Source organism: Lethenteron reissneri, chromosome 30 (genome assembly GCF_015708825.2).
Source record: "Lethenteron reissneri isolate LAM-NWPU_2019-01 chromosome 30, ASM1570882v1, whole genome shotgun sequence".
NCBI lineage: Eukaryota > Metazoa > Chordata > Hyperoartia > Petromyzontiformes > Petromyzontidae > Lethenteron > Lethenteron reissneri.
This window is the reverse complement of record NC_083808.1, coordinates 2,115,080-2,229,840: the sequence shown is the minus strand read 5'-3', so window position 1 is coordinate 2,229,840 and position 114,761 is coordinate 2,115,080. Positions and strand designations below refer to the sequence as shown.

General features: G+C 51.9%; 2 protein-coding genes across 2 annotated transcripts; one reads left to right on the top strand and one right to left on the bottom strand.

Moving 5' to 3' along the window:
• Positions 1-3,587: 3,587 nt before the first annotated feature.
• Positions 3,588-49,761, bottom strand: KLHDC8B (kelch domain containing 8B). The gene is made up of 5 exons (XM_061562773.1): positions 49,248-49,761; positions 28,550-28,714; positions 11,240-11,464; positions 6,003-6,104; positions 3,588-4,469 (listed from the first exon to the last, which is right to left on the bottom strand). Exons 1-5 carry the CDS (start codon positions 49,627-49,629, stop codon positions 4,273-4,275), a joined length of 1,071 nt encoding a protein of 356 aa, XP_061418757.1. The 5' UTR covers positions 49,630-49,761; the 3' UTR covers positions 3,588-4,272.
• A 28,888-nt stretch (positions 49,762-78,649) lies between these two features.
• NUAK1 (NUAK family kinase 1) lies at positions 78,650-103,488 on the top strand. The gene is made up of 7 exons (XM_061562772.1): positions 78,650-79,311; positions 90,620-90,740; positions 91,028-91,179; positions 94,464-94,529; positions 98,584-98,703; positions 100,275-100,407; positions 100,709-103,488. The coding sequence occupies exons 1-7, from the start codon at positions 79,033-79,035 to the stop codon at positions 101,947-101,949; spliced, it is 2,112 nt and encodes a 703-aa protein (XP_061418756.1). The 5' UTR covers positions 78,650-79,032; the 3' UTR covers positions 101,950-103,488.
• The last annotated feature ends 11,273 nt before the right edge of the window (positions 103,489-114,761 follow it).

Genomic DNA, 114,761 nt, shown 5'->3' with positions numbered 1-114,761 from the left:
GCCCGCGTGAGTTGAAAGCGATTAATAACTACAACACCGCTGTTGCGTTGCGTTCCGACAATTAAAATACCATTTTATTCTAAAGCCCTTAAAAGGTGTTGGAATATTCGTTGTGCTGACAACACATGGTGTGCTCTGAATTGCTTATCAGCGGCCAACAACTGACGCATGGATTCACATTTTTATATTTAAATAGATGCAGTATTTTTGGAATGTTCCCAAGCACGGGCACAGGCACACTGTGGGTGTTGTGAGCGTCTGGACAACCTCAGCGTGTTTCGATGCCGCTCAGAGACACCCATTAAACTTGAACGACAGAAACAAATAATGTTATTTTGTTGTTGTTGTTGTTGTTATTGTTGTTGTGGAGTCTGGGTTTTTGTTGTTGTTGTGGAGTCTGGGTTTTTGTTGTTGTTGTGGAGTCTGGGTTTTTGTTGTTGTTGTTGTTGTGGAGAGTCTGGGTTTTTGTTGTTGGGGAGTCTGGGTTTTTGTTGTTGTTGGGGAGTTTGTCTCCCTTTAAACTCGGTGACGTAAGTGCGAATTGGGAAGCTCTACAAATGCACAGCAGCGCACGAACAGCCGACGCAGAACTGAGTCAGCAGCAGACAGTAGTTGAGTGAATTTAATATCAGGGTGGTTCAGATGTCACGTGACCCCTATTTCATTCTCTAACTTAAGATTTTTTGGCGTACGGTTTATGTAAAACAAAAATGCGAAAAAACATGTTAATTAATTTGTCGTCACAAGACATCTGGACCACCCTGCAGTTATCGATTTTAAAAGACCCGCGTATAACTTGAAAATGTCCAACACTCTGCTGCCGAACGCTGTCATCTGCTCGCCGAGTCGCCCTTCAAAGCGAGCTTCGTAGCTCAACAACAGGCCTTGCTCGACGGGGAAACGAAGAACTTCCCACTCTGATTCGAAGCAGAACTCCTCTTAGGCACGGCAACGAACGGGAGACCCACACCCCCCTCCTCCCTCGTGGTGTGCGTGTGGCACGGATCGCGATCAGTCGAGACAGGGACGGTGCCGACACCCCCAGCGCGCGTGGCTGCGCGCCTCCTGTCCAACAAGAACACCGACAGGAAGAAGCAGCGGCATTGCAACGAGATGTCCCTCGCGCATCAGACGGTCAGGGTCGAGAAGACACAAGACGACGAGGCGAAGGAGACACGCACGGACACCCCTGAGAAAACGCCCGGAGACATAACGCGTAGCCGGCGAGACAGGGCAGCCCGTCGCTGCCCATCGCGCACGAAACTCCGGCAGAGGCCTTCCAGCCGCCCCGCCCGCCCCCCGCCTCCTGCCCGCGTGAATTCCGCGCCCGGGCCGCGCGCGCCGTCGTGCGTTCGCGAGGTGACGGCGGACATCGGCGGTCGCCTTACAACGCGGAGACAGTCAAGATCCTTCCTCGATTACGGGATCTCTCACGCACGCGCGCGCACACGAACACGCGCACGAACACGCGCGCGCACACGAACACGCGCGCGAACACGCGCGCGCACGGACGGACGCGCGCGCGCGCACACCGAAAAGCTTGTCTGAGTTCGCGTAAATTAACACAAAATAAAAATATATTCGTGTAGAAAATAAACGCGCGGGATTTTAATCCACGAGATTATTTTCCGTTGCGCTCGCCGGCGGGAGGCTGCTGCTGCTGCTGGTGGTGGGGGTTGGATGGTTTGGGGGGAAGGTAGCTAGGGAACGTGTTCGTTCCGGGCATCGTTCCGCGGGGCCGTGTGATTTATTTTCCACTCGACCGCCACCTGCTCCTCCTGCTCCTCCTGCTCCTCCTGGCATTTACTCGGCACATCTTCCAGTGGCGCGGCGTCCTCACTGTGCACACCGACCCCGCGAGACGCCGAGATTTCGTCCAGGAATTTGACCGAATAACGAGGGCGGCGGCGGCTCGCCGTTTATCAACAAAAATAAATGTGCATTTATATCTTGGGATATTTGTTTGTTGTAATATACATTTACGAGCCCTCTTGCTTGTGTCTTGATTGTTGTCAAATTAATATCGTGTCTCAATACGGGGATTTCTCCGGAATAAAAATCGCTTGCGTTTCTCTCTTTTGTGCTCGTGTCCGTCTCGTTCTAACTCTCAGTCTCTCTCCCTCGTTCTCTCTCTCACGCTCTCTCTCTCACGCTCTCTCTCACTCTCACGCTCTCTCTCTCACGCTCTCTCTCTCACGCTCTCTCTCACTCTCGCACTCTCTGTCCCTGGCTGTATCTCCCTCCCCGCTCTTCATGCCTCCTTCCCCGCCGCCACCACCCCGCTTCGCTTGCTTTGTCAACCCCCGCGGGCTCCCGCGCTATGATGGATGGCGTCCCAGAGACAAACCTGACCCAGTTTTTTCTGAAGGTCAGCGCTTGGTGAAGGCACCGGGAAATGTTTTTCTTTGGCTGGACCACCACGGGACGGGCCCCTGCCATCCACGTGCTCCGCGGGGTGGTCACACAATCGAAATCCCGAACCAGAATTCGTTTTACATTTTTTTATTTGAATTGTTTTGCTTTGTTTTACTAAATCACTGCTCTGGCCCGCGAACCCGCTTTCTCTTTCCGCGCGAAGTTGCTTAATTGGGTCTCCTTGTTAACGAGACGATTGCCCACGGACGTAAGATTACCTACGGATGGTACGCGCGCAGACGATGCTGCTGCTGCATTGGTCTTGGAGGAGACGGTCGTACCGCCAGCGATCTGCCCCCACCGCAACCAGCAGCCTCCGTCACCACCTCCACCATCATAACCCTCCGGCCTACACCATACACTATACACCCTATACCATACACGTTACACTCTACACCATACACTATACACCCTACACCATACACTATACACCCTACACCTTCATACACCCTAATCCTACACCTTCACCGTACACCCTACATCCTACACCACCACCTCCATTCTACACCACACACCACCACCACCAGACACCCTACACAACCACCTCCACCCTGCACCACCACCACCACCACCCTACACAACCACCTCCACCCTACACCACACACCCTAACCCTCCACGATGCGACATACACCCATCACATCCATATGAAAAATACGCCGTGACATTACGCCTGCTGCCCGTGTGCGTGCGTATACACAGTATAGAGTAAATATACACACATTGTGCATTCTGTACACATTACATGTTTACTTTGTACAGCATTGTCCCTGTATATATCAATTCGCCAGTCCCCTCTACACACACACACACACATATATTTTACAATGTTTTTCAATCCAAATCAAAGGACCACCGCGGTTTTTCGCTGTTTAGCATTTCGCAAAACGCGTGCCGTCAAAACGCCGTTCACTCCCCCCTACCTCCTCCCCTTTAGCCATCGCTCGCCCTCGATTCCCCCGCATCAAACGACTTGTCCCCCTTCCTCTGTTCCTCTCTGCGGCGGAGCTACGCGGCGACGTCAGGCACCCACCGCACCGCGGTAACCGGCGCGCGTGACGGCCGCGATTCACCACCCGCCCTCCCGCCCGCCTCCTCCTCGGCAGCGGCCGCCGCTTTGTAACGAGGCTCCCGCACCGCCACGCCGCCTTTCATCGGTGGCGCAAAGCCGCCTCCGATGAGCACCACAGAACGACGCAAACGCCTCCGCGTTGGCTCACAGTCGCAACCCACCACCGCCCCCCCCCCCCCCACCGACGGCGCTGAGCGAGCGAGCGAGGCCGAGCTGCGTGAGTGTGAATGTCGCCACGTGAGTGCTCCACGTCTCCACCAGTGGCCCATTGTGGGGGTTGGGGGGGTGGGGGGGGGTCACTGCTCCCCCCCCCTCCACTGCCCCGCTAACCCCTCGCCCCCTTTCAATGACAAACTCCGAGTGAGATGACCCAGACGAGATGTGGATGGCGGATAGAGATGTAGCGACGTGAGAGAAATGTGGACCAAGAAAACAAACGATAGGTCGATGTGTAATGCGATGAGATAAGAGAGGGGATATAGACGAGACAGAGGGATGACAGGTGAATTGTCAATTAACATTCATTCTCTCGCTACGTTGAATAGCATCTGAACTCGAGCTGATATTTGGGTGCATCTCCGCTTATTCAGCCATGGCCCCTTGCGCCGCTTGGGGCCCTACACTTTTGCTTCGTTCGCTTGGGGCCTCCCGCCACCAGCGCGTCCCAACGCAAACATCCTCCCTCCTTCCTCCCACGTCGTTCGTTTTTCCGCCTTGGATGGCCGCGGCGTGCGGCCCGGGCTCCTCCTCCCCGCGTCAGCCGACGGCAACGTCCATCGGGCCGGCGTCAGACGTCGTCCAGGACGCCCAGGGCCTCGACGGCGTCGCTGGGGCCCTGGCTGACGCCGCCCACGAGCAGCAGGCGCCCGTCCAGGGCGACGCACGAGCAGGAGCAGCGCGGCGTGGGCATGGAGGCGAGCGACTCCCAGCGGCCCCGCTCCGGGTCCAGGCCCTCCACGGACGCCAGCGGGGACGTCTGGTTGCCTGGCGCCGTGCCGTGCCGAGCCGTGCCGAGCCGTGCCGAGCCGAGCAGTGCCGTGCCAGGCCGTGCCAGGCCAAGCCGGGCCAAGCCGGGCAGGGTACGCGGTGGGGAGAGACGTCGTGGTTAGTTGGGTCACAGAGCGACGACATCAAACCGGGTGGCTCGGCCTTTGAGCCGGCTGGCAATCGGAAGGTTCACATCTGTGCGTTGTAGCGTCGTTACCCGCCCACTGCTGGACGTCTGTGAACAAAAGAGCTTTAGAGGCTCGTCGGATTACTCCAGGAGGAATACTCTGATTCTGAAATTCTGGTTGGGGGTTCACTCGGCCTCCACCATCACTCCGGGGTCGATAAAAATGTACCACGTTGGGGGGACGTCAACAGTTGTTGTCCCGTGGGTAGAATCAGCCCCTCTAAATAGGAATAGGACATTTCTATCACTCACGGGGGGCTGTGAACGGGGGCTGGGCACCGCTGCAATGCTCATTTGAAGAGGGAATCACGCCGACTCTGAGAGAGATAAACATTCTAATCAATATGCAATTAACCCTCTTCGCCGGGTGTATTAAAAAGCGTCTGTGCGGATAAAGAGGCCTCTTGAAAGGCCTTCAGAACTACTTCTATGACATCAACTTCCCGGGGTCGTCCGCTAGCACAGGGCGGGTGCGACTGCTTCCGGGGAGAGAGTTTTTTTTTTTTTGGGAACTCGGATTATTCCGTCCCGTGACACGATGCCACTCGACGACGTAGAGCTGCTGACGATGACTATGATGATGATGCGAACCCTAAAGACCGCGACCGATCAGGCCGAGGTCCCTCGCTGACCTGGGTGGCACCTCGCGCCCGCCCTCACCCATCCTGGACCACCCGACTCACCGCTGACACCTCCTGCTGCTGCTGCTGCTGTCAGCGAGACTCGGGACGAGTTCGCACGCAGAGGACATCGCGAGCCAACGCCGCGGGCCTCGACTGTCCAAGCGAATTGACGTCGATTGGTCGAAGAGATAGAGGCGCAGCACCTGCAAGTGCTCGTTCACGCCACTGCTGGCTGGAAGGGCCCCCACTCAACGAGGAGCTCTGGAGGGGGAGCTCTGGAGAGACCCCTCTAGAGACAGCAGTCTTAACCCCCCCCCCCCCTGGGTTCAAGAGAGAATAGCTACTCCCGGGCATCGGAACGACCGAGGTGTGTGATGCACGTGCGTCGCAAGACGCGCATCGCGTGCGAAGCGCTCCGAGGTGGCCGCGGCGTGTATGGTGGCGGCTCGATCAGAAACAAATCACGGGCAGTGCTGTTCATCATCCCGGAGCGCGATGGGCATGTGATGCGATTCTCGACGTGTGAACAGGTGGTGGTGGTGAAGGAGGAGGAGGGGCAGGAGGAGGATGCGGCCTCGACACTTCACGTGGCCTCAAAGTGCACCTGGCCTGGCACAGGCGCCGTGGTGACGTCACCGCCACTTAGTGGCGAATGGCGGCTGTGTGTTGGTATTGGACGAGGAGGGGGAGGGGGTGGAGGAGGGGGGGGGAGAAACTCACCGAGTCCGCCGATGGCCAAGACGCGGCCGCCCAGGAACCCGGCGACAAAGTCGGCCCGGCGCTCACGCATGCTCCGGGCTCGCGACGACCTCACCCAGCCACCTGGGCACACAAACACACAACACACACACACACAACACACAGACACACAGACATACAGACACACACAGACACACAACACACAGACACACAAACACACACAGACACACAGACACACACACACACAACACACAGACACACACAGACACACACAGACACACAGACACACACACGAACACACATACACAGACACACAGACACACAACACACACAGACACACAGACACACGAACACCAACACACACAGCCACACAGACACACAAACACACACAGACACACAGACACACAAACACACAGACACACAAACACACACAACACACACAGACACACAGACACACACAAACACACAGACACAAACACACACAGACACACAAACACGGGCACGTGGAGCAGGGCGGACAGCATCGCCTGCTGACGGGAGCCGTCGGCTTGACATGGAACTCGGGTCGCTGGGTTCGCAGCGCGGCGGGACAGCCGTTGCAATGCGGTTAGTGAGCGCCTATTAAGGCCAACATCACGCCCCCGTCACCCTTTGTCTCCCCAGTGCTGATGGGGTTTTTTTTTTTACACACCGCGCCGGCTGCTTATTTGAGGCTGTGTCGATCACCTTGATACCGGCAAAAAAGGATGCCATATGCAGGTTGAGAGTTTGCTCATCACTGATGTCCATCATGACAGGAACTCAGGTTGTAGTGCTATGCACTAAGCACTATACCACCGCTGCTCACAGTACGCGAACACACACGCACACGTGTACACAAAGGTGGATGTGCACGCACGGGTGCACGTGCGCAAACGCAGTGACGCAAACGCTTTAGAAATAGTTGACGGCCTCCCTCCCTGAACCTAAATTTACCCAAATTCGCCGATGCTTCAAGGTCAAATCCACCCCAAAGATTTAAAACCGCTCGCGCGTGCCCGTGCACCAATCGCCCATTCATCACCGGCTGCATGCAGACACTAATGCACTCCCACACTCACATTGCCGCACACTCTCGCTCGTAGACACACACACACACGCACACACGCTCATAGGCACACGCGCACTTGTTTGCTCATAGCCACACACACACACACACTCGCACGTAGACACTACGCACACACACACTCGTTCGTAAACACACACACACTCACTCGTAGACACACGCAACTTGCTTGTAGACACACGTACACACACTCACTCGTAGACACACGCAACTTGCTTGTAGACACACGCACACACACTTTCTTGCAGACACACGCACACACACTCACTCGTAGACACACGCAACTTGCTTGTAGACACACGCACACACACTCACTCGTAGACAAACGTACACTTGCTTGTAGACACACGTACACACACTCACTCGTAGACACACGCAACTTGCTTGTAGACACACGCACACACACTTTCTTGCAGACACACGCACACACACTCACTCGTAGACACACTCACGCACACACTCACCCGTAAACACACACACTCACTCGTTCGTAGACACACGCACACACTCACTCGTAGACACACGCACGCAAAAAGTCAAAGGACCCTGCACCTTTCACACAGCGAGCGCCTTACAACAACGAATTCTTGAATCCACCTGTGCGGGGGCTTTTAGTGTCGCCCGCTGGCACGGTGCGCGGTGGGTATTGACGGGGCTTCTCCGATATCTCTCAACCCACGCGGAGCGATTTGCTCGTTAACGGAGTCGGCCGAACGTGCCGATGCAGCCGATGAGCACACGCGGCGACTGAGCCACTCTCGTCCCCGCACCGCGGCGGCGTCGCGCGGACTGCCCCGAGGACGTGAACGCGATGAGGTTTCTGGGTCATTAGCGAGAGTCACTGGGCGACTCCCGTGCCTGCGAGGGGATCATTAATCACTCATTCAATGGCATTGACCAAAGCGTCGCAATGTCGCAGCACGACTGGTGGAGAGAGAGAGAGTCATCAGAGACTTCCCCGGAGAAACCAATCACGAGTCAAAGTCAAAACGATTTCCTAGGCGAGGCTGACCTCCCGTTCACAGCCACGAGTCAGCGGTGGCAATTTCACATCCCCATGACGGGTGTGGGTTTAAATACCATTGGGCAACGACTGTTGACTCGTCCACGAAGCGGTACGTATTTTATCGACCCTATACAAAGTGATGGGCCGAGTCCAGCCCCAACTGGGATAATAATGATTATGATGAACTCAACACATCCATCGCTCAGCATCGGCACCGACTGCTAACGAGGCGCGTGACGAGGATTAAACGAGGCCCCTGGGGATTGGGCCGCAGCGTGCACGCCAACGAACACCCCCCCCCCTCTGTCACTCTCGCTTCACGAAGCCCGAACGACCTCGCACGCTGACGTGCAGCTCCACGCACGACGGAGCGGGCGCGCGGCCCGGGACCCGTCTCGTCTGCCTCTCAACCATCAGCAATGGCACGCACGCGAAAGCCCCTTCCCCTTCCTCCCCGTGCCCCCGTGTAGCCTGTAGCAGAGTGTTTTGGCAGGTGCTGTTAGCGAGCACAGGTACTGTGGTGCGATGCGTGGCTGAGCCGACCTAGGGGAGGCCCAGGGCCCATTTAGATAATTGACGTGAGCGAGAATCAAACTCGGGTCGCAAGGGTTTGTATTGCAGCGCGCTAACCGCTACACCACCGCTCCCCACTCACACACGCACACACACACGCAAACACACAAATATTCACTCAGGCACTACGCAAACACTAGAGCACCCACACATTTTCGCACACACGCACGTGCGCGCGCGCACAAAAACTCGCCCAGGCACTTACACACACTCATGCCCGTGCACAGACGCGCTCACACGCACAAAGACACTCGCTGATGCACACACACCACACCACACGCTCACGATCGCACAGAAACACTCATGTGCAGGCGCATCCTCGCATACAAGAGGCTGTCAGAAAGTTTGGAGAACCGGATAAATACATTTCACATGCGCTGTGCATTTTTTTATTACCATAGCGGCCTTTTACGCGAGCGGTGTTAGTCTATTAAATGATAAGCAGATGCCAGAAGCCACAAAATACGCCAAATATTTTCCCGCTTGATGTGATTTTTTTTACGCGGACCGTTTCATTTTTAAAACTTCCTAACCCAACCCTTACGTGTGTAAAAAAAAAGAGTATCTTTTTACGATAATAATAATGCTTTCCGTGAAGAAAAAATAAGATATCTTACACTTCACCGCGAGCCAGAAATTACTGCCGCAAACCCGTTCCATCTTTGGGGGTGAATGTGGCAGCCGTGTCAGCCGTGGCAGCGTGCAAGACGCGGGGCCCTAACGTGCACGCTGGCCTTACGGGGAAGCGACACCGCCGCGCTTAATGTAATTGACTTTTAATTATAAGTTCTCCCCCCCCCCCTTCCCGTAAGCCCCCCTTAACTGGATTTATGATGAGATTAAGCGGCCGCCGCCTACTGCGTCTCCTTAAGCGCCGGTGTTGTCGCTCGCACGCAGTCCCGCTAACGGCGCGCCGTCTCGCTTCACTTAAATTAATCGGAACGCGGGCTCAGGGTCGTTTGTGGCATACATTTGAGTCTCGCAGCGGCACGGCGGGTAAAGGTTGGAGGCGGGGCGTGTGTGGAGACGGTGGCACTCAGGATTCCGCGCGTCACTCTCCTTTATCTCTCGGTAGATTTTAATTCTCTCGGCCCCTGTCGATCCGACGAGGTGTTTTAAGCGAGAGCCACGCGTCCGACGACGCACCAAAGGCTCTCTGCGGGCGACACGACTGTGCTATCACGGAACTTTGTCGCGGTCCTGTGGATGAACAGCGCAGCCAGAGTGGCGTGCCGAGAGCAGTGGACTGGGTGGGGTGTGCTGGGTGCGGTGTGCTGGGTGCAGGATGCTGGGTGCAGGGGGCTGGGTGCAGGGTATTGGATGCGGCGTCCTGGGTGCTGGGTAAGCGTGCTGGGTGCGGTGTGCGGCGTGTTTAGGATACTTTTGCCCCTGCCATAGGAATGTGGAATTTCCACCACTGGCTCAGGTCTGTGAATAGATGAGCCTCGCTTAGGAAAATTGTTTTGACTTTGACTTGTGATTTATTTATCCAGGAAAACTTCACCGAGTCTCAAGACTGCCTTTCAGGAGGGCCCTGCTACTTTGGGAGTTTCGGTAATTCCATTAGCCATGAGCCAAAGCAGAAATCGGTACCACCTAAGGCAACAAAATTGTAGCAGTGCCGATTTATAAATGTGCCTAATGAGTGAACTGCTTGATTCATCTCACTCACTTCACGCGGTTATCGCATGAATCACTATTTACTGGCCTCGTAGAGACATTGTAACCACACCTGTTCGGCCACCTCACGTGGTACCGACAAGTGTGACATCTGGCCTGGGCTCACGGCCTACATTTATTGAGCGAGTGATTCACGATCCCCTTACACTCGAGAGGAGCTCCACGTCACTCGTGGCGCACAGACACCGCCGCAACGCCCTTCTCCCGACGTCCTCCAACGAGCTGTCAATGCTCATTTAAGCAAGAAATCACTTTGACCATTCTAATTATTGTTGTTGTTGTTGATTTAACCAATTTCATTGTCCCCGGGTTTTTGTTTACACCTCTGGAGGTGGCGACGCCACGCCCAGAACTCCTCCCAAAGTCAGGTGCCAAAACACCCGCGACGATCTTCAATCGGCCAGCGTCGCGCGCTGGGTGCATGGGGGGAGGCTGGATGGGGGGGGAGGGGAGGGGCACGGGGGCATGGGGGGGGTGGATGGGGGGGGGGGGGCACGGGGGCATGGGGGGAGGCTGGATGGGGGGGGGGGGAGGGGCACGGGGGCATGGGGGGGGTGGATGGGGGGGGGGGGGCACGGGGGCATGGGGGGAGGCTGGATGGGGGGGGGGGGAGGGGCACGGGGGCATGGGGGGGGTGGATGGGGGGGGGGCACGGGGGCATGGGGGGAGGCTGGATGGGGGGGGGGGAGGGGCACGGGGGCATGGGGGGGGTGGATGGGGGGGGGGAGGGGCACGGGGGCATGGGGGGAGGCTGGATGGGGGGGGGGGGGGCACGGGGGCATGGGGGGGGGGTGGATGGGGGGGGGGGGAGGGGCACGGGTGCATGGGGGGAGGCTGGATGGGGGGGGGGGGAGGGGCACGGGGGCATGGGGGGGGTGGATGGGGGGCACTCACCCTGCGTGAAGTCAAAGGTCTCGACGGTGCTCACGAAGGTGGGCCGCGAGTAGTAGTTGTGCAGGCCGGGCTGTTCCAGGCCGCCCAGGCTGTAGAGGGCCCGATCGGCCAGCGCGTGGCCCGCGAAGGCGCGCTTGGTCGGCAGGTCCGGGAAGCGCGCCCACGTGCCCGCCTCGACGTCGTACACCTCGAAGGCCGTCACGGGGTTCTTGCCCTGCCGCCCGCCTGGCACCACGTAGGGGGTGGGTGGGGGAGTTGTGGGAAAGGGAGGGGTGGGGTTGTAGGGGCATTGACGGGAAGACGGGAGGCGAAGGGAAAGCAGAATTCGCGTTGGGTGAGTCGGGTCGGGTGGTGCGGAGGTCAAGGGCGCTGAGTTGGCACCCGTGAGAGCCCGAGTTCGGATCCAGGATTCGACCGCCTGGGCTGGAACCCAGCTCAAAAAGTCTGGGGAGTTGGTGGTGTCAGGCCCGCGCACGAATATGGATAAATAATTCCAGGTCTTGGGATTAAGAATATTAACACCCTTTAGGTGTCAGATGATACAACACATATATATTATTTCAGTTGGAGAGCAGCCTTCTGTGTGGACCAGAGGTCACTTGAAGTTATTTCTGAGGTAGCTCAGTAGTGTGTGCTTCCTTGGGTCGTTATCTAATGTTTTACTTGGCGGGTAGTTTTACTATGAGGAATTGCCCGATTGAAGTTTTTTTTTAATCCAGCAGTTCCGCTATAGGGCAAATATACGTTGGTTTTATACCGCTTCTTGATTTAGTAAATACATTTTTATTTTCTGAGCGCTTCATTTACTTTATCGTCGTTATAAGTAGGCTGTCGCCACGTGTGCGATCTAGCATCTACCATGATTGTACAGCGTCATTGTGAGATGCGATACGCACGGATGACGCAGCACAAAACGTAAACGATCATTATTTTTACAACCAATGCCTCCACGAGAAAACTGTTGCCTCACTTCATAAAACCGTGTCGCCAGTCTCTCCGGCAGTCCGAGTGGGGGGCGGGCGAGGGTATTGTGGGGGGGGCGAGGGTATTGGGGGGGGTGTTAGGGAGGAGTCGATCAGATTTCTGGCAGACGGATGGCGACGCGGCCGCTAATTATACCGATCCAGCCCCCCCCCCCCGCAACACGTAATTACAGCAGGCCCCCCACAGTACGGGCAGAGAGAGAGAGCGGTCTGTGATGTGCTCACGTGCAACTGACAGGCGCGTAGTCACGTGGGGGGGGGAAGGTCTGGACACGCCCCAACAACTTTAAAAAAATGGCTCAGAGACACCCCCAAGAATTTGGACAACATAAAATTCCGGGCATTTTCCGAGTCCGCGTTATTCTCCCTTCTTCTACGGGGTGACAGAGATGCTGGTTGTGCTGATGACCGAACCTTTACATTACGCAGTAGCGCGCGATCTGTACACTCGGTACTGAGTCCCTCGCAACCAGTGCATTATTTAGATTCAATGTCATCATCGTACAGAAGGACTACTCCTCGTCGTTGCAAAGTGGTTGGCGAACCTCATGGAGCCCGCCTGCAATCTGGCCAAAAAAAAACAACGGAAGCCACTCAGTGGCTTCCTTCCCTGCGTCGAGATCGGATCACTGGAGCGACCTCCTTTTGCTCGCACAGAGATGTCAGCGTTGGCACCGTGCACCTGATCTGAGCAACAACCAGCGGCAACCGTGCGTCTAAGTAGGTCACCCGAACGTGCACAGTGCAGGCACGCGCCATCGATACCGACTCGGCAGGACAGCGATCGCCACGGATGTGAGCACGCGTCCCATGGCGCTAGCCACGTCGCGCGGTCGGATCGTGCAGTAAAATTTAAACCATTTCGTTTATTTACTTTTACCAGGTAAAGCCCACTGAGCTATATCGGTCTTTTTTTCGGAAGCGATCTGGCCGCAAATGGTAGCCCAACCATGTGGATTGTCGTGTGGAAATGTACAGCAGACATTCTCTAAACGCACATTGATTCTAAATGTGGAGGGGAAAAACCGGAGGACCCGGAGAAAAATCCATGCGGCCACAGGGAGAGAGAGAGAGACATGCAAACTCCAAATATACAGCAGTAGGCGTCAGGTTCGGGATTGAACCCACGACCTCCTATATACCAGGAGAGGTAGTTAACATCTCCTAGCCACCACGGAAATGAACCACGCAGCGACCGGTCCTGCGTGCCGAGATTGCCTTTGACCGCATGGTGAAACGCGAGCGGTCGGCCAATGAAATTAGTTCGAGAGAATATTGAAAAGTGACCGAGACAAAGGAAAATTAATTTGCACAATTTTTATATTTTATATTACGATTGCACCATAAATAATGCTTGCAATGTAATGACCACATTCACACAAAAAATCCTTCAACCCGAGATTTTAATTTATAAAACCTCTGTAAGTGGTCAAATGCAAAAAAAATATTAAGTGGGGGGGGGGGGGGGGGGGGACACACCCCCCAACAACTACGCACAAGTTTTTTTTGCAATGAATTCCATTTGGCAAATCGAAAATTGAATCTCGGCTTGATAATAATAGTGACTTTTTTTTGGTTCATACAAAAGGAACCCATTACCAGCCGTCGACTCGTTTGCTTTATTTTAAACGAACCCACACGCTTGCACCGCCCAAACCGCCACGCATTTCGCTCTGAGCTCAGGGCCTGCACAGTGGCTGGCGCGAGGCGCGGTGCCTCGCAATCAGCCTGTGGGACACACGCCGCTGGCTCCCCACCAGCGTATCGACTCTGGGGATGATGATTATGATGACGACGACGAAGATGGTAGTGGTGGTGCTGGCGATGGTGATAGGCGGCTTAAATGCAGAAAGTTGGCACAGTAGGGGGTCACAGCTGGTGGTGCATCTGCCATTCATCTCAGTAAGTCAATCCATGGCACCTGCTGGCTCTGTCCCGTGACCTCCTGCCAGCAGCGAGCCTTCAACAATTCACGTCGCCTCGGGGTGCACCTAGCCTGGCACAAGCGCCGTGGTGACATCAACACCACTTCGTGGTGAATGGCGGCTGTTGTTGTTGATGCTAATGCCGACAACAAAAATAATACAGATCACCATGTGACTGTGACAGTAATTAGATGATAACAATACATTGATGATGATGATGATAGTGAAGATGACGATGTTGTGACGATTATATGATGACAATGATGAATGTATGATGATGGTGGTGGTGGATCTAATAATGATGATAACATTTATTATGACAATGATAACAAGAGTTAGATGAACATCACGAACTTATGATGATAATGATCCTGACGATTATTATATTCGCCGGCTGAACGGAACACGCTTGCAAGTCACACTCTCCGCCACAGCTCCACGGGGCCGGACACCAAGCGTGATTATTGAAACTTTATCCGTCACATATTTTTTTCCCCGTTTTCTTTTCGCGCGCTGCGAGTAACGCGACGAGGCTGGCGCGCCGCCACCGGGGGGGTGAGTCGCCTTGCCGCCAGGAATCGACCGCCAGCCGTCGCGACAGATTTAGCCGCGCGCTGCCACGGCCGATTTGAAACGGCCTCGCGTGTAATGGTTGCTGACAGTGCTCACAGCAAAAACGGGCCACCACCACCACCGCCACCGCCGCCGCCACCACAACAACAAAAAAAGCCGCAGAATAAAAACAAACCAGGTTCCAGGAGCGTCGGAGTGCGGCGCTATGGCAAGAGGAACATCTCGCAATGCCACAGGGAGGTCCGGAGATTCGTTGCGTGCACGTTCGCCGTCTTGAGTGGGGTGTTAGCAAAGCGGCGGACGAGCACGGGGGAAGACCGACACGTGACTCAGGACAACTGCTTCGACAAGAGGACGATGCTGGCAGTGCCAGGACAGGTGGTGACCTTTGGCGTGCCCCAGGTCCCTGTCCCCAATCGCCTATTGCGAAACGGTGGAATATTCATCATCAACAGCAGCAGCAGCAGCCATGATCTATCCGCTGCTGCTCTAAGAAGGCCTCCCCAATCCATAGCCATCGTTCAGGGTTCTGTGAACAGCGGTCTCGCAACGCGGCGAAGACAACGACCCCCCGGTATAGCCTCGACGGACTGTCGGAGCAGCGTAACGGTCCACGTGGCACTTACGATGGAGCCGATGTTTCCATGCACAGCGAGAGGGGCTCGTCCTCTGGGACTCGCTCCGTCCCTTGGCTAACAACCCCGACGTTCTAGATTTGAAGCTTTCGTGACTGCAAGGATTCATATTCTTAGGTTTTTTCGGAAAAGTCACGTAGGTAAGAAATTAATAAAAGTAAAATAAAAAAAAATAAAGTAAAAATAAAATAAAAATCACAACGTTTCGGAGGCAACACAAGCTTCCGTCTTCAAGTGAAGACTGAAGCTTCCGAAACGTCGTGATTTTTATTTTATTTTTATTTTACTTTTTTTAATTTTACTTTTATTAATTTCTTACCTACGTGACTTTACCGAAAAAAAACCTAAGAATATGAACCCCGACGTTATTCAGAGCATTTGTCTGCTGCTAGGCATTTACACGTGATGATGATGATGAGCCACTTCGTTGAGCTATCAGGTCGCGTCTGAAAAAGAGCTTTACAGCTCAGTGCGCCTTACCTGGTTACATTAAAAGATTTGTCTAATTAGTTTAATAGGAATTCTTGACCATCGACCGTCATCCCCTCTCGCGACGTTGTCACAGCCAAACCCCCACGTGCATTTCCTCGACAATCAATGCGATGGCTTCAAGCTCCGTACTCTCTCCTTGATCCACGCGTCACTCGCAATGTGATTCCCAGCACGAATCTCTCCGCTTCGTTGTGGTACTTTCCAGTTGCTGTTCCTGTATGCCTCGTTACCGTACCTGTTTTCTGACTGCCGTTAATTAGACAAAAAAGCGCTTCCAAAAACATATGTACGTTGGAAAGCGTTACCGAATCCATGCATATGCATGATTTTTCTTCCCTGTTATGCATTTACTTTGTTATTATTATACTTAAAATGTGCCGGTGGGATTTTCGGAAGCCACAGAGCACTAATGCCGTGGTGGGATGAGGTGGTTACCATACGTATCCTTCTCTCGTTCACACCTTGCAATCTCTCTCTTGTAAACCAGTTGCGTTTGTCTCGCGGGAATCTCGCTCGCGTGGATTAACTAAAAACGTTGGCTTGAATCACTGATTGATGCGACAGTCGGGGGATTGAGAATGCGGTTGAGGCTCACTGCAGAGGTGTAAACGGGATTATTCGAGACTCGCCGACCACGCGCTAGGAATTAACGCGCTTCGCAGGATAATACATGGCCTGCGATGTAGAACATTAGAATTTCATTCGTAGGAATGTCATGATGTCCACCCCCCTCCCCGCAACTCCGATTAGCACGGTTGGCTACGTACTGTGCGAAAAAAGTTCAACATATATACATGAAACTAATGCACATTCATCAGATGGCAGAAGCCCTTCATCATAACAATGCAAAACCAGCCCAGATTTGGCATCCTTTAATTTAGATCGAGTTCGACCCTTGGATGGATGGTTCACGTGGGCAACATTTTTAAAAAGAGCTTCATAGCTCATCGGATTCTTCCATCATAAATACATAGTCTGATTCTAGTTGGGTACAGTGCGGACGAGGTTAGACATCCATAGGACAGGTTGTAACGATTTAACTCGCCACCGATATAAACGAAATAGGCCAAACATCACGATAACTCAAGATAACTCTTGAAAGCGAGTCTTGTGACCCAAAGTGAGTCTTTCTTGGGAGAATAAATCCATCATTGTTATTTAATCACATCGTCATGACGGAACGCTCGCTGTGTTTCGCTTTCAAGCAGGGCCGCCCAGACTAGGGGGCGCAAGGACAAAGCATAGCCCTGGGTCTCGCACAAGAGAGGGTCGCAAATCGGGCATGAAGGGGGGCGGGGGGGAGGCACCTGGAATTTGGCCTCCGAGAACCTCTCTCGGCGGCCCTGCTCCCGAGGAGAGACCGGGGCGTGCGTGCTTATGCCACGATCCGGTGCTTATGCCGTTTGAAAGAGGCTGTCTTGCTGTTGTTGTTGTTGTTCTTTTCTTGCCGTTTAGTTTCTTTTTTACTTCGAACACATTTTGTATATTTTTTTGCACTAAATTCAAACGGAGGAGGAGGAGCATTATCACATTTGTGGATGAGGCACAGCCACCCGGGGGAAGGGAGTGGGGGGGGGCGGCGTTGGCGTCGGGAGCCATCTGCTCGCGTGCCGAGACTACTGCCGCCGCTGCCGTCCCAGCAGATCGGGCTGTGGGCGGTAATCGTCGCACTGCCCAACGCTGGCACGGCCGCCCGATTGCCTACCGATGGTTGAGTTCGTTCGTTTATTTTGTGGGTCGCGGAGCCCCCAATAAGGGCAACGGTTGGTGTCGCCGTGCCCCCTTCCCGCATGCGCGCGGCACGGCCGGGCACGGCGTGAAGCCGATCGATCACGCGATGATTTCCGCCAACCACGCAGCGGGCACTGCGAAGGTAAAGCCACTGGATTTTTTGGGAGGCTTAACCGGGACACGTGGTTGTGAGCTGAGAAAGTCTCCCCCCCCCCCCCCCACCGTGTCTCTCTCTCTCAGCTCCGCCTACTTTAACATGGTCACGCCCATTCAATCACTAGCGCCGCACACGGTGAGTGGATTCGCTCTTTCGGATGTTGACCTCGCTCACTGCTCAGTCGCCGCTGACTCGGCTGCCAACCCCGCCCACCGCTCAGGGAGGCCCGCCCACTACTCAAGGCCCTTTGCCCCATATCGCTAATCCAGTCAATTGTGTGCTTTCTCTCCAACTTTTATTCCAAGTTAAATGCACACCATAGTGGTTTTTTTTGGGAGGGAATTCCAAGGGATTTTTTTTTACTACGGTATATTTTTTCTGGGCATTACTGTTGTACGGAAAACGCGCACTCACACGCTCGGCATAACTGCAAAAAACGCACTCGGCAACGAGAGCCTAATCCTAATTAGTCCACTCACCTTAACCGTGACCGGCAGTGGCGTGGCGTGCTTGGCGAGGGGCCTTGGCATGAGGGGTTAAATTGCGACCCCAGCCGAATTCACCCCCTCCTCGTGTGCCCGGCGCCTCTCCGCCTCACGAGGCACTCGCCCATTTGCACCGTCTACAATCCGCCCGATGGCCACGCCACTGCTAAGCACACACGCCAATCAGCGCTTAGACATCACCCTAATTTGCATTTCTTTGCGGCGCCACGGTGGCGAGATGTTAACTACCTCGCCTGGTATACAGGAGATCGTGTGTACGATCCCGACCCTGACAATGCCTGCTGTATATTTGGAGTTTGCGTGTCTCTCTCTCACATCATCACGGTGGCTAGGAGATGTTAACTACCTCGCCTAGTATACAGGAGATCGTGTGTACGATCCCGACCCTGACAATGCCTGCTGCTTTATATTTGGAGTTTGCGGTGTGTGTCTCTCTCTTCTACGGCTCCTCCGGTTTTTCCCTCCACATTTATAATAAACATGCGTTCAGAGTATTTGGCTGCTAGACATTATCCACGTGATGATGAGCCACTTCGTTGAGCTATGATTTGTGATAGCCAGGTCGCTTCTGAAAAAGAGCTGCATATCTGTAGTGGGGTTGACCTGTTTAAATAAATAAATATATAGTTTCTATCACCAATGATATCCCACGGTATCCAATCAGCGCCTGGCCCGAGCAATATTCCTATCACTAACATCTACTCCACCTCTTGGCTTTTCACCCAAGACGCCATCTACTTACCCCCCCCCCCCCTTTCCATTTTGCCTTTTCATAATTTGTAGTTTTCTGCCACTTATGATGCAGGGTCCTTGCGTTACGGCGTTGTGGTCACGTGGATTTTTCTCTCCAGGCCTTCTGGTTTTCTCTCCACATTTCCAAACGCGCGTTTTGAGTATTTGGCTGCTACACATTTCCACGTGATGAGCCACTTCGCTGAGCTGTCATTTGTGGGCAGGTAGCTTCTGAAAAAGAGCTGTAGAGCTCAATGGACCTTACCTGGTAAAATAAATAATATATATACATCTTCTTGGTTCTTTCGGTAAAGTCACGTAGAAGGGAAATAATGAAATAAAAAATTTCAAATAAAAATAATAATTCTCACGACGTTTCGGCCACAACGCAAGCAGCCGTCCTGAGGTGAAGAACAGGTCTGTCGGAAAGACAGCGTCTGAATGAAACACCACCAGGCTTGGAGCGTATATTTAAGCTGGGTTGCGTTGTGGCCGAAACGTCGTGAGAATTATTTTATAATGTTTTATTTTTATTATTTTATTATTTCCCTTCTACGTGACTTTACCGAAAGAACCAAGAAGATGAATCCCTGCAGTCACGAAATCTTTAAATCGAAATATATACACGTGAAGCCTTTTTCACGAAAAAATGAACACCAAAGACGCATTACTATGGTCAAACATAGATGGATCTATCGATAATGCTTAGCAGGTACGAGCTCATCGAGAGAATGCTTATCTCATGTCCTTGCTTTAGATTGTGTGCTTTGCGGCCATCAATACAGATTGAATTGCCCTTGCTGTTCTAGAATACACTTTAAGGCGATGCACAGTATATTCGGCAGTGCGGCAATATCCAATGTTGTACTGTACTACGCTCGAGCAGCTATGCTCCCCGCGTTCACCAACTGCTCCCCACCTTCCCTGACCAACGTGGTGAAGTATGTTTAACACGTGGCAGGCTTTCGCGACCAATATTATTCATAATCAACGTTTTTGGGTTTAGATCGCGTTATTTATAAATGTGTCGTAACCCTCCACCACCCGACACGGCCAATCAGTAAAAAAGTGTCACGTTGACAAAAGACAATTAGTTCACTGCTTTAGCCCACCGGTGTGTTGAAGCGTTAAACCACAACAATTTACAATTTGAGTACGACGTTTCTGGCGAATTGCCCGATGATGCTGGATGCAATTACCAGCGAAACGTCGTACTCAAATTGTAAATGTTGTGGTTTCACGCTTCAACACACCGGTGGGCTAAAGCAGTGAACTAATTGTCTTTTGTCAACGTGACACTTTTTTACTGATTGGCCGTGTCGGGTGGTGGAGGGTTACGACACATTTATAAATAACGCGATCTAAACCCAAAAACGTTGATTATGAGTGGTGAAGTATGGTGAAACACGCCCGCGACCCGCACGGCGTCGGGAGAGGCCCTCATTCAGCGTCGGATTGACACATTCGGCTGTGCTTGAAATTGTCGGGGGAAATATCCCCACAATGCCCTGGCGAGATTCACACTGCAAGGTTAGCAAGTGCCAACCTCCTTCTCTCAAAAAGCACCCCACCCACCAAAACTGTCCGTCCACACGCAAACAAGACGAGACGCAGATCGCGCATATAGCCTTCACAGGCTTTTGGGACAAGTACAGTGAGCGAGCACCAATGAAAGGCCGGCATGGCATACGAGGGAGTTGGTGGCCAGCACCACGCCCGGCCGCCTTTGTCTCCCTAGTGGCGATGAGTTACACAGAGCACCAGATACAGTACTCGTTTGAGGTTGAGTCGACCTCGAGGAGGCCCAGGACCGGTTTAAATAATCGTCACTGGCGTTGGTCGTAAGCGGAAATCGAACTCTAGTCGCCGGGTTCGTAGCGCAGGGCACGAAACCGCTACACTAATGCTCCACACACACACACACACGTGCAAACACACACACACACGTGCAAACACACACACACGTGCAAACACACGCACACACACGTGCAAACACACACACACACGTGCAAACACACACACACACGTGCAAAAACACACACACGTGCAAACACACACATACACACGAGCACACGTTTCCTATGCTCGGAAGCGATATTTAATTTATTCCCAAATTAAATCTCTGCAACAGTCCAAGTCCATAATTTTATCACCACCGTTGTGGCGCGCGCGCCGCTGTCTGAAGGAGGCTTTTAATGAAATCTCGGGCGCTCTCCTCCAGCCGCTGCAGCCCTGGGATTGGGCTCGTTCACGTTAATGACCATTGCCTCCTCAAGGCTTCCACTTGACCCGCGTGGTGGTCAGCAGGGCGGGGGAGTGAACACACGCTCGCCACGGCCTCGCAGATTAGCTGGACACGCGCCTGGGCCGTACCCAAAGCGGGCACAGTTATCCACTCCTCGAAATCACTCTGCAAACGCGAGCAATCGCAGTTCGTAATGCGTGCGCGTGCGTTGAAATTCTTTCGCACCGCACGTAGCCAGCCCGTGCTAATCGGAAGTAATGGGGGGAAAAATATATGATAATAATAAAATCACTTGCAGGCATTTGCCAGTCGCGGGGATTTGTTTGCCCATACTTCACTACGCCGCTGGGTCAAAGACATACGTGAAGAAGAGCTTGATAGCTCATGGGATTCCTCAAGGATAAGTAAATAGTCTGACTCTGAGATCGGGGAAGGCGGGGGTAGGGGCCCACCACCGGTTTCGACATCGCAAGCCACTGCTGTTAGCCGTGCCGTGGAATCGACCTCGGTTCGATATGATCTGTTTTCGTAGCTCCGTGAACTCACCACCGCACCGCCGCTCCATCCCCCAACGCCTCATTAGTCATGAAATGGGCCATCTGGAAGCTCACGGACGACGCACGTAAACTCATCATTCTGCGCGCTGCTCGGGGCCGTGAGCGCTGGCGTCGGAATTATTTATCCTGAAACGAAACGAGACGGTGGCGGCGCGACTGTGAAGTCGATTTCTTTGTTGTTTTCCTCGTCCTTCGACACGTGCAGCATTCAAAGTTATCGTTGTTTTGTCCAGCCCCCCCCTCCCCCCACGATCACATGTCTTCCGAGTGGAACAGTCGCGTGATTGTCAACATCGTCTCGCACAGAAAGCTCCTCTGGCGCCTGGCTTAATAGTTCTTATCTCGTCTGCCGCGATGTCGTTGACCCGCGCACACAGAAGCCACGAAGACAAAGATCCCCTGCATAGCCTCGACAGACGTGGCAAGTGCAGGCCAGACCACGCCCGACTGCCTTTGTCTCCCCAGTGGCGATGTTTACACACCGGGTGCTCATTTGAGATTGAGTCGATCCAGGGAAGGACCAGGACCGGTTCAGATAATCGTCACTGACGTTGACAAAGATCCCACGCGTAGCCTTAACAGAATGTTTGGGCAAGTGCTGTGAACGAGCAGCGCCTATGCCATTTACCATATTTGTCTCAAACATGTAAATAGAATGACAACTAAATATATCGGTGTCCAAGGTAAAAACGAATTGCCAAGACAATTGATTGTCATTTTATTTACCCAAAAGAGAACTCAAGGATAAGAGGGTGAATCTAATTTACCAGAGATTTACCTGGGTCCCCGAAGTGACAAAAGCCAAAATAACCCACGTAGAATGCAAACTAAAAACATACTCTGACAGTATATGCATTGTCCTTGAGACTGATTGGTCCACACCAGAGACAGCTTTCTTTTGAGCCTCGTCTTAAACGGTGTCCTCTGGCCGAACACGTTTGAGACGAGGCTCAAAAGAAAGCTGTCTTTGGTGTGGACCAATCAGTTTCGAGGACAATGCATACATTGTCAAAGTATGTTTTTTGTTAGCATTCTGACCACAAGCAGTGTGGTTAATTCAGACATGATTCCTTGTAAAAAGGTTTCAGTTTGGTGTTTTAACATCTGTTTTGTTGCCAGAAAAAAGGGGAAACCCTATTATCATACCACATAGAGTCCAGAAATGGTGCCAATGGAAATCAGAGCAAAAATGCGCGTGTCACATGAGAAATGGAAAATATTGCACGTGCCTAAATCGATGTTAAATTTTACATAATCTGCAGTGTAAATCGACTAACACTGATTACTTTTACAGTGATCATAGCACATCCGCTACTGGGATGACGGTCTACGCCAAACGGTTACCATTTCTCACGGTTACATCGCGCACACAATACACAGACGTAAGGGTGGCTTTTGTACTAATGTGTAAGCAGACGATGTCAAGCACAACCGCGAGTAAAGAATGTATCAACGAACATTGAAAGCTGAACCACCGAGACACAATCCGCACAATGTCTCACGTGGCACCGCTAGCCACTGCGATGGCACCACGGCCATGTATGCGTGCATGCAGAACTTCTTTCACCCCGTACGTAGGCCCACCGTAGCGCACGCGTCGAACCTAAGTGCCATCTCTGCCTCGATTCGCTCGACATTTTTGAGAGACCTCGATCGGACGCCATCGCATTGCTCTTTTCTGGGGGCAGATCAAACTAGACGACGAATGCTCTGCAGGTTGCCACGGCGCGCTCGTTGCTGTGTAGCGCTGTTAAGCGGCGTCCCATGAAAGATGTCTTACAACAAAATAAATAAATACAAATTCGTTCTTGCCTCTGGATATCTCGTGAAGCGAGAGGTGAAATTGGCCCCGAAGCGAAATGAAACCACGGGCCGCGCAAATACGCCCGCCACCGCGAGCACTCGTTCATAATTCAGACGGTGGCGTAAATAAATAAATATATAAACAAAAAATCCGGGTACAGGTGCAGCCCTTGCAATTTCTGGGCCCATGACACCGCTGGCGGAAAGGCCTCCGCTACTCGAGGGGGCTCCAGCGGATAATTTCGCCCGACTGCTTCCGCGCCTGGTGAGACGTCTTTAAAGCGGTGGGAGTAACCTGCGGTTTTATTTGTTTTGCATTCGTCGATTTGGCGAGAAGCACGGAACTCTTGTGAAAACGAGACTCGCCCTGGCCTGTTGAGTTCTCGCCGGATTGAAACGAACAACAACAACAACAAAACTGTGGACTTAAAACTCGAACCCGCATTCTACCCCTCCACAGGGGACCTGCCAACCCATCACTTGTGGGTGGGCAGACGTGGTGGGGAGTGGGGGGATTTAAGAAACTGGTCCCAATGGGTCAACTTCCTTGCCAAGGGATCGATTCGAACCAGCGACCTCTGGATTTCACGTCCAGCGGATTACATCGCGTCAGCATCACCGCGAACGTTTTACAGCTCGCGGTTGGGAAATATCCCATTGTTTTAAAAATAGCTCTAAATGTTCAATTTGCCCTCCGATCGATGTAATTTTTTCGCCAGAATATTATTTAAATCCGAAAGAATACTAAAAAAAAACCTCACAAAAACGTATCGTCTTGGAATTTTAATCCGTGAAAAAGGGCAGATTCATTTGAGTACAGGAGAAGATCTTGAGCAGAGTATGAAAATGACAGCTGACTCTTAGTTTCCGTTAAAGAACAACGCGTACTCTACCTCGTTAAAAAACTAAAAATTCTGGACTTTGGCTCGATGGACGCGTGCGCATGCCGGTCTCGGAGTTCCCCTTTGAAACGTGCCACGCGCGGACGCAGTCGCTGTGACTCGGGGCCCGTGGGCCCGAGTCTCATTAGTGGTTCTCGGACGCCCACTGGGACGCTTTTGGTGCCGATCGTTAGCTTACGCGAAAGATGAATGGACGGCAATGACCGCGGCGCCTCTGTGTAGTGTGGCAGTCTTCGTGCTCCTCGACTCCTCGTGCGTGTGCATTCGTGCCGAGTACGTACGGGAACTCCCGTGTGCTCGTTGGTATTCGTCTACCGTGTGCGCTTCGGTGTCTCGGGTTTGTCAAGGATCGAGGAGTCAGACTAAGAGATTTGTTAAGGAATTAAGAAGTCGGGAAAGGAGCAGAGGTCACCGATGCTGCTGCTGTTGCAGCAGCATTAAAACGAGTGGAATTGGGCCAGGACACGTCACGAGAAACAGCTGATGAAGAGACGAGGGACGAAACGAAACTCCGTGCGAGTGGAGGCCGAGGGAGCAAGGGAAGAGTGAAACAGCAGGGGGAGACAGCGGAAGGTGACATGGCAGTAGAAGCAGCAGCAGCAGAAGCAGCAGAAGCAGCAGCAGCGAGACGACATCGCAGAGTCGGCAGGCCACTACTTGACTGCGAGTGGTGGGAGGACGTTCGGCCCGCAGTGGGAAGGTGCAGGTTGTCGACAACAACAACTACAACCCAGGAATCCTTTGAAAAGGAGGCCCATGGCCTCAATAGTTGCTCACGTGGTTGAAGTAAAGGGGACATACGTGTGGTACCACGTTCACTCATTTTGTCCACAATTCATATATGCAATGTGCGTGAGAGTGAGTGAGTGTGTGTGTGGTTATGGGGAGCGGTAGTGTAGTGGTTAGCACGCTGCGCTATGAACTCGGCGATTCCTGCTCACGGCCAACACCAGTGACGATTATCTGAACCGCTCGTGGGCTTCCCCTAGGTCGATTCAGCCTCAAATGAGCACCTGGTGTAGCGTGTAAACATCGCCACTGGGGAGTCAAAGACCCACCCCCTCGTGTGCCGTGCCGGCTTTAATAGGTGCTTGCTAACAGCACTTGCCCCCGTATAGTCTGTTAAAGGCTATACTGGGGGGGGGATCTTTGTCTTTGTGCATGCACGCGCGTTAATGTCGCATTATGCATGCGGGTACACGTGCACGTGTCACAGTGGATACCCCACCGTGCTACAGTTTCTGTGGCTGCTTTCCCTACCCCCCCCCCCCCCTCAATTAAAATAAAAAGCCTCTGCAACGATTAATTGGCCACCGTTGTAAGTGACGGCCTGCCAACTATTGGTATGGCCACAATAAAACACGAAGACTCCCGCACAGCCTCGACAGTCTGTTGGTTGCAAGTGCTGTTAGCGAGCACCTGTGAAGGCCGGCAACGGTCACACGAGGGGTTGGGTGGTCAGCACCACGCCGGGCCGCCTTTGTATCCCTAGTGGCGATGCTTAAACACTGCAGCAGGTACCCATTTGAATCGACCTCGGGGAGGCCGATAAAACACTTGCATACACAGACAAATCGCGCACACCAAAACGCGGCATTCTAGCAAATTGTTGGATTGCAAATTAAACCGCGATCTGCACGAAACCAGTCAGTCACACAGGGTAGCAAAGCGGGCCATCCCAGCGTCTCGGCACGACCACGGCACCTGGGGCAGCCGCTTCCGTTGTGGCAAACACACAAAGGGAGAGGTCACCTTGTGGTTGTGCATGATACGTGAGCCACGTGACATTGTGCGCGCGTGCGGGTGCAGCCGGGAGGGGCGGCGCCGTAGTTGTTCATGCGGTGCCTGAACCACGCAGCCACCTGGTCAACATCCCCAGCCATGGCGAACATCAGTGGTGATATCTGCACTTATTCTGGGTCCTCCCCTAGGTTGACTCGGCCTGCAATAAGCAGCTGATGCCTCCATTGAACATCTGCCCTGGGGTGTTGTTCGCCCCTCCACCTCACTGTACGCTGTTCTGGCTTTGATACGTTCTGGCTAACGCACTTGGCTCCAACACTCTGTTTAGCTACACGGGGTATCTTTGTCTTTGTGAAGTGGGGACTTGTTTCCTTAGTGGAAAGAAATTGGTAGTGTCAGAATTCTGCGCCAAACTAAATGCAAATAAGGCAAAGGTTCCCCGTTGTCGCCCTATGACGGTTGGGGCAAGTGCTGGTTCAAAATGTAGGCATTCGGTCACACCACCCACTCGTGTGCCGTGCCTTCCTTAATCGGGGCTTGCTTGCAACATTTGCTCTCACAAACTAAACACACACGGCGGTTATTCATACAACAGTTATTCCTGGGTAGTGCCAGATCCGAGGAATTCACGGCCAAACCGGTCACTCTAATAGGACAACTGACACGGCACACGCGGGAATCTAAAATACGGGATGAATGGAAATGCACGAATAATATGGAAATGCACGAATAATATCAACACGGATTTCAAACAATTGTACTTTGCTCCGGTCACAGAGCCCTTGATGTAGACAGACTTGTTCAACGTGAACAGATCTGTGAAGATCAGAGGCGCTTGTGTGAACGCTGCCAAAGGAAACCCACGGAGATGTAAATCTGGACCTTTGATCTGAACACATCTGCTCAAGTCTGAACAGATCTGTGGAGATCAAAGCCACGAATGCCACTGAGGCCGGATGATCCTCACCCAGCTGGAAATCGAGAGCCCTTTTATCGGAACAGACTTCCTTCTGTTCAGATTTCCTTCTGTTCTGATGAGACATGTTCAGACACGGGCTCACATTTCACCCACCACGAGTACATAAATGAGGGCTTCTGATCTGAACACATCTGTGCAAAATGGAACGGTTCTGTTGAGATCAGCGAACTTTTGTGCGAGACCCATGTGGTCTCAGCATCTCTGTCTTTGCTCCCGTGATCTGAACCCCCCTCCCCCAGCCGTCCGTGCTGCTGACGCTCTGCTCCTGTTGTTGGAGTCCACGCTCAGGGCCTCCCTCTGGTCTTCTGCTTAGGACTGTCACCTGTCAGTGACGTTTCTTAAATATATATTTTAAACGTATCTCTCTTTTTGGTGGCTCGTCGTGATGTTCCACTCTTTGTTTATAGCGTCTTCAGATGCATCTTCATTTTAATTTAAGTGCTGATGGTGAACGGTGTGTCGGGGGGGGGGGGGGTAATAGACCCCGGATGGGTGGAGCAGAATCAATCCAGATCAGAGTTGGTAAACGATAACCGGTAACCAATCCCAGTGGATTCCAGGAATGATCGCACTCACTGCAACTTGCATCACTGTCTCGGCTGCAGCGCGGGGAGATGGGAGTCGAACCGGCGAACTCTGAACGCCAAGTCCCGTGTGCACACCATTGAACCACTGTGGCAGCTCCCTTAGATATAATCAGTTAAAAAAAGCTAAACACGTCATCTCTATTGCTCTAGACATTTCTAAATGTTCGGGAATCTGGTAAAAAAAATGCAGTTTTTTGTTCTTGTGGTTAACGGTAATCTATTTCAGATCTCTCTTGGCACTGATAGAGTTTTGTGACACGGCCCAGCGGTGGCGCATTCGTCCGCGTCTTGAAGAGGCGCACGGTTCGAACGCGGCGGCCGCCCTGATCAATACTGCGGTGTGCGCATTAACCACACAGACACTCCGCGCCATCTGATTTACAGTGGACGTTCAAGAACCCATGACGTCACTCACACGGGTAGGCCACTGTAGTAATAATAATTGTGCCGATCATGCTATTTCTGCTTCTACTGGTGCTGCTGATGATGCTACCGATGCTGCTGCTGATGATGATGATGACGCTACTGCTGCTACTACTGCTGCTGCTGATGATGTTGACTCTACCGATGCTGGTGCTGATGATGATGACGCTACTGCTGCTACTACTGCTGCTGCTGATGACGATGGCGACGCTGCTGGTGATGGTGGTAATTATGACGACGCTACTGCGCCGCTGATGATGTTGACTCTACTGGTGCTGCTGCTGCTGATGACGACGATGACAACGAGGACGACGACGCGGCAGAATTGTGGACTCACCCAGCACGTAGATCTTGCCCCCGCGCACGAAGGCCGTGGCGGCATAGCGCGGCGTGGGCATGGGCGCCAGGGCGCGCCACGCGTCCCGCACGGCCTCGTACTCCCACAGCGTGGCCAGCGGGGTCGTGTCCGCGCCCATGCCGCCCGCCACGAACACGCGGCAGTCTGCACGCGACACGCACACAAAGACAAAGATCCCCCGTGTAGCCTTCACAGACTGTCGGGGCAAGTGCTGTTAGCGAGCACCTATGAAGGCCGGCACGGCACACGATGGGATGGGTGGCCAACGTCACGCCCGGCCGCATTTGTCTCCCTAGTGGCGATGTTACTAATTTTAGGCTGAGTCGACCTATGGGAGGCCCAAGACCGGTTCAGATATACGCCACCGTTGTTGGCCGTGAGCGGCAATTGAACTCGGGTCGATGGGTTTCAGGGGCGCAGCGTACTGACCGCTCCAGAAGTGCGCCCACACGCACGCACACAGACACACTGAAGCACGCACACAGACACACGGAAGCACGCACACAGACACACTGAAGCACGCACACAGACACACTGAAGCACGCACACAGACACACAGAAGCACGCATACAGACACACAGACACACGCGCACAGATGCACGCACACAGACACACGCGCACAGATGCACGCACACAGACACACGGAAGCACGCACACAGACGCACAGACGCACGCGCACAGACACACAGACACACGGAAGCACGCACACAGACGCACAGACGCACGCGCACAGACACACAGACGCACGCGTGCTCAGACACCCACGCAGGGAAGCGCGCCCACACGGCTCGCGTGCACGCGGCTGATCACTCGACGGGCTCCCACCGACGCCGCGCTCGACACCCCCCCCCCCCCCCCAGGGCGAGCGCCGCCACATCTTGACGACGCTGGCCAATGGAGACATCGGCGCGGGGTCGCCGAGAATGTGAACGTGGCCAGACGAGTTTGAACATCGCTCGTCAAGAGGAGGCCTGCTGCATGGGTGGCCTGGGAGATTAAGAGCGCCGAGTCGGTACCGCTGAGAACCTGGGTTCGAATCCAGGCTTCGGCCGCCCGCAATTGACACCGGGATCTCGCGTGGTTCCCCTGCCACTTCCAGCTCGGACCTTTTCACTTTCCAGGTGCTTCCATTTGTGGGTCTCGATTCACGCCTCGGTGAATCGGGTGAAGGACCTCATCTTGACGAGCTGCCCTATTGATCGGTCTTGGACACTAACCCCAAAAAAGAATGTGAATCAGACCCTTCATGTTTGACAGCTCTGTATATGCTGTTGCCTTGCTCATAGTTGTGAATTTAATTCTAGACTTGAAGCTTTCGTGACTGCAAGGAATCATATTCTTAGGTGTTTTCGGTAAAGTCACGTAGGTAAAACTTCAAAATTAATAAAATAATAAAATAAAAATAAAGATCACGACGTTTCGGAGGCAACACAAGTCTCCGTCATCAGGTGGGACAGTCACAGCCAGATCAGCTGCATCAAGTGAGGCAATGATTCAAGATGTAATCCCTTAAAAGCGAGTTGAGGGGGGAGGAGAGGGGGAGGGGCTCATCAGAATGTGGTAGCCAATGAATGGAAAGTATCGGGAGAGAGGGGCCAACAAAAAAGTTGTGCATTTGCCCACTTGTCGCGGCGTTTGTGGCTAAAGGCCGATTGGCTAACGACTCCAGACGCTGCCAGACGACCACCACCACCACCACGACCACCACCACCACCAGCAGCCTCTCCGCGCACACGTTGCGTGCAGACAGCGCGGCTGCTGAGACTCACGTCTCTCGCGGGACGCACAGAGTCCAGCGGTCCCTCGTCTCGCACACCCGCGACATCGCACGGACGTCAGACAGCAGTCTGCCTCCACATCACCTCCGCCCCCACCCTCCCCTGCACCCCCGCAGGTAATTCTACACCTGCGTTGGATATTAACCAAGTGCGATGAGCGGTGTTCACAACGCCAGCCACGGCTAACATCAGTTGGTGAGTGATGTCTGAACCGTTCCTAGACTCAGTGCTGGCCTAAGCGGCCTAAAGCGCTAACAATATATGATAATAACAACCATGATGACGATGATAACACCGAAGTAGAATGCATAATTACCAAGCTTCAGGTGCAATCTATTATTTATGGGCTGATATGGGGTTTGACTGCGGAGCAGTGGTTTCACGCAAACTGGGGTATGATCCCGACGACCCCGAGATCCAAACCCGTCCTGCGTTTCCCAGTTCAGCAACCCGCACTGACCAGCGTGGTGAAGTATGGTCGAACAAAAATCCAGCCCCCCCCCCCTCATTTCAGCAGTGTGATCAAAGCACGGTCAGGCAATCCGCGTGACCCACACGGCAAGGAGAGAGGAATGCATCCAGCAAGTGAGTTGACAAATGTGGTGGGGAAGGGGGAGGCTATGTTATGATTTGTATTATTATTTAACGATAGCCACCGGTAAATACAACCATTAACATTTTTATTTTTATTTTACCAGGTGAGGCCCCACTGAGCTGTTTAGCTCTTTTTTAACAGGACCAGGCCAGAAATGATAGCTGAACGAAGTGGCTTGTCACGTGGAAATGTATAGCAGCCAAATACTCTGAACAATACTCTAAACGCGTGGTGATGTTGATGCTAAATGTGGAGGGAACAAACCCGGAGGACCCGGGGAAGAATCCACGCGGCCGCGGGGTGGGGGGGGGGGGAGAACATACAAACACAAAATATACAGCAGCAGGCGTCAGGGTCTGCATCGAACCCACGACCTCCTGTGTCCCAGGCGAGGCAGTTAACATCTCGCCACCGCGGAGCCCCCAAATCTGCGCGCCGTTCACGTTGCCTGGGATCGCAATGCGCCTGCACGGGTGGGATCGCAATGCGCCTGCACGGGGGGGGGGGGGGGGGTGGGGGGGTTGTGCACACGGCACGAAGCGCCAGGAGACGCCGGTACTCGCCACGTGGAGTCGGGGAAAAGCTAAAAAAATCCCGCCGTTGCCACGGAAACTCGATCAACATGGGGGCATTTAAATGGATGCATGTATGCATGATGGACTTCTTTCGCACCGTACGTAGCCCATCGCGCTACTCGAAGTTTCCGCCACAACGCCGTCACATTGCGTGAGTTTAATTGCCTTCTCGAGAGGGCAATGTGGCAATGTATTTCTTCTTCTTCAAATAATAATGAGAATTTGTATTGTTTGAATTCGGGGTCATTTAGACATTTCTGGTATACGGGAGGGGATGTACTGGCTAAAAAAGTGAATAATAAAAAAAATACCCGCGCTGAAGAAAACCACCCCTATGCCATGCATCCTGCATCACCAATCACTAACATTATAAACATGCCGGTAGCGGTTTCAATTTAAATACTAAATATATGTTACCACTGCGGCGCACTTTGCGCCCGTATTGTTTGATTATTAAACGCGAGCAAATGTCAACGTGGCCCAGGAATGCAAAGTGGCCGCCTTCTCTCTGCGGCGGCGACAGCGGCGTGCGTCAAAGAGGCTCGTTGATTCCGCTGGAAGCCTCTCTCCGTGTTTGCCAAGTAAACTCCTGCGACAAGCGCACACGCCATACACCGATTATTATTGTTAATATTATGATTATTATTGTTAATATTATGATTATTATTGTTAATATTGTGATTATTATTGTTAATATTATGATTATTATTGTTAATATTGTGATTATTATTGTTAATATTATGATAATTATTGTTAATATTATGATTATTATTGTTAAGGTTATGATTATTATTGTTAATATTGTGATTATTATTGTTAATATTATGATTATTATTGCCATAACTTACAACTCTTTGTCAAACCGCTGCAGGTCCCACGCCGCACTGGTCATCGCGAGTCGTTTGATCATACTTCGCCACGCTGGTCAGCGCGGCTTCTTGAAAGGGTCGGGTGTGGCATTGCCAGCAACTGTTCATATATCACTCGCCACTTTGTTAGCCGTGGCCAGGGATTGAACTCAAGTTGCTGAGGTTCATAGAGCAGCACTCGTTGTTTCATGCTCCCCATCCCCTCCTCCCCGCAACCCCGGTCCAAATTCAAAATGTATCCCGGTCGTGTTTGGATATCTGCCAAACCAGCGCGTCCCTTCGTGTCCCGTCGAGTGGCACCTCCGATTAGCACGGTGGGCTACGTACGGCGCAAAAGAAGCTCAACACACGTACATACCATAGGTTTGCACCGATAGAACTCGCCACCCACTGACGCCAGCCGTGGCGAGGAATCTAACTGGGGTCGTCCCAATGATTGCGCGGGATTTACGCATTAATGGGAAGCGCCCTTGCCGTTGTAATGCGTGCGGGGGAGGTCGCGTTGACGCGGCTTTGATCGCGTGAGCTCCACGCGCTTGATGACATCATTGTTGGGCATGTGGACCCTTCCATTTTCATTGGTGGCTTTGTTGTTGTTGTTGGGTTTTTTGTTGTTGCTGTAATGTTATTTTATTCTCAGCCGCGACGATGCCTTCGTATCGTGGCGGAGCTGCGGTTTATTTTAAGCGTGGGCAATCTTTGCTTGCAGAACTCCTTCAAAGGCACGCTGGGCTAATGCAGCCTTCATACATTCACGCAGGCTACGCGTTTAGATCATGCATCTTTTAACGTATAAATATCAAGAACCGTGGTGGCAATTCTCAATTTGCATGAACCACCGAAAAGCTGTGCACCCAGGAGGTGGGTCTGTTTGCAGCGTTACATTGTGTATATATAAACTTCTTTTGAAAACCTATCAGAAAACCAATTCTTTGTGGTGGTTGCAAACGTCAAAATGTATTTTTAACAAATTCATTTCCTGTTGTGTGCCTCGCGTTCTTGATATGAATGCACCGAGACAAAGGGAGCTATCTCACTCTCTCTCTCTCTGTGCAAAATTAATTCTCTTGTCATATTTGTTGGCCGTACTGATTATGCATTTTATTCCGTGTGGATGAGCCGCACGCTGAACGTGACCTATTTTAAAAATGATATTTCTGTTTCCTCGCCATTGAAACTCAACGATTCCGATTCCACACAAACTTGTTCGCGTAAGGCGAGAGTGGCTTGGCGGACGAGCAATTAAGCGCCACATTGCTCACGATAATAATGTGAACATCAACAGCAGGCGTGATACATCCACTGCTGGATGCAGACCGCCGCCCACCACGCCCCCCCCACCCACCCCCTCCCACACTTAATGGCCATCTCTCACGCTCTAGCATTGCCATCATTAATCTTGCTCCGGCACAGGAGCTCATATCATTCGACATGATACGGCACCCTGAGACACTGTGTACGGCGCCTTTGTGAGTGCAAATTATCACGAGCATAGTCTCGTCTCTAAGCACTGTCCATTCTCAGGAGGGGGAGCGGTGGTGCAGCGGTTTGTCCGTGATGCGCTTTGGACCGGGCGAAACAAGTCCATCTCCCTGGAGCCACGGCCAACATCAGTGGCGAGTGATGTTTGCATTAGTCCTGCGCATGCCTCCCTCACCAACCCGCACTGACCAGTGTGGTGAAGTATGGTCAAACAATCCTCAGGACCGATGCCTTCGTTGAGCACTTGATTTACAGAGCGCTGTCAATTATTTTCGATATTTTCACTGCCGTGAAGAAGGTCCGTTGCCTGAAACGTCACCTATTACATACTTTTCCGTTTAAAGGCCACACCGTGTTATTGATGAATGTGTTGATTTTATACATTTATACAGTACTGCGTTATAGTATTTACAGGGGCGGTCATATAACGATGTTATGTCGTTATATTATGACGATGCCATATCAATATGACGATAGAACGTTATATGACGATGCTATTGCCAGCAAAATGGACAGTCAACTTCAAACAAAAAGCTCCAATATTGGCCGAAATAATAATGAACCGTAAAGAATATCTTTATATTTTGTATAAATACCATTCTTACATCATATTTCTTGCGCGCGCGCGCGCTCGCCCACCCTGCTGGCACGATGAAACGACGCGTGACTTAAAAGAATAAATTATCTGTGCGCTCCAAAAGCCACGCCGTCGGCCGAGGCTGCAATGCTGCATCGATGTCGCGGTGACTTCTGTGTCGCTTGCACCGCGCGCGTTGCTGCGCCCTTGCCTGCGTTAGAATAATCGCCATACCGCACTTTGATGCGCGTTGCAATCCGCTATGAAGTAAATAATGAAACGAGCGTGGTTTTGTTGTTGTTGTTGTATCTCAGAGATAGGGGCATGCTTCGCCGCTGCTGTTGCTGCTGCCGCCGCTGCTGTATATATATAAAGATAAAGATCCCCCGTATAGCCTTAACAGACTGTAGGGGCAAGTGCTGTTAGCGAACACCTATGAAGGCCGCAACGGTACACGAGGGGGTGGGTGGCCAGCACCACGCCCGACCGCCTTTGTCTCCCCAGTGGCAATGTTTACACACCGCACCAGGTACTCATTTGAGGCTGAGTCGACCTAGGGGAGGCCCGGGACCGGTTCAGATAATCGTCACTGGTGTTGGCCGTGAGCGGGAATCGAACCCGTGTCGCCGGGTTCATAGCGCAGCGCGCTAACCGCTACACTACCGCTCCCCACATGTATATATATATGCACATTACCTCCCCCCCCCTGTATCCCTCGTGTGTGTGACATCCGCTGGGGTGGCCTGCGAGGATTTATTGGCATCGAGGCCGAATCGAGGCATGCATCGGGACTTGCACCGCGCGCAAGAGTCGCCCCCCTCTCTCCGCACGACGTCGGCGAACTCGGCTCGCCACTCCAGCGGTGGACGACTACGGCGCTCTGGCGGAGCCGCGACAATGTCCCCCTGTAATGGACACGATCTGACAATTTGTGAATACATTTAGATGAGCATTTGCGTGAATAAAAAAAAACATTTGGGGGGGCGGAGGGCGGAGGGCGAAGATTAACGTGAATACAAAAATCACGTGACGTAAAAATGTTAAAAGTAAACCTATTTTGTTTTGCTTGTAATAATTGACGGATGAGAAGGGTTAAACAAATATATATATGTGAGCGCGTGTTGCAAAGCTCTGTGCCCATTTTAGGGTGGGGGTGGGGGGGGGTTGTTGCAAAATCAGTGGCGGCGCGAGGCATCAGCAAGCCAAGCCAAAGCGGACGCCTCCAAACAGCTCAAGGGCCTCTGGATTGATAGGAAAACTCTGGGTTGCATCAGAAATATCAGCTCAAATTCACATCCTATTTCAGCAATTGTTTTTTTTTTTATATTAACATCGAACAGAGAATTAATCTCTCTCGTCTCTGTTTTGTCTGCATCTCTCTCATCCCCTCGTCGAATTCCATTTCCGTCTCATCTGCACTTTCCACACGTCACTACATCTCATCTGTTATCCCCCTTCTCTCATCTCACTCTGGGCTCGAACCTCGTCTACATTTCCTCTCATCTCACTTCATCTCTATCTCTTCACGAGACCTCCTTTGCCAGTTTTAAATTCGCCCTTTCTGGCAATCAAACAGGTGTTAAGATGTTAAAACACCAAACTGAAATCTTTGCAGAGAATCACGTCTGCATTAACCACATAAACCATATTATCATCATGTAATACTAGCAAAGGAGATCTCATCATGTAGCTGCTCACCCCGAGCTCTCAATGTCCTAATGCAGGCGGCGTTGTCTTTGTGCTGTTCGCCTTTTGGCGTCCTCTGGTCTAACACCGTTTGAGACTGAGGCTCTAAAGAAAGCTGTCTCTGGTGTGGACCAATCAGTTTCAAAGACAATGCACATACTGTCAGAGCATGTTTTTTGTTTGTTTGCATTTTCACCACAAGTATGTGTGGTTAAAGCAGACATGATTCCTTGCAAAGGTTTACGCTTGGTGTTTTAACATCTTAACACAACTGTTTCATTGCCAGAAAGGGGAAAACCCCCTATTATCATCTCTATCTCTTGGCTGTATCTTTTCTTTCATCTCACTCGGAGTTTATAAATTGAAAGGGGGTGGGAGGGAGGGGTGATGGTTGGGAGGCCCGAAAGTAATTTTTGCTAAGGGCCCCCCAATGGGCCAGTGTCAGCACCACCACGGTGTCAAAAATGTGAAACTCGCGGTGCACGTGATGCGCTCTGCCGCCGGTGCTCGCGCGAGACGACCGCTCGCTCCGTCGAGTTGGCTAACCGCGCCGCGCTCAGCGTCGACGGCGCGCACGTGAAATATGTCCATTTGTATCGAATTAACGCAGACCACCGCGGCTTAATTGGCGCTAATTGGGTTTGATACAAATTAGTCCCGGTTGCCATGGGAACTCGCGGTTGAAATCGTTTCCGCCACGCTGGTGGTGATGGGTGGCGGAATGCGGTCCTATTATTATGTTACTATTATATATTATTATTTTGTTACTATTATATATTATTATTATGTTACTATTATATATTATTATTTTGTTACTATTATATATTATAATTATGTTACTATTATATATTATTATTATGTTACTATTATATATTATTATCATTTTATTACGCCATGCACTGTGACTGTGTGTCAACGTGTGCGTGTGTGGCCTCAATGTGCACCTAGCCTGGCACAAGCGCCGTGGTGATGTCACCGCCTTTTAGCGGCGAATGGTGGTTGTTGTTGTTGTTATTTTGTGGTCGATGGGGGAGGAGGGGGGGAGCGGTGGCGCAGCGGTTAGCGCACTGCGCTGCAAAACCCGGCGACCCGAGTTCCATTCCCGCTCACGACCAATAACAGCGGGCGAATCTGCGAACCGGTCCCGAATCTTCCTCGAGGTCGACTCAGCCGTGTGCGTCAACATCAGTACCGTGGGAAGACAAATGCGGCCGCGCGTAGCGTTGGCCACACCACCTCCCCGTGCACCCTTCCCCCGCACCTCCCATTGGCCCCGTACGGTGCCAAAGAAGTTCAACGTGCGTGCATTCATGCATCGGTGTTCGTTCATCAGCACTTGCACCTCCGATCAGCACGGTTGGCTACGTACGGTTGCGAAATAAGTTCAACATCCAGACATACTTGCTCCAACAGTCTATTAAAGCTACACCGGGGGAATCTTTGTCTCTGTGGTCGATATTGAAGCAACCCATGCGCTGAGTAATCGCAGTCAACATCGCGGGCTGCGAGATTCACCTCTTCAAGCGGCATTTGTATTTGCCATGCAAGTTTAAAATTGTGCTTTTTTTATCTCTCTCTCTCATCTCTCTCTCCTCTGTCTCTCTCTCATTCCCTCTGTCTCGCTCGCGCCTCTCAATTTAAATTTGATTTCGCTACGGTATTTATATATTGCGAGAAAAAATCCTTTCCATCACGGTTAACATATTCTGGCGCATCATTTATTTACGTAACTATTTATTTGTACGTTTCCATCGCCATTCACGCCCCTGCGTCTTGCCCCCCCTCACCCCGTCCCTGCTCCCCGCACGGCGCGAGCGTGAACCCCGAGCCCGCCGTGCCCGAGTTCGCTCAGATCAGCTGCACGCGCGAGAACAAACATTCATTCCCACACCCAATTTTGGCCCAAATCCAGGCACAAATCTCTGTCCTCATCGAGGGACCCCCCCGCCCGCCCCCGCCACCCCCACGTCACCCCTCCAACCCACTGAAGCTCCCTCCACCCCCACGTCCCCGCCACCCCCACGTCACCCCCCCAACCCCCTGAAGCTCCCTCCACCCCCACGTCCCCGCCACCCCCCCGGGGACCGAACCCGGCTCCGTGCCACCCACCGTGCGCGTGCCGGGAGGGAGAGCAATCGTGGCTACCATGGCAACCCCGCAGCAAATTGATTGTGGCTTCTGCCGGTGATTACGCTTCGTCTGGGGGGGTGGGTGGGGTGGGGTGGGGGGCCAGTGCTATATTTTTTTTGTCGGGGGGGGCGGGTAGAGAGGAAAGAGTTAACCGGGTTTGCTCTCACAGACGCCAATTACCGCGCCGAATGTCCCCTGACCGCACGGCCGCCGCGCATCGCCGTCCGGCACCGGCGGCGGCGCGCGATGCGACTGCAATTAAGGGGCAACCGGTCGCGCGGGTTTTTTTTATTCGAAGGCGGAAGCCCCCTGGGAATGACGGCGGTGACAATGATGCTCGATTAGCGAGCGGCGATAAGATATGTTCACGTGAAGGGAGGGAGGGAGGGGAAGAGCGGCGCGTGAAGACGGTTTCGGCGGTGAGACGATCGGCCTTGCGCCCGGGAGTGAGGTGGATCGTGGTGGAGGTGGAGGTGGTGGTGGATCGTGGCGGTGGTGGAGGTGGTGGAGGTGGAAGTGGTGGTGGAGATGTCACGGGTGGTGCTGGCCACTCACTCACCCCCCCCCCCCCCCCCGTGTGCCGTGCCGGCCTTCATAGGTGCTCGCTAACAGCGCTTGCCCCAAATGACTGTTCAGGCTACACGGGGGATCTGTGTCTTTAATGGTGGAGGTGGCCGTGGGGGGTGGTAGTGTCGTGGTTAGCGCGCTTGCGCTACGAACCCGGCGACTCGAGTTCGATTCCCGTTCACGGCCAACACCGGTGACGATTATCTGAACCGGTCCTGGGCATCACCTAGGTCAACTCAGCCTCAAATGAGGAGACAAAGGCGGCCAGGCGTAGTGCTGGCCACCCACCCCCTCGTGTGCCGTGCTAGCCTTCATAGGTGCTCGCTAACAGCACTTGCCCCTACAGTCTGTTACAGGCTATTCGGGGGATCTTTGTCTTGTGCGGTGGGAGTAGGAGGCCTTAAACCCGACAGAACATAGACAATGAATGAAGACGCTGGCGATTATGATAGTTGTGACGATGTCATTGAGGATTGTGACGTTTGTAGGAGCGCCGGCGGTGTTAGAAACGATGATGATGATGATGATTGTAGGAGTGCTGGTTGTCGTCCTGTTAGTGACACAAACGATGGTGATGATGATGATGGTGCTGATTATACTGATGAATATTTTGGCAGTGGTCGTGCTGGTGATGGTGACGCTTATATCACTGACGACGATTGTAATCATGATGATGCTTGCAGCCGTAGAGCGTAGGTGTTGTGGTGCAGGTGGTTATGATGGCGACGGTGGTAGTGGTGGTGGCGGTGATGATAAAACAGAGCGCTCACCGCCCGACGAACATTTAAAATCCATTATTAATTCTAAACACCCACAGAGGGCCTCCATCGTGTGACGCAGAGCAATGATGAGCGGGGCGGTCGCGAGACAGAGAGAGAGAGAGGCACGTGGCCAGGCCTACGGCACAACAGAGCGAGCCGCTGCTCAGGCGTCACCACTCTGGGCTCTGCTGGGCTAGGCAGCGTATCAGTAGGCGTGGCACTGGTGACAACAATATTATTTGGTTCTTTCGATAAAGTCACGTAGATAGAAAAAAGAATACTACTAAAAGTGACAATTATTTGAGACAAATAGAACAACTCACTACTCTTATTGGATTTGACGTGGGAGGGGAGGGGGGCGGTGGGAGGGGGGTCCAGGACGCTATTCCCCAAATTGACCTCACAATCCTCTGTGAGAATCACCGCATTCGTCGATGCCAGAGTCGCCAAACTTCGCGTGTGTGGACCGCCAGGATGTGATCCGCACAGATATCGTTTCCCTATTTATTTTAATATTTTATTGTTTTCCCTTTTAAGGCCACATAGTGTTGTTGTTGTTGTTGACGAATGCGGTGGAGAGCGCACCGCTGTCAAAGCAGCAGCAGCAGCGTTGTAAAATAATGAGTTGCAGGTCTTCGGAGTTACTTGTTTGTTCACAAAACGCCGAAATCGTTTCCCTCCAGGGTAGTGGAAAAACGCGAATTACTTTTTGAGCGCTGACAGCGGTCCTCGGTATCCGGAGAGTTTCGGAACCACTCTTCCTACACTATGCTGAAAACAGGTGCTATAGGCTTCTGCGTGCCTACATTGTCAATGGAGGGCAGTGAAACGTCGATTGTCGTCCTCCACTCTACGTTCCAACGTCTGCGATCCCCGTTGTTCACCATCCCGCGGTGGCCCGCGTGGTGAAGTATGGTCAAATGTTCACCCGGGGGACCTGCATGCCGTGAAGAGGCCCTCGTGAGATTGGGGCTCGGTCGGACCAGGGCCGGCTCCGGTATCGCTCGCCACTGATGTTAGCCGTGGCCGGGAAGCAAACGCGGGTCGCCAGATCCAAAGGGTTCCACACTAACCGTTGCGCCACGGCCGCAGGCGATAGATACATCGACAAATCGTTAGATACATCGCTAGATAGATACATCGACAAATCGTTAGATACATCGCTAGATAGATACATCGATAGATGAATCATCGACGGCCTCGCTTGTTTATTTGGCAGGGTCAGCAGGTTTGAAATGAGATATTGGCAGTGTGTGTGGTCTTGCACTTAGCCGTCTATTTTTAGCTATTCCGCGTGTGTCGTAGCTGTCACCGGATATAATCACCTCATTGTCCTCCAATAAGTGCCTCAATTGCCGAAGCTTTTCGTGGCATTATTCAATGAGCAACAGGCTGGGTAAAGAATATATATATACAAACAGGCGTTTTTTTCTTCCTCGTGTTTAGAGGGACATTAAACAAAATATATTAATTAATATATAGTCTGTGTAGTTTTTAGTTAGAGGTCTAATACGAATAACAACGACTTACTTACCCATGAAAGCCACAGCGAGTTCAAAGATTTGTTTTTTCGGTGAGCCCTGCATTGGGCTGATTGGACACCGCCAATCACATTTGACAACACCGCTTCCACTGACTGTGTTCAGCCATGGCAGGGAACCGAAGAACCCAGAGGAAAGGCACGCAGAACAGGGAGAGAGAACACACAAACTCCACAGAGAGAGAGAGAGAGATACGTCAGAGGCAGGAATTTAACCTAGGTCCTTCTTGCTGTAAAGCACGAGTATTACCATTTGAGTCCACCCTGCCACCTTATTCAAAGACAATTAATACAATGCATCGTTAACTGCATCTCAAGACGCTGTACTAAAACAGTGGGCAAATGTAATGTCATAGAGAGAGGCAGTCGCCGACAGAGGAAGAGGGAAGGTCTTGAGCCTGCTCGAGAATAGGGGGCAGGGTGCCGACAGCACGGGCGGCTGGGGGGGAGAGAGCTCCAGATTGTCGGGGCAGTAGAGGAGAATGCGCCGACGTGCCACTGAGCAGGAGGTGGACTGGAGGCTTGGACAGAGATGAGAGGGGGAGAGGTGGGCAGAGGCGATTCCACGGGGGAAATCTTGAAGAGGGGGAGTGAGCTTAGGAGGCCTCTGGCTCATTCTCCCGGTGCGGTAGGCTGAAAAGACAGATTTGAAGCTTTCGTGACTGCAAGGATTCATACTCTTAGTTCTTTCAGTAAAGTCACGTAGGTAAAAAATGAAATTAAAATTAATAAAAAATAAAAAATTAAAAAAAATCACGACGTTTCGGAGGCAAGCTTCCGTCTTTTTAATTGAATTTTTTACATACGTGACTTTACCGAAAGAACTAAGAGTAGGTGAAAGGACGTTAGTCGACCTCTGTCCACACAGCGGTATAAATGGGCTCACCGGAAATAGTGAAGAGGGCAGGCTGCGTGTGGTGGGGTAAAGTGCGGGTACTCCTACGAGAGCTCCCGCTAGCGGAGGACCTTCTGCCAGCAGTGGCGTTAGCGAGCACTTTCAGGGCCTTGAACTTTTATTCTCGGTTTGATTTTACAAGGTTAAGTCATGGTTGATGAACCTCAAAGTAGCGTTGTTATCACTGTGTGAAAGGTAAATTTGCCTGTAAAATGGCACAAAACCTGTACTGCTGGAATACGACCGCACTCCCATTACTGGTTCGTGGGATAATTGCCTAGTGCAAATGATACACGTGCATTTTACACATTACATTCTCTGGAAGCACTTTACATTAATTGATTTTAATTTAAAACATTTATTAGGTACAAATACTGGCAATTACCTTTTAATTGGGCAAATCTCACTCGAAATAATTCAATAACCACCTCCCGTTAAATTGTCATTCTCTTGAAAGCATCCTTCAAGTATCCCTCTTTGGCTTCGACTCTCGCGACCCGGGAACTCACTGCTGAGCCTGCACGCAACAACGCACTACTGGGGGGTGGGGGGGAGTGGGGGGGGGGCGTCTTTGCTTTATCTATTCGTTCTCCCCCCCTCCACCCCCAAACTCCCACCCCCACTCCCCTCCCCCGTTGAATGACTGTCTCTGTCGCTCAGGAAACGCCCCCCCACACCGCCCGAGTAGGGACGCTTTAGCCCAATACTTATCCCCACTTGCTCCACGGAGTCCGCCGCACGTGTGAAGCGCCCCGCACGCTACCCCCACCGTCCGCACGAGACCTCCCGGTTGGCTGGCTGCCGTGCGCCCGCTGAAGTACGCACGCGTGTATGTTGCACTTCTTGCGCACCGTACGTAGCCAACCGTGCTAGTCGCAGGTTTGTCGGAGACTGCCGGATGGATAGAGGAATGGGCGGTGGGGGGATGGGGGTGGAAAGGGGGGGGGGGTGGATTTAATAAACTTGCACTACTGTATCAGCTGCCGTCCCGGGAGATCGATCCGACGACCTCTAGATTGCAAGTCCGGGCGCGTTAACCCGTGACACCACGGGGGAGGAGGCATCTCAACGGCGAACCCCTGAGCGCCGTAAGCAGTGGACCACCCTGTGCTGGAGAAGAGGCCCCTGAAGTAAAATTTCGATTTGAAGCTTTCGTGACTGCAGGGATTCATCTTCTTGGTTCTTTCGGTAAAGTCACGTAGAAGGGAAATAATAAAATAATGAAAATAAAACAATAAAATAATTCTCACGACGTTTCGGCCACAACGCAAGCAGCCGTCCTCAGGTGAAGAACAGGTCTGTCGGACGCAAGCAGCCGTCCTCAGGTGAAGAATAGGTCTGTCGGACCTGTTCTTCACCTGAGGACGGCTGCTTACGTTGTGGCCGAAACGTCGTGAGAATTATTTTATTATGTTTTATTTTTATTATTTTATTATTTCCCTTCTACGTGATTTTACCGAAAGAACCAATAAGATGAGGCCCCTGAAGGCGAGACATCAAAGCAGCGCTCTCTGAAGTCACTTCAGTCGGGGATCTTTGTGCCCACTCGGGTCACGCCTTTTATGTACCTAGCAGAGAGTGTCCGCCGCATGTCAATAAAACCGATATTCTTTAATTCTCCTCGCTGTAATCCTTCAAATGAAGAGGCAAAACCCCTCGTGTAATGCAATTATATATATATTTAATCTACTCTACAGTAATTGGTAATGAGGTTAAACACCATCGAGCCAGTGCACACGCCAGCGTTGGGTTAACGACGACATGCGGTTGAAACCGTCGGACCAATGTTGGTTAACCTTGGCTCAACGTTGACCAACGTTGGCTCAACGTTTGCTCAACGTTGATGCTAGAGAACCTGTGGCCATCTTCTTGGTTGTTTCGGTAAAGTCACGTAGAATTGAAATAATAAAATAATAAAAATAAAACATAATAAAATAATTCTCACGACGTTTCGGTCACAACGCAAGTAGCCGTCCTCAGGTGGAGAACAGGTCTGTCGAGGAGACATAGTTTTTTTTATTTTATTTATTATTTCAGTTCTACGTGACTTTTACCGAAAGAACCAAGAAGATGAATCCCTGCAGTCACGAAAGCTTTAAATCGAAATTTAACCTGTGGCCAGTTGCGTGAAACAGCTGCAGTGAAACAACTGAAGTGAGCGTGTCCCTTAAATCGTCACTGAGCCAATCGCAGACAGCCGAGACCTGGATTCGAACCCAGGATTTCGGCAGTGTTGGCTCAGAGGGCTATCATTTGTGGCCAGGTCGCTTCTGAAAAAAACAAGCCAATGGCTCAGTGGTTTCGTTTTAATTGCATATGTTTTAAAAGGGAATTTCTTTACTTTTCCTATAATCTGCCCTCCTATCGTGTTTGTGTTTGTTTTTGTGACGTTCGGACCCGCCTCTACTGGAACATCTGTGAAAAGAGCTTCATAGCTCATCGGATTCCTCCTCCAGTATGAATACATAACCTGATAAGATCGAACACTCAGTGGCGTGGAAGCCTGAGCCAGTCACTGACGGCAGGAGCGGTGATGATGCGTGGCCAACTCAAGCTATTCTGTGTTTTATTTAAACATTCGTGTTTATTTATACAACAAAGACTCGCTCACTCTCAAGACTCCCCGCATTGGAATTTCTGGACAATTACTTAAAGGGAAAGAGATTTCACTTGCGAGGAAAGTGACGAATCTGGAGACAAGGTATGCACAGCAGGGTACGAGACTCACAAATCCGCACACACAGGTCATTCTTCCACAGTGTATGTCCATCACAGCGACTTCGAGAATGTAAATTACTAAAATAGAATATGTGCATAATCTTAAACAAACAAAAATAACGCCTCCCAGTAAAAACACGTAGTGAATTAACAATGAGGTAGAAGTTGATAAATACATCTCGGATTGGCATTTCTTTTGATTAATCGGCCGTGGTGTATCCGATAAGTCAGCCGTCACACATCTGACACATCGGCCACGAGGAGTTCTGATAAATCTGTCATGAGTCATCTCGTAAAATAAAACTGGAGAGCTTCTACTCCGTTATAAATCAAGCATGAGATATTATTTGATAAATTGACAATGAGCCGTCAACAGTATTACTTATTTCTCATGAAGTTTAATGATTAAAATCAAGAAACTCAGCCTCACAAATCTCAGCCTTACGAAAATAAACGTGAGTTATCTGCCCGCCGTGTATATATGCAATGCAGCTCTATATTATATTTAATGACAGCCTCTTGGCTATTCCACTGATGCATGCTTCCACGCACGCTTTGTCGACTAAAAGGGCTTTGTGCGACCATGCTTCACCGTTCGGGCAGATGATATTGATCTCCACTCACTGCTGGTTCACCTATGTACTCGCTGTTCGCTTGTCTGACGCCCTAATAATACTATCGTACAATCCGCTGCTGGATGAGAGCCTCCTTAAGCAAGTCGTGGGCGGCTATGTGACCACTCTTCACCACGCTGATCAAAGCGAGTTAAGGAGGGAAGCATAGACATTGAAACGTAGTACGGTACAACAATGGGTTGTCCTCTGCTGACAACGTAACCGTGCAACAGCCTACATCGCCTGGTGCGCACGACGATCACACATCTAGGTACGATCCAGGCTGGACTCTGCCAATATGTGTGGCGTGCACGTTGAAACTATTTCGCATGCGCGCGGGAAGGACAACAAACTTAGCGCACACGAACGGGACTCACGAGTTCGCGCTCATATCCGCGGTGATTGACAACCAACGTTTAAAATGACGTCATCGTTCAGCGATGTGCTTCCCGGAACGACGGCCGCGCGGCTGCTGCACGCGAGGAGTCATTGAACCGACGGGAACGACACCGCGCCCCGACGCTGACGGATCGCGAGAGCAGCGCGCGCGGACTCGCGCGTCCGGCGCGGAGAGGCGCCGTGGTCTTGTCGACTCCCAATTACGCACGCGCATGCACGCACGCGCATGCACGCGCCACGCACGCGAATGCACGCACGCGCATGCACGCGCCACGCACGCGCATGCACGCACGCGCACGCGCATGCACGCACGCGCATGCACGCACACGCGCAGCGGCAAACAATCGCCGTGGGAAATCTTCGCATTTGATCGAACACCGCCCGCCAGTGTCCGTAACGCCAAAGTCGGCGGCGGCGGCTTTGGCGATCGTGGCAGCAGCCCTCGTGACGGTCACGTGGCATTCGCACGGCGCAGGTGCCGTTGCTGGCCTTTGGAGCTTCGCGCAGAGCGGCATTGTGGCGTGTTGTTGTTGTTGTAGCTTTTGTTCTGGGGTTTTACGACTCCGATGACTCGGTTCGTGAGCAACTGAGCAGCGTATTGAATCGTGTGGACGGCGAGGGTCGCATGTTCCTCATCGGTGGCGGACCTAACGCAAGGGCATTGTGATGCTGATGATGATGACGGCGACTAACATGAGACTCATGCACGTATATCGCTCGTTTGTTTATCCACTGCTGGATGAAGGGTCATGCGCGTTTCCTTGGCCATACCTCACCACATTGGTCGGTTTCGGTTGGTGAAGGCGGGGAACGTAGATGTTGGAGCATGGTACTATACAACATTGGATTTTACTGAAATGTCCTCTGCTGGAAATCACGTGGCTCCACAAGCCCTATAACAAACCCAATGTAAACACTCACTCATCATATAACAAACCCAATGTAAACACTCACTCATCATATAGCAAACCCAATGTAAACACTCACTCATTAGCCGAAATGGCCTTCATATATACAGGATGCTTCAAAAATGTTTTAACACTTATATGGGACTATCTATTTTAATGAAAAAGAACGTATAATACACTGTAACAGGATAACAAATTTCATGTTAATAGCTTCAAAAAGTCAACGAGTCTCCACTTGTTCACCGCCATTGTCAACGCGTGCCTGGAATCTTCTCCAGGTGGTCTCCAGAGCCCGGAGGCAGCACATTTCTTGGGGTATTGTCGCAAACTCCCACAAGTGTAAATATTTTTGAAGCACCTTGTATATAGAGGACGATACAGCGTGGAGCCGCGTGACAAGTTGAAATCATTATTATTTTTATTGAGTATTATTAAAACCTGGTTGTGCATGGTGGTCACCCAACAAAGCAATATCCTGGCTCGGTTTAGCTTCGGAGATCTGACGAGGTCACATTCCCGGGGTTGATGTGGGATCATGGCTCTGAGACTAATAATGTCCCATGTTTACACAGGGACGCCTCACTCAGTCTCAAAGCCCCTGCCGGAGGGTTATGCACTGGGATATTCGTCAAATTCTTCAATCAGCATATTGCATGTGGAGGCCGGCGGCATGGGATATACTGCATACGAAGAACATATTGTCCGTGATTTAGGAACATCACCGTGGTTATACAAACATCACCTGCACTGTGGGTAGTGATGGTGACGCCGACGACGGCGACGACGATGATGATGACGTGATGACAGTGATTATGGAGGTCATTGCCCCGTGCAGATTCCTTGCTGGCGTGCGTTGTGCCTGGCGCTGAGTAATCATTTTGGGCACGGAGGTCACGGAGGTCACGAAAATTGCGAAATGGAATAAAGTCCGCGAGAGGCCGGGAAGAAAAATTGGCCGTCGGGACCGCGCTCGATTTCGGCGCTTCAAGAACGCCGCGTGTCGTGCCTCGTGCTCGCGTGGATTTTATTTTTGTCCGGGTCATCCGGTTTTTTCCTCCACTGAGATTATTTAGAGTAATTTTTTGCTATAATTGTCCAAACGAGAAGTCACTCTGTCGAGCTATTATGTGTGGCCAGGTCGCTTCTGCAAAATAAACCAATAGCTGAGTGGGATTTGCCTGATAGTATGGGGATTCATATTCTTGGTTCTTTCGGTAAAGTCACGTAGAAGGGAAATAATAAAATAATATAAATATAAAACAATACATATTCTCACGACGTTTCGACTGTAACACAAGCAATCATCATCATCAGGTGTGAATTTTTATTGTTTATATTTATATTATTTTATTATTTCCCTTCTACGTTACTTTACCGAAAGAACCAAGAATATGAATCCCTGCAGTCACGAAAGCTTTACATCAAAAGTATGGGGATGGTTTGCTCTCCTTCTCCCCACCCGCGCACCTGGCACCGCGTCAGGCTACTTACAGCCCCGCCTACTCCCCCCCCCCCCTGCCCAGTCTCACGTCCCAGTCCCTAGCGCACACGCAACGCTCCCCCTCTCCTCATTCCCCCCCCCCCCACAGCCCTCTCTGACTTATATAAACCCCTTAACTCCGGCATCTCTCCCACTTCAGTAAAACATTTTATTGCTGTGGTTGTCACACCTGATGAAGATTTATTGTGTTGCAATCGAAACGTCGTGATTTATTTCTCATTTTAATTTTTTATTTTATTTTTTCACATACGTGACTTTACGGAAAGAACCAAAGAGTATAGTATGGGGATGGTTTGGTTTTATTTGTGTGTGTTTGGGTGATTTGTTTACCTTTCTTGTACTTTGCACTACTATCATGTTTTTGTTTTGTTTGCTGTTGTAACCTTCTTACCCGCCGCTACTGGACATCTGTGAAAAAGAGCTTTATAGCTCATCAGATTCCACCAGTATAGATATAGATTCTGATTCTGATATTTGCCAAAAAAAAATTCCGTGACAAAATCGTAGCCTTAAGTCATCACGTTTCCTACTGAACGTTGACTTTGACCACGCGGATATCGGACTCAACACCTGGGCTATCGGGGAAGTGAATTTGACGATGAAGAGCAATGTCACCAGTGTGCTTAACCACCGCATAGCGCACGGATCGGACACATGGACACTGACGAATGATACGAGACAAAAGTTCAACATTGCACAAATGAGGATGGGAAATTACACCGGGAGCACGAAACAAGAAGCATGTGGATCATAGAATAACGGAAATTAAAGCCTTCGTGGCGACTTCGGAAGGCCATATTCCTAGATATGATGATGACAAATGGATGATACCGGTGACAGAGTGGAAGACAAAGGTTGATCTCGTCGCTCCGTTGCCACCATGGAAATGGAGCAACGCGATCAGCACCTGCGCAGGAGCAACATTAATCCTGACACGAAGGAACAATGAGACACGGTAACATGAGGGGTGGGGGTGGGAGCCTTGATCCAGCAGTCGATCGCGCATGGCTGCCGCAGCTGATCATGACGATGCCAGTGAAGACGAAGACCCTGCGGCATCCCCACAAGACAATTCACTTCACCTTTCACGATGACCGCCATGCCCATGATCGGCTCGGGCAGCGGCGCCTTCCTCTCCCAGCGCCGCTCCTCCGTGCAGAACGCCTCGACGGCCGCCACGGGCCTCTGCTGCCCGTCCACGCCGCCCAGCGCCAGCAGCCGCTTGCCCAGCGCCGCCACCCCGACGCCTGCGCGCGCCGTGGGCATGGGCGCCAGCCGCGTCCACTGGCTCGCGTCGGGGGCCAGCGCCTCCAGGCAGTCGAGGGGCGCGCCAGACGCGTCGCAGCCGCCCGCGACGTACAGCTGCCCGGCGCACGCCGCGGGGGTGCAGTACACGCGCTTCGTGGGCATGGGCGGCAGCTGCTCCCACACGAACGCCTTGGCCCGGCGCGCGGTCGTGGCCATCGGCGCGGTTTGGCACGGTTCGCGCCCCGAGGCCGCCCGTCAACGCCGGGCGGCGAGAGAGCGGCACTCGGGTCTCCGCGCAGGGCGCTGCGGGCCGCCGTCGCGAGCCATCTCTCGGCCGGGGGAGGGGGGTGGTGGGGGGTGGGGGGGGAGGGACGGGGGGTGGGGCGCTGTCCCTGGTGCTGACGCCCGCTCAGAGCGGACACGCTCAAATTGGACGTATCGATCGTGGAGCCCGCGACTTATTATGACCGTAAATCCTCGTAATGGGCGCGGAGCAGGTCAGGAGGTGTCACCTTTCACGTGTCTTGTTTCGAGAAAAGACTTGCGGGGATAAGCCACGCGGCATCCGAGGTGCTGCTGCTGCTGCCGCCGCTGCGATAACTCCTCACTCCTTAGCGGCGGTGGTCTATTGGTCGTTACGAGGGCAATGGCTCACATGGTGGGCTTGAGCATCAGATTAGAGAACCCGTTCTGCCGGCACGCCTGCCATCCGTCGCGCGTAGCGACCTCGCGGCAGCGGCATTTTGTATTCTTTACCAAGCGTAGCGTAAATCTCGCCCGATATCTCACGGACCATTGCTCGGCTTAAGGTGTTTTATTTCCTCGGCAAAAGGCCCGCGCTTAATGGCGCGCGGTGTGGTGCGAGGGCCGATCGATGGCAAATATCGACTGCTTGCACGCGCGCGATGCTGTTTTCGCCGGTGTGGCTGGAGCAGCGGCAGCGCTGAAACCCCCAAACTCCCTAATGGGCGAGCAGGAAAAGCCTTGACACTTGGCAGAGGCGGCAGCGGCGCTTGTTTAGAAAAGTTGACGGAGCTGGCAAGGACTGCGGAGACACGGAGGAGGTCGAGCGGCCCGGCCCGCCGGCGAGGTCGCGCCTGCTCCCGGCTCTCCCTCTCTCTCTCGCGGTGTCTCACCTCTGTCGGGGACGAGATTCTTGGCGGGGCCGTGACGCGGGGTGACGGTGCCGGCTCGCTCGCTCGGGATGAGGGCCCCACGCGAACGTCGAGTCCGCGGAGGATTTTCGACATCGATTTTTGTTGTTGTTGTTGTTGTTGTTTAGAAGTTCCCAGTAAAAGCGATGACGAAGCGGGGCGGATGTGAACTCTCCTCCTGATGCTGCTGCTGAAGATACACACACGGAGAACGCGGTTACTCCACGCGTCGAGGCGACGCGTTTCATTTTGCCAGCGCGTCGTGGATAATCTGCGGTTGGTGTTTTTTTAGGAGTTGTTATTGGCACCGTTTGACAGTCTATTTATATAGATATATATACACACACACGTATTTTTATAGATATATATAAAAAATGCCTCATGGCCAAATCACTGGAAATGCGTCAGCTCTCGTCAGATCTCGGACGCTAAGCAGGGGTTGAGTCCGGTTAGTCATCGAATGGGCGACCGCCACGCACAGCAGGCGATGCAGGCTGCAGGGCTACGCTGTGAGCAGCAGAGAACCATCCAGCAATACCCACCGTTGTACTGTACTAGTAGGCGCCCACATATTTGCTGCCTGCCTTCGTCCAACCTGCTCTGACCAGTTTGGTGAAGTATGGTCAAATAACCAAATACAAAGATCCCCCGTATAACGTCTAACAGACTGTAGGAGCAAGTCCTGTGAGCGAGCACCTATGTCGGCTGGCACGACACACGAGGTGGTGGGCGGCCAGCATCATACCCGGCCGCCTTTGTCTCCCCAGTGGCGATGTTTACACACCGCACCAGGTACTCATTTTAGGCTGAGTCGACGTAGGGGAAGCCCAGAACCGGTTCAGTTTGGTGAAGTATGGTCAAAAACCCTACAAACAGGCATGGGGAAATCCATCATGCAGCAATGGATTGCTGCCCTGCCTTCTGCTGCCCGACACGTAGCACCTGCATCCATAACGACCCGTGGCGCGTACTGTCGCCTCCCGTCCAAGCAGTATCCAGGCATCAAACCTGCTGAGCTTCCGATGCGTGACGGGATCTGGCGCCTCACGCGGTATTAACGCGTTGGTGTTTGTGTGTTTCACCCAAACACGTGGTAGCCTCGAGCTCAGGGTTCAAAGATTCATCCTCACCCCGAGGATGGTCCATCGCGCGCGCACACGTGCGGCGTTATAATGCCGGAGTAGCATCGCGTCTCATTTATATTCAGCTTCGCCCCCACTTTAGTTCCGTATCAAAAAGAATGAACCCTGCCCCGTGGCATTTCATCCAAAGCCCCATTTTCCTGCTCGCATACGATCTGAAGGCCTCTCTACGCATCTCGTCGCATTCCTTGTGGAAGCTAAGCAGCAGGTGCTCTACCTGTTTGCGTGGGCGACCGCCGTGCGAGCCGCTCTGGATTGTGCCCCGAATGTGATCTGCAGGGCGTCAAAATGTGCACGGTTGTGCTGTACTTCTGCACTCCCGCCCCCCACCTACCTGAACGGACTAACGTGGTCAAGTATGGTTCACGATCAACACGGCAGTGGGAGACTGTCGTCTAAAGAGCTGTGCGTATACAGCACAAATATTCCTGGCTGGGTTTGAACGATTTTGGTATTTGCGTCGCTGTAAATGCCTCATCTGCGGGCTGGGCGAGCTACAGCTAAGGCACACTGACAAGTGTGGCTCAGCAACAGCAGCAGCTCACGCGAGCCAGCGGCAGCGTTCCCGCGTTGCCGAACGACCGTCGCATCCACGTAGCGCAGCGGTGCCACCGATAGCTCGGCGGAGAGAGATCAAACAACCCCTGCGGTGGTCGTGGGGGTGGCGGTAGGGGTTTGGCGGTTGACTTGCGGTGCTGGCGAGTTTTGCCGTCGACTGACGGAGAGCATTGACGGCGGCTGCGGCGTGCCACGGTTCCATCAGACGGCAGCCTTCTCGTCTTCCTGCCGCTCCCATAGATTGCAGCGCCACCCTCCCGCACGTCCCGTGAACTCATTCGCGACATTCCCCTCCGCGATCCTTCTCCTGCAGCCACCGCGAGGGCTTCATTCGGTCTCAATCTCCATATCAATTTCGCGGGGTCTCTATTCATGGATCACCCCCCTCTCTCTATACTACAGGGGCAATTCACATCGATAATATTAATAAAATAAATCATTGACCGCAGTACACCGGAGTTAAACCACGTGACAGTCTCTGCAAGCAACACTGGAGTAGGAACGGCGTTTCCTTTTAATCCCAGCTCAATGTGACCCAGCGCTCAATGCCCAGTAATTGTAACATCGGAGCGTGGCAAATGCCACGGTATTGCATTACTTTTCAAGAAATCCCTTTCAACCCCCCCCCCCTTCCATCTATCTACCTCGTGTCATCCTCGTAACAGAGGGTCAATGTCCAACGAGCGTCCGTCAACGACCGATGTACGATTCATGTTGAACTTCTTTCACGCCGCACGCAGCCAACCCTGCTCATCGGAGGTGGGACGATGGCTGTTGCGTGGTGGCCTCCTTCTCGCCCCACGTCACGGAAACCAGAGGCGGGCACAGCCGAGGGGCGCTTCCCCGTGGCCTTCCTCCGCGGTGCTGTTAAAGACTCGCACCATCGTCCCTCTCAGACACCTCGTCCACGACAAGCCGCGAGCTCTCTGTGCCATCGGAGCTCATCCGCCGTCACCGCCGTTGAGGGTCTGTCTCTTATCCGGATGGGGCTTTGCCGTTGGGTCTTAGTCCGTAAAAGCCTCGATTAAGGGTCATGACCTGGGCACACAACGGCAGGCATGGGGGGGGGGTCTCCGTGCCGTGTGTGAATCCTTCTGCAGTGATCAATCAAAAAAGACCCCGCCGCTCGTTTCGCAGTGGAGGTTCAAATATTCCGCGACGTTATTCGAAAATGAGTAGCCCACGCGTGCCACCATCAGGGTCCATAAATGTGCCAAGTCAAAATCTAACACTCAGATATAATCGTCAGTTGGGTACATAGCAGCAGCAGCACATGACCCTCCTGAAGCAGTCTTGAAACTCACTGAGGCTGTCCTCCATAAACAAACGCTTTCAATACATAAAACCGCCTTGTCTGTAGCCTTAGCAAAAACAGCTCCCCTTTACCAGTGTCCATGTTGCGGCACGAGCGGTGATGTTAAGTGTTCTTTATATCATCCAATAAGTGCAATACGTTCTTCAAGAAATACCATCCAATAAGAGAGCATGTCCGTAAATGCAAGACGCTGCAGCATGGAGTATACTTTTTGCCGTCGATCGAACGGTAAAACAAAGATAAAATCAACCCCATCATCATTATCATCATCATTATTATCATCGTCATTTTCATCATCAGAATTATCATCAAACTTATCATCATTATCATAATAATTATTATTATCATAATTATCATCATCCAAATCGCGAAGTGGACTGGGGCCGTTGCATCCAACAAGACGAGCGGAATTAAACGAAACTTTTATTTTACCAGTTAAGGCCCACTCAGCTATAGAGCTCTTCTTTCAGAAGCGACCTGGTCACAAATTCTAGATAGCTTAACGGGGAATGGCTTATAATGTGGACATTTTATAGCAGCCAACAAACGCCCGTTCATAAAACGTAGAGGGAAGAAACGGAGGGGACCCGGAAAAAAATCCACGCGACCACGGAGAGAGAGACGGACGGAGATGGCGCTCAGATTTCTCGTCGCATTCTTTACATCGCACGTCATGGCTTTGGAAGAAAAGTCCCGCTTGTTGTAAAATAGAAGTGCGTTGTGTAACGCAACCGTCAGCAGAGATCCCAAACTATCCACGTTTCTTATACATGTTAGATCATTAACGCGTCAATAAGTTGTTGACAATGGGGTACGTTTGTATTTATTTTCTGAGATGGGATGAACATTTCATATGCAGAGCAGGTGGGAACATGCTGCCCCACTACGTGGACCAGAATTCGCTTGAAGGGACCTAAGACATCGCTCTGTGATAATCCGCTTCCATGGGCTGTTTTCGTCCAGCTCTGCAACATATATCAGAATCGATACTTCGTGTCGTCCAGCAACATCGATAGCACGATTAAAATACAATTGTCGGGAAAATTGCAACAAATTGGGCTAAGGCCACTGTTATTAATATTCCCCGTAACTGTTGAAGAGTCAAAAACTTTAGGCCCAGGGCCTTTTGTGATCGTCTCACCGCCACATCTGGCTTCGTGTCGTCCCCGTTCTCCGCCGACGTCTGGCTTTGTGGATTACCCCAGGTTAAATTAAGTGTGCTCAGTCAGATGTGTCAAACGCCATAGAGCTAATTTTAAGAGTACATATGCTGCTGCTGTTTGCTGATGTCATAGCTCAAATCGTAAATTCAAATATTACCTGCAGCTGCCAAGAAACGTATCTCTCCGTATGCATTCTGCAGTTTCTGTAGATCTCTGTTGTGAAATTGGTGGTGAACTTCAATGCAACCTCGCCTGGCTAAACAAACGAAGTTGAATTTGAACGAGAGGGGGGGGGGGGTGTGTTGGGGGAGGGGAGGGGGAGCGGGGGGCTGTCACCAACACGCACGCTCGTGCATCGGTTAAAGTCAACAGGTTTTTTTTTTACTTTGAATCGCGGATGTCATTTCGTCTAAATCTTCTCGCGCAGCCGCCCGATTTCCATTCAGCCTAATTGCAAAACGTTTCATCCAAATGAATTGTTACAGGTGTAATTAGTTTCCGCCCAATAAATGTCGCGTGCGTTTTAGGATCCGTTTTTTCTCCTCTCTCCTCCGCCCTCCTCCTCCCCCGCCCGCTCCCCACCCACTCCGCGCCCTGTTTCACTCTCTATGGGGCTGCCGCGAAGACGAAAACCGCGGCGTGCAAAGGCGATTGCGCGTTTTCCCCCGCCGTGACGATGAATCCACCCCAGGCTGGGGTGTGCGGGCGCTGCAACAGGATATAACGACTCGTTTATGTTAATGCGCAGGGAAGCCAATCAGCGTCAATGGGCGGGCTAATATGGCCTCCTTCCATCTACAAATTGTCATCTGTGTTTCAGTATTGATCAAGCTATGACATTCTGAATATTGTCTTGCGTCTATGTGTTCGAGCATAGACCGAGCTGCGATCGAGCGTCGGATCGTGAAAAATCGGCCGATTCCCGTTCCAGTATTTCTTATATTTGGGCCAGAGTATTTAACATAATGTATCATTCATTCTGTCGCGGATTCATCGCCGCCTGTTACAGCGCTACATCTTCTTCTCAGCCAGAAGTCCCCCCGTGGCTTCGTCGGGGGGCCGTCTGCTCGCATTTCTTTCTCGCTCCCTCCATTAACTTCTATTCTGCACCTCTCTTCTACCCACATCCACTGTCCTTGCAGACAGAGTGTTCCACAGACTCACTCATACTCAGTTGATCCGTAGTTTCATATACAGTATAGGATTTGCATTAAAAAAACATAGACTGACATAGACACCCATACATTTACATCAATTTACATAAGACCCATATAGACATAAGGAGACCCACAGACATACATGGAGAACACAGACGCACAGAGAGAAGGTGCAATTAAATATACTGCCAAAGAGACCTATATACTCTGAGACTAAAGAATTTTATATAAAGATCCATAGGGACTCATAGACTTACATTCTGACGGAAGTGAACAAATAGGTGATGGGATGAACGGCGTCTGTTTAGTCCCCCCCCCACCCCTCCTGGGTCCTCTTTAAGAGTAGAGTTTGACTGTTGTACATTTTGTCGACACCAAGAGGTTCCATAGTGACTCAATTCCCTGCCATATTTCAGAAATTATTTTTACGTTAAATTATTCTGAAGATTTGAACGTTGTTAACGGCTTCCCGCAAGGGCTGGGTGGGGGAGCCAAAGAATCGCAAGGGAGAAGCCACACAGGCTTGCCATGCAGGTTCCTGCCCCCTGGGTCCCACTGTTCCATGGAGTTGGCTGCTTGGATCTTATTCCTGCGTCTCTTCTCGAGCCACATCCGCTGCCCAACAAATCTAGAATATATCCACCGCATAGGTTATTACCACTGGCTTATAACAGAAAAAAAAACTCGCTATGTAAATCGGGTTAATAATTTGTAGACACCCCACTAAAATAGGGTAAAATAATCGAGATAAAGACATTTTTTATTGCAAAGCCCTCTACGTGTCTCCCACCAATCTCAAGTTTGTTGATATCTCAGTGAGGCATCTATACCTCGACCACTCTGCAGTGTTAACAGGCCGATGTTTCAGACCATGGTCCTTCTATATAGAGTATCACGATTGCGTTGGATATTCACAATGACCCATAGAAAGATGAACACTTGAACTCGAGAACATCCACAGGGTAATGACATTATTCAATAATAAACAAGCGTAGAGCGGGGGGCTTGTGCAGGACACGTCGCGAGGAGGGATGAACTAAAACTTTATTTTTTCTTTTACAAGGTAAGGCCCCACTGAGCTATGTAGCTCTTTTTCAGATGCGACCTGGACACAAATGTCAGCTCAAGGGTAAAATAATCGAGATAAAGACATTTTTAATTGCAGTCAAATACTCTAAACGCGTGATTCTAAATGTGAAGGAGAAAAAACAGGAGGACCCGGAGAAAAATCCACGCGACCACGGGGAGAGAAAAACACGCAAACTCCAAATATACAGCAGGACATTAGGGTCAGGGTCAGGGTCAGGATCGAACCCACGACCTCCTGCATACCATGCGAGGTGGTTGTGCACAGGTGCCAGGTGGACCGATACGTCGCAGGATCGTGATGGGTGTCGGCAATTTGGTGGGGGGGTGGGAGGGGGTGTGGGTGGGCCTTCATCCAGCAGTGGATCAAAGTGTGGCTGATGACGACGACGACGCTGCTGCATAGGGGCAGGTGAGATAGCAATTGCCCCACGTCACAATTACATTCATGTCTGGACGGTACAATTCATTAAGCTGTAATGAGATAGGAGATCACGGTCGCAGGCTCTCCGGCTCTCCGGAGATATCCACACGTGCCACGGGTTCCAGTCCGTTCATTACGGCAATGAAAATTGCACGGTGGCCCTGACTTATTGCCCGTAATACCCGCCACCGTCCCTGAACTGCATTCAAATCAAATCACCCGGAGCGCTTCTCCAAGAGGCGTTATATATATATATATGTTTAAAATTTAATTTGATGCATTGCATACAGTAAATATGCAGGTAATGTTTAATTGCGGTAAGAACGATGTTTAATTGCGTGCGGTTGATTGCAATTTTGTTGTGCTGTGTATTGCTGATAATTAAACCGGGGATGCTTCCGTGGTGTAACGGTTCGGGCACTGAACTTGCAATCCTGGGGTAGGCGGCTAGATTCGGTCTGCCGCCACGGCGTTTGAAACAAGGTCTGTACGTACGGACGTGGCACTTCTTTTGCACCGTACGTAGCCAACCGCGGAAATCGGTTTCTTTGAATCGAGGACCCTTTCGCCAGTATCGAGACACTGCATCGAATGATTATAAAAAGCTCTGCACAACCTGAGATATTGATGCTTTGGTGTTTGCGTTGTCCTTGTACTGCTCGCCTTCTGGCAGCCTTTGGGCTTTAGCACTGGTGAGATAAAGCCATCATAGAAGCTGTCTCTGGGGCAGGCCAATCACATTCAAGGACAACGCATACATTATAAAACATAAGTATGTATGGTTACTGCAGATTTGACTAACCTGGTATCGGTGTCTATTTGGTGTTAGGGCATCTGAACTCCTTTTGTTTGGGTACAATAGAGTCTCATGGCAGCGCACGTGTGGTGGGGTACAGTGTGGGTACGCTCACCTTTTACAAGATAGCTGGAAGCGTAGGCCAAGCACCCTCTGGAGTGGCTCTCTCGAGGCCCTCTTGCCAGCAGCGGCATGAGCAAAGACTGCACCGTTGCTGATAATTCGACGGAGGTCTTAGCCATGGGGCAGCTACCTAGAAAGCCCACGCGATCGCTCTATACTATGCTCGCAAATGCTTTCAAATACCTGGGCCCATCGCTGCCAGTCAAGGACTCACAGTGCCAGAATCCAAACACTGTCTACGTCCTGCGGAGCAGCGCATGGCTGGTGAGATTGCCTTGCAAGGCCCCTTACGCGCTGACATTAATAGCATGCAGACGCTTACACAAACATCTGCTTTTATGAGCATATATGCGACATTAGCATATTCATAGCTTTCACGAATACAAAGATTTCCCCGTATAACCTTAACACACTGTTGGGGCAAGTGCTGTTAGCGAGCATCTCTGAAGGCCGGCACGGCACACGAGGGGGTGGGTGGCCAGCATCACGCCCGGCCGCCTTTGTATCCCTAGTGGCGATGTTTACACACCACACCAATTACTCATTTGAGGCTGAGTCGACATAGGGGAGGCCCAGGACCGGTTCAGATAATCGTGACTGGTGTTAGCCATGAGCGGGAATCGAACTCGGGTGGCCGGGTTCTTTGCACATTGCGCTAACCGCTGCATCACCGCTCCCACCTTGCACACGCGCATACATATACACACTCACACACGCACACTCACGCACACTCACACACACTCACACACACTCACACACTCACACACGCACACTCACACACACTCACGCACACTCACACACACTCACACACACTCACACACTCACACACGCACACTCACACACGCACACTCACACACACTCACACACGCACACTCACGCACACTCACACACACTCACACACTCACACACACTCACGCACTCTCACGCACACTCACACACACTCACGTCACACACACTCGCACACTCACACACGCACACTCACGTCACGGACAGCGACACACACACGCAATCACGAACAAAACACAAAGCGACATCACGCACTGGTGGTGTCGACATGGAATGCTCGCTGTATCGTCAGCTATCATCCGTAGCTGCTCTTGGCATACCTCGCGCAGTGTGATATAATTTCACCTGTAGAGCGTATTTATGTCTTTATAAACTGCCTTTAGAGTCACATCCCACCGAAATAGAATTACTGGCTTCACTAGTAATGGGGATAGTGTGTTTGTGAGTGTTCACGAAACATTAAAGTAACGTTGAACTTGAGGCAGCCCGTGCCCAATGGGTGAAATCAATCAACTTTCAGGATGTATACATCTATATTTATAGGGCCCAAATTTTAAAATTGTGTTGTTTTAAATCATTATATCTGAAGGGCCACGAATGAAGATGGACTCCGTGGGATGAAGATGATCAAAGAATGAGCGAACAAGAGGAGCTGCAGTGCCGTAGGTCACGTGCTAGCCCGTGTGAACACGTGAGGAGAGTTTTAGATCGCTGCTTGTTGCCAGCCATGATATACAGTATGGATCGTTAACACGGACAAAGACAATTGGACAACATTAATTGTAGGGGCAGGAGGGATGGGGATGACATGGGGGTCACCTTCATCCAGCGGTGGATAGAGAATGGACGATGATAACAATGGTGACGCAAAGACTGCCCGACTTCCGTGCCACATTTCATCTTAGTGGCCCTTCTAGAGAATCTAGAAAAGGCCCGCGTCACTCCGTCATGATCGTCAATATTTGACGTCAAGTCAAAGTGCTCAATCGAGTGGTGGAGAAATTCATCTCCGTTTGTGACCTTGATCCAGTGATGGAAATTCCACGTTACCATGGCAAAGGCCAGTTCATCCATTGAACAACTGCTGGTGATAATTGAGCGGCGGTCAAAATGTATTGAGGTCGATTTTCCACGGAATACCTGTGACCGAATGAGCGGGAGCGCACCCAGTCTCATCAGATCTGCGATGCTAAGCAGAATTGAGCCTGGCGAGTGCTTAGATCAGCGCTCATTAAACACAAAGTACTTGCCACAAATGCACCGCGATAGTTTGCTGATCTCGTCACGGAACGTGAGCCATCACGCGAACTCCGATCACCCTCGCAGCAGCAGCTTTTGGCTCAGCAGCCATCGAACAGAGACGGTCACTGCATCGCGCACTTTCAGATGCGCTTCTGAGGCCGTCTGGAACGCTCTTCCGTCCGACATTAGGAAGCCATTGGAGCTATGCACTTTTAAATCATCATCGAGATTTACAAAGTCATCTCTTAAGAACGGCTTGTTGTGTTTAGTTGTTTGTCCTTGCCACGCACCTCCGATTTGCACGATTGGCTGCACACAGTGCAAATGAAGTCCAACATACATTCATATGTTAATAACAGGTGTTATAGGCTGCGGAGGCTAAGTAGTGGGCAGCGGTGGCGGTGAAGTACAATGGACGAATCCCCCTGAGCAGTGAGCTGGCAAAGGGCATCGTGCTGCACAACACGTGGTCCTGGAAGCTCGTTATCAGGATTAAAAGGCCTATTGCTACTGCTCGTGAAAAAAAAAAGTGCTTCCGTCCTATGCTGTGAGCGGCGATGTGCTGTACGCAGAATAGGTACGGAAGAGCTCTGGAAAAAAAAAACGAGTGACGCCTTTTTGTTTCTCGGGGAGACAACATTACGGTAGAATTGTAGCAGTTGGTGGCGAAGATGGAACAGATCAGACGGGGTGGGTGCGATTCGCCGCACCAAGTACTTCAATCACAAACACCAACGAGGTTTTCGGGCGTGGGTGGTATTTTACAAGCCCCCCCCCCCCTCTCTCTTTATATATTTATATATCAAACAAAGATCAACACATTCGTCAATAACACCGTGGCCTTCACAGGGAAGACATACCAATGTGCGACGTTCCAGTCAATGGCCCTTCATCGTGCGAAACGTCGCATATCACATAATTTGTTTTCCTTTCGAGGCTCGAGCGGTGTTTATTGACGATCGTGTTTACTTTTTGTTTCGTTTTGTTATTCGTGCCCCACTGCCAACCTCGTCACCAGATACATGCCAATCTCGAAATAGTAATTCACAAAGGTCAGCGTCATTTTTAGGAGAGCGTGGGGGATGATGTTACGTAACTCGTCTTCTTATCCCTTCGCCGGCGCCGCTGTGCCATTTCAAAGTAGGCCGCCTCGCTTTTTTAGCGCAAGGAAAAGCCGTGTTCACCTGAGCAGTCTGAGCCATCTTGAAACAATGCTTATCGACAGGGCGAATGTGAGCAGCCTCGAACACTGCGCACGGTGCCTCGTGTGTGCATCGAATATCGCGACGGAGCCACTGGTTGACGCAAATTATAATGATGTGCTACGAGAGATAGGAAGCTGAAATTTGGGACAATTAAAATCGGATATGCGCTTAGAACCACATAAGCGTATGTTTAAATTTGGGTCACCAAAATGTACAACTGGGTATTACAGCTCGCGCATGCAGGCGTTCCCGATTGAGCAACTGATGTCATTTGTAGTGGTCTTCCAGAAGGCACAGTGAGCTGAAATATGGAACAGTTATGGTCGACACAGAGACGTCTTTCTGTGTGCCCATGTGTGTGTGTCTCTCTCTCTCTGTCTCTGTGTGAGTCTTTCTCTGCGTGTGTGTCTGTGTGTGTCTATGTTTTGTCTCTCTCTTAAATTTAGCAATCTCTGGAGGAACGTAATCAACCAGGTGGGTGTTGACTGTTGTGTTGGCCGACTCTCTGTGTTGTATTGCATTATATTTCCACGTTTACTATGTTTGTTTTCTCATGCATTTGTACCTGATGATGGTTGCTTGTGTTGCAATCGAAACGTCGTATTCTATTATTATTTAATTTCTTTCTACGAGACTTTACCGAAAGAACCAAAGAATAGTTATGGTCAGGTTTGTGCTTTTAATCAGAAACATCCGAAACCCAAAATAGTTTAATTCGGATGCCACAATATTACCGCGAGGTATGGCATCGAATGCCTAGAGACCACCATGTGACTGGGCGACTGACGTCAATTCTCATGACGCTAGAGAATCGACAGGAAGATGAATTCTGTGGCTTCGTCTGGGTCGGAGCGGTGGCGCAGTGGTTGACGCATCGCGTTATGGACCTGGCGATTCGAATTCAATTCCCGGCCACGGCTAACATCAATGACGAGTGAGATATCTGAACAGGTCCTGAGCCTTGTCTACACAAATTCGTTCTGAAACATAATTTACAAAACGTCCGTTGACGGAACGTGTTCCCCATGCTGATGGCACGAAATCCTCTGCGTTTCTTAACTTTGTTCCCATTATTACTTTTGTCGAGTTGACTGTTGGGAATAGTGTCGTGCAATTAATGAAAAAAAACACCGTGTAAGAAGTTAAGGAGAGCCTAACGACCTAGACATTCGGTTACAGCCTGTATTGTAACAGCACGGTGCACAGAGGAGTGGTGGCGCAGTGGTTAGCGCACCACAATATGAACCCAGAAAAGAGGATTGTTCGATTCCCGGCCACGGCTAACATCAGTGGCGAGTGTTATCTCAACCCCTCACTGACAAGCGTGGTGAAGTATGGTCAACCAACCCCAATTATGAACCCAGCGTGTGGAGGTCTTCATTCAGCAGTGGATGAACAAAGGTTGGTAAAATATTAATTAATTCCATAATCAAGTTATGTGCCTATAGAGTAGGCTGAAGTAGTAAATTATTTGGCGCGTTTTGTTCACGTGACAAACCTTACTGGCTGTATCGAGTGGTGGAGGGTTACGACACATTTATACTTACGCGATCTAACCCAAAAACCTTTATTATGAATACGTGCTTATAATTAATCATACAAATACAATGTTTGCATTGTGGCTCCCGGCATTACAGCTTGGAGACAGATTGGTTTCACTCGTGGTGCAGCGTCGGTCTAAGGTTCTGCATTGCTCCAAGTCTCGTGCTGAAGACTCACGCATACACGAGTCCCACCATCAGTGAACCAAGTTGTTTACCTGCCGTGGAGTGTGACGCGTACGCCGATAGAAGGCTGGAAACCCCCCCTCTGGGCGACAAGCACTCGTAGCATAGGACTGCTATCGCATGTTAACTAGGCGATAGCCTCTATTCCAGTTCAATATATGATGGGGTGGTGATATCACAATGTGATGCAGTGGCGGCGCAGTGCTTAGCGCACTGCAGTATGAATAGCTCCGAAGGTTGGGTCATTGCCCAAAAACATCATCCGATATCATACGTTCATTTGCTATGAAGAAAGCGCCATTGCACGAAACGTCGCACGTTATATATATATTGTTTTTACTTTAAGTGCTTGTGCACCACTGCCAACGCAGCGACATCAGCAGCATGATCAGCAGCATGAACAGACAGTGTCGTTCTATTCTACATCGCTGTGGCGTTACAGACAATGCTCCTGAGTGTGGCTGTGGTTGTTTGTCTCGAACTCCGCTGCTGTCAACGCCGGCGCTTTAATATTTAATCCGCCTTGTGACAAGACGGGGAAAATGCATTTGCGTAACAGGTGATTTATCGCGGACACACACACACTACAACAGACGGGTAATCATCATCTTATCTCAAAGTTAAACCCACGGCAAGACAAAGATACCCCGTGTAGCCTTTCACAGACTGTAGGGGCAAGTGCTGTTAGCGAGCACCCTATGAAGGCCGCAACGCTACACGAGGGGATGGGTGGCTAGTACCTCACCCGACCGCCTTTGTCTCCCGAGTGGCGATGTTTAGTACACACCGCGCCAGGTACTCATTCTGAGGCTGAGTCGACCTAAGAGAGGCCCAGGACCGGTTCAGATAATCGTCACTCGTGTTGGCCGTGAGCGGGAATCGAACTCGGGTCGCCGGGTTCGTAGCGCAGCGCTAACCACTTCCCACAGCAAGACACTCAAACAGACACTCGAAGACAAAGACACACAGCCGTTGTCTTGCCACGATATCATCATCATCAGTCATCAGCAGCGGTGGTGAAGTATGGTGAAACAGTCCTCGTGGCTATTGCGCAACGCACGGGGACATCTCGATAGAGCAGTGGGATTGACAAGGCGGCTGTAAAATGACTTGAAGTGATTATTGTTGACACGTGAACGAGTGTTGCGTTCGAAGACTTCAACCATTTAACTCAATAACTGATTCATTATCGCATCGTCATCATCATCGGCTATGGTCAATCCACAGCCCGCCGCCATATCTCACGATCCACCCAAACACCTGCACCGGAGCGGATTCCATCGCTCCATCTCCGCGGTCCACGCTCCATCCAGACACGCGTGCTCACCCGAGTCCTGCCCCAGCCTACTTTGCTTCACAATTCGAATTATCCGTCGTGGGGTAATCGTGGCTACATTCAGACCTCAGCACCGTGCCTCCGGGTTGGCACGGTTGGCTACGTACGGTACGAAAGAAGTTCAACACACACATAAACGAAACACGTTTTAGTCCAAGCGCCGATATTCGCTTTCCCGAGCGGTGTCTGTCCAGCGACACGTGCCTCGTCTAAAGGGGGCTCCGGAACGATGTTGAGTCTTCCTGGATCTCATCAGCGGAGTCAGTCTTGTGGAACAAATGCTGCCAGATGTTATTGACAAGGGCACTCCGTCTACATTACAGGGCCCTGATTAAGGAGCATAAACCATCACGCAAACTCCGATCATCCTCACGGCAGCTTTGGCTGGCCATCGAACAAAGACGGTCACTGCATCGCGCGCGTGCAGATGCGCTTCTGCGGCCGTCTGGAACGCTCTTCCGTCCGATTTTAGGAAGCCACCGGTGCTGTGCACTTTAAAATCAAAATTGAAAACTCATTTATTGAGCACTGATTTTTTGTGTTTAGGTTGTTGTCACTACCCCGCGCACCTCCGATTAGCACGGTTGGCTACGCCCGGTGCGAAAGAGGTTCAACATGCGTACGCACACAATGAGACAGCAAGACACGACGCTGTGCACGCAACCCACGATGCACGTCGCGTCTCGCCTCCACCGTGGTGGACGCGGCGTGGGCGCCTCTGCGCATGATTGCGGGCACGTGGGCACGAGCCTCGCTTCCTTCTGGAAAAATGTTGTTGTGTTTGTGAACGCGACTCCTCTCTCTGTCAGCCTCGAGCAACAGTGCAATGACGCTAGCCCATTGGAGGGCCCTCATCAAAAATTAATTGCCTGCTCCTCCTCCTCATTCTATCTCATCCACCATTTCAAAGGCTAGCGAGATGACGATATATATAGACACAATAGCTAGAGATGTAGTGTGTGAGATAAGATGAATGTAAGAATAAGGATGACGTCAAACTTGTAACGCGCCGCCGGCACAGAGGAGTCGTTCGCTTTCGAAGAGGGGGGGGGGGGGGGGGAGAAAACAAAACGACTCCGAAACCACGAACCGCGGATCTGGCGCTACAAACAATTGACCCAAGCGCTGCGGTCCTCTCTCTCTACATGTGAAGGCGATATCGGCCAATTGATAAGTGCTCATACGTGAGATGAAACCGGAGCATCCGGAGAGGGGGCAACACTCGATCCCGTGCAGGCGGAGCACGTGGAGTCCACGTGTTCTGTGCCGCCCTCTCCCGGCACACCAACCCTCGCCTCTGCCGTGCAGGATTAGTCGACTGAGCTGAGCGGTGTCGTGAGATGAGAAAAGAAGTGAGATGCGGACAGGGTGGAGACGAGAGTGTTTAAACGATATTTAACGTCAATTAGCTCGGCATGTCTATATTGAAATTTGAATAGGAGCTGAGATATGGTGCGCCCTCTATTTGTGTAAAATGAATTCGGCTTCCCCTTGAGTTACTTGGGACCCGCACTGTTCGCTCGTGGCTTCTCGCCGACACTGCTCAAGCAGTTAACTGGGAGAGACGAAATTTGGATTCTAAACCAGCGGGTCTGATTAAAGCGTTCCGCATGGCTTATCCCCTGCATCTTATCTTCAGAGGTACTGGGGGGGGTTGCGTGGGGATTGAATGCGCATGTTATTTATTGTTGCTGCTACTGCTGCTGCTAATTACTACACAAATCGTTGTGTTTTTAATTTACTGCGTCCATTTATAGCACCGCTGCTGCTGCGAATCGCTGCACGGTTGGATAATTTTCATGTCTCTGCTGCGAAGAAGGGTCATGGCCCGAAACATCACCTGTTATATGTATTTGTCCACACTTTGACCGTGCGATGGAAGGAATGTGTGGAGGTTGTGTTGGCTGTGCTTGTGCACCCACTGCCGACGCAGTGGCATCACGAAAGCAATATATATATGCGTCGGTTTACTGCACTCAAGATGCCATCATCGCTGCTAATTGCTGCACGTTAGTGATCATTTTATGAGATTAATTTGCCAAATTTCGTCAAATCTAGACGGACAAAAATAGCTTCCCACAAATAGCAAACGGCGTGCAACTTCAAAGGGTCCACGTTTTAGCGGATGCTGCTCCTGTTGCTGATACGTGCAGTGCTATTTTGCCAGCAACATTCGGTGATCTATCGGCATTGTTTTAACAAGCCTGCTGATGAGAGCCACAAGGTCTAAATCGGCACAACGTGCACTTGCTTAAACACTTCCCGCCTGCTCACGTTGGCCTGGCAAAAATAAACAAGCTGATGCACTGTGCTCGTTACGCGTGTGTTCCCGAGTGGGATTGGCACAATGGATATCATCATCAGCGGCAGCAACATTGGGTTCGGGGCACACAGTAGGGAATGTAGCACACATTATACACACACACACACATACACACACGACACACACACGACACACACAGGAATTGCTCGGTGCCTCATCGCAGAAGATATTCGCTAGAAAAGCGCTCTTGCGCAATCAGCAACACCGTGCAGTGGCAGGCTGCGGCCGTCGTGTTGGATCATTCGCTCTGATGTTGCGCTCGGGTTGCTCCCCCGTGTTGCTCACGGCGCGATGGGCTTCTCCGAGGAACTGAAGAGGCCCCCAGGGCTCCCGGCGAAACATCGAATAATGCGCGGCGGTACAACCCAAAAAACCACGCACACACCCGATATCTATCATCAACATCATTATCCCCACACTTCACAACCGCTACTGCAATGTATCAAGTGTGGCCATTGCAATCAGTACGTGCGAGCACAATACATATTGCGCGTGTAACTTATAATAGTATTATCATCATCATCATCATCTTTAAACCGAACTCATGCACACTGCCATCGGCACGTACCTGGACCGTCGACAACGATTGCAGCAATTGGATCCGAGGGTCCATGAAGCACCCGCCCAGCAGGTGTCTATTCGTTTTTAGTGTTTTATTTTATCTCAGTTGTTGCTGCTGCTGTTGTTGTTGTTGCTGCTGGTGGTGGTTTCGTTGTCCTGAATTCATGATCCAATGAGCGGCGCGCTCAGCGGTGCGCGCGGAGTGCGACCGAGGGTCTTGGCGACTGTTGAGAGAGCGCGCGCGCGTGGTGGTGATGGAGGTGGTGGTGGGGGTGGTGGTGGTGCTCTCTCCGCGAGTCTGTGATGAGTGGGCGCTCCCTTCTATCTGCGTGCGGTTGCGCACGCGTCACGATGGCGAGGAGAGACGCGGGCAACACCCGCAGGTCTGTCTGCCGACGTCACTGAGGATCATCAAAGCTGCCCCCCCCCCCGTCCCTCTCCTTGTGCGGGCAGAGGCATCAGTACAAGCGGAATTGTCGCTAGTGCTGTTTTTGTTATACCGGCATCGCCACCAGCAAGCATTCATCACCACCACCACCAGTTGCACATCATCATCATCATCAGTGCAAGCGCCACCAGCATCACCGTCGTCATCATCAGGAGTGCAATTATTGTTGCAGCACCACCAACAAACTACAATCACGATCATCATCGCCAGCACCGGCATCACAATAAGCATCAACACTCGTCATATTCTCGTGACCCGCAATCAGCAGCACGTCACAGTGACCGGCGTCATTATAATCACCAGGGTCTACTACCATCGTCATCACCACCACTACCATCGTCATCACTACCATCGTCATCACCACCACTACCATCGTCATCACTACCATCGTCATCACCACCACTACCATCGTCATCAGCACCACCATCACCACCACTACCACTACCATCGTCATCACTACCATCGTCATCACCACCACTACCATCGTCATCAGCACCACCATCACCACCGCTACCACTACCATCGTCATCACTACCATCGTCATCACCACCACTACCATCGTCATCAGCACCGCCATCACCACCACTACCACTACCATCGTCATCACTACCATCGTCATCACCACCACTACCATCGTCATCACCACCACCATCACCACCACTACCATCGTCATCACTACCATCGTCATCACCACCACTACCATCGTCATCACCACCACCACTACCATCGTCATTACCACCACCATCACTACCATCGTCATCACCACCACTACCACCATCGTCATCACCACCACCACCACCATCGTCATCACCACCACTACCATCATCATCATCATCACCACCACTAGCATCATCACCACCAGCAACGTAGTCATTTACAAGCAAGCACTGTCATCATCATCATCACCACTACTATCGTCATCACCACCACCAGAATGATCATTATGATCGCCATCCAGTCTTTATCCACTGCTAGTTGAACACCTGCTCGCGGAAGTTCTGCATCGCCGTCCGTGCGCGCGCGTTCACTCTCTCGTGCGCGTTCACTCTCTCGTGCGCGTTCACTCTCTCGTGCGCGTTCACTCTCTCGTGCGCGTTCACTCTCTCGCGCGCGTTCACTCTCTCGCGCGCGTTCACTCTCTCGCGCGCGTTCACTCTCTCGCGCGCGTTCACTCTCTCGTGCGCGTTCACTCTCTCGCGCGCGTGCTTTCTGTGATCCGCGTCGCTCCGTCTCCCCTTTGGCCGGCGGGCCGCACTGAACAGACGCCGGGTCGTCTGCTTGGAGCGCAGCTGCACACGAATCTGGGGAAATTTGGTTGCACCGGCCACAACATCACAATTTATGACTCAAATTACGCGTTTAATGATGATGATGATGATAATGCATCGTCCCTTGAGGAGACTGAAACCATCCCCGTGATCATTCGAGACATTGAGAATATAAATATGTGAGGAATGGCACGTCTACGTCGTAGAAGTGTAATCTATTGTCTAACCGCCCGTGTGTGCACTGAGATTACTTTCGATATGCCGTATTATATGACAGAATTGAATGACTGCACTGTGGGATGGGGGGGGGGGCACAGTGGTTAACGCGCGGCGCTACGAACCTGGTGGCTCCGAGTTTGATTCGCGGCCACGGCTAACATCAGTAGCGGGTGATGTCATAGCCCCCCCGCCCCTTCACCAACCCGCACTGATCAACATCATGGAGTATGGGTGAATACAAATCCCAATTTTCCGACACGGCGTGGGGAAGCCTTCCTCGAGCAATGGGCTGACGAAGGGGCGACACGCATTGTTTTCGTGAGCGTCGTCAGCGTGTGTGAGTATCGTCACAGTGACCTTACAATCCACAGGGCGTCAGTTAGATTGTTGATCTCCCGGGGCGGCAGGCGAAACAACAGGCGAGTTCATGACATCCCACTCCACAGACAGTCGATAGATAACAGATGGATGTGTGACCACCACAATCAGTCGATCCGCTGTCTCACGAACTGCGGTGGGATACAGCGTGAGATTGCTGCCCCGGCTCTTTCGCGACATCTGTCCCGTTGGGAAGAGGAGGCCAAGTGCCTTCGAGGGGGTTCTCCAGAATTTCCTCGATCGGAGGCCCTTCCGCTGACAGGTCGCGTCATCAAGCACTCGCTCGCGGCCTTTGCCTTTGCCTGTGGTATGCGTAGTGGTAATCACAATAACGCGAGGATTATCGTTGAGACGGATAGCCGGTCGTCATCATGTGACACGATGCATGCACCTTGTTCAAAGCGGCGTATCGCGAAACGTCACCGTAAGTTAAAGTGTGACGATGTGCATTGTGTGTCTGTGTGTGTTCCATCCATCAGTGGATATATACAGTGTATATATATAATAGCTCCATTTGTTTAGAACATGTTTACATTGCACGTAACCCACCGCGCTGAGAGCAGCGCGAGTCGCACAATATCCGACAAATTCGCGGCTCAACGACTAAATAATTCAGCGTGAGTCTGAACAAAAGTGATGGCTCATTCGCTGCGCGCTTGTACGCTGATCTGCATTTACACGGTCGCCTGACCGATGCGCCCGGCTCTGTCCTCCTCCTCCTCGCCGCCCTCGCCGTCCCTCTCTCTCTAGGAAGCTGCGGTGCGCTTGAGCCCTGGAATCGTGCATTTGTATGGGAGATCACCAACACGGCAGAAGGCAGGGCAAGCAATTGACACGTGCAGGGGAATGCTGCGCGATGCATTGATACGTCCCGCCCTGTGTCAACCCACTGCTACACGAGGGCTCCCCCCCACGTCTCTGCAGGTCGTGGAGGTCATATAATCACGCTTCACCATGTTGGCCATTGCCGGTTGGTGAAGGCGCTGAGCAAAAAACGCGGGAGCCTAGAAGTGCAGTACAACGGTGGACATTGCCGTCTGATGCCCGCAACGTAACTCCCATTCGAGCACTGTGCAGGAGACTGGGCCGCGTGGGCTACAGCAGTGCAGCGAACATTCCTTTGTTGTACCGTACGTCTATGCGCCCACGTCTATGCTCCGCCCGCTCTTGTGATCAGCAATGGGGGAAGTATGGTTGGATAAGGAGGCGCTCATCCAGCAGTGGATTATGCACGATTGTGCATGGGACATTTCGAGGTGGGTCACGCATTGTGATGTGTGACCCGCACCTCGCCGTGCACGCCACGAGGCCACGCACACGGGTTCGCAGCCCCACGTGCCTTGCTGCCCTGTCCCTATCGCAGCACGTTTCACAGATATTTGCGTGGTCCACCAACCCTTGCGTGGCTATGCCTCGGTCGCCAATTTCACGTACGCATGTTCAACATGTTTCCCACGGTACCTCGCCTGTCGTGCGAATCGGCTGAGCAATTGAAGTCGCGTCGAGTACGGGGATCTGGGTGAGTTTACCCGAGCGGACGTGGCCGTACTAACACGCGTCCCGTGCGTTTAGCGCCACTTGCAGGCGCTCTCAGCCCTAATAATGCATTCGTAACGCGAGTCGAGTGGGCACGGTTTAGGCACGGTTTGGGTACGGTTTGGGCACGGTTTGGGTACGGTTTGGGCACGGTTTGGTGGTCGGCGGTGGAGGCTAAGGGCGGAGCGGGCAGCCGAGCGGAGGGAACACGCCCGAGAGGACATCCGCCACGGAGATGGAGCTCGTGATGGTAGTAGGTGTCAACGTATCGCCACATGTGGGGCAGCCTCACCAGAATATGCTTCTTTCATCGACCCGGCTCGTCACGAGCCGTGCCGCGATGATCGCGACGAGCATGTGGACTCTCTACTCGCTCAATTGCCGTCGGCGGCGATGACGACAGCAGCAATAGCGATCGAGTGCGCAGGCGGTGCAACTGCGCCGGGACCCACGGGTCGGGGGGGGGGCTATGCTGGCACCTGGCGACAAAATGGGGTCGTTGGGGGGGGCGAAATTGAACAGGCGGATGAGTCCACTGAGCTTTCGAGCTCTTTTTCGGAAGCGATCTGGCTATCACAAATGATAGCGGCTTAATCATTTGGAAATGTATAGCAGCCAAATACTCGAAAGGCATGTTTCTAAATGTGAAAAAACCCGGAGGAAAATCCACGCGACCACGGAGAGAGAGAGAGAGACACCGCAAACTCCAAATATACAGGAATCGTCATGGTCGGGATTGAACCCACGACCTCCTGCATACCAGGCGAGGTAGTTAACGTCTCCTAGCAACCGTGATGTGGAGTGGTGCTTCGCCATTTAGCGCCCTGATTTTGTCTGATGAAGGATCTTCGAACCAGGGCCACGTTTGAATCGCTAGAGCGTCACATTAAGTCCTTTATCTAATTGAGCAAAATTGAGCGATTACACCTCCATCACGACGTCTTTCAGATGCGGTCCAATGTCGAGATTCGCATTGTGTCGTGTCCTAGTGTTGTTAACGGCGCCAATTGAGATGTTTATTGATATTGAGAAATCAATGTCTCTTCCCACTAACCTCCAGCATGAACATGATATTGCCTAGATTTATAATCCACTAAATTAGATCAATCATAATCAGCAGCAGCAGCAATGACCAATCCTCTGCTGCAGTCATACAGGCTGTCGAATTGGGAATCGGTTGCGCCAAGGATCGGAACGCGTTCGAGTGGAAGTCCACCGGGAGACGGAGCGATGGAATCATCTCGTGTGCAGCAGGTGCTGGGTGGGATTATTACATCGCTGGATCGTGAGAGATGGCGACGCATTGAGGAGGCCTTCATCCAGCAGTGGATTGACCATGGCTGAGGATGATGATGATGATTTTTCTTAAATGATAGAACATTAATTTGCAAAATGTCCGTTGACCGAACGTGTTCCCCAAGCCACTCGCACGAGAGGTATTCTATGTTTCTAAACTTTATTATTTATTGCATCGAGTCCAATGTTACATGCTCTTGCAGTCTGTATTGTACCTTCACGGGGCAGAGAGGAGGGTTGGCGCAGTGGTTCGCGCACTATGCGACGAACCCAGCAAACCAGAGTTCGTTTCCCGGTCACGACTTACAATCAGTGGGGAGCAAATACGTCGACCCACCATGGACATCCCCCTGACCGGCGTGGTGAAGTATGGGCATTCGACCATCACGGCCGAGACGATGTGGGGGAGGTATGCATCTAGCAGTGGATCGACTAAAAGGGCAGTGACACGGCCTAGCGGTAAGTCCGTAGAGGTTCACGGTTCGAGTCCAGCGGCCGCCCTGATGAATACTGCGGGTGCACTAAACCGCACGCTTCACAACGGCCGTCATTCGCAAGACTTAAGGGCCATCGTGCGGCGGGCGTCAGGGTCCGGTCGGTTGTTCAATTGGGATTGTACCCCCAGCACACAGCAGCAATCATCGTCCCCTACTGACAGACTGATGCCACCAAAGGTCACTATTGCAGACGAGACTCAATCCCGGTTTTGTCGAGTGCTCACCTCGGGGTACACCAAACTAAGAGACAAAAGTGTTTTACTGGAATGTGTAGATTCCAACAGCAGCAGCAGCAGGGCGAACATTGTCCACTAGAGGGCTGTAGATTTCCACGCGTGCTGTCCCCTCGACACTGCACCGACCACTGCCACATCAATCCAGGCGATTGTGTCATTCCGATGGCGTACGCGTGTTGGCAAGCGCTCGTTGGAACGCGTTACGGAACCCACGCATATGGCATCATTTTCGACCTCGTTTTATCGGTGTAACTATGGAGAATGAGACACATAACGATGAGATAACCCGACACGCCTCGCAAAGATCCTGTCAGACCCGCTTGCTGCACTGCCATCTGCCGGTCTCTCACCTCGCAACCCAGCAGATTTGGGAAATCCAAATGATAGGCGATCAAAATTGAGAGGCGGTGGTCCGGCGCTTTGGAGGCAGCAGCGGGGGTTGGTGAATCGCACACAGATTCGGTGTAACAACTCCCATCCCGCCATTGGAACCTCATTTGCCAGTAAAACATATGATAATTGTTTTTTTTACCCTTTTATCTGGCAACAAAACTGACACCTTCACATGGTGTTGGACCAGATGACGCCTTTTGGCGTCATCTGGTCCAACACCATGTGAGACTAGGCTCTAAGGAAAGCTGTCTCGGCTGTGGACCAATCAACTTCAAGGACAGTGCATACATTATCAGAGTTGTGTTTTTTGTTTGCATTATGACTGCAGGTATTGTGGTCTATGCAAACATGACTCCTTGTAAAAAAAGGAGTCCGTTTTGTTTCCAGATAAAAGGGTAAAAAAACAATTATCAACTCCCATCCCGCGAGAGTCGAGTAGATGTCGTACCATGGCTCGCCACGAGATGGCGCTACGGCGAGAGCGGCCTCCACGTGTTCCCTCCACACGTCTGGGTAGACGTGCCGCCTCCCTCGCACGCGTAGGGTTCCTCCCACGTGTAAACCATCGTTCATTGGCCGATAACACCGTCACATGTTAAGGACCGCGGAGCTTGGGAAGGGGTGGATTTAGCGCCGGCTGATCTCGCCGAGGTGACGAGGAGATGTTATCTCCCTCGCCTGGTGTGCGAGAGGTCGTGGTTTTGATCCCGACACTGACGCCTGCTGTATATTTGGAGGTCGTATGTTCTCCCCGTGGTCGCGAGGAATTTTCTCTGTGGCCGTCGGGATATTCCCTCCACATTTAGAATCAACGTGCGTTTAGAGTTTTTGGCTGCTATAAATTTGCGCACTCCGTTGAGCTATCAGTTTCGGCCAGAACGCTTCTGCAAACGAGCTATATAACTCAGTCGGCCTTACCTGGTAGAATAAAATAAAAGTTTAGCTTCGTCTGCCTGCTGCTGCTGTATTCCTTGCTCGTCTGTGGGTCTTCCTCCTAGCGCCTCTGAGTCGTCCTCTCCTCTCCTCTCTCTCTTCGACAGTGAACGGACAAGTGTACACGTCGAAATTAGACGACATCAATTGCTCATAGAACAAACGGCCCTTGCGGTGTCCTGATTTGGACCCCCCACGCCGCCCCGAACATTCACGATAATTAAGCTGTCAGACTGCCGCATCACGCCGCGTGTATAATCAGCCAAACAACGGCCCTCTAATCCGGCGAAATCCACCGTCGACAATGGGATTGAGCGCCGTGGGTGGATGCGTTGTTTATTCAGAGGCACCTTTTTCTGGGTTCCCTGCCTTGGCGGATGGCCTCTCCAGACAGCGGGGCCCGCCCGCGTGAGAGGGCTTCATTAAGGCACCCGCGTCGATGACGAGAGCTGCCAGCACGACGGCTGCTGAGCTGATACTCACCCGTTTTCATGGCCACGTTTATGAATTAATCTCAAGGACCGCATTGCTTGCAGCTGCGTCTGTTCGATGCCAATTAAAAGGTACGTTCATATTTAGCGCGCTGCGCTACGAACCCGGCGATCCGAGTTCTATTCCCGCTCACGGCAAACGCCTGTGATGATTATCTGAACCGGTCCTGGGCTTCCCCTACGTAGACTCAGCCTCAAATAAGTACCTGGTGTGATGTGTAAACATCGCCACTGAGAAGACGAAGGCGGCCTACCGTGGTGTTGGCCACCCACCCCCTCGTGAGCCCTGCCGGTCTTCATAGGTGCTCGCTAACAGCACTTGCCACAACAGTCTGTTTACAGGCTATACGGGGAATCTTTGTCTGTTGTTGTCTTACAAGGAAGGCGTTTATTGGGTTGGGAGAACTCTAACCTATCGTAAAAAAATTACCCCGATTTTAAGGAAACTATCGAATACGTCTTCTTGGTTCTTTCGGTAAAGTCACGTAGAAGAAAAATAATAAAATAATAAAAATAAAACATGATAAAATAATTCTCACGACGTTTCGGCCACAACGCAAGCAGCCGTCCTCAGGTGAAGAACAGGTCAGTCGGAAAGACAGCGTCTGAATGAAACACCACCAGGATTGGAGCGTATATTTAAGCTGGGTTGGAGGGGGAAGAGCGTCTTGACAAAAGAATTTGCATATCAAGACGAATTTAGCATATTTATGGGAAATGCAGATATGAGATTAGTTATTACTTGTGGAATGCGTAGCAGGTGTGCGGGGGGGTTTCAAAGTCATAATATGCCTGTGCATTATGCAGGATTAGCAGCATCTCGTATCGAATACGGTTGTGTTGCTATCATGGGCTTCACCTAATTTAAACAGAAGCAGCTAAAACTATATATTTTTTATTTTATTTCCTCGGCATAGCCAGAATCTTGAGTTTGTTTTTGTTATTTCGACTGGAGGAGGAATCCGATGAGCTCTGAAGCTCTTTTTGCACAGCAGGGGTGGGTCACCTGAGCTCTTTTTTTTTATCATGCTCACACATGATAGCCCATTGACGTGCCGTATATCTCGATTTAAAGCTTTCGTGATTGCAGGGATTCATCTTCTTGGTTCTTTCGGTAAAGTCACATAGAAAGGAAGTAATAAAATAATAAAAATAAAACATAATAAAATAATTCTCACTACGTTTCGGCCACAACGCAAGCAGCCGTCGTCAGGTGAAGAACATGTCTGTCGGGAAGACTGAATGAAGACGCTGTCTTTCCGACAGACCTGTTCTTCACCTGAGGACGGCTGCTTGCGTTGTGGCCGAAACGTCGTGAGAATTATTTTATTATGTTTTATTTTTATTATTTTATTACTTCCCTTTTACGTGACTTTACTGAAAGAACCAAGAAGGTGCCGTATATCGTTACACGTGGGATGCATTTTCGCAGCCAAATAAGCTCAACGTATGTTTTCTTACTGTGGAGGGCAAAACACGTAGGGCCCTGGAGAAAAATTTACGTGACCACCACGGGGAAAAGATAGAAAATTCGCGGACTCCAAATATAACAACAGGCGTCGTCAGGGTCCGGGATCGAACCTGCAAGCTCCCTGCCCTGCAGGCGAGGGAGATGCCCTCTCCTCGCCACCGCAGCGGCGCCCCTTGGAGAAACAAACCATGGGGAAGAAACAAAAATACCACTTTGCAAATATGCAAACGCTTCCATACCTATTATGAAATTCTGTACTTGTAAAGACAGACATGGCGGTAGACGCGTTCTTTACAGTTAATTAAATCCATCTGTTAAAAAAACTATTTGGAATGCGTTACATAATCCACGCATATTCAAGTGTTTGTTCCTTCCTTTGTATACGTATGTCCGAATTCAACGAAACTGCTGTAATGTGTACAAAACACTCCTTAATGGGATTAAAACATCTGAATAGATAGAGCAACGCAGAGCTTGGACAATTGTGGTTAGTGCCGGCTCGTCACGGCGTGGCTGGTACCTTCCCAGCCCGCCAGTCTCATTCCTCAGCGATTGTGAGATTTGCAATTTGCACAAACGGTGCTGCACTTAAAACTGCACATTATTTCTGTACGGTATTATTATTAATGATGATGATGAATGTGCCGCAGCGAACGGCAGCACATAATCCCTACTTTCGCCCGACGGGGACAGGGGGAAGTCGACGTTTCGTTTTTCATCGATTGACCTTCATGGTGGCAACCATCTGGGGGTCGTGGCAACGCGTTGCTGCTGCACGCGCACTCCTAGAGCCGACCAAATCAAGCGGCTCAGATTGACGCCGTAAACGCTGCGCGGATTACCAATTTTGCTCAGTCATCACAAGGTTCTGACTGGTCCAACGAGGTTATTTGGACCGGTTCTGATCGTGCCTGTACAGTTGACGGCCCCTGGACGAAGGCCTCCCCACGCCGTGCCGATCACGGGTGTTAATTGTGTGTCCATACTTCTCCAAGATGGTCAGTGCGGGGGGCGGGTAAGATGGCCCAGGACTGGAATCAATGTATTACTCGCCACTGATGTTAGCCGTGGCCCGGAATCTAGCTCACACAATAGCCGCGTTCGCTACGCCCAATCGCTAAACTCTACCAGATACACGCGTAAGTGTGACTTAGACACAGTGCAGTTCTGTAATACGCCTGCGTGTTCTGTATAGTAAATCATTATTCATGAGATTGAGCGACCAAAGTTCGATTGATTGCTGGTGGCGGCGAACCGCTCCTGCCCACACCGCCCTGACCCGAGTTGTGAGGTAAGGCCCCAAACCCCCCACACCGCCTCCCACCCTCCCCCCCCATGAGGAATCCATCCATCAGTGGATTGAGAATGGCTGGAACATATCAATCATTGGGGTCATGGAATATTTAATATTTTCCAGGGGTCCCCTATCCCCCCCCCCGCCTGCGGGAGAAGGTGTGGGGGGGGGGCGGAGAATTATTTTCCGGAGCTCGGCTACGGACACCTCCGGCTGAAATCAAAAGCTGCCGTGCATCAAAACTCGCTCAGCCGGACCAGCAGCAGTAGCAGCAGGAGCAGCAGCAGTAGCAGCAGCAGCAGTAGCAGGAGCAGCAGCAGGAGCAGCAGCAGCAGGAGCAGCAGCAGGAGCAGCAGCAGTAGCAGGAGCAGCAGCAGCAGGAGCAGCAGCAGGAGCAGCAGCAGGAGCAGCAGCAGAAGGAGCAGCAGGAGCAGGAGCAGTAGCAGCAGGAGCAGCAGCAGTAGCAGGAGCAGCAGCAGCAGGAGCAGCAGCAGCAGCAGGAGCAGCAGCAGCAGGAGCAGCAGCAGCAGGAGCAGCAGCAGCAGGAACAGCAGGAGCGTCGTTGTTGTTGTCGTGCGGGAGTTTGTTCGAGGCGGGCTTGCCAGGGGCGGGGCCACATCATCACCGCGGCTTCATAAAAGGAGCGGCTCACCTCGACGCGTCTCAGCCACACACACTCACACACCGCTCCGAGCCCTGCGCAGCACGCGGGCGGGCCAGCGAGCCAGTCAGCCAGCGAGCCAGTCAGCGAGTGAGAGGCCACGGGCGAGTAGACCCGAACCCAGCGAGTGTTAGAGGGCCCCAACAAAGGGCGACGAGTTAAGAGGCGCAGTCTCGCCGAGAGGTTTTGAAAGCTCTCGGAGCATGATCGAGTTTAACGCATTGCACGCAAGCAGCAGTCGGTGCCTGACGGTTCTGTGACCCCCGGCCCGCTAATTGTATTCGCGTTGGAGAGGGCGCGAGCGGTCGGTCTGGTGGCAGGGTCGAAGATTAGTCTAGCAGTGAGTTTGTTAGACGCGCGGCACCCAGACCACCGACTTAGGCGACCTGAGCCGCGAGTCATGCTCCAAAACGGCAAAACGACGATGAATCGTCTGGTCCGAGTTCTGAGCAGCCGCCACAGCTTGGAGAAGTCTCCTGCGGGGAGCCCCCTCCACGCCGTGGGGGTCCCGTGCGATGGACCCGCTCCCGGGGTCACCGGCGACGAGACGAGGAGGCAGGCGGTGAAGAGGCACCAGCACAAGCACAACCTGAGACATCGCTACGACTTCCTCCACACCCTCGGCAAGGGCACGTACGGAACGGTGAAGAAGGCGGTCGACAGAGCTACGGGGATCAAGGCAAGTTCCCTCTCGCGCGCGCGCGCGCGCACACAAAGATCACCCGTATAGCCTTCGGCAGGTTGTTGGGGCAAGTGCTGTTTAGCGAGGTGCACCCGTGAAACGGCACGCGAGCGGGTGGGTGGCCAGCACCTCGCCCGGCCGCCTTTGTCTCCCCGGTGAGCGGTGTTTACACACCGCAGCAAGGCACTAATTTGAGGCCGAGTCCACCTAGGGGAGGCCCAGGACCGGCTCGCAACACACACGCGCGGTGACACGTTTGGCTATTTCGTTTGACACACGCGGGAGCATTGGCGAGTCGCGTGACCCCCTTATTTTCCAGGAGCGTCCTTGCCCACTCGTCGCGGGAGGGAGGAGGAGGAGGAGGCGGTGATGATGATGATGACGATGATTGTTGCTGCTGCTGCGACGATTTATTATAATTGCGTGGCTCGCGAGACGGGCACGTGCAGACATGTCGCACCAGTCAAACCGGCGTTGTGCAAGCATCCATCGCAACCAACTCCACCACCACATAATTAACGCTGCCTGACGAGACTGTAAGAAGGGACACCCCCCCCCCCACCAACAGTAGCTTGCCGTGTAGTTTATCTTTTAGAGTTGTGAACAAGCGCCGATTCCTTAAACGCCAGTTCCTAAAAGTTGTGCACCGTGCTCGTTAGACGGCCGTGTCTGTTTTACATTTAGCGTTAAGCGAGTCCCATTTCTGTGCTGGGCTATGTTTAAGCTTCGTCAATGCTTATTATTGCAAGGGGGACTCGGGGGACGTGGGGGGAGGGAGGGCGGGCGGGTATGTATTGGCCGTAATGTCTCCGTGTGAATCATCCTCTCGACTTAAAGCAGACGCGGGAGGAGTGTATCGAGTCGGCGCGTCTATTCTCGGGGAGACCTGAAAGGAAATGCACGCGCCAAAATCAGCAATGTTTATTTAAATCGCCGCTGGGAGCTTCTTTGAGTGTATAATTATTGCTTTATTTTCTCGCCAAAACCGTGTAGATTACGTTCGTTCAGCACTTCAAGTCGTAACCTTGTCGACGAGAGAATTCCGTGTTTGTTGCCAAATTACGTTTTCATTGCTTGCGGTATTGGTTCAGTTGTACCGGTGGACGGATGGTCGTGGTGGTGGTCGTGGTGGTGGTCGTTGTGGTGGTGGTTGTGGCGGCTTCGTGCGGAGTCCATTGTCAGTGAAAATTCATGCTGACCCTTACATATTCTCGGCGCATTTGTGTATATATTCACGGTAGTGTCATGTCAGCTTTAAGTTGTTGTTGTTGTTGTCACTGTAGTTTAATCCACCCCTCCTGAACGCATCTGATTTATGGAAGCTCAGCAGGCGAAATGGAGCCTGGTTTATATGTTGGATGGAAAACCCAAAAGCGTCCGAGGAGAAAGCATTGCTGAGTGCCACTCCCCCGCATCGAGAGGGGGGGTGTTCTCCGGGATTTCCCAATTCCCTTCGCATGAAAGCCAAAACACGCACAAAAGGAATTGGCCAAACATCCCGATGTAAAATAGTCACCAGGTGAATACATAGTATTGTTACGGATCCGCTGCTTACGATTTGGCTTTGTGTTCATTACACATCACTAATGACCAGACGATTGCTGTGAATTAACAGTTTTCCCAGACAGAGTTTGCTGATCTGTTTAGCACCAGCCTCCAAGCTAAGAGCAACATTTATAAGTTGAACTGCGTGGCCAAAACTGTGAGCACCCAGAGTGCAGTTCATCAAAATCCGTTTACGCACTGTGCTTCTGCGGGTGTCACCTCGACGCTCCCCTAGCTTCACGAAGCCGCAGCGTGGTGAAGTATGGTCACAACCCCCACAATCGGCACTTGCGTGGGGAGGCCTGCATCCAGCAAGGGGGGCCGGGAGTGCCCATTGGTTGAACCTGACAATTTCTGCTTTGAGAGTAGAGGGAGTCTGTGGAATCTGCCATCGTGAGCGCTGCAGTAGCGAAATGTTAACTACCTCGCCTGGTGTACAGGAGGTCGTGGGTTCGATCCTGATCCCGGCGCTGACGCCTGTATATGTGTAGTTTGCATGTTCTCCCCATGGTCGCGTGGATTTTTCTCCGGGTCCTCCGGTTTTTCCCTCCACATTTAGAAACGTGCATTTAGAGTATTTGGCTTCTATAAATGTCCACGTGCCTAAGCCACTAGTTGAGCTATCATATGTATCCAGGTCGCTTCTGAAAAAAAGCTACATAGCCCAGTGGGCCTTGCCTGGTAAAATAAAAACATATTTAGGTTTGAGTTTAGTTCTCGCTCTGAGCAGCTCCCATGAGAGCCCATGGTGGTGGTGTGTTCATATTCTTAGGTTTTTTCGGTAAAGTCACGTAGGTACGTAGGTACGTGACTTTACCGAAAAAACCTAAGAATATGAATCCTTGCAGTCACGAAAGCTTCAAATCTAGAATTGGTGGTGTGTTATGTTGAACGAGAGACGGAGCCAACCAGCACGAGACGTTGAGGATCATGTTGCTATCTTGTACTTCCTCTGTTCGTAACACGCGGCTGTGTGGCGGTCGTGTGCCTCTGCGTTGTTGCTACGAGCGTTGCTGTTTTTCCCCTGCTGTGATATATCAAAAAAAAAGTATTGCACAAGAAGAAAGTGCCTTTGTGGGGAGATGCGAGATGTGGGAGCGGTGGAGTCACGGAGCCACGGAGCCACGCCTGTTGTGGGTTAAAGGGGGGCAGGAGGTCTTGCGTTGTTTAACAAAACTTGCTCTCGGCTTCAGAGAGTCTGTTATTGCACGGCAATACATTGACATCACCCGTGAACTTTGGGCTGATTATTGCACTTAGGCTTGGTATTTAGTTGTTCAAGGAACACCGCGTACGTTCCAACAGACTGTCAAATGTTCAGTAGATATTGCCGTTCGAATGTGGTGGGAAGAGTAGGCCAAATACTCTCTATGGGAGCTATGTTGAGCTCCTCCTCGTGGAGGCGCCTCCTAGGAGCAGTGGAGTGAGCAAGATATTGGAGGGTTGCACCTTTAGATAATAGATCACATGTCAAGCATGCCACGATTCATTTACATGTCTTGGTTGACTGTGCAAAAATGACACGCGATGATAATCATAAGAACTGAATCTGTTGTGGTTTCTTAACGCAGTATTTTTTTATTATAAAGGCTGAATTACATCCTGCATACTTTTGTTCCAACTCGGCCAAAGTGCGTGGGTTTTTAAATCATATTTTAAATAATTACCTTTAACATTTTTTCCTCTAATGTTGCACAAAACCCACCAAAAATGTGTCTTTCATGCCAAGGCATGTCTAACATGCCACAGAGGAATTGCTGCATTCATTTCACCTTATTGCTTTGCCCTAATGCTGCCACATGTTGGCTTAATATAGCCCGTTCCCCTGCTTCTGGAGTATATCACCGAGCCTATTTTGGGGCTGCTAAAGAATTCGCTTTTTTGAGATTGCTTGGAGAAATTGCTTGGCGACAGCTCGTAATAAAAACGTCGTACCAGATGTTTACACGACTCGCTGTCGCTTCCACCCAGTTGCATGGCTTTGGACGCCACCACGGTGTAATGGCTTTTGCACGCAGGGCTTGGCAATCCGGAGGGCGCCAGTTTGATTTGAGCTCACGATCTAAATTATAGTGGGATCGGCAGGTCACGCATGGTGGGGTAAACGTGTGGGTGCGTCCACCTCTTCCAAGACGTCTGGGCAACGTGGAGGAGTAGGCAAAATACCCTCTCTGTAGCTCAACTTCAGTGGAGGCCCTTTGGACAGCAGTGGAGTAAGCAAGCAATTGCAGGATTGCGCCTCTTATCTTTTTGACCGTGGCTCTGCTTTTGTGTGTATATGTGGCTGTAGTTCAACGTCTCTGCGCTGGAGTTTGTAGGTCATGTAGAGGTGGAAACATTGGGTGCATCACACACACACACAGACGGCGAGGACAAAGAGGCATTTGCAGGAGACGGTACAGCAAGTAGGGTTTTGAGCCATGTCGGGCAAAGTGGGAGGAGAATATTGCAACGTGCTTGGGATTTTTCTCGACAAATCTTCCGTGTGGTTTTTCTCTTTTTAAACGGACATTCAATAAATACTGAACAAGGAACTGGCCAAACATTCCACGGCGGAATCTTTCGGCGAGCGGTCTCGAGACTTGTTGAAGTATCTCTCTGTGCAAATACAGCAATGTTTAATTTACAACTAAAGATGGATTTTCAACTGCGTGAAGCCCCAGCCAGATTAGGGTAAGCTCTTAAAATAACACGTTACATACAATGGCACTTGGCAACGTCGCATATCCGCCCTGACCCACTAACCGCCCGGTGCAGGTATTAGCGCACGATGTAATTGGTCGTCTTCTAGAGACGTTCGCATATCCGACCTCGAATACCTCGGTCCCGAGCAAGTGGAATACGCGACGCCGTGCCACATTGACAGAAGGGTTTATGGGGAAAAGTTCACCCATTTCTATGGCCGTGGGTGTGTGTGTGTGCTCACACGCGTGACGGTGGAGTGTGCGACGCTGCGCCCCGTCGTAACCTCCTCATTGAGCGCCTGGTCACAAGGGGTCCGCCGTTTGAAGTGTCTGCGTCCTGTACTCGTGCATCGCTCAAAGTCCTTCCCACAAACGCTTCAGTTTTTGGCACTGTATTTCCTCGGCAAGGTTTTTTGTTGTTGCCTAATGTTTGCCGTACGCGTCCCGGAAGCGTTTCGGGTTGCCACGAACGCGTCGTTCGGCACGAAGGCCCGACGTTTCGCCCCACGTGCCGAGAGCTCATTCGGGGAAAATCGCAGCGGCGCGTGGAGCGAAAACGTCGGCACGCGGCGACGTCGACGCCGTCGGAGGGGGAGGCTCCGAAGTTGGCACGTTCCGGCGTTTCGAGTCGCGCGAGGGAACGCGCGCACGGGGGGGGGGGGGTCATGGAAATCTTGCCGGAGGGCCCCTTCCGCGGGGAGCGGTCTCTGGACTGTCGGACATGTGGCGGCGGGGAGGCAGGCGCGCTGCCCGTCGTCAAGGGCAGGGTAGTTGGCGTGTCTGTTCGGACACGGCAGATGCTGGCGTATCTTCATGCACACATGTTTTTCTTCCCCCCCCTCTCCCCCTCCCCACCCCCCCAGCCGCAAGGTCGTGTCCAAGTCATTGGATCGGGGAAGCGTTTTTCGCCAAACGCTTCGGTTGGCGTGACAAACCGCCGTGCGGTGATACGCGAGACGTGTTAGTTACCGCACGCTTTAAATAGAGCGGCTGACATTGTTCAATTAAATAAATTAAACTGATGGTAACCCTGTAGCGACGGGAGAGATTTACAAACAACCCGACGGCGATAAGGGGAATTGTCGTGATTCACGTTTTGCGATTCGATTCAAGAATTGGGTAGTTAGTTAAAATAGATATATATATACTGTTGTGAATGTTGCAGCCTCTAGCTGCAGTGGTCCGTCACCCACAATACATAAACATCGACACACATTGCTTCTCACGCGATTTAGATTCGTGCATCCTGTCAACGTCGTCGTTGGATTAAAGTCTCCGCGCACTGTGGCAGTAATGGTGGTTATACTTCACCGTCCTGGGGTGGGCACAGGCCTGGTTCGGTTGGCACTCCGCTCCGATGTTAGCCATGGCCGGGAATCAAACTCGCTGACAGCAGGCTCCTCGCGCACAAATCACTGACCACCGTGCCACTGTTCCAGCCCAATCGTACATACACGCACGCACACGCGCGCGCAAATTATTTTCAAATGGGAAAATGTTTGCAAAGCTACGAGCCAAACAGTGCTGGGGGTTGTGCGTTTTGTGAGGGGGATGAGGGAGGGTACGCTGCTTGGTGTTGTTCTAAACCTTGGTCACGTGCTTGGCCTTTGAGGCCACCTAAATGGAATGGCCGCTTGAAGCTGTGATTACTGCCAAGCTCAAAGGGACTCGCAGACATTTCTCCCCCCTCCCCTGTTGTGTCTGGAGGGAATAGTGAAGTGTCACTTTACAAAACCTGCATGCCAGGCCAGGCCTGTGCTTGAACTCCATATCAGGTGTTGAGATGCTGGTCTCTGGAGTGGCAAACCTTCTGTGCATCCAATTCCAACTTGGCAACATTTATTTATTTATTTTTGAAGCATTTTTTTGTTTACATTTGTAAAGTGGTCAGCGAATATTGTATTGGGCAGAGGTTGGGTATGGGTACACCACCATTGTCATCATCATATCTGACAAATCTACTGCTGGATGAAGGCCTCCTCAAGCCATATAACTTTTTACATGGCTCTTTCACACCAGATGATTTCGGGTATGGGTATAGCTGTTATATACACACACATTTAACAAAAACACCAAAAACCATTGAGACTCTGAGATTGTTGGGTGTTGGTGGAACCCAACACCATGGTTCCTGCCCCGCACCTCAATCCCTATCCGTAACCCAAACACACCTGTGACCTCGTGACCTCTCCAGCCGTGTAACTGCTGCCCGCAACAGGTCCAGCCCCAAACCTGAAACCAACGTCACGGCAACGTCACCAGCTGCCGCAACGGATTCGTTGCCTGGCAGCGGTCCTAATTGTGTGTGTGTGTGCTTTGTGCCATCGTGTGTTTTAATTACCGCGTTGTCAGGCTGTGCAAATAAAAGTAATGCGATGACTGACCCCCAATAACCCACTGGACTACCCTTGAAACCCCACAGACCCTCCCACTCCCACCCTCCACGCAGGTGCAGGGAGTAAAACATATTTTCCAGAACTCAGCCCCGGACAGCTCCGAGCTGAAATAATGCCCTGGTGATGACGACCCTAAAGGGAAACCGAGAACCGCTCCTGACGCTCCGAAAATGTTTCGGCCAGGGGATTGCGAAAAGCCGCGGGGCGTAATTGCAGGGGGGGAGGTGGGTGTGGGTAGGGTTTCTCTTTGCCTCCGGGCTTATCTCCCCAGCTTCTCCTGGCTGCTTTGAGGCTTCATCGTGAGCCGCGGCTATCCCAAGGGGAGGTGGAGAGGGGAAGCTGCTCTACGCACGCGAGCCACCTGTCCGCTCGGGCCGTGTCGGGTTGCGAGGCTTGGGGCCGATTTGGCGTCGGTGTGGTTTGCGATCACCACCTGCCACCTTTTCCGAATTGTCGACTCTGACTGCAGGTGGGACGGACAAAGGGCAATTTGAGGGTTGTGCTGGAAACCAGCTTGGCTAACCCGACAAAATAGCGCTGTTCGGGAAAGCAGGACTTGTGTTGGGCGTTGGTCAATTAAGTGAAACAGAATTAATTGGTATTACAATGTATTGTGTTGCCAAGTGTGGGAAGGTGATGCAATAAATAGTATCACAGGTGAATTGTAAAGTCTCAAATTAAGCTGGCATGATTTATCAAGTTGTACAAAAGTTATTATCTAATGCTGTGGTTGATTATGGGTAAAATTAGCTCACCAGACTATGGGCCTTCCGCACCGGTGTTTGCCAGCTGCATTTGTTTAGGCAGGGAAACGGCCTGTTCGGCAAAGTTCCCTGGGTTGCCACTCCATTTCGAGTTGTCTCTCATTCATCACGTCCGATCTCAGCGAACGAGCCCCCCTTGGTTCAGTCGAGATCGACCTGCACACTGGAGTCACTTTTGTTCCACGCAGCACACATCACCTTGACCTGCGCCTGTCTGACCATCACGAGTGCTCGCGCCCTTGACCCGGTGGTACGCTGGGAGTCACCCAACCAGCCGGAACCAAACCCCCTCTTCTAGAGACGACTCGCCTGCTGTTTGTGGAACCCAGATAAGTGCGTGCGCGAGGCTCGGCCAAGCTAAACATTTGCACGCGTGCACGCGTTAACCTAGCGCCTTTGTTCAGGGACAAGTTTATTATTCAAAGAATGCAGTTTTAGCTATCTGTGTCGGCAATTCAACAATTTTTTGAAAGCTCGGCTTATTATGAGCTCCACGATCCTGGAGCAAAAACAAACAAAAAACGATTTGGCGGCCGAGGAGCCGTCGAGATGAGAACGCGTCGAAGTCCTGCAGGGAGTGCGTCACGGGACGGCCACGTCAGCACAACCGCGAAAGCCTTGCGCAGTCACGATTTAAAGAGCCCCCCCCCCCCCCCCCCGATTTCAAATGCCGCTCGCCCATCGGCCTCGTTGTTTCGCATCTTTTATCGCTGAACCTTGCAGAGGGGGGCGACATCCGTTGCGCGGAGTTTTCGCCACGTGCGTCGGCGCCCCCCACGGTGCCGTGCGCGACGTTTGTTGGACGTCGTGCGGCGGTGGTGCCATCGCACTCCGTCTCGTGGCGGTGCCATCGCACACCATCTCATGGCGGTGCCATCGCACTCCGTCTCGTGGCGGTGCCATCGCACGCCGTCTCGTGGCGGTGCCATCACACACCGTCTCGTGGCGGGTGCCAGGCCCTCGACAGGAACCGGCGCCGCTAAATCGCCGTGAACTTTTGAGCACGAGGAGGGCGTACTCCGCAACGCGCGCGGAATGTGATTTTGCTTCGGCGATGCAACATTCTTCTGCCGATCTTTCGGCTACGTACCCAATAATAATAAAACTGTCGAATAAATATATAAGAAAGAGTCCAGGGTCACATTTAATGCACCGCACACAACAACACCCAGAAGCCAGAAACTCGCTCTGTTGCTCCGTAGCGCTCGACAAAAGGTTTAATCCTGGGCCGCTCTTGTGGTTCACCGTCTCTGTTACCAGTCACAATACTTTATTGTTTTGTTCTTCTTCCATATCGTGCGTAATACAATAACGGATTACGCACGTTCCTTGCACCGCACTAAGGGTGTGGGACTGTTTGCCAGCCTTGAAGGTTGCTGTTTGGCGCGGTGGCCGAGTGGGTGCACGCCCGTGTGCTTGCGTGCGCGTGCAGTCGTGCGCGACCGCCCCGAGATGCCGCACCACCTCCTCGTCGTCCCTTATCTGACGACGACGATGATGACGACAATGATGACGACGACAATGATGACGATGACAATGATGACGACTGACAATGATGATGATGACAATGCTGACGACGACAATGATGATGATGGCGATGGTGGCAATGATGACGACGACAATGATGATGATGACAATGATGATGATGACAATGATGACGATGACAATGATGATGACAATGATGATGATGGCGACCGTGGCGACGGTGGCGAGTTGACCGGCAACGGTTTCCATGCTCACGTCGCGGTGGCCGAGTGAGCCAGTGGACGGCGGCCTGCTCTTCATAATTGTCCGTCGGTCGCGGTGATGGCCGCATCTGCTGTGCGGCGCTCTTTGTGTGTCTCAACACGGGCCATTGTTTCCAGTGGGCAAACAACGGCAAACTGCGTGCCTCTTGGCCGCCCTGACATCACGACAACACGCACCACCAGCCCTATCCCCCCCCCCCTCCCCCTCAAGTGGCGATGTTTGCACACCGCACAAGCGACTCATTTAAAACCGAGTCATGTTAGGGGGGGGAGGACCAGGACCGGTTCAGATACTCAGCACTCGCTGTTCACTGTGGCCGGGAATCAGACTCAGGTTGCCAGGTTCATAGCGCAGTGCTCTTACCACGATATCACTGCTTCGACCACCTACCAAGGCCGTCTGCTTTATGTATGTTGTTGACATTCTTTTGCGCCGTACGTAGCCAACCGTGCTACTCGGAGTTGCAGGGGGAAGGACAACAAACCACACGCAAAAATCAGTTCTAAACACAAAGAGTTTTCAACTTGGATTTCAAAGTGCTCAGCTCCGGTGGCTTCCTGGTATGGAAAGGAAGACGTGTTCCAGACGGAGCGCAGAAGCGAATATTAGCCCGGCTCGAGACCGCTGGGCCCCCTGGCACTGTCAGCGAGCGCCTATTAAGGGTGGTGCCGGAGCCAAACGGCAGGCGCCAAGCCCCACCTCGCGGTACAGTGGCAGCAGGAAACGCACCGTCTCCGCCACTCAGCGCCGTCGCTATCTCCCAAACCGGCATGGCATTATCGTTCCACGACCCTCACTGACCCTCGCATTATCTCCACGGCCAGCCATATATTTAGACAATTACCCATTGCCTGCTCCGGGGGGGGAGGGTGGGGGTCGAGGGTTGGGGGGGGGGGCGTTCGGGCGCTGATAAGGAATTCACCCTGGCATTGGCTTCATTGGAATTTGGGAATGCAAGGGTCAGGCCTTCGTGGGGGGGAGCATTGTGATGTGCCTAATGTCTAACTGGAAGAATGCCGTGCTCAGGATTACATTATTGTTTACCCATTTAATTTTAAACAACGGTTAATGATTGGAGCGTGCGGGGGGAGGGGGGGGGGGAATGACCGAGTGTGCTGCCAGGGTCGGTGGGCCACCTGACGGGGTTGGAGGCGGTCTGCAGGGCGCCTCCATGCACCCGAATCGCCTCGCCCGATCGCGCGCTGCACTTGACGGACGAAATGTTAAAGCACATGCCGTTCCTGACAGCTCCAATTACGGCTCGTGACAGGCGGGCCAGATGTGCGCGTGTGCCCGCTCCGACGCTTTTCGTGCGCCGCTTGCTGCTACTGCTGCCGCCGCTGCCGTGGCAGCTGTTGTCGAACAGGTTGGGCTTGTGCTGCAGCGCCAAATAATATTAATAATCATGTGGTAACGCGTTTTCCTCAGGCAGAAGTGCCCCCCTCCCTCCCTCCCTGCCCCTGATCGTTCCAGCTCGCGCGTTGGCCGTCGGGAATGTTGAGGTTCGCCGTCCCCCGTGTCTCCATTGCAGGGTGGTCCATTTCGAGATGCCCCACTGGTTTCTGTGAATGGCCCTTCTTATTTACCTACGAGTGACAGATGGCAAGCATCCACGTCTTGCAAAGAGAGGGATGAGTGTTGACATACGTGAGGAGCGTGTTGCGATTGATGGGAGAGATGCAGAGGGTTTTAATTCATGTTGTTGTTGTAGTCTCCGTATGTGTACTATCTTCTATTAGTATTTTAGTGGGGTGTCTGTAAATGGATTAGCCTTTATTAGTTAATATTTTGAACAATGAGTGATAGTTGAGCAGAACTGTAGGACTGGCGTGGTGCCCACCCCCCTCATGACAATGACGCGATGTGCCCCCAGGCACACGTCTGCATCTGCAGTAGGTGTACACGTGGCATTGTGGTCCGCATGAATTGTTTAACCAGTACAATACAGCATTTATATATATACAAAAATACCTCACTCAATATTCAGAGAACAATTTCACAAATGGGTCAATTACTGTAGCGGCGGTGAAGTCATCGTCGGTGAGCGGACCGACCCTGCGCCGTGAGCAAACGATGTGCGGGACGAGGTGTTGCGTCAACGTGCGACGGTGGCGGCTTGCCGGAGGGTGACACGGTGCCCTCTCGCTTTGTTGCTGCGACCAAACAGGTGGCCATCAAGTCGATCCGCAAGGACAAGATCAAGAACGAGCAGGAGTTCAACCAGATCCGGCGCGAGATCGAGATCATGTCGTCGCTGCGCCACCCACACATCATCAACATTTCCGAAGGTACCTCATCGCACGCACGCACCAACGGAGTGGCTCCAGGGTGTGCAGGCGGTGCAACTGAGCCGGGGCCAGAGGGTGCCGGAGGGGCCCAGGTGTGGGGCAACAATAGGGGGGGGTAAATTAGACTTGGGAGGGGGGCCCTGTCTCATTCCGAGCATCGGGAGACCACCACCAATGACGCTACGCCACTGACGCACTGATGGACGGGCGGACGGAGCCGTCGCCGCCGCACCCCCACCCACCCACCTCTGACCCGCCGGTGTTTCCATTTTTGTGCGACGGCGCAGTGTTCGAGAACAAGACGAAGATCGTGATCGTGATGGAGTACGCGGAGAGCGGCGAGCTGTTTGAGCACCTGCGCCGGCGGAAGGCGCTGTCGGAGGAGGAGGCGAGGAGGCTCTTCCGCCAGATCGTGTCGGCCGTGCACCACTGCCACGCCGTGAGTCCCCCCCCCCCCCCCCCCAGGGTCATCGCGCTGCCGCTGCCGGTCGCCCCCCAACGGTCCCACCCTCACGGGGTGGGGGGCAGAAAAAGGCTGCCCCCCCCCCCAAGGCGTCTCTCGCCACGCTGCGCTCGCAGCTTCCGCAGCGCCAGGCTTGCATCCAGCGTCCTCGATGGCGAGAGAAGCCGCCACTCCGTTGTGAGCGGAGTAGCCAGGAACAAGCGTTATGTCGCTCGGCTAGAGGACGCTGTTGTTGCCGCGATTTAATAAAGGTACGGGAACTAAGACGAGTAGCTTTCAATGAACTTAACAGTCCTATGAGGTTATTCCTACTCTGTTGATGCCCTTGGATGGAAAAAAAAAAAAAAAAAATATTAAGAGTGGTCACAACAATGTTGGCCAAGCCAGCCAATTCAGGAAGGTTATTCATTCACCTTCCATCTACGATAATGATTAACAACAGAGGCATTTATTTACTTCACAAGAGTCTCGCAGACTCTTGTCGAGGGGGCGGCACTCCGCATCGGCGCGATGTTTGGCCAGTTCCGCTGATGGGTGTTTTGGAAGAAAGAGAGCAAGAGATAGAGTTAAGCGTGTCCGGTATTTGGGCTACGTCGTCACGGCCGCGTTAGTAGGGGGTGGCTTTGCTGAGACATTGTCGCGGCATTTCGAGTGTGTGGGAGTGATTCAGGCTGCTGCCCGGTCCCTGTCGCTTGATTACGAGTTTTAGGAAACACCGCCCGATAACAAAGATTTAAGTGAACACTTCCAGCGATGCGTCATTTTCCATTTTAAAGCTTTAGCACCGATGCCACGCTACCGTTGCAGTGTGTGACGTTGTTTACCTGCGTCAGCCGCACGCGCAAACATGGGTTCGTGTGGTAATCTGGGGGGGGGGGGGGGGGGGGCGTTCGTGCACCTGAAAGATGAGAGGCGTGAAAATTCCGGTGTGCAGTTGGGTAATGACAGTGTCTGTGAGCTCAGTGCTGTGGCAGGTGACAGACGCACAGGGAAGGAAAGTGACTTACAGGGAGGCTACTCTTCTGATCGCTTGCACCCCAGGATCAATCCGAAGATCTCATATTCCCTCTGTGACGATGTCTCCTATGATCGCCGGTTACTGGCGGATAATGGAAGTAACCCCAGAGGTGACAGCCAATTCGTCCTTTCTATTCGCACGCTGCTGAGAGAAGTGGCCGCACGGTGGCCACCAGTTTGATTCCAGCCCTAGGTAACATCCATGTTTGGATAGGCGCAGACAATCTGATCTGGCAGAGCTCGCCAATCAGAAGTCTTCACTTGTGCCCGGTTGTATAAGGACGCCTCTTAAACACGAACTAACCGTGACAACACAGTTTTTTTTTCCGAACAGCCGAGATCGGTTACAACCCACAACGCCAAATATTTGTCGAGTCACACAACTCCATCACGCGCCGCTTAGCGGGTCACGCTCTCGACCAGCGGAGTCGGTTTTTGTTGTTTGTAAGGGCCCTGGCTTGCGACGGCGATTGCTTCAATCTGTGGGCATTGTTGGTACAAGCCCCACCACCCGGGATTGTTCGCGGTCCTATTTATAGAGCCCCCAACCGCAACCCCACGACACCACCAGCAACGCGGCGTCTCGAATGTTAGCCGTACAGATGCCACACTCGCCGTGGCTGCGGTGATGTCGACTTAGCCCTATCGACGCGAATCCTGGCTCAAGAGTCCCAACCGATGGCTTGCGCTGCGGCAGCAGCTGCTATTTAAACTAAAGCGAGACAAGATCGTTCTCCCTGGCTGGGTTTAATGGAATAGGAAACGAATTCCGACCATTGATGTAACGAGTTGCTACGGCGTTCGAATGTTATACAAGGTGCTCACTGCCAGCTGGCAGATGCAAACTCGGCCTGGCCTAGCTCCCTGCTACGTTTGACAAACATCCAGGTTCTTTGCTGCACAAAGGTGTGGTGCTCTCAAGCAGCAGGAAGGCCCATCTCCCATCATGCCTTGCATGCGCGGAATGTGGCGAAACTACAATGCATAGTCAACATACGGCCGGTCCACTGCTGGATGAGGGCCATGTTGTTCTTGGGGGTTATTTTCGACCATACTTCACCACGCTGGTCAGTCCGAGTTGGTGAAGGGTATGGTGGTTGGGATGGACGATGTTTTCTCAAATGTCAAATTAAGATTGCGCTGATTCATCAATGGAAATCTTTACTTACCCGTGATTCATATTAATCTATCAAACTTGTTTATATCTCGAGGAGTGGGGGAGGCCCAGGGGCGGAATGGCGGTACAGTGTTTAGCTTAATTTTATTTCTACGCAATTAAGCAGACTCTTGCATCATAACCTAAATGTTCATCCGGCGCAGCTTGTCGGCAGTAGCACGGGGGAGACAAAGGTGGCCGGGTCTGCGTGGTGCTCATCACGTGACCCAACCCCCCCCCCTTCCCCCCACTTCGAGAGAGAGCTGTGTCAACTTAACAGGTGCTTCCTAACAACACCTAATCCAGAAGCATTCGAGGCTACGTGGGGGGATGGTTCCTGTTGTGCGTGCGCGTAGGTGTGTGCTCGGATACGGGCGCTGCTATTGCGCTATTGCGTGTTTGCCTGCGTGCTCTAAACGTCATCGCATTTGCATGCCGCGCAAAGCAATTGAAGCGCGCAAGAAGGCGGACGGGAATGGCTTTTGAGTAAATGTATCGTGGTGGGGAAATGTCAACGATGAGCTCGCGCCTCCACCGCCATCCGGCCGCTGAGTCTTGCATTTGTTGGAACGGTGGGGCGCACGGAGGCTTCGCGCGCTGGCAAACCGCCAAATTCCACCGTGCCGTTTCTTGACTCGGTCTGTTGGGAATTGTTTTGCACGATGAATAAATAACTTGGGTAACACGTCGAGTGAGAGCTGTGGGGGGGGGGGGCGTAGTGACGCGATGGTGCACCGCCAACAAAATCTATTGGCGAGTGATCCGTTAACTCATCCTGGCCATCCCATCACCTTGACCAACCCGTAGTGACCAGCATGGTGAAGTATGGTCAAACAACGCCCATAACCAACACAGCAAGGGGGGGGGGATGCCTTCACCCAGCCGTGAATAGACCAAGGAGCCGTGCATGTACATTGACCGCAATCGCCCCAGCTTCTCTTCGTAAGCCTCGTCAGTGGTACTGTCCATATATAAAGCTGGGTCGTAAAATGCTAACAGTGTGTTTATCCGTAGTTATAATTGCGTTTCAGTGTAATTGGCATCGTACCGTGGTCTAACGATCGCCCCTTCGTGCGTCCCCCGGCAGAACGGAATTGTCCACCGTGACCTCAAGCTGGAGAACATCCTCCTGGATGAGAAGTTCAACATCAAGGTACCAGTGGAGGGGAACCCCTCGACATGTCGAAACTTTTGCCTGCATTTTTCTTACCTCGCGACATCTGAACGTCTACTGTCACCTCGCTAGGATTTTATAGATTGAAAGTGGGGGGCCGCCCAGCTCCCCCCTCAATTATTATTTTGCTGATGGGCCCCCAATGGGCCCCCAATGGGCCCCCACCACCACTTGGCGACAGTGGAGGTGCTGGCCCATGAAGGCTTTGCGGGAAATCTTGTCTTGGTTCATCTTTGTTGCCAGTCATCTCAGTCTGCCCCGTGACCCCGTGACCCCCTGCCAGCGAGCGTTCGACCCTTCACGGTGGCCTTAAAGTACTCACAGCCTGGCACGAGGGCCGTGGTGACGTCACCGCCACTTAGTGGCGTTCGGTGGTTGTTGTTACTGCTATCAAGGAGGCTTTCGTCCGGTGGTGCATTGTTGTTGTAGATGGGAAGTTAATACAAATGTGTTTTTTATATTTGTTGGTTGGATGTCGTAACGTGTCATTTAAATGCACTCAAAACTTCCGTCAATCGGTGTGCTTTGCATGACAAACGAGTCGATCGGTATGTTAATTGTGTTTTTCTAATATATGTTAAGTAAGTATGAGCGGGCATGCATAGCAAACTAAATCATTATTACATGTTTAATGGCCTGTCTGTCTGCTATCTGTGAAAATTAACTAATGCACACCTTGTTGGGAAAGCGAGAAAATAACATTGATCACTTTTTGGAATTTGACTAAATCCCCCCCTGCCCCCGTATACATCTGCCATTCCTATCTTAAAATAAAATAAACCACGTTGGCAAATGACAGACGGTAAAGTACCTGTTAACGAATAAGGTATGCTCAGGTGTGGTTCAGGTATTGGGTGATTCTTCAGCCCCTGGGTTCTTGGCCAGCAATGCAAAGCATGCAGCAGTTGTTATTTTTAATCAGTCTCTCCCTGCAGGGCAGGTGACTTTAAGCGTTAAAATGACCACCTTGGCAGGAACGCCGCCGTGCAGTAATGGTTAGGGCCACTGGGCCTGCCGTCTGGAGGTCGCCGCGTCAATCTGATGTACGTGTGCGCGTTGAACTTATTTTGCAAAGTACGTAGCCAACCGCGCTAATCGGAGGGGCTGGGGAAGGACAACAACACTAAACACAAAAAGCAGTTCTAAAGAAATTAGTTTTCAATCCAGATGATTTAAAGGTTTCTTAACTCCAGTGGTTTCCTAATATCGGAAGGAAGAGCATTCTAGACGGCCGCAGGAGGGCATCTGAACGCACGCGATGCGGTGACCGCCTTTGTTTGATGGCCAGCCAAAAACTGCTGCTGCTGCTGCGATGGCTGGGGGTCAAAACAATGGCGTGGGGTGGGGGGGGGTGATGGGGGGTCTCTTAAAGCCCTCCCGTCGCCTCCGCCCACCCAGCAGCATAACCCGCGCACCGCCACGGTTAGTCTGCGGTGGGATAAAGTGTGGAGTACGCTCCCACCTCTTCCGAGACGTGTGGTCAGCGTGGACGAGTACGACCATAATGACCCCTCCCATGGGTTTGGGGCCACCGCGAGTGCGGGCCCTGCGAGCAGCAGTGGCATGCGCAAAGTGCGGTAATAGCGGGGCCCTGCACCAGTTACCTTTTAGCCCGTGGGGGTGCCCGGCCGAGTTTAAACATTATAGCCACGATTACTGCCTCCTTTCGCAGCGACGCCTCAATTTCAACTAAAAAAAATGGGGTTAACGACTGGGTGAGAATTCCTGGTCTGCTGACATCATTGTGGGGGGTGGGGGGGGGATAATGAGCTTAGTTTCACTCCTCCCAGGGGTTTGTGGCCACGCTCACGGCTCGCTTATCGACAGCCGCTCTTAGCAACCGACCGGCTGCAAGACGCCCTTAGCGGTCGATCTCTAGAGCCAGCCCCCTCCACCGCCACCCCCCACCACCCATCCCCAAACTTCCCCGCCGACAACATCCAATTAAGGAAAATGCAATTCCTCGTGCGTGTGGCTTTTGTATAGCAACGTATAGGCCCGTGTCCAGATCTGATAGTCTGACAGCACGGCCTCGGGGATCGGGGGTCGTCGGGGGGAGAAGCTGCACGGATGTCTTCCGTGCCTCCGCTGAATCTAAGGCTAGCTTCGAAATGAAGAATCGGCCAAAATAAACAACATGAATATGTATGTTTCATTTCTTCCTGCCGGTAACGAGTTCAGAAGTTGCAGTCGCTTGGCTCTCGCATTGTAAAGCAGATGACGCACGCGCGACAAAATTAAATGGCAGACTCAAGCGCCCCGTAAACTTGTTCGGGGCTGTTAACTGTAATTGAGGCAGGATCAAAGCCAAGCTGAACGTCTTCATGATGACAAATACAAACTCGGTGTATGGCATTTCATAATAGCACCTGAGATATGAATCAGAGACACTGACATGGGCAGATAAAATTGGTAGGAAAACCGAAGAGCGCGCGACCAAGCGTGGCGAGATGCACACTCGGGGTTGCACGGAGAGAGATGAAAGAACAAATGCAGGACAGTGACATTATTGAATCAAAATATTTATTCGTCCTGGAGAAATCCGATGAGCTGTGAAGCTCTTTCTCACAAATGTCCAGTAGGGGTTGGTCAGAAAACTACAACAACGAGGAATACAGACGCAATAAGGAGTGCAAAGTGTAGGACATTGGACCAAAGTAATGTTGCCTGGGCGGGCCGCGTCGCTAGAAGGGGCGATGGCCGGTGGTGAAGACTGACTATGGAGTGGCAGCCAACTGAGAGAATGTGCCTGAGAGGAAGCAAGTCCACCGTGGAGGTGGAGAGATACATTTGGCTCCTCTGTTTGTGCTCATATGTGGATGCCAGATGGATTGTCATATCACACACCCATGAGAGATTGAAACGGCTTGTGGAGGCAATCATCCAGCAATGGTTTGATGATGATGAATATGATGGTTGACCTGATCATCCACGTGGTGCATATCTGTCCAGGGACTCATGTGCGCGGTGTGATCAGAACAGGGCCCTCCAGAAAAATGATCACCTGCATTGCTTCGCGTTTCGCCCCTCGCCACGTGTAACAGCCCTTGGGCTTTTGGCATACTTGTCCGCGTGGGACTTTCCTTACATGGTCACGGGGCAGTGGAGGGCGGGGGGGAGGTGGAGACGCAGAAATGGCCCGTGGCGACGGCTCACGGGTTACACCTCGCTCAGCCAGGAGCCACCGCGTTCCTCCGTGGTGACGGTGGCGGCGCGTCTCCTGGTGAAATAGCAACGCGGCAGAATGCACTGCGTGGGTTTGTCGCCGTTGCCCTGCAGAGCTCCCTGGGGCTTTTTGCCCGCGTGCCGTTCGACGCAACGTCCCGAGTCTTCTTGCTACACGCGTGTGCGGGCAATTCTTGCATTCGGATCCCGAAGAAGCTCCCGGAACGTGGTGCGAAACGTCGGGCGTCGTGCCGACCGACGCGCGAAACAACCCCGTCGAGGAGCCGTAGAGGCAGGCGCTCACAAGCACGCCTGGGAGGGCGCCACCGCCGCCACTTTTGTCTGCAGTGGCCTCCTCGTAGGGAAGACGGCTTAGGGAGACCTCGAAATGAGAAACGCTCACAATCCTGCAGCGAGCGCCTGCCAGAGCTCTATTCCGTGGCTATTTTTTCGCTGAACGCATTACGGCAATGAATTACTGTTGCCTGCGGGCCTCGGAGGAGAACTGTCGTTCCCCTGCACCTCCGATTTAGCACGGTTGGCTGCGTATGGTGTGAAATAAGTTAAATACATACGTACATTGACTCCTTGCACAGTGCTGTTGTTAATGGCCACAGAACAACATTGTCTGTAATGTGCCCGCCTTGGCAATAATGAAAAATATGGACGCCAATTTCGCATGTACCCTTTCGAACATAAACAAATGCGGTTATGTCAGTTATCTTAATTTATTATTTTTGCGCTCACGCTGCTGACATTGGCCGCTGTGAATTGGCGACGCCTGGAAGGTGCTCGGCTCGTGTGCGGGCGTGCTAGGCGGCGCCGTGCGGATGAGTGAGCGCTCGGGTCTGTGCCTGTGTGCGTGCAGATCGCCGACTTTGGGCTGTCCAACGTGTACCACAAGGACAACGTGCTCGACACGTTCTGCGGGAGCCCCCTGTACGCCTCGCCCGAGATCGTGCATGGCAAGCCCTACTGCGGACCCGAGGTGAGCAGGACGATGCCACCGCAGCCACCACCACTAAGCCACCGCAGCCACCACCACTAAGCCACCGCAAACACCAGGCCACTGCAACCATGCTCCCACAACCACGCCGCAGCCACCACCACAATCACCACACCACCATGCCACCGGAACTCTGTTTCGGCCATACCACAACCGCACCATGACCACAGCGCAACTGCACCACAGCCAGATCACGGCTGAATATCTGAGCCGGTCAGGCACCCCAATCATTGTGTGGCTACACCGCTCGGAGTATAAAACACATTTCAACCAGATACTCGTAATGGATGCGCCACCCAACTCTTGACGTTGTAAATTACATTTCTTACGAAGTATTGCACATCATTACATTACCTTTGCACGTCCTTTGATCACGCATGGTAATAGCCACCCTAACGTGTGCATGAGACTGCGAGTGCAAATTAGAAGTTAACTCTCTCTCGCTAAATGAATGCGGACACGATTAAGGGAAGAGTAATTAGGCAGCATTCACGGTTCATTAAGGGGAGCGGAACGAGCATTCGGGGCCCTTGTACATTGCCGTAGCGGCGTGCTTTTACAGGCCAATTAGGAAGTAATTGCAAAGTAATTTACCAAGGGACTGCACTAAATGATGCAAGGTGCGATGTATCATTAAGTTTTCTTTAAAAAAAAAATCCTGTGGCTTGAGCTGAGATGGAATGGATGTATTGAATCCATCTGTGTGGATCTTTGAATATGACCTCCTCGCATCTGTGGGAATTCTCTCGGTACACGAGGCACACGACCGATGTTTTTACGTCACTGCGGGCATCTTGGCTGCACTACTCGGGTACTGGAGGGGAATATTTTCCACCACCGAGCAACACCGTACTTCTAATTTGTTTCATCTCAGTCATTTCAGTCACCGCAAGGAAGCTCTCGCACTGACTGAAATGTGTGCGTATGTGTGTTGAATGTATGGCTCTTGCCAATGGTGTTTGAAAGTCCAAACCGGCCCTTTAATACTCATTCAGTTCTCCACTCCTGTCTTAATGAATGGGTTGATTCCATTTCCTGGTGAAATTTGACAGCCTCAGCTGTTTTGAATGTCATGAGGACGACCAGAATTGTGCAGGAATACGACAATGATGTTTCTTTACGCTACGGTGGCGAGATGTTAACTACCTCGCCTAGTATACAGGAGGTCGTGGGTTCGATCCCGACCCTGATGCTTGTATATTTGTATGTGTTCTCCCCGTGGTCACATGGATTTATTTCTGGGTACTCCGGGTTTTCCCTCCACAATTAGAATCAACCTGCGAGTATTTGGCTGAAATACATTTCTACATGATAAGCCACTTCGTTGAGCGATCGTTTCTGGACAGGTCGCTTCTTTACAGCTCAGTGGGCCTTACCCGGTAACGTAAAAAAACAATTCTAGTTTTTTACAGTTTTTAACAAAGACTTTCACAAATGTGGTTTGGACGTTGCTGGAAATGAGAGGGCGGAGGGTGGCAGCGAGCGTGTGGATCGGCAGCCGTAACAAACCAGTCGCGTGGTGGTTTTTTTTCCGTGGCGCGCTTCGCGAGCAGGTGGACGCCTGGGCCCTCGGCGTGCTGCTCTTCTCGCTCGTGTACGGCAGCATGCCCTTCAACGCCGACGACTTCTGCACGCTCATCAAGCAGATCTCCACCGCCGCGTTCCACGAGCCGAGCGTCAAGTCAGGTGACTGGCACGAAGCAGCCCCCATCCGCCACGAGCGATGCGTTTTTTTTCTCCCGTTGTATTTATGTCGTGGAGAATGGTAATCAGGAGATACATAATTGCTCCTGTCACATTTGTCTCTGCGTTTAAAAGTAAAATAATTGAGTTTACACAAGCCGTTTGCAGCACGGCCTTCTGGGAGCGCACCTGATTGGCAGCACTGGGATGCGTTTACGGCGGAGTGCCGGGGCCACACTTTGCTCGTGCGCCGACGCGAGTCTGACCGCGACGACGCTTCGCCCCCCCCCCCCTACCCATGCAGGAGCCAGCGAGCTGATCCGCTGGCTGCTAACGGCGGACCCCTCGCACCGCGCCACCGTGGAGGACGTCGCCTCCCACCCGTGGGTCAACGTGGGCTACGGCAGCTCCGTGTGCGACTGCCCGCAGGCCTGCTGCCGCCGCCAGTCGGCGGAGGCCTCAGCGGCCGCGGGCCTCTCCGAGGGCCGGTGCAGCCACGCGTCCAAGCTGCTGCCGGCGCACCAGAACGGCCTGCAGAAGTCCAGGAAGGAGAACGACATGACGAACCCTCACCAGCGGACGCCCTCCCTCAAGAAGCCCAAGGGCATCCTCAAGAACAGGACCGGGGAGAGCGGCCACCCGCGGGACGCCAAGGAGGCTCCCGCAGGACACTCGCCACCGTCGGGGACGCCATCCGACGGCAGAGTGGAGAAGACCTCTGCGGACAGACGCGAGGGGGCGGAGGAGCAAGCGGCCAAGATGCCGCGCAAGGGGATCCTGAAGAATCCTCAGCAGCGGGAGTCCGGCTACTACTCCTCCCCAGAGCGCTCGCTGTCCCTGGAGATGCTCGACATGGAGAGCGCCCCAGATCCGTTTGACGACGCGAGTTCGCCGGCGCCGGACGAGCGCCACGTGGACGAGCGGCTGCTGGCGGAGCCGCAGGGCAAGAGGAGCTCGAGCGACCGCAGCCTGGACACGGCGGGCGGCGGCGCAGCAGCGTCGTCTCGGCGCGCCACCGTCTCCATGGAGGACATCCTGTCGGGGGCCTCGTGCGGCGGCCGCCGCGACGAAGATGGCGGCGGGGGCGAGCCGCTGTCGCGCTCCACCATCACGCTCAGCAACGACAGCATCCTCTCCAACGAGTCGTTCGACCTCCTCGACCTGCCGCGCCGCGACCTCGCCCGCTGGAATCAGCGGCGCAAGAGGCAGCAGCAGCGGCAGAACCAGCAGCGCGTGCGGGCGGCGCGCTCGGTGGAGGACCTGGTGGCCCCGGAGAGCCGGCCGCGCCGGCCGCGCTCGCTGGGCACGCTGCTGCTGGACGCCGACCCCCAGCGGCGGTGCCATTCGGTCATCGAGAGCTACGACGGGGAGCTGGACTGCGACGACGAGGGCCGGCGGGAAAACCCGACGCTGGGCAACAGCCGGTGCTACCGCGTGCGCGGCGCGGCGTCGGGCGGCAGCGCGCGGTCGCTGCTCACCGAGATGGCGGACGTCACCGAGCAGTACCGGAGTGCCGCCAGCCACCGCCAAAGGGTCCTCTGTTGACGTCCGAGCCGGCGTCGAGATGTTTCGTACTCTCTGGGAATTTATCGAAGTTATTATTCCTAGGTAGCCGGCTGGTTCCTTTATGGTACGTTCATTTTGTTCGAAATGGAAATAATACATTTCACGCGTTCGAGTGAGACTCTTATTCCTCTGGAAGAAAACGACGTCGTCCTTGTCATGTGCGAAAATAAATTCAAGAATGTGCACTCCGGAGGAACAGCTGATGATAAGAAAAGTGTCATCAAGTTGAGTACGGTTATTTCACAGCTTAGTTTATTACTTGAATGAATGACTTCATTTTCGGAGCCGAGTTAGCTCGCTAGCAATGGCTAACAACCACGCCTCGTGCGTACAACATCTGGACATCGCGCCGACGGCGAGACCTCGGCTCACAGCTGGACTTTGTCTAGGAGGCCGCAGTGAACGCTTAGAAATCTCAACGACAGCAAAGCCACGCGAGTTGGAACGTGCGCTCTGGACGTTGGATGTCAGCTGCAGTCGCCCGCCACAAAAATTCGGCGTTGCAGGAGCCTCGTCTGGCGTCTCATGGCATGGCGTCTGCGTTGTGAACATTGCGTAACGCGCACGCTCTGGTGTGGTCGCAGCGTGGCGATCGGCGTCGCCCAGCCAAGAACTTCACGAAGCCACCTGCAAGAGAAGTGTCCTCTCCCTGTACATGCAATTGAAAGCACACGGAGACTTTGTTGTTGTTGTTGTTGGTGGAGTCGTTGCCATCATTGACTTCGTTAAAATTAAGGAATATGTATACTGGGCACGACAGGATATGTTGATCAGCTATTTTGACGGAAAAAAACGCAAAAGCTCGCTGTTCTGTAGCATTATCTCTGTTAATTTATTCTGCGTTTAAGCTATTGTTGTCTAAGCTTTGATATCAATTAAAAAATACCAACGGGAGCCAATTTGTTGGATGCCCCGAACAGAGGAAAATCTTACATGATGTTAAACTGACCTAAATCGGGGCTTCATTTCAGCCGGAGCCTTATGGGCCAGAGCTTCAGAAAATATTCCCGGGATCTGGTTGTTTGGGGAGGGGGGGGGGGGGGGGGAGAGGTTTGTGGTTGGGATTGGGAGCCCCCCTGGAAAATATCCCATGAGAAATTAAGCCATGGCCTTAACATTGCATTGAAGGGGCATTGTAACGATATGAACATTGTGCCCGCACGCAAGGTAGCCGTGATTTGTTCTGGTGGGTGGGGGGGGGGGGAGGTTTAAGCAGATGAGTGAGACTCCCGCCGGGTTGAAAGGGCAACTTGTTTTTAGGGCCGATGTGCAGCGGGCCCGACACCGCTACAAGCGGCGAGCGCCGCTGCTCGTGGAGGCTTCGGGCCGGACGCGCCACCGCGCCGCAGCGGCCGGGCCGCAGCGGCCGGTCCGTCGCGATCATTAAATTATTTTCTCTAGGAATCGTGACGCTCGTCAACGTGCGAAACAACAGCCGCCGTTTGTCGTCGGCGCTGAGCTTGCTTGTCGCGTTCGGTGGTCGTTGTGTACAAAAAATAAAGTTTGTTTTGGAATTCAGCGCTGCCACACCTTTCTGCCGCTGTCGTTTATTTCCAGATGAAAATTTACACGGTCAGTCGCCTCCCTACGATTCTCGCACGCTACTACCACGGTTTACTATTCCCACGAAACGCACTCGTCGATTCTCTGAGCCAGTTGGTGGCAATTTCAGAGTGCACAGCTGACCTCGGAGAGTGAGGTGTGAGCGCGTGTAAGTTATGAGTGAGTGTGTGAGATTGTGTGGATTCGTGTGTGTGTATGTAAGCGTACGTGTGAGCGAGTAAGCGAGTAGAGAAATTGTGTGGGAGTTCGCGAGTGTGTATGAGATGGAGTGAGTGAACGAGTGAGATTACGGGCTGTACGAGGACGAGCATTGCCTTGGAGAACAAGACCGTCTCTTGGCAGTGACCACGTCGCCTCTAGAATCACTGCGCACACGCACATAGACCGCGCAGTAGCCCGTGGCCAATCAACACAGGCGATCTCCTTGTGATCCAACAACCCTGACGCCATGAGACCTCCTTAACCAGTGGCAAAATATAGTAATAGGTTTTTACCCTTTCAACTGGTACAAAAACTGACACCTTTATACAAGGCATCATGTTTGCAATAACCACAACACAAGCAGTCAAAATGCAAACAAAAAGAAACAACTCTGATAATGATATGCACTGTCCTTGAAGTTGATTGGTCCACACCCGAGACAGCTTTTCTTAGAGCCTAGTCTCCATTGGTGTTGGACCACATGACGCCAAAAGGCGTACAACTCAAAGACAGCGCACTATCAGAGTATTGAGAGCTCGGGTTAAGCATTTACACTATGAGACTTCCTTTACCAGTGGCAAAATATAGTACAGTAATAGGTTTTTACCCTTTCAAGTGGTACAAAACACTGCTAATGGGAGTTGTGGATAATAGGGCTGGGGTTAAGATGAGCTCTGTAATTGAATGATTTGTATTTATTTTTACCATCTTGTTTAGATTGATTACAATTTCCTGTACCTAATTGTTTCTCTCGCTCTCTTTTACACGATTTAGTTCACTCCATTAGCCGTAGAATGCAACAGGCACTCCGTTCGCCTATCCCTTAAAATAGTCAATGCGCACGCCAACAATACAAAAGCATGTGAGCTGAGACTCGTGTGCTCATGGGATCAAGCGACTCACCGTCACGTGACTAAACTTACGCGGCCACGAGCGAGGCGGCATCCGTGCTGACCCTGCGTGACTGTCATCCCGTCCGTCTGCACGTGACATCGAATACTCCGTCCGCACACGCGGCTTGTTCGTCGGTGGAGAGAGGGGGGGTTTAATCGAACGCATCGCGACGGAAAGTGCTCGCGCAGAGGGCGCGTGCAGACTTCAAAGGAGTCGAACGAACCCGCGAGACCAAGACAAAGATTCCCCACCACCCCGTACACTCGTACAGCCTTGGCAAACTGTTGGGGCAGGCGCTGTTAGCGAGCACCTATGAAGGACGGCACGACACACGAGGGGGTGGGTGGCGAGCAGCACGCCCGGCCGCCTTTGTCTCCCCAGTGGAAATGTTTACACACCGCACCAGCTACTCATTTGAGGCTGAGTCGACCTAGGGGAGGCCTAGGACCGGTTCAGATAATCGTCACTGGTGTTGGCCGTGAGCGGGAATCGAACTCGGGACGCCGGGTTCGTAGCGCAGCGCGCTAACCGCTACACTACCGCTCCCCACACACACAAAGGACAAAGATCCCCCGTGTAGCCTGAACAGACTGTTGGGGCAAGTGTTGTTAACGAGCACCTACAAAGGCCGGTACGGCACACGAGGGGGTGGGTGGCCAACACCACGCCCGGCCGCCTTTGTCTCCCCAGCGCGCTAACCGCTACGCTACCGCTCCCCAAACACAGACACACAGATACACAGACACACAGACACACACAGACACACACACAGACACACAGACACACACAGACACACAGATACACAGACACACACGCGCAGGTGCGGCGGCGTATTAAAAGGTGGCATCCACACGCCAAGCCACCGCCAGAACCAGCAACCAGCAACCACCGCTCCGAGCCCGCACCGTCCCAGCGCCTCTCTTTGTCCTCTCCCGCATGATGTCACACTCGATTGCGTGACACCCCCCCCCCCAGCCCACGTGTCTGCCCGTCCACGTGTTTGCACAGGTGGTCGTCGTCTTGCAGGGCCCAGAGAATAGTTGGGGTCTGGCGGGTGGAGTGAGATTGGCACCGGCTCAAACGTAACCTGTCATGTGACTTCAGACTCTGTATCGCCCCCCCCCACCACCCCCCGTGACGTCCTCTCCTAGGTAGGCTCAGCCTGAAATGAATGCCCGACACGACAGGCACTGCGATGGTTGGCATGCCGTGGTTGCAATTGGCGGGTAGAGGTGTGGTAAAGAGGTTTAGTGCAGTACACCTCCTCTGCTGGACCAAACGTGATTCACGTCTAAACTAAGACTAAACAATTGTTTTTATTTCACCGGGTAAGACCCCACTGAGCTATATAGATCTTTTCAGAAGCGAGCTGGATGTTACAAATGATAGCTCAACGAAGTGGCGTATCGTGGGGAAATGTAGAGCAGCCAAACAACTCTAAACGCGTGATTGTAAACGTGGAGGGAGCAACCGGAGGACCCGGATAAAAATCCACGCGACCACGTGGAGAGAAACATGCAAACGCCGCTTACACAGCGGGCGTCAGGGTCGAGATCGAACCCACGACTTTCAGCACACCCGGTTATAAAAATTGTATTAAAAATAAAAAATAAAAAAATAATATTTTCTTTTGTTTTCATTTTATACCTATACGTGACTTTACCGAAAGAACCAAAGAGCATGGATTCGTGCAGTCACGAAAGCTTCAAATCAAGATTGTTTTGATTACAACGTTAACAAACATACATCGATGACTGATTCGCTCAGCCTCAATCTGTTCTCTCATCGATCCCTTGCCCCGTCGTCTCTCCACCACCGGGCGTTCTCTCTACTTCTCTTTCCCTACACTTTCGTGTCGCAATCGCCAGACTCGGATCTCAAACTTGGCATGCAACGCCCTCGAACAAATACACAGCAATAATCCACGGTATTGGCCCTGGCCCCCTTTTCACCGTAATTTCGCATTTCAATTTCGGTTCATTAAAATCGTCGGCAGACAACAGAGGCCCCAAACTCATGGCAACGCTGAAAATACATCAGCCTACTTTAATGTTTTATTCGAAGGCGCGACGGTGTGGATTGAGGCCAACGTTGTTGAGCGATTACATTCCTTCCTCTGCCTGTTTGTCACAGGTAAGAGCGTGAACGCAAGCACGGGCTCGCACAAATTGATTGATGTTCAAAGTCTGCGCGGTGGCATTGAATGAGTGGAATGCCTAGGCTTTTGTCCGGTTCAAGGCGGTGCACGCAACACTCACAACACGAGTTGTTTGCGTTCAAGGAGGCTGCTTCGAGGGACAAAAGGGCCGCTGAGGCAGTCGCATACCTGAGAGGAGCACCCTTGCCCGTGCCAGGTGACTTTTCCCACGCACGCCACGCTCGCCGTGTTTGTCCTTGGAAAATGCGCCTCTGCGGATTGAGTTGAGAAATATTTATTGGCGGAGCATTTGAGGCATTTCCCACGCGCGCTGTAACAGGAGGAATTTTTTTTTACGAAAGAGATGGGGGGGGGGCGGTGGTACAGTGGTGAGCGTGGGGCACCACAACTCTCCACAACCTGAGTTCACCTTCCAGGCTGTGGCTCACATCAGTGGGGAGTGATTCGCTAAGTCGGTCCCGAGGACCACCCCCGCATTCACCTACCTGCATTGATGAACGAATGGGAGGCATTCGTCCATCAATGGATTAACAGACGGCTGTACAGGTTGGTCCAGATGTCGTGTGACCCCCGATTAATTCATCCTTACTGGAATACATTCCTGCGGAGGGAGCTGGTAGGAACGTTGGGTTGCTCGGTCAATGGCCAGGGTCAACGGCGGCGTGGTGTATTCCGCAAATATTCCCGACTGTGAGGGTGGGCACAAGCCGGCGTGAGTAGGTTAAACGTTGAGTTTTATAAGGGCACCACGGGGTTACCAGCCCCTCCCCATCCAGCCCCACCCCTCCCACCCCCCACCCAGCCCCACCCTCCCCAGCCCCTCCCCACCCTCCCCACCCAGCCCCTCCCCACCCTCCCCACCCTCCCCTCCCCACCCAGCCCCACCCTCTCCACCCAGCCCCTCCCCACCCTCCCCTCCCCACCCAGCCCCTCCCCACCCAGCCCCTCCATGCACGACGGACGGACACAATAATCCCCCGTGGGCTGGTGTAACCAGGAGGTTCCTACCAGTAAAAACATTAAGTTTAAAATAATTAAATGGAGGTCACAAGACATCTGGATCACCCTGTTAATTGTCATGATCAATATGAAGGGAGATGTAATATCTATGCACGAAAATATATCTCTGCTCCTCCCAATCCCGCTATTCTTATTTATTTTTTGCTGAAATAAAAAAACGAACTCTTTATTACTGTCTCAAACTGATGACTTAAGTAACTGATATTTACACAGGGATCATTTACTTGGGTGTGCGTTTGCTTTAGGGTCAGCATACATTCTTCTGTGTCACCAAAACATATATTAATCTGGCAACGGATGGATTTGAGACAAATGGGAATGTTTGTCATTCTTGTGAATTAGTAACGTTGAACAAAATAATGTACGGATGTTTGCCATTCCAAGGCTAGGGAATTGTTTGACCATACTTCACCACGCTGGTCAGTGCGGGTTGGTGATGAGGGGGTAAACCAGGCTCCAGTTCCGATAGCAGTAGCCACTCATGGTGACTGTGGCCAGGAATTCAACTCAGATATCCGGGTTCATAGTGCAGTGCACTATCCACTGTGCCACCACTAACCAGCTGGCATTTTATTTAGATTCTTGGCAAGGAAGTTTGCCTGTCCAATAACTACAACAAGGTCTCTACGCCCGTTCGTGAATGAGGCTCATTTCTGCTGCCTTGAACAATGAAATTTGGCAGTTCACTCTCAAGTCAGATGTTTTACGTAAATTGAGACGCACACACGCACGCACACACGCACGCACACATACACGCACACACGCACACGCACACACACATGCACACACACACGCACGCACATACGCATTTCGGCGCGCGCGTGTGACCGTGTCGACAGAGTTACGCATACAACAACAAAAAACTCCATTATCATTATAAAAGCAAAATAAGAAAAAAAAGTATCCGGTGTGTAAAGACAAGACGTCACAATCTGGATAAACGCATGCCATGCAAATCGTGGGCTTTGTGGAAATCCCGGCCAGTGCCAACTTGGTCCGTGTGTGGGGGGGGGGGGCTCTTTTGTGTGCAGGTGATGACAGCTTCTGAGAGTCGGAATGCGAAGTGCGTGGGGCTGTGAGTGACCTCGGCGGCTCGTGGCCGCTCGCCCGCTCCCCCTCCATCGTCGAGATGCCACGCAGCTAGCTGGTGTCGTCCCGTGGGTGCTCTGAGAAAGGCTGAGTAGCACTCGCCAGGCATCAGTGCAAGCCGCAGCACCCGTGCGGTCCATTAAACCATCAACTCTGCTCAGCGACTACACTCGTGACGTGTTATTTTTATTTAACAAGCGAGTTTGTTTCGACAGCAAGTGATTAGCCCACGGGAGTCATCATCGGGCCTCGCTAAAGGAGATCGTTGTCGTGTTAGGAACAATTAGGGGCCGCGAGTGTGGTACCGGAGGTCACGGAGGTCACGAAAAGCGTGAATTTGAATAATGTTGTTTTCTTTAGAAATCGTGGATTGTCTGTCAAAAATGTTTCATTAGAAAAGGCGTTTCCTCGATGGGGGAAGATTTTTTTTAATGAAACTGGAAATGTGCGTCATGCGGTGAAACCGCTGTGCCGATAGCCATGGGGGTGAGGTGGAGGGGGGGGCAGAGGGGGGTCCCTTACGCAACCGTGCGCCCCACATTTCAATTGTTTTCAATAGATCCTATATCAGAGTCAATGCAAAATGCCTTTTTATTTTACAAAAGGATTTAGTTTATTTACTTGGTTAAGCTTTTAAAGGCATTTGAATTTATGTTAAAAATATTGATGCATTTTGACAATTCGGCTTTCACAAACACAACTGTCGACAGTTGCAGAGCATGCTTGCCAAGTAGGAAAATCAATTGATTTTGAAAACGTTGAAGTGTTGTGTAAAACGAATTACTACTGGCCGAGACTAATTCGATAATCTATTGAAAGTGAGAGAAATAAAAAACAACTTTAACCGCTCGTGACAGCGACAGGCTTCGTGCGGCCTGTAAGCGTATTATTAAGTCATACACCGTAATTAGCAACACATACTAATTACCTGTGATTAACATTGTTATATAATTACCATAACCCCTCTCCTTCTTTGCTCCCCGCACCTGATGGGCTCACAGTGAAGACCAGCAGCAGGTGGACTGCTTCACAGTTCTGGCAAATCGCCCGATGATGCCGATTTGTCGTAATTACCAGCGACACGTCACGGTGCTGAGCTTGTCTTATATCACAGTTGCGTAACATAATCACGTGACTGGAATGAATTACAAATAAATTATTAATTTAATAATAATGTGGTAAAATGATAATCACAGACCGCGGGGACTTATGAAGATGGGAGGGAGATGAAACGCTGCCCGAAATGAAAGAAAGTCTGGGTCGAAAAGTCTGGTGACTTAATTCAAATTCCAGTTATTACAATTCTCTTCAGCGCGAAATTAGAATGCAAGCCAAGGGAATGGAATGCGTCGGAGAGGATGCTCACCGAGGAGATGGAGCGATGAAATGGGCTTACGGTGCAGGGTGGGGGATGGTTCTCTGCATCGCAATGATTACAGCGTGGGGAGGCATTCATCCAGCAGTGGATGAATCGTGAGTGATGGATGATGATGCAAGAAATCACGCGTTCTTTTATTTTCATTCGGATCTGAGTTCAATCTGATCATTTCGTTCACAGATATTTTATTTTCTCATAAATCCCCGGGGTACACTTGAGCTACTTGGGAGACGCTCGGCGTTTGCTTTATCTGCCTCTTGTTCTCCGCTATATTTCATCGTACCCTGCGTAACTACAGCGGAAACACGACATCGCTCACATTGAGTAAATTTCTACGAAAGCTATTAGGTGTTAACTGAACGTCGTATTGTGTTAATTGCGTGTAAATGTAAGTACAATGCAACAGTTGAATCAACTCCGATGAGTATGGTTGGCTACGTGCGGCGCGAAAGAAGTTCAACACACGTACAGCACATTTATTCTGAAGCTTTCCAAGGTCAGGTTCGCTCTCCGCGAAAACAAACTCGTTTTGCGAAGTAAATAATTTAATTTAGCGTATTTGTTTTGGCGTGGTCATCCTTTCTACCACTTCGGGTTTCTCGCGTTATAAACTAATTAAAATAATTCCGTCATTATAATGATCACGGTGGAGATTGTCGATAAGTGTCATGTTTGTGTTGGGGTTCAAGTGTCACAGGTGTATAATGTCACTTCGAATGGCAACCTTGTTGCTGTACGTTACCTCGGTTTTGCTTTGATCGACGATTCCTGGACGCGACCTTGGAATGCAGGGGTACGGGAGGTCACAAGGAAGCACGCGGGCTGCCGACGTAAACGTCTATTTTAGTGAAAACTTTATCGATGTTGCGGTTACATCGAGTTGCAGGGAGGCTGTTTCAGGGTGGCCTCTGCGTGCGTGGACACCCGCTATAAACACGCACGCACAAAACAAAGATCCCCCCCCCCACCCATAGCCTTAACATACTTTTAGGGCAAGTCCTGCTAGCGAGTGGGACCTATGAAGGCCGGCACGGCACACGAAAGGTGGTTGGCCAGCACGATGCCCGGCCGCCTTTGTCTCACGAGTAGCGATGTTTGCACACCGCAACAGATACTCGTGTTTAGGCTGAGTTGGCCTAAAGGGAAGGCCCTAGGAGCGGTTCAAATATATTCCATCGCTGATGTCGGCCATGAGCGGGAATCGAACTCGGGTGGCCGGGTTCGTAGCGCAACGCGCGATCCACCACAAAGACACAGATCCCCCGTGTAGGCGTGCCAGACTGTTTTGGGGGCAAGTGCTGTTAGCTGGTGCGAAAGCCGTTCAACCACCACGCACATTACCCATTATTTTATTTTTCGGAGAATGTGATTGTGCTAAGCTCACGTCACGCCCATTGTGAGTAAATGTCACACACTGTTTGGGGGGTCGGCCGATCACGTGGCAGGGTTTCTTGTCGTAAACCCTGCGGGGAGAATGACATCAGCACGCGCGCACGTACACGTGTCGCATTACGAGGCTGACGGCGAGCATAGAGACAGGAGGAGGTCTGTGGATTATCCCCATTATTTAATGAACCTGATTTCTCCAAACGATGATCGGTTACATCACTGAACTAATCGGATAACACCACCGTGTGTACGTGTGCCACTGGACGGGAGGTGGTGGCCAGGGCTTGATGTTTGTTGGTATCAGCCGCGGCATGCTGGGCGTTGCTCTTTGGAGGGTTTCCTGCCTTAAAAGCCAATTAACAGAAAAATGGATATTATTTATTCCATGCTGTGTATAATTGGTTTCAGTGATTTTTTTTAATCAGTTAGTCGTGTATAGATGTGGTTGTCGACTGGACTCGGTTAGTGGTGTCAGATTGGTTGTGGTGGAGGATTTGGTTGTGCTTTAGACTTGTGTGTGACTGTGCGTGTTTAATCCCACAAAAGTGTCCAATTCTTACAAGACGCACAAAGGCACACGGACACATAAATACACAAACAAACGTGGAGAGACAACGATTCTCCCAACAGCAATGAAGGCTGTTGGCGCAGACTTGGCAAGCAGCCTGTGAAGGCCGGACCGGCACACGAGGGCGTGGTGGGGCCAGGACCTCAACCGGCCGCCTTTGTCTCCCCAACACCGATGTTGACGTACCGTCGTGTACTCGCGTGTGAGTCATGGAGCCAGACCTGAGGGACCGAGTGACATCAGCGCTCCGTGTGAGCTCATAATGAGACCCAGGGCGCTCGTGTGCCTGCCCTAATTGTGACAATCTGCTGCTGCTGCTTCTGCCGCTGCTGTTTCTGCTGGAGACAGCAGAGTTCAAAGGAGCCCCAGGGACAAACGCAGCAGGGTGCTTCCCGCCTGCTCCACTGAAAAAGTGCTGCTGTCGACCAAAACACAAGCATGCGGTTTTTATTTAGAAAATTTCAAACTGCCCGTTATTCTTTTTGTTTTTGGTTAATGTATATACGTGTGTGTATATATATTACCAAGTACTGGCCCACTGAGCTATCTATATATTTTTCAGAAGCGACCTGGCCACAAATATCAGCTCAACGAAGTGGCTTATAACGTGGACATTTATAGCAAACAAATGCTCTAAACACAAAATGTATAAATGTTGAGGGAAAAACCGGAGGAACCCGGAGAAAAATCCACGCGACCACGGGGAGAACACGCAAACTCCAAATATACAGCAGCAGGCGTCAGGTTTGGAATCGAACCCACGACCTCCTGCATACCAGGCGAGGTAGTTAACAGCTCGCCACCTGTGGACCCATCTTCTGCCCCTTTTGAAATCCACCTGCTGGATGAAGGCCTTGCCATGCCATGACAATTGTGGGGAGGGCAACATCTGTAAACAGGCGGGTGGTTTGTTTGGCATGTGTGTTCAGGTTTTGAATGAACACATTTTAATCATGCAATAATGCACATTTTCACCATACTTTACCACATTGGTCAGTGTGGGTTGATGGAGGAACAGCCGACGACTGGTTCAGATACCAGTCACCTCTGATTGCAGCCGCTACCAGGAATTGGATCCAGGTTTCTGAGTTCGTTGCGCAAGTTGTGAACCACCGTGCACTCATCATCACGCCGCTGTTCTTCTCAGCATTCAGTAATTCACCTAAATTCACGCCGATGCCGCATCGCTCCACGCCAATCCTGTTTACACGAGAACACGTTTACGCTGCCACCACTGTTTCCTGGAACGCGATGAAAACGTGACCGGTGAGATCAAGATTATTGTTATGAATCTATAAATGTCCCGAACGCCCCGCGGTCAAGCGAACAGCGCCAACATTGAGAAAGCACGAGCTAAGTCTGAGATGATGCCCTCTTTCATCCCCATCTCCCTCCACTACCCCAACCCTCCCCAACTAGTGATCGCGTTCGGATTCTGGAGAGAGAAAAAACCACGCCACTTTGTCGAGTTATTTATATCCGTTGTAAAAAAAATGTATAATGAGATCCCCTCAATCTGCATCATTAAGCGAGCTGCGTTGACAGGCCTGGCTCCAACTCCTCTCAGATGGGGGGGGGGGGCAAGTGGTGGGTTTTGGGGGGGGGGCTGTAACGGTGATTCACCGCGCTAAAGAGGAGAGTGAACTTGGGTTGAGTCAGAGGGACAATTTGGTGGTGTAGGGTCCACCCCCACTCAGCACCCAGCTAGCGCATACCCCGGTCGTCGATATACCAATCATCGACATCGGCGCGGAGAGTGGCACTCGCCATTTCTGATGTTTCTTGTTTTTGTGTGGTCTCGTGGGGGTGTGGCACGAGTATCGGTAATCTAATATATATTTTATAAGAGATAAAAACAACCCCCACCCCTCTCCCCCCAAAGACTAGCCCTAATATTCGCGAGGCCGCCGACACAATAGAGCAAAACAACGTTCCCGCTGCCTTCTTCACCTCATCGTGTGGTGTTCTCTTCGCCGATGAAAGAAGGGGGTCACCGCCACCTCGTGTCACAATGCCGATGTCCCTGGCGTAGAATCTCTTCGGCGTCGGGATGGACAGAAGGCTTGCCACCGACGCTGCCCATACTGCGTGACAAGAGCGGCCATCCAACCCCCGTAATGCCACGCGGATAACTGAAGGTCGTTATTCCACTCGGTAGTAAACATAACGTAGCAAAGCGTGGAGTCGGTTCTATTTCAATCCCATTGTCACGGTGCGACAAGGGCGAAAGCTGCTGCTGCTGATGCAATATGTATCGTGTTATTATTTTAACGCGCGTACTTTATTATTTCTAGATTTGAAGCTTTCGTGACTGCAAGGATTCATATTCTTAGGTTTTTTCGGTAAAGTCACGTAAGTACAAAATGTAAATTAAAATAAGTAAAAGTAAATAAATAATATATTTAAATTAAACGTCGTGATTTTTAATTTTATTTTACTTTTATTAATTTTAATTTTAATTCTTTACCTACGTGACTTTACCGAAAAAAAACTAAGAATACTTTATTATTCCTTTTTGCACTCTGTTAGTC

What these genes read in the sequence shown, in the direction of transcription:
- NUAK1 (XM_061562772.1), top strand. Translation starts at nt 79,033, where the DNA reads ATGCTCCAAAACGGCAAAACGACGATGAATCGTCTGGTCCGAGTTCTG. An exon ending in ATGAGAAGTTCAACATCAAG is followed by an intron (nt 94,530 to 98,583) that starts GTACCAGTGGAG and finishes GTGTGCGTGCAG; the next exon opens with ATCGCCGACTTTGGGCTGTC. An exon ending in CGAGCCGAGCGTCAAGTCAG is followed by an intron (nt 100,408 to 100,708) that starts GTGACTGGCACG and finishes CTACCCATGCAG; the next exon opens with GAGCCAGCGAGCTGATCCGC.
- KLHDC8B (XM_061562773.1), bottom strand. Translation starts at nt 49,629, where the DNA reads ATGGCCACGACCGCGCGCCGGGCCAAGGCGTTCGTGTGGGAGCAGCTG. An exon ending in GGGCAAGATCTACGTGCTGG is followed by an intron (nt 11,465 to 28,549) that starts GTGAGTCCACAA and finishes ACGTGGTGCCAG; the next exon opens with GCGGGCGGCAGGGCAAGAAC. An exon ending in CTTGGCCATCGGCGGACTCG is followed by an intron (nt 4,470 to 6,002) that starts GTGAGTTTCTCC and finishes GCACGGCGCCAG; the next exon opens with GCAACCAGACGTCCCCGCTG.